We start from the raw sequence: 110000 nt of genomic DNA, 5'->3' as shown, positions 1-110000 counted from the left end.
TTAGAATGTCCAACTAGCACTAGCACATTTTTTTGTCAAATACCCATCCTGTTCTTGATTACCAAAAATGCTTACTCGGATGTCCAAATTTTAGTAAGGATATAAAAAAAATCAGCTGGCGCTTCGCACTCGCATCAATTATTTAGATAGATGCCAATCATATTCATGGTTACAAATTGTGCTTAAAATGCCCAGTTTTGGGTGGGAATATCCATTTTTTTTAAGCTCGCGCTTTTCGCTCGCATAAAATGATTTGTAAGATACCATCCTGTTCATGATTATCAATTGTGATTAGACTATCCAATTTAGGTGAGAATGTAAAAAGATTTCAGCTCGCGCTTCGCGCTCGCATCAATTATTAAAGAATACCCATCCTGTTCATGGTAACCATAAATTTCCGACCAAAAATTGGACGTTCTACACTCATTTTGTAACCGCTACAAAAAGAGCTTAGAACGTCCAGTTATGGGTCGGAAATTAAAAAATATTCAGCTTGCAGTTTGCGCTTGCATGAAAATATTTAGATAGATAGCCATCCTGGTCTTGTTTACCAAAAGTACTTGAGGTCAGAATGCTAAAAAAATTATGTCAGTTTCGGGCTCGCATCAATTGTTTAGATATGCGTATACCCATCATGTTCACGGTTACAAAAAGTGCTTAGAATATCCCATCGGGAAACATATAGATGAAAATTTCCCCCCCCCCCTCTATTTGCGAAATCTGGATCCGCCCTGGTAAATGTCAGCTCCCGCTCACACAAATTTTGTAGGGCTCATTCTGATGAAAATTTAAAATAAATTAAAATCCCAAGTTGCTTAAAATTCTACGCTTTTTGGTCGGATTTATTCATTATTGAGTTTTATTACATCACGTTCATGGATATTTGTTATGAACACATTAAACATGTTTAAAATATGGGTCTTTTCACGTGATTATGAAATAAGATTCTAGGTGCATTTAAGGCACCTATGTTTGCCTGGCGGGGGGGGGGCATTTTCCGAAACAATCAGAGGCGCCAAAATTAGGTCGCCCCCCCCCCTGGGTGCTAAATCCTGGACTCGCACCTGTCTATGTATGGACTTCGTTATGTTTTCTATATAGTTCTTTATGTTTGTATACCTATACCTTCCATCCAGCCCCGCCTACCCCCTCCCCCCTTTTTTCAATTACCCAGGACATCGATTTGTTACCTTGACCATTGTTGACCATGTTTGGTAGACCTATAGGACTGTAGTCTGAAGTCCAGTTTGACTTTTGCCATTCGGTGCAAACGAACCTTTTGCAAAGGCATTTTTCCTAGGTCCCTCGGAGAGGACCCTAAGCCGTCGTTCCTCTGGTTGCTTGCTTACAAGCATTAATGCTAATAGTAATCAGCCAACCCCCACCCCACCAAATCACCTATGTCAAAGTTATGGGAAGCCAAAGATTTCAAAATTTCATTTATTTATTGATAATGGTCAATAGAAGAACCGAGGTTTAGTGTTTCTGACTCTCGCTTTGTAAACAGAGGGTCGTGTGTTCAAATCTAGCGTCCTTTGGCATGCGTTAATCCACGCTTTTTTCCACTCTCGACCCGGGTGCTAAATAGATATAGGATGCGAAAGTTATTGTATGTTTGAATTTGCCAGCGCCATTATGTGGCTCTGATAAAAGCGAGGAATTCTCCCCCGGGAATGGAAATTGTGCACTTTTCGTGCGGGATTGAATCCAATGACCGGAGTAATAATATGCTGTAAAGCGCTACATATAAAAACATAGCTATTATTATTACCATAAAGGCATTATTGCTATTATTGTTGTTATTATTTTACTATAATCATTATAATACTAGTAATCATCACCATTTTCATTATCTATAATTATCATTATTATTAATATCAATATTATCGTTTTTGTTATTGTTATTATTATTATCATTATTATTGTCATTATTGTTTTTATTATTATTTATGTTTCCTATCTTTACTTGATTCTTTCATGTTTTAATGGTACTTATTCCCATTCGGTTATGAATGATGTCAACATTTGGCTATCTCTAGTTAATCCGCAACCAGAGTTAAGATTAAAATAATAATAATAATGAATCATGAATGTACCGTCAATGAAAAGTTGATCAAGCTAGCTTATCATGCTGATATCAATTTAAAGCCTATCAAAATCAATTCCAAATTATAGCCCGGTTCACCTCCAAAGTCTCTCTTTCTCGGATCAGTACGAATAAATAAAAAATGATCGGTTTTCAATTGACAAATTCCATTGTGTTTATTTACAAATTTACTAAGGATGTATACACATTTTGACGTAGACACATCATGCCAAATATTGATAAAATACAAAATACTTTGATCATATAGACATATAACATTAATGCACCAACAATAAATCAATTTACCTATTTAGCATAAGGGGTACGTGACCCATCAATGACCCAGCGACCAAATGTGGCAGATAGCAAGGTGATTTTGTTACAAAATTGTTGAGGCTGATTATTAGCACCAGATACACATTAGTCAATATCAATAAAGCTTTGCACATCAACAAACAATATATATTTTTTCTACATTCAGAGTTCCATAAAGTGCAAGAGATACACTTTGTAAATTAGGTGATACCCGTTACCCCCAAAGGCTCGAATACTCAAAACTTTGTTATTAAAAAAACACACAAAATTAACATAATTATCCCAAGATTTTTTTGCTAACGCATATTCATCGTTAAGTTGAAATAAGATTCATTACTCTAAAGGTTTGTTCGAAATATGAGGTTTGTTATTTTCAAGGCCAGTGCGAAAATTACAGTCCGAAAACAACGATCGTTCGTACGAAAAATGTCAAATGAACTACGTACATCGAGGCCCTTTTGATCGTAACGATATTGCAATAGATTGACTAGCTTCCATAATTGAAGCCTGTCGATCGATGAACTCTTTTTTTAATTGTGAATTATGTATGACTTGCCATTGGAGAACTAGCGAATACAATTTATCTTCCAACAATTATTGGAGTATGTATTTGCTATCATCACATACATTTCAAGATCATATCAAGCAATCATCTTTTATAAAGTAATTATCTTCGCCAATTATTTTGTTGCTCATTCTCTGCGTCATTGAGGTGCTACCAATTCGAAAGACCACGTCTAGCTTAGAAGTAATTGTTTTGCTTCTTGCTCAAAGAACAACATGTTACATCATCATGCCAAGTGGTCACATTTTTATTTCTCGTTAGTTTCTTGGTGAACAATAAACACTCAAGTTGCAAAAATACAAACTGCACAATACACGGTAAAAATTCTGTCAAAAACTTAAACAAAACTGTTTACTGCAATTGTGAACTTTATGGTTGTATAATAGTTTAATCAACCATGCTTAATTCATTGAGAATTAAAAATCAATCTTTGTTGTTTAAAATGTTAAACACTTGTTTAAACTGTTTAATCAACTGCTGTTTATCCAGTATAAAAAGCGTTGCATAAAAATGTAAACAGCGTTTTGCTGTGGACTTTTAGATCAATAATAACACTCTAAAAATATTGGGTAAAAATGCTCCATGAGGGTATATCCAACCAACATTGGGCATTTCTTTTGAGCATTTTTATTCATCCATTGTGATGAAAATTTTGCACATTCTAAAGTAATTGCTGCTTAATTTCTAACATCAATGGACAATATGCTTTCCGTATTGGGTAAAATACTGCCCCAAATAGGTTGGACATTAAAATTTTATCCAATACAGGTTCTCACCCACTTGTGGGGACCTACTCATGATTTATTGTCTGTGATTTTTCACAAACAGAAGCTACTGAAACATTGGTATCTGATTGGCTGAAATAAAATCGGTCAGTAAAAATCACAGATAAAACTCTTCATGAAAAGCTCTCCCCCAGGCCTCATGACACAATATAGTCATGCATGAAATAACTGTTAAATACAAAATAAAATAGTAAGAAAACTTATCATCATACATCGCTAAGCATGTCAATGCTGCAATATCATTGCAATTATTTTCTTCAAATTAAGCCACATGAAATTTCAGTATTTGATCGAATTATTTTTCCATAGGATGTCGATGGCTTTCGGGGGGGGGGGGGCTGACCATGCAAAATCATATGGTATCCTGAAAAGATACATAACCAATACTTGAAAACGGTTCTTGGCGTTCATAGATCAGCAACTAATAGTACTATTTTGGCCGAGTTTGGGCGATATCCGTTATATATATCAGCTTTAAAACATAGCATTGGATACTGGCATCACGTAATTTCAATAAAAGATAACAGTCTTGTAAAAAGAGCATATGATGTCTCTCTTCATTTTAATAACGGGTTCCAAAATTACATACGAATATTATTAAAACAAATCGGTTTCCTTCATGTATGGGAAAACCAGGGAACCTTCTCAAAAAAAGCACTTCTGAAAGCAATTGTGAACAAACTCAATGATCGTTATATAATATCATGGAAAAACAGTCTCAACGATAACACCCAACATTCCCATGACCAATGCAATAAACTAAGAACCTATAAAACACTGAAAAAAGATTATAAGATTGAAAATTACTAGTACCTACTATTAGATATTGAAAAGACACACATCACTAATTTTGCAAAATTAAGAATAAGCAATAGTAAACTTATGATAGAACAAGGTAGATATAATAGGATTGCTGTAAACGATAGAATATGTCCTGTTTGCTCGTCATTTGTAGAGGATGAATACCATTTCACTGTACACTGTAAGGCCCTTGAAGAACCCCGAAATAAATTATTTAACAAGTTAAAGGAAGTACTGCCGGATTTTATGAAAATAACAAAAAAAAATCCAATTAATATTAGGTAGCAATGACATGGATAGGCAAATTATGTGTTATAGGAATAAGTTATATGTACGGGGAGAGACTTAGGATGCTTGAAAGTAAAATATGATATTATACTAATGTATTTGTATAGGGTGTATTAATGTTTAGGTATTTTATGTATGTGTATGTATATTGTATGCACTTATGTATCTCGCATCTAACATTGCAGCCAAGATTGGTATTTTTCTTCTGTTTTTTTTCTTTGTATTTTTCTTTTTTTTAATACCTCGTTGTCACTATGTTATGTTTATGTTGTATTATTTTTTTCTAATGTTTCTTTGTTTTAATGATGATCCTTATATATCAGGATTTTATATCAATAAACTTTTGAATTTGAATTTGAATTATGGTGATTTTTATGTTTTTGTATACGGTTTTGGAAAAAGTGGGGGCCCAGCCCCCCCCCCCCCCCCCGCTTGCCACGTCCCTCGGCCCCTGGCTTTTGACATTGCCAAGGCAGAGACTGTGAGTATTATTTTCAAAATAAGCAAGACTTGCAAGTCCTCATTTTGATTACTTGTCTCATGTAACCAAGTGATTTAATAGAATACTGTATATTATGCGAAATGTAATGATGTTCCCACAATTACGGGGGGAAGAAACAGCCGATAATTACTTTGTTGGAATATTAAATCTTCTGGCTTATGATAAAGCATTCCATAAACAATCTTTTCAAGGAAAGAAAGAAAATTCACAATAAAAATATGATGAAAATAATGACCTTATATCAAATCAAAATCAATCAACTATATAAGCTCCGTAGACTCAAAAAGAAAATTTATTCAGAGATGGATACCCGTTCAATTGTGTTAAAAGAGATTGTTAAGATTTCGATTGAGAAATGGTACTTGGGTGCTCATCTACTTTTTTTAAGGAGGTCGATTTTGCCAAAAAAAGGCAAATAAAAACACCCCCCCCAATAAAAAAAAGGAAAAGAAAGGAAAAGAAAAGGCGAGCATCGCTTCCAAATGAAGGCATTTGGGTGCTTCTTCTTTCTCAGTCTTTTATTATTTTTTTTTGCGATTTTACGGGATCGCCCGCACCTTCCGCCCTGTACCCGCTCCAGAATGTGTGAGCTAGAGTATATTGGTACACTACACTTTTATTACATTCTTATTTCTGCGGAGTCGAATTTGACACCGAATAGCTCTAGGTAAGAGTCAATCCCTTTCCGACTTAAGAAAGTGAGTAATTTTTAAGTCAGAATTGAGTATGATCTCGAATTAATTTTGACTTCTATAATATTTTGGCTTCAATTCTGAGTAAAATTAACACGGAAACTAGTCATTTTTATCTAAATCAGCAGAGTTTCAGTTTCTTTTTTTTTCTTTCCTCATTTCAATCAAAGCTGGGAGTTGACTCCTATAGCTGATGCTAATCAGATTTAAATTCGACTCCTGTATTGAAATCAAGAGAATTAACTTAAGAAAAGAGCCGTCTCAAAAATTAATGAGTGTACTGTTTTAGGCGATAAATTAACTTAATTTATATATAAATTAGATGTGACTTATGTGTTTTGAATATAATTAAATAATAAGGGCGCACTCATCGATGCCTTACACTCCCCGGTCTCTTGACTGTCTTCAAGACGTTAGATTGTATTTTTTCCCTTTAAAAACCTTAAAAACGGCATCAGTTCGACCTTGAACAAGGCGTTAAAAAAATCTCATATGCACTGTTCACAGTATTAGTACCAGCCTCTTTTTGGTGTTTAATTTGTAAATGCCAGATTCACATCTCGTTGTGACCAGAGAACGTAGACTGCTGGAGTTGCTACCCTCTATTCTATTTGATTACTGTGATGCGGCAATGGCGCATTGACAAAATAGAGGTATATCTTCCAGAATGTGTTCAACTTTTTTAAGTTGTCATTTTTCCCCCGCTTCGGCCATTGAAGTCTCCGAGCAGTTCCTTCGAAAGGGCTCTGTCATGCCTCAGACTGAATACGTTGCAGGGGGATGGGGCACATCCGACCCGTGCCCCCCCCCCCCCCTTTGCAAGCAAAATCAAAACTTTTAATGTAAAATACCGTTTTCTTTTTGCTTGCAAATTTTTTCGTGGACGAAATACCCTAAAACTTTTGTTAAAACCCGTCTATTTGCTTCTCAAGATTTTCCTCGGGAAAATGTGCCCCCCCCCCTTCGAAAAGTCCTGGATCCACCCCTGGTTGCATGATCATTATTTTTTTTTTGAAGTAGTATTCATTAAAACATTCAGTTCAAAATCATAGATGCAATAGTATATTAACAAAACATTGTTCACAAAGTCAAATAAATAATTATTCATAATACAAAAAAGAATTGTACACACACAAAAAAATACAGAATATAACGTTCGAGTCATCAAGAACAAAATAGTTATAACAAAAGAATTTATAGCGACGCAATTGAACTGAATGAGTAAACGAAGTAAAAGCCCTCCCCCACATCCCATCCAAGCCCAGGAGGCGCGGTCTGCTTCCCTCCCCTCAACCCTAGCTACCCTCCATTTCAGTCTACATTCTGAGCCACAAGCATGATCTAACTTGTGCACCTGAATCTTCACTCCAAATGCAAAAGAGCCACCCCGGCCCCCAAACACACCTCTCCCAGAGAGAGATAAGAGACTAGTCACTCCAAAAGCGGGATCCATATCCCTGAGAGCGCGCCATAGCTCCCTCTGGAGCGAACAGCATCATTTATTTATTTTTTATAGGGTACGAACCAAGATATCCTCGGGTATTCTGGGACCTTCGGAACAGCTTGAAGAGCGCCCTCATCATCGTTTCATCGTCCAGCACTAGTGACTTGATGACTGTTCAAGACTATTGGCCATGGATCCTACTAAAATGGTTTGACCAGCCATATAAGATCTACATGTCCTATATAGCATGGCTGATATGCCCAATTCCTACAGGAGACCTCATATCATCAGCAGATGATGTTGCACATAAACTGTTCTGGTTACCATTGGTCTTTTTTGATCAGTAGTACGAAGCCGAGGCCCGTTTTTATGTTCTATGGAAAAGTTTTCTTACCGCATTCGGTACACTGTGCCGTTATCTATTAATACAATGGCTATGTCGCTACAAGGAGATCTCGGTCTTCATCCGGCACGCCTCGCAGAGTAACAGGCTCATCCGTGGTCGTTTTCCTCATTTGATGTCGAACACCACGACCATCGTGTTCGTTCGGTTCACTGAGAGCCGTAAAGACAACATTCTCTCCGTTTTTGTAGGGTTCTGATCTTCGAGGAGTTTTGTTTTTGCAAGGAATATCCTCTCTCATGGAAAGATAAGGTGATCTTGATGTCGGTTTCGTATTTAGATTGTTGGAATCTTTCTTGAGTGAATGATCGCCAACTGTAGAATGTGGGGGGGGGGGGCAAAACAAAACATAACATTCACAATATATCAGGGTGCTTTTTTTTAAATATGAAAGTCAATCAAGTAACCAAGGGCTGTATTCCCAAGTCATGTTTTAGTACATGAAGTTCCAACTAATCCACTGGCCAAGCAGACGTTATTTGAATCCTTCGACAACACTTAATTGTGTTGTGAAATAAGATATGAAAATGAATATCATTAAAACACTTCGTTCATTATCTTTGCAGTGAATATGGCCGAAGTAAGATGAAACGCGGCATTCAATAGCCCACGAAGTGTGAATAGAAATCTAAATAGAATATAAAAAAAAACGAGTGATGTCTTAGCACCTTCATAGATTGATTATAAAAAGTGCCTTTAAAACAACGATGTGAGCAATTCCCAAACTCCACAACAATGAATTTTAAACAGACCCTATCAACATAATATAATTAAAATATTATCAGTATTTCAAAGGTGGAATACATGCGTTTGAATTTTCAAGATTATGAGTTCTTTATTTCAGGAATAAGATTTATGAATCTCCTTTTGTTAATGTTTTTTTCCCTTTGTATCAAAGCAGTGTACGTTGACACGCTTTCACTGTTATTTCCTATTTTGCCCTTTCTTTCAATGACACGTATGATGTAAGAAGCGTACTCACTTTGCCCATTAGCCTGCTTTTATTTAAAACCAATAATGCTTTTACGAACACCTCTTTTATCAGATGCATTAGTAACTACATCACTCGGTCTATATGGCATTATGTATCGATAATTTGCGGCGATCCGGAAGGGGGGAGGGGGACATGTCAAGTAAATTTGAGAGAGCTGGAGAGAGTGCCTCCCCTAAAAGAAAGAAAGAAAGTAAGAAAGATATACAAATAAATAGATAGACAGACAGAAAGATAGATAGATATATACAAAATAGATAAAAGAAATAAAAAAGAAGGAAGGAATACAGAGAAATAGAAACAAACAAATCGAAGACATAAAGGAAAAATTAAAGGAATGAAAAACATAAAATGACTAAGGAAGGAAGAAAAATAAGACAGAAAAAAAAGAAAAAGGAAAAGAAAGAAAAAAAAATAAACGGGAAAATATAAAGAAGAAAAGAAGGGAGATAGAGACCGTTTACCTGTTGGTGAAACTTCCTTTCCATCAGGTTCTCCTCTGTTTTCTTTTCCCGATAACACAGTCGAACAAGTATCGAACTCACTCGGCTCACGATACATGTCCCTGATGAATGCAGTCTGACTGGACCCACAACCCATGATCGTAAATAGTCACAATGGCGTAGTCGATCTCCTCAATGATCACGGTGGTGCATCCGATCAATCACTGCACGCCACGGAAGGCAGCAATCGATGATGAAATGACTTCAAAGATGAGTGGAATGATGATGTAGGTCTACTGTGGTGAGACGATATGCTTCAGATGTTGAATATAATCATAACTTGACTATTTTGAGTGTATATACCTTGACTAATTAATATTGCACCTGACTAAAAGTTGTTGATGACCTCTTTCAAACGCAATGATTTCTAAGATAATTATCTAAGTCGAATATGCACTCAAACTTGCAGTTTGATAAACGGTAGGTCTAAAATATTTTGTGTTTATATTGTATTTTGATGTGGTTTTATCCACAAACGGGTGTGCGAGTTCACCGTTTAGCTACTGGTGTAGCATACCTTCGACGCTTTTAACGCGAAATAAATGTATCAGCAGTTGCAATCTGAATAGGATTTTTTTTTTTATCTGAGATGAGATCTTCTCTTCGTCGCAGCTTCAATTATAACTAGGTTCTTGTTATCGTTGTGATTATATCGGCTACACTCGATAATCCAATCTAAGTCTTCAAGGTGGGATCAAGCATCTGATTTTAATGTTGATCTGTCTTTGACGTGCGAGTTATGTTATCCCATTGGCCAATTGAAACCATGCACGCTAGCTTCTCCAATCAGCCGCTAGCGTTTTGACCCAATTAGTCGACCTGAAAATACATACGAACAATAACAAGAAATAGTAATATATCAACTCTAATAGGCAATTTTATCGCATCCCGTGATTATTTATCGATACGAATAAAAAGACTTCCAAGGGCATTTAGCCGACGTACCTTTTAGATAGATTTATTCATAAATTCATATAAACCATGATAAATATTGCAATCGGATTTCAGAACCTTTTTATGAATTATCATAAAAAGATTGAGATAATAATGGAAAATGCATTATCTTGGGAACAAATCTCAGTTTATCCTCCTGGCTATAGCTCTCCTACGTATTTTCTACGCAACACGTGGAATATTATCCACGTGTGCGTTGTGCCACTTTCAGTTGCACTCAATTCTTCCTCCTACACTCAACATGAAATGATGGTTTATAGTTAGTTTGCAAGTGAGGCGACGGGGGGAGAACGCACCGCTATCCCCCCCCCCCTTAATTGAGTCCTACACATCGAATCCCCTGTGGCAGTGGCGTACCTAGGATTTTTTCACAGGGGGGGGGGCAAATTCGTCCGCCCAAAAATTTGACAAGCAAAAAAAGTCTTAATTCAACTACAAATATAGGATTTCTTACCAGAAAAAAAATTGACAAGCAAAAAAAAAGGGTCTTCAAGCTTGTCGGGGGGGGGGGCAGACTGCCCACCCTGCCCCCCCTAGGTACGCTAGTGCCCTGTGGTACTATGTTTTCGTTCCAATTAAACATTTATTTTCTTCAAATTTGCATTCTTTTTCATGTTAAGTCATGGGCTCGTACGAGGTCAGAAAAGTTTAATTTAAACTCTGGTCTATAATAAAGTTTTCGTTTAACGATGGATAAGCCAATTAAGTGACATAAATATCAAGCAGTAGAGTTTCAATTTATCAGCTAATTCGACAGTCATATCATTCTTAATTGTCTGGGAATGACGAACGATAGTGGTGTACCGTGGGTCGTAGCATGGGGGTTGGGCACCAGCAACAATTGTTTAATCAATTAGTGGGCCAGGTTAAATGTTATACTGATCTAATAGATATTTTGAAGACTGTGCCATTAAACAATATCTCACTGATCAAATAATGTCAGCGCGAAGCGCGAGCTGATTTTTTAATATTCAGACCTAAGAAAGGGACATGACAATACAAGCAAAGATTTGTTCATGGTACGAAACTGTCTCACTAAACAACAATGCGCGAAGCGCGAGCTGAAATGTTATATATATTATGACACTAAACAGTGACTATTATCTAGGATATCATGAAGATCATACATATCTCACCATAATGCGAGCGCCAGGTGCTTGCTAATTTTGTTAGAATTGCACCTAAGATCATGAAACACTTCTTGTAGTCATTGCAATCATGAATATAATACGTCACTTCAGAAAACAATTAATATAATAACTCGAAATACTAGGAAAAATATTTGGTGTATATTGACTTGAAAACGGGATGTTTTGTACAACAGGATTATACATGTATATCCTAAAACAGACAATGCGAGCACCAGGATTGATGAACACATACGCCCTAAGCAAATAATGTTTCATTTTTTAGTTACGAAAAAAGTCTTTTGTAATATGGTATAATATGAATATAACATGATATAATATAATGTAATATAATATAATATAATATAATATAACATAACATAATATAATCTAATACAATATCATCATATTCAAATATTTCTTCTTTCCCCACTACGTTTCTCCCCTTTTTGTCCAGTCGATGGGGGTTGGGGCACATGTCCCCTTAGTTACGCCACAGTGATAAAAATATAATTGTCGTCACCTATATAGAATTAGGAATAAGTACGTTAACCATAAAGGACACCGCACACCCTACGACTAGACTGCGACCCATTTTTTTTATAAAACGTAGTAGGTTTTGTTCTAAATCATCGTACGAATGCATGTTCAAATCTGTGAAAGTGAATTTAGGATCTAGTCGTAATAACGTCATAGCTATCGTACGATTGGCTACGATTTGAAATTAATTAGGCCTTTACTCCAAAGTAAAGACTAGCAATCTTCCAAAATTGTTTTATTAGTATTTTCAGTGAATTTGAACCTCAAATAAAAAAAAATACTTTTCAAGTTTTCATTCACATTAATTTCAGAAATTGAGCAAAGTGCAATTTGCTCCAAAATCGGATAGTGGACCAGTCGTAAGGTGTGTGGTTGCCTTTATAGAACGTGCAATGTAACGTCTTTATTTGGAATACAATAAATTTTGCCCGTATAGTGTAAAGTGTCGACGAGCGTTGATAATGGCACACACGGCATCTTCACAAGGATCTACACTGACCAACACGTCAGCAACACGGACCTACACGTCAGCAACACGAATCTACAAGTCAGCAACACGTCCGCAACATGGACCAACACGTCAGCAACAGGGACCAACACGTCAGCAACACGGACCTACACGTCAGCAACACGAACCTACACGTCAGCAACACGGACCAACACGTCAGCAACATGGACCAACACGTCAGCAACACGGACCAACACGTCAGCAACACGGACCTACACGTCAGCAACACGAACCTACATGTCAGCAACACGAACCAACACGTCAGCAACATGGACCAACACGTCAGCAACACGGACCAACACGTCAGCAACATGGACCAACACGTCAGCAACACGGACCAACACGTCAGCAACACGGACCTACACGTCAGCAATACGAACCTACACGTCAGCAACACGTCAGCTACATGGACCAACACTACAGCAACACGGACCAACACGTCATAGAGCTACATGGACCAACACGTCAGCTATATTTACCAGCACTGCAAATGAAAATCTGCTCATAAAAATGAGCTGATTTTTGTTTTATTTATTTCATTCATCATCCTTGTCGCAACATCGTAATTGCTTTCTGAGTAAATTACAAAATAGAAATATGTATAAAAACTCAAAACTTCCTTAACCAGTAAAAACACTGTTTTTTTAAACAACACAGTTTACTGTTTTTTACAGTAGTTGTTAAGATTTTGAAATCTTAAACAAAATATTAAATTTTGAATATTTGATCTTAAATGAATTAAGCATATAATGTCAACTGTTTATAACAACTACTGAAAAGTTCATAAAATAAACAGTTTTGTATAAAATTGATGGGAAAAAACACGGACTGCTTAATATACTCCAGGCAGCTACACGGACATACACGGCAACTACACGGCAGCAACACGGACCAACACGTCAGCTACCCAGACCAACACGTCAGCTACACGGACCATCCCGGATTGCTTGTCTACCCGACAGTCCACGGATGACGCCGGATGTTTTTGACAGTCAAAAACTGCCGTGTTGGCCTCCCGGACGTTCAAGGACCAACACGGACCTCCAAGGATGCCCAAGGCACCAACATGGATCAGGGGTCGTCCGGAGTGGTCCGGGGTCTATTTGTGACGGGGCTTTAAGCCCCAGTCACATATAGAGCCCGGACCACCACGGATCTGATCCGGGATGGTCCGGGGAGAGATCCGCGTTGGTGCCTTGGGCATCCTTGGTGGTCCGTGTTGGTCCTTGAACGTCCGGGAGGCCAACACGGCAGTTTTTGACTGTCAAAAACATTCGGCGTCATCCGTGGACTGCCGGGTAGATAAGCAATCCGGGATGGTCCGTGTAACTGACGTGTTGGTCCGTGTAGCTGCCGTGTAGGTCCGTGTAGCTGCCTGGAGTATCCTTGGCAGTCCGTGTTCCCTACTCCCATGAAATCAGTACAACGTTAGTTATTTTATGAACTTTTCAGTAGTTGTTAATTAGTTGACAAAAACATGCTTGATTTATTAATGATTAAATATTCAAAATTCAATTTGTCGTTCAAGATTTAAAGTACTTACTCAACTACTTCTAAAACAGTAAACTGTGTTGTATAAAAACAGCGATTTTACGTGTTGGTCCGTGTTGCTGACGTGTTGGTCCGTATAGCTGACGTGTTGGTCCGTGTAGCTGACGTGTTGGTCCGTGTAGCTGACGTGTAGGTCCGTGTTGCTGACGTGTTGGTACGTGTTGACGACGTGCGCTGCCGGCATGGTCCGTGTAGATCCGTGTGAAGCTGCCGTGTTGATGCCGTGTTTACAGTCATCCGGGGCAAAACTATCCCGGACCTCCCCGGATCATGCCGGCATTGCCGTGTTGATCCGTGAGGATCCACGTCTATATGTGACTGGGGCTTTAGGCGGGGTAATAGTATAGCGCTTTGAAACATTTGTATTAAGCGCTACATAAATATTGCATATTATTATTATTATTTCCCCTACGCGTATACGGCGAGACGAAAATAGCCGTCTTTATTTTGCTACATAATGGGTGGCTTAAATCGAATATATTCGTATTTTCAAAGCTTCGTTATCATGAATGTTCGTTAATCCGAAAAACGAAATGAGGTTGGTTATTCCGAAGGTTCGTTATTCCGAAGGCTCGTTAGTCCGAAAACGAAATGAGGTTCGTAATTGCGAAGGTTCGTTAGTCCGAAAACGAAATGAGGTTTGTAATTTCGAAGGTTCGTTAGTCCGAAGGCTCGTTAGTCCGAATTAACGAAACAAGGTTCGTTAATCCGAAGGTTCGTTAGTCCGAATTAACGAAATAAGGTTTGTTAATCCGAAAATTAAATAAGGTTCGTATTTCCGAAAACGAAATTAATTCATTTTGGTAACAAGAACGGTGTTGTCCTTACAAGAATAACATGATATTATGCAATAATAAAATAACGAGCGATGCTACATGCGTGTGTTGTGGGCAAAGCAAGTATTGCATTAAGAATAGGCGGCCGGATCAAGCATACGCTTAATTTCGATTTTATCTGAGCAATTGCTGCCCAAGCAAATGGTTTAAAGATGCAGGGGATTAAGTATGTTGGTCGAGTGCGAGTAACCTCCAAATAAAAGGATTTGTATTGGAGGGGATGTCATTTTTAGTAAGAGCTTCTGCTGGTAATGAAAATAATACTAATGATGATCATGATAATCCCAAACGATGATCATATAACAAAAATGGTGAGAATATAAATGTTAATAAAATTTTATTTGTCGTTACGCCTACTGTTAACAAAGTTAATCATTTTTTCATGATTACAAAAAATGCTCGGAATATTTAATTTTTATGTGGGGCGTTGTAGACCAGTGGATAGTCTTCTGACTATGAAACAAAGGATCGAAGGTTCGAATCAGAACCATGGCGTAATTTCCTTCAACAAGAAATTTATCCACACTGTGCTGCACTCAACCCGGGTGAGGTGAATGGGTACCCGGTAGGAAAAAATTAATTAAATGTCTTCATTTGGGCGCATAGGCAGCCCAGCTAAAGCTGGGGTAATAATAATAGCAGGGCCCACTGAGAGAACAGAACTGAAGTGGCTTCCCTTGGTAGATAATACCATTATTATTATTATTATTATTATTACTTTTATTATTATGTCTTATTAGGCCTACATGAAATTTCCAAAGTTTGAGCTTGTGATTCACGCTCGCAACATCTCGCAATATTGGTATTTTAACAGTAATTGACCCCCAAAATGAAAATTCATTCGGCCGCCCTTGCCTTCTCATCCTCATAACAATTAAACAGTAACGGTGTTCCCCCCCCCCCACCACCACACTTGGTGGTATATGCAATTTACGTGTTTTGGAATTACGAACCTTCGGAATAAAGAACCTTCGGAATTACGAAGTGTAACCGTTTGAATAAGATTAGATAATTATAACGGCTGTTTTCGACTCGCTTTACGACGCGTCGCCGTCGCGACGGCCGTAGAAGAAATGTGACTGAGCTATTAACCCTAAATCTCCCGGGGTATTTTGATTCTTGTCATTCGGGGGGGGGGTTATTATGCCCCCCCCCCCCCTTGAGATCTCGGCTGCGGATTGCGCGATCACAACGAAAATTTGCATGAGGGTAGAGAATGACGTAATCTACACAGTTGCACTGGTAAATTTCACTGAATTCATATATTTTTATTTAGTATAAATTAATTATGCTGACTTATTCATGAAATCATACTTTTTGCTCTGATTCACTAAATTAAGCTCCTAGAATGCCATTTTTTGGGTGAAAATATTCTTTATAGCATTCATAACAATTGTGAATGAAAAAAATTCTGGTACCAAGACCGATTTCTTATGTATTTTATTGTTTGTTAATTTCTTATGTATTTCTTTGTTCTTTTACTTGCTTTTATTGTTTTTTTTTCAATGGAAATCGTTCCAGACTTAATTCTTATCATAAACAAGGCAAAATTAATAAGTTAAATCAGTAAAAGTAGAAATAATGATACATTTATGAATTTTGGCTAAATACACAATTTGCATTGGATTTGTACATGAAGTCACGTTTATGAGTAATTTTGGGTCTGACATGCACTTACATAATGTTGCGTAATGTCGTAACCGCGTACCCGGGAGTCACAAATTTGCGCGAGACTTGAAAGTAAAAAGTCAGTAAGTGGCGAGGTCAAAAAAAATTTGCGCAGCAGATATATCGCGAGAGAATTAGGGTTATGCGTTGTTATGTCATATCTATTTCTACTTGTTTCTCATGGCGACAAATGGACAATGTAAATTCCCGGTCGAATGTGAGTATTCGAAAAAAAGGTCGCGCGACTCGCTGTAATCATAGAGCTATATTAGCTATATACTGTAATAAATAACCTTGTTATTTATCTTTGATTATGCATGATTCTTGCAAAGGTTCTTTCATTACGGCTTTTATACAGGCTTTTTCTCTAACGGGGCGTTGCAAGAAAGTATTGATTACTATAAACAACACCTTTGGTTGTTACTCTAACACGTTGCACCTCAGGATTAAAGCTACTAGTCCTAACTTCTAAGGTGTCGTGATATAGGCCGTATAGTGTCTGATTCATTAATTTTGTTTTCGTCTGATCGCAAATTACAAGTAAACATTGTATCTAGAAGATGGTTTAACTATTGTACTGTTGTACTATGTCCTTATTATTACCATTCATTGTTGTTATTCATATTAATGTTATCATCATTATTATTATAATTATTATCATCATCATCATTATTATATTTATTATCATCATCACTATTATTACTATGGAGTTTCCATAGTCGAGTGGTATAAATCTTCTGACTAGACACATGGACACGATGAAAGTCCGGGGTTCGATCCCCGCCACAACAGTGCTATTTTACCCTACATTCAAACATTATGTGCACTTATTTACTCTTTTTTTTAAATCCTTATAATCATTCTATTACTTTGGAGGTGCCGTGGCCGAGTGGACCAAACCTGACTGTATAGACGATGAAGCATGATGAAAGTCCGGGGTGAGTTGAATAAATGGAAAAGCAATATGCATTCTTATGTGCTTGTGTGAAGTTTTCTTCTTTAATCCTGTATGTAAGCACTACGCATATTCACATCGGTACGTTCTCGTCTCCATATAGGTCGTATATATATATATATATATATATATATATATATATATATATATGCGACCTATAATATCGTATGTACATGTATAATTTTACACAAACACACCCATACATAAAGGTCGTATCATGACGAACCATGCGCTGGTACAACAAGATGCACAAAACCCTCATGAATATGCAGATCATTTTGCAAGGGAAACTTTCTCATTTTTCTGAGGGGTCAGATTTGATTCGGAATGTCCAAACTGGGAGTCAACTCTGTTTCGAGTCAAAGTGACTCATTTCCACAACATTCCGAGTCAAATTCTTAACTTTAACTCGGAAACAATATGCCGGCACACCCTTATTTTAATACAATTTTCTACATTTAAGGAATTTATTTTACAAAAAAACTTGATTTAAACAAAGTGGCAAATGGTGCAGTAGACCATCGTCTATTGGAAGTAAAAGACACTTGCGTCTGAATAAGAGCCCTTTTATATGCTGAAAAACCGTGACCAACCAAATGACAGAAACTTTCCTATGCTACGACAAACAAACATTGCTGTTAAATGCTTTCACGTTCATATCTAAGTTAGATATACGTATCCAAAGCTGTGGTGTTAACCATGTACATAGAACACCGCATCAGTCATAAATTATACGGTGTTAAATATGGGTTGTTATTACTTCAACAACAATGGGATTATCACAGCACCTTTAGTTGTTACTATAACTCTTTTTTGTGTAATGTTCAAACTCTTGTTTTAACACTGACAGGGTGTGGTCCTAAATGGATACCAACGTGTCGGTTTTAACACCGGATGCAACACCTATGACATCGATACCATTTTTCATTGGTTTATAATAAATTAACACTTAATTCCCTTTATCTCGATCGGATGTGGGTATATTCATTCCATGTGATTATTTAATGTTTATGTACAAGTTTATGCATAAATTTGAAAGAATTATGTTAGTTCCATGTTTGTGAAGATATGGCAAGTCCATTCCAGAAAAAAAGTTGATTTGAATGAGAAAAGAGAAAAAAAATGTATCTGGCATAACGCCGAAAAAATTTATAAAAAATTTATGCATAATAAGATAGTCATTACCTATTAAAGTGTCGTTTATTATTCACAAAATTGTTATGCACATGAGTGAACAGATGACGTCACCCACTAAACATTTGGAGGGGCATTTTCCCACATTTTCCTTTTTTCTTGGCCCCCCTCCCGTACGTTAGTGTACAAAATGTTATCAGATAAAACATCGTATAACAGACCTCAAAATGTACTATAGGATGCCTGGAAATTTAGAACAAGAACCTAATTATTGCATCTAGTTACTAAATAAAGAACTTTATTTCGCTAATTAAGAGGCAGTCACGTAGGAAGAATATAGATTCCATGAGCCTAATTAAAACGGGAGGGCTAAAGATATTCGATTTTTTTTAATTTGATGTTGCTGATTGACAAAAGTGTATGAATATAATTGAAAATCTAACACTGATTCTAGAAATGGTAACTACTGAACTTCCTTTGCCCAAATTGGGAAGATATAAAATAACTTTGAAACTATTTGTTTTGCTGGCGGAAGAATTAGGGCTATTTTACTGTTTCAGTTAATAAACTTGATTTCCATGATAGTTATCATAAATGGCGATTTATTTTTAAATGAGCTGGCTACGATACCCTTCTCTGGTCAGATATGGAATGTCAGATATATATCCTATCCAATGGTAGTAAACATTCAACCCTCTAATTTTACGGGTTTTTTTCATGAATTTTTCGAAAGTGCCATTTAACACACAAGTCTATTTATTTTTTGTTTACGCGCGTGACGCCTTATTGAGTGAAATGGATGCAAAGAAAATAAGTAAATTTTACTTAAAACTGCCAAACTCATAAATTCTTGACTTGAAAATATTAAGGCAATTTGTTGAAACAATTTTATTGAGTACTTTCAACTAATTTTATTTTACAGTACACATAGCAAGAGTAGACCTATAGGACGTACGTATATAGGCCATGCCAAGCCGTCTTCTGAAACCCATTTCTTAATTATAAAAATTGCCTTCTTGTTCACACACACCAAAAAAAACTTGATATTTTATGTTGTTGTTGTCTAGTGGTAACGGCTCTCGTCTTTGAATCTGAAGGAAATGGGTTCAATTCCCAGCCATGGCATGTTTTTCTTCAGCAAGAAATTCATCCACATTGTGCTTCACCTCACCCAGGTGGGTGAATTGGTAGGAATAAATTCCTCTAACACTGTCTTGGGTGCCTGGCGGGTCGGCAACAGCCTTAATACGTATGATAATTATGGTGCTAAGTGTCAAGCGCCGTCGAGTATCTATAGTAACTGCGCTATATAAATGGTCAATATTTTATTAATAAAATGCAATAATTATTGATATCGAGAATGGAAATGCTTGATGACAAGAAATGGGATTAGGGGAGAAAACGGCTGGTCACACGTATAGGCAGATGGCCGCGGCTAACAGACCTGTATAACAGCCTATTTGTGGTATCCATAAGAAACCCATGTAGCAAAACCATATGCTCGGATCTCATCAGCTAAAACATTAACTCTTAGTAACACACTGCACCGCTATATATACGATCATTATATATCCGTGAACACAATAATACCTTGGGTCATTAAATAGTTAGATGCAGCTTGGCGTTTTTCACGAATTCATTATCATGCAGGGAGTTATTGAAAAGCACAATAGATTCAAGAATACAGTAAATAATGCCTGTCATGACAATGGACAGCTGAGAGGTTTTGTCGAATATTGGTTAACCGGAGCAACAGTTTTGGTACTGGTGGGTGTTTCATAAAGTTATTCTTAAGTTAAGTTAAGAGCGATTTTAAGAATAAAACTTTCTTATAATCATCAATGAACATCTAATGGTGAATATCATACCACAGGAAAGATCACCATTCGTTCTTAAAGTCACTGTCAACAATTTGAACGGTCTCTAGATTCTGAACAAACGAAACATTTGCAATTTGTTATTTTACCTTCGCAACTCTTCTCTCTTCAGAAAACTTCTGTTCCGGTTTACTAATTTTCTCTAAAGACGTCCCACAATGTCATGAAGTGAGTTTGACAATAAATTGTCTATATTCTTAACTCTGTTCTGTGCCGGAGAGCGAAATGTAAATACTATGTTTAGTTTTTTCTTCAGATTCAACTTGATTTTGATGAACAAAGAAAAAAGGTGATAATCTAAAGGCCTGGTCACACCGCCCGAGCGTTGTTGGAGCGGTCGTGGAGCGGAGAGAAAAAAACATCACCGCTCGCTACCGTTCACCATTTTCGATTTCGATTTTTTTTTTTTTTTTCGATTTTCCCCCAATTTTGTGAGCTAAATTCGACCCTCTCTCCCTACCGCTCCACGACCGCTCCAACAACGCTCGGGCGGTGTGACCATGCCTAAAGCTTTCTTCCAAAATCTGATATAAATTATAAGAGTAAAGTAGTTTTGTTTTACAAAATAGAATTGAAATGCCCGCGTATTATTTTTTAAAGGAAGTATCAGCAAATAATAGCGATTAATATTTTAGGAAGATGATATATAAATGCCTAGTGGTGAGATTGTATATAATCCCAAATCAAGACTACTGTATATCACAAAATATAATACGAGCGGTAAAATCATTTTTTTTGTGCCGACTTACCTCAACATAGCAGGCATGTGCATCCTCTCATTGTATAGACGAGTGATGACCTCTGTTGTTTACATGCATGCACGCATTGATGAAGAGAGTTGTCGCTCGGAGAATTAATAATAACTCTCAATTTTATGCCCTCAATCCCCTTTCATGATTATTATATGAGCGGGAAGATACGTGTTGATCTTCTGTCTGCAGACGACCCATGAATTGAGAACGGACAGTTGCGCGTTAATTTGCTGACTGAAGAGGACCCGCGAATCGTAATCATAACCACGGTTCGCGCGACCGTAAAAATGACAAAACATGCAATACGCCATCATTGCTAATTTATACCCTTCATATAGCCTGCATCGTTTGCTCACACATTCCACTATAACCAAGAGTACACAATACTGTCAAAAATCATGCCGACGACCGTAATGCCAGTAATGTGTGATCTATATATATAAACATCACGGTTAATGATTCAGGTAACGAATACATATTGTAAACTGCATGTGACTGCTTGGGAGAGCAAATGTCAAACCATATAGACAAAAAAATGGAAAAGATCCATTAAAATACACATGACCGGCGGTATATGATTAAATCATAGGATAAAATAAAGTATAAGCATGAATAAAAAAAATGAACAGGAATCAGAAGAAAAGCAAAAAAGAGGAAGAAAACAGAAGAGAGAAGATGAAAACGAAAAGGAAGCAGGGAAAGAAATGTCAGAAGGGGATACATGGATATCAAGCACAGCCTAGAGCCATAGAAAGTGATTCAGTATGATTTTATGTATACTTATTTCATTTTCAGTTTATTGATTTTTGCAACTTTTTACATATACGAATTAACAACGAAAATACAATAAATAGAGTACATAAGATGTCTGACAACCAAAAACAAAGATAAAAGCAGTATTTTCTATGACATAACGAGTTGATAAGGTTGGAAGGGTTACAATAAGCTTACATAGCAATCATTGGTAATCATGACAAATAAATATCGGATGTTCATTAAAACAGTTTGCTTGTGCATAATGTTGAGTCATTCGGGAAAAAGAATGATAAGAATAGTGCTTGAATACAGAAACCTACCAGTATACAATGACATCTGGAATATAAATGGGGACAAATAGAAAGCAAAAAGGAAATTGTGAAATATATTACTATAATATTATATTGTACTATATTATATTACATTATATCATATTATACAAATTAATATATTATATTATCATATCATATTATATTGTTATATTCTTATAATTATAATTATACTTATGATATATATATAATTATAATTATATTGTGTTTTTTCGTTGCTTTATGAAACATAATTGGCCTAGGGCCTATGCGTTCATCATTCCTGGTTCTCGCATTGTCTGTTCAATGAGATATATCCTGTTGTACTATATAACACCCCGTTTTCGAGTCAATATACAACAAATATATTTCCTCGCACTTCGAGTCATCGTTATTTTTGGTAGTAACATATACTTCTTTTACATAAATACTTAAAGTGATTTTGTCCCCTTGTAATGTCTGAATATAAAATATATCCAGTCTGGGCTTACGTTCGCATTGAACTGGTAAGATATTATGTCTGCTCTTCATTCCTAAAAACAATCCCTAAAATGTCCACTTTTCTGGTCTGAATATCCAAAACTTTCAGCTTGCGCTCGCATGATTTGGTTATATAATATATGATTTGAATTCCTATAAAAACAAGCATTAGAACCGAATGCCCCTCTTCAGGTGTGAATTTCAAAAAATTTCAGCTCGCGCTTCGCGCTCGCATCGCCTGTTTAGTGAGACAGGTTCGCATCATGATTGCAAAAATTTGCTTATAATGTGCTTTTTTACGTCTGAATAAAAAAAAGCTCGCATTATCCATTTCATGGCACAGTCCTTAAAATACCTTTATTAGGTTAGTATACCTGGCAATTTCGTGCACTTCGTGGGCCCACTAAGTTTTGCTGGTCCCCCCCCCTCCCCTCAATGCCATGACCCACGGTACGCCATTGTTGGTGAGTAATGTATGCCTCAATAATTTCCTCTGTTATAATAAGCAATTCTATATCAAACTACTTAAAATTCCCGTTCATGACACTGCAATTTGCGCTCTCATTAATTTGTTTAAAATATAGTAACCATGGTAACCCATGCATCCTATTCATAATTACAAAAGTGCTTAAAATATCCAGTTTGCAGGAATTAATATCAACACCGGGCTGTCATTAGGCTTATTAGATTAATAAATAAAAAAAAACATTTTCATATATTCTTGATAATTAAATTGTCCTTTTTTCAGAATGAAATATCTCGCGCTCACGAAGAGGAATAGAAGAAAGTCACTATTTTCTTATGATGACAAAATGTTCTTAGAATGTCCAGGTCCTAGGTAAAAATATGAATGATAAAAGTATTAACTTGCGCTTTGCGCTCACATCATTTATCAAGAGCGATCCATAATATCCACCTCACAGTTTTCCTGCACATTGCTTGAATTAGTGCTTAAATTTACACTTTTTCAGATAGGAATATCAAATATTTTCGGCTCGCGCTTCGCGATCATAATGATTGATTTTCATGATTAAAAATATGTTTAGAATGCAAAGATACAAGGTATAAATCTGGCAGGACAAGTCAACCCCAACAAAAACTTGATTTGAATAAAAAGAGAAAATTTCAACAAACATAACACTGAAATTTTCATCAAAATCGGATGTAAAATAAGAAAGTTATGACATTTTGAAGTTCCGCTTCATTTTAAAAAAAACAGTTATATGCTCACTCGGTCGGTATGCAAATGAGGGAACTGATGACATCACTCACTCACTATTTCTTTTGTATTTTATTATATGAAATATGAAATATTTTCATTTTCTCATCATCGTCACGTGGAATGAAGTTTCATTCCTCCCTGAACACGTGGAATTCCATTATTTTAACATTTTGTGTTTCAGGCAAGGAGGTCCTTATCATCAAATTCGTAAAAATTGAAATATTGCATAATTCAAACAATAAAAAAGAAAGAAATAGTGAGTGAGTGACATCATTGACTCTCTCCATTGGATTTAACTGGCTCGTTCATATAACTATTTCGTTAAAAATAAGCGAAACTTTGAAATGTCATAACTTTCTTATTTCACATCCGATTTAATGAAATTTTCAGCATTGTGCTTGTCTGATTTTTCTCTATTGATTCAAATCAACATTTTTCTGAGGTGGACTTGACCTTTAAACACACGCATGCATGTTTATTGAGATACACAGCTTGTTCTTTATTTAAAGCATGCTTAAATTATCCAGTTTCAGATTAAAATTTTCTGCTCGCACTTCACGCCCACATTATTTATTTAGGATACCCTAATACCCCTTATTTTTCATGATTTACAAAACATGAATAGAGTGACCCGTTTTTAGGTCTTGAATCTCTTTTTTTCGCTCACGATTCGCGCTCGCATTGTTTAGTTTTATACCTATCTTGCCCATGTTCAGGCACAACGTCTGCTTAAACTTACATTTATATAAGGTTAAAATGATGTTGCGAAAAAAAATAATCTGAAAATATGACATAATCAAAGGCTAACGGGTTTCTTGTGTTTCCTTTAAACGCCATTATAAGACTAATTATCTTTAGAACTAAACGGAAGTTTCATTGCGGAGAAAGCCCAATTATACAGTACATTATGTGCGGAGTGGTTGGCATTGCATTAAATTCAAGGTGTCAAGAAATGACCGTGATAGCATTAAGCAGTTGCTATGGCGACTGCATCATCCGCTCGGCTCATCTTTCGCTGTTGTCCATTTTAGTCTCGAGTCGCAGACTCTAAATCACTGTATACCGTAAAAAACACGTTTTTTTATATACAACGCTTTTTACTGTCAACCTTACAACCATTTTTGAACAGTTTAAACAATCCTGTGCTTATATTGAAAAAAATGAAACTTCGTTGTTTAAGTTTTTAAATACTTGTTTACACCTTTTAAACAGCTGCTATAAGGTTCATATTTTTAATACCGTTATGTAAAAATTTTGCACTCTGCAGCTATTTAAGTGTTTACGCATGCAGCAGTAAAATCGCTGTTTAAACATTTCTACAGCGCTGTTATGAACATTTGCAGCATTTGTGAGTTTAAACATTCAAGCCTAATTTATTGGTATTTAAATATATATATTTTTATATGAACCCCTCAAAAAAGTTTGGAAATCTGAGTTTGGCCATTAATTTCTCCCAACTCCCAATGTTGCACAATGCATATTTGATAATATTCAAACGATCATTGATTCTCTTTAAAATGATACCATGCTTGTTATGAGCATGCCATTACAAAAAGAGCAGGATTCAAAAGCGTTGGATGACGTCTGAATTGAAAAGATGTGTATAATGACCAGAAATAGTCATGAAGGGTCAATAAAGAACATGATTCTTTTGTCTGTGTCAATAAAGATGAAAGTCCATTCAAATCAAGCCCCTGCTTCTTCATTTTTGATGTTTTGTTGTGGAATATGTAGTGATAATTCTGTGAGATAACATGGTTTGAGTCATATGGTTTGAAATACCCGGACATGTTTGTTTGTTAGGTGTTTGCTTGTGCAGAGATGTGTTGGATTCCATGTTAATGCTGATGTTAAGGTGCATGAAAACAAAATAAACCTATTGGAAACTCACTCATCCCACGGAAAAAAAAGAACAGTGACTTTTAATATTGTGTCATTTTACAACTTTTCAATTTTGGCCTTGCCCCACATTTCAAGGCACTGCACCTATAACCATAATCATAATCATAGGGTATCATTTTAAAGAAAATTAAATGATCTATTCATTGGTATCAATCACGCATTAATATTCACTAAAGCCGATGAGGGATTATCGATCAAAGTCAGATTTCCAAATTTTTTTGAGGAATTTAGATTTTAAACACCTGTCCGACTGTTTAAACAACTACTTTAAGGTTTATATGATATACAGCGTTGTATAAAAGATCACATCGTTTTACTTGGTCAATGGGCGTTGACTTGTATACCCCAATATACACACTCATTTTGAAGCACAGACTTTAAAAGTGCCCCGTTTACCCAACCAAATACCACCTTACAAACACGTTTCATGTGTTTACGAGTGCTCCTTGCCTTCTTATCCATCTCAATTCGATTATTTGCCCAACTTTAAACAACTCGTTTCATTGTGTAGCGCCCATTTCTATAACATTCTGTTCCCCAACAAAATTGACAATCAATGTTACGAAAACTAAATATATGCTGGTTAAAAATAGAACGAAAAAATATTTTGATATCAGGACAATTGTCACTGAAAGGAACTTTATTAGAGTGTGTTGAATCAACATTATTTCTTGGTATATGTATCGACAAAAACCTTACATGGAAGAAACAGGTTGACATTGTTTGCAATGTGCTAAGCAAAAATTGGAATACTTTATAGATTGAGGAATTATGTAACAAAGAGAATCTTGTTATGTTATACAACTCATTTATTTTACCACATATAACGTATGGTCTGGAAGTATGGGGTGGGACGTGCAAAACAACCCTGAACCCTATATTATTACTACAAAAACGAATAGCTAGAATAATGACGTTCAACCATCATACTTACCACTCTGCTCCTATATTTTATGATCTAAATATTCTCGATATTTTCAAACACTACCAATATTTGATAGGAGTATTTATGCACGATTTAAATAATAATCGGTTGCCACGTAGATTTATTGATTATTTTTCATTTATAGATCATCCTTACAATACAAGAAATAGAGAAAAGCGAAATGTTAATCTTGAGAAAAATAATACCAATTTGGGAGAACAATCAATTTCATTTTCTGGTCCTACTTTATGGAATCTCCTGCCAAGTAATATTAGAAACACCCCCAGTCGTAAGACATTTAGCAAATCGTTAAAATTAATGCTACTGGAAGATTATAATTAATTTGATATGGTAAAATACTGCCTGAAAACAAATAATTCTATGTAAAGATTTTGTGAATAATTAAGATTTTTTTCTTCTTGTAAATAGTGTAAATACGTTCACTGAAAATGATCTAAACTTTCTGCAACAGTAATAAGTAGAATTAGTATTGAATTTGTTGTACAATATTGAGATTTAGTTAAATTTATTGTTTAAACTATGATAATGACATTATTTGGGGCTAACCTCGATTAGCATCTTGCTATTATGTTAGCTCAAATTACCAAATGTTTTATGTTTTTTATATGTGATGTACTATTCCTTATAATTGTACCTGACAGTAATATTTGGTAATAAATTCAATTCAAGTTCTAAAAGGGCATCTTTTAATTCAATCATGTTTATTGCGCTCTTTAGCTCCCTTTTCCATTGTGAAATTCCTCGTCTGTATGAAACGTATACCATGCACCTTTGATCAAGAATCAGTTTTGAATTATATTTACTGCCAATAAAAAAAACACGAAACGAAGCAGGCAGCTATACTTCGTCAAATGAAACGTAATATGAAGGTAAAAATACTGTTTTGCATTGAGCCAGGGAGATGAATCTTGTCGAGCAATCTTATCTCTCATACGCCCTCTAGCGGGCACCGCTAGGTCCCAAAGCATGACAGTCTTGTAATCACTGATCTCTCCACTAGTGACTGAGTAGTCAACAGCGGCGTACTCAGGATTTTTTGGAGGATATTTCGTCCGCGAAAAAAAATTGACAAGCAAAAAAAAAAGGTCTTCAAGTTCCAACCAAAGAGGGGGCACACGTCTGTTTTCGTTGCATTTTTACATTAAATGATTAATTCTGCTTCTCAAGGGGGGGGGGACGTCTCCTGGATCAGTTATGACTCGTCAGGGGGGCAGTCTGCCCCCCCCCCCCTTAGGTACGATAGTGCCGGTCAACGGTTGGAGAAACTCTCCTTCGCGGCTGATGAATAGTCTTAGGTGACTGGAGAAAACTGCAGATGACAGCAGCTTTCGAACTAGTTCATCAGTTACTATTCAAGGAGCGGTTATATAAATTGAGCTTGTGTATCAACAGTAGCAGCTTTACCGGGTAATTTAATAAACACTAGACATGAAAGAAAGAGTTAACTTCAAATTTAAAGATAGTTCAAAACAAACCAATAATAAGAATAACTAGAATAAAAAAGTAGAGAGGTGGAATATATTTATCAAAATATGTATATAATAAAATCCCGGAAGTTTCTAAAAATAAACACCAAATAATTATCTTTGTTATTTCCATGATATAACCATGTCCATGTCACACGTGTTGTTTACAAAGTACGCATTTCTACATATTGAATTGTTATTGGCGGAGGTTTTTTTAAATGAAAATCAAGGACTGTTTCATTAACCATTTGGTTAGCTTGCATGCCCTTTTCCACGAACAACATTATCATTTTGCACGCACGTTATTTACTAATATAATATATTTATATGGTTTGATTTACTATTCGGCGAAATACGCATTTTGTAGGACATACTTATAAAATAGGTGCATGGATGATGACTAATCAATATTAATATATCATAATCACTATGGTTTGACGTCACAATAGACTTTCCTTTGCCGATGACGTCCTACTTAGCTTACGAAAGCGAGAAAAACTGAATGAATAATAAGAAAGTTATGAGCATTTGAAGTTTAGATCATTATTATAATGTAGATCCCAGAGGCGTCGATCGGGGGGGGGGGGCGATCGCCCCACCAACGAAAATATGGGGGGATGGGGCAAGCATATCATTTTGACACTCCAAATAATTCTGTAAGTGCAAAAAGAAAAAAAAACTATTAAGTTACACAGTAATTCACGGGAAATGATTCCATCTATCATTAAACTTGTGTTAACTGAGGTACATTATTTTACTCAGGAATTTCAATAAATAGACATTTTTTTGCCAGTGAATAAGCAAGAAAATGGCACACGCTTTTTATAGGCGGATGTGTAATGTCACACGTGAACAATAATTATCCCATTTTTTTTTACAGCATATTTCACTAAAACTGCCTCTTCTATCACATCTGTTATAATGTATTCTCTCATATAGGAAGGCAAGTAATACAGATTTAAAAATATGTATATATACATTATGGGTAAAGAGTTGTATCATCATAAGAAAGAACAAAAAATAAACAACAACAACAATTGGGGGTATTTTAAATTCTATTACAGGGAAATTGTTCACACTGTGATATCAGACGCATTGCTTTGTGATTTACTGATTGGCCTTTGGGTGGTTTTAACACCGTACTTGAAATCCCCCTTTGTGTTTTGTATTTATGTATATCATACAATGGGATGACATAGCATTGGGGATCGCAATATTCAAATGCTTTATTAACTTTCCAATTACTGTCCGATTTTTTTCTCACTTTCTTTGATCTTATTCTTTGATTTTCTCTTTTCACACAAGCCCACTTGTTCCAAAGGTTTGATTCCCCTTTAATAACTGCGGTTTTACTAATAAAGCAATGGTACATATAAATACGAAACACAATGCATTAATCACAAAGCAAAACAATAAACGACGGGGAAGGGTGTTCAGAGAAAATATTCTTATTTGAGCAAAAATTCCATTTGTGATTATGTCCGAATAGTGAATTTATGCTGGTATATGAACATCATCATGATAATGCATAAAATTTGAAACCTCGTATTGCACTTTGAACAGTCACGGGTATGTAAGCGTGTTGTCGAAGGGGAAGTTAACCCTGAAAACTGTTTATTTAAAAAAAAAAAAAAACTATTGGTGACGGATTGAGAACAATCCATCATAGTTACATTTATGTTAGAAGTAAGTTGTAAGTTTTTGTCTCACCTGCGAAGCAAAGTGAGACTATAGGCGCCGCTTTTCCGACGGCGGCGGCGGCGTCAACATCAAATCTTAACCTGAGGTTAAGTTTTTGAAATGACGTCATAACTTAGAAAGTATATGGACCTAGTTAATAAAACTTGGCCATAAGGTTAATCAAGTATTACTGAACATCCTATTAGAGTTTCATGTCACATGACCAAGGTCAAAGGTCATTTAGGGTCAATGAACTTTGGCCGAATTAGGGATATCTGTTGAATTCCCATCATAACTTTGAAAGTTTATGGATCTGATTCATGAAACTTGGACATAATAGTAATCAAGCATCACTGAAAGTTTTGTGCAAGTTTCAGGTCTCATGATTAAGGTCAAAGGTCATTTAGGGTCAATGAACTTTGGCCGAATCGGGGGTATCTGTTGAATTACCATCATAATTTTGAAAGTTTATTGGTCTAGCTCATTAAACTTGGACATTAGAGTAATCAAGTATCACTGAACATCCTGTGCGCGTTTCAGGTCACATGACCAAGGTCAAAGGTCAATGAACTTTGGCCGAATTGGGTGTATCTGTTGAATTACCATCATAACTTTGAAAGTTTATGGATCTGATTCATGAAACTTGTACATAAAAGTAATCAAGTATCACTGAACATCCTGTTCGAGTTTCAGGTCACATGATCAAGGTCAAAGGTCATGTAAGGTTAATGAACTTTGGCCATGTTGGGGTTTTTTTTGAATAACCATCATATCTCTGTAAGTTTATTGGTCTATATAGTTCATAAAAAGTGGACATAAGAGTAACCATGTATCACAGAACATCTTGTGCGAGTTAGAGTAGTATTCAAAGTCAGCACTGCATTGTACCGCGTGATGCAGGTGAGACGGCCAGAGGCATTCCACTTGTTTGATTTACGACGTCATATAAGTAGCTCTCCCAGACCTCCGATATTAATACGAAATTTAACAACTTTCAATATTTGAATGGTTAATGATCACTAAATAAATCTTTCAGGAACGGGATGAAATAATTTTTCTGTTGATAACTTGATATACTGAAGGTGCAAGAAAAATCATTTTCATTTTTCTTCTTCAGAATATGATATTTCATTGATATCTTTCAAATTCTAATTACTTCCTTAATTTTCGAAGGAGTTTCCCAAACCCTCATCAATATTTTCTATTTTTTGTCTATTAACTTGTATCGATGAAATTCCCATTTGAGTCCATTATCAGATCGGATCTGCATAGTGAGCATAGTGACTCTCTCTCTCTCTTTCTAAAAAAGTGAGTGAATTTTCACTCCCCTTGCATTTATGGTTGCTATCAATTTGGAGTGAGTTAAAAAACATTGAAAATTCGATTAAATTAGACTATATAGGAATAACAAAGTTATTGTTTGTTTGACTTTTATTTCTGCGTTCACAATACATTGTCAAAATATGTACATTGTTTGCAATATACAAAATAATCCATAATTTATGAACAGTGTAATCTTTTTTTTTTTTTTTTTTTTTGCAGGAGTTTCTGCATTTTATTCAGAAATCAATGATAGATTAACATGTTCACATAATTGAATGAATACAAATTAAATGTGACAATTTAAAAGATACAATGTAAATAATACAAACAAGACTGATAATTAAATCATACCTAAGCATGTGATATAGTTCGGTAAAATACAGGGGCCAGCTATTATAAGCACAGAGGTGCTTGAAGCAATAGCAGCCAGGAGAGGGGGCTACATGAAAACCATCATAAATTATATTTGATAAACTGATCGTCACGAAATATAAGATTATATATATATATATATATATATATATATATATATATATACATATTGGTATATAAAAAAAAATTGGTAAAAAGAAGTGCAAGTGTGTGCATGTGGGTGAGTGCAGGTGAATTAAATTAGGTATACTTAGAAATAAGAAATTTTTTCAACGAAGCTTTAAACGAATAGAGAGATGTACATTGTTTTATATCATGTGGCAATGCATTCCAAATGTCTGGGCCACGGTGGCGTATCGTCTTATGAGCGAGTAATATTCTTGGGTTGGTTAAGTGGAGATCTGTTGAATGCCGTGTTGGATAATTGTGAATGTCTTTGTTGTAAACAAAAAAATTGCGAAATGGAATCGGGATTGTATTGGATGAAAATTTAAACATAAATATGGCCGTTTGATAAATGTTAATATCTTCAATTTTCAATGTTTTTAAGTTGTGAAATATTGGATCAGTATGTGCAATGAAATGTGAATGAGTACATATGCAGAGTGCTTTCTTTTGGAGACGGAAAATCCTTTCTATTTTTACCTTACTACCATACCCCCATACTAAGTTGCAGTAAGATAAGTGAGATAAAACGAACGAATTATAAAGCATAAATAATGATTTTTGGGAGAGATAATATTTTAATCTAAACAGAATTCCTATTCCTCTGGATGCCATCATGCAAATATTGTGAATGTGACTGTTCCAGGTTAAATTTGAGTCAATCCATACACCTAAAAATTTGGTTTCTTGTTTTTCAATGATAGGGATGTCATCTATGTATATATTAAGGAACATATGTTTAGTTTGAATGTGTTTAAAATACATAAAATTTGTTTTGCTTATATTTAGGGAGAGTTTATTAGCTTTAAACCATTTTGATAATTTCTTTAATTCTAAATTAAGTGTCGGGACGAGTATACTTAAGTCTTTGTGGGAATAGAAGACATTTGTATCGTCTGCAAATAAAACATATGTTAATTCTCGAGATGCATTTACAATATCATTCATATAAATCAAAAATAGCAAGGGACCTAAAATCGATCCTTGTGGTACTCCACATTTCATAGTACAAATATTGGATGTGTTTGATTTGAAAGAAACATAATGGCGTCGATTACTTAAGTAATCTTTGAACCAAGTGAAAACAACCCCCCTGATTCCATATCTCTTTAATTTAGAAAGTAAAATGCGGTGATCCATAGTATCAAATGCTTTTGATAAGTCCATAAAAACCCCAACATTGTGTTCTTTTTTAGAGAGAGAATCAGATATTTTGTCGAATAATTGTAAAATTGCATAATTGGTTGAGTGATTCTCTCTGAAACCATATTGATTTGGAAATAATATATTGTTATTGTTCAAAAAGGAATACAATCGTTGGTAAACTACTTTTTCAAGAATTTTAGAGATACTCGGTAATAAAGATATTGGTCGGTAGTTGGAAGTGAGACATGGGTCATCTTTCTTATATATTGGTATTATTTTTGCAATCTTAAGTGAATCGGGAACAATGCCATGATACAGAGAGAGGTTAAAAATATGCATGAGCGGTGAAGCTATAAAGTGAATTATTTGTTTTAATAAACAGACACTTATTCCATCATGCCCTAAAGATTTAGTTGGTTTCAAAGACCTAACAATTTCTAAGATCTCATGAGTGTTAGTCGGATTAAAAAATAAAGAATGTTCCGGAAAGTCGTTTAAGTATTCAGAAAAATCATTATCATTAGATACTATTTTTGAAGCTAAATTTGGACCGATATTATTGAAGAAGTTATTAAAGGCATTAGCAACATCATTTGGGTTTCGCAAGTGTTGACCATTTTCTACGAAATTGATGTTATCATAGTTTTCTTTTTTCTTACCTAAAATCTCATTTACAGAATTCCATAATGAATTTTTATTATCTTTGTTATTTTCAATTTCATCAGAAAAGTAAGATTTGCGAGCTCGGCGAATAACTGAAGTTAATTTGTTGCGGAATTTTTTGTATTTATTTATGTTTTGAATTGTAGGCGATTTAATGGATATTTTATAAAGTCTATTCCGAGTGAATATGGATTTAATTATACCTTGTGTGACCCACGGTTGTTTGTTCTTCTTTTTACTCGATTTAACTCTTAGTAATGGCACGTTTTTATCATAATAATAAAGAAGTTTGTTTAAGAATATTACATAAGAGTCATTTGCATTTTGTTCTAGGTAAATATCATGCCAATCTTCTTCAGCCAAATCTACCTTAAGGGATTCTATATTACGTTGGGTTTCATTCCGTCTGGTTATGTTTTCTTTGTCCCTGGGTTGGTGAGGGCGTTTGTCATTTGGATACATTGCAAAAATAGGCAGATGGTCTGAAATATCATAGTATATTATTCCATTATCACTTTTATCAAGTGCATTAGAAAAAATATTATCAAGTATTGTATTTGATATGTTAGAAATTCTAGTTGGTTTATTAACGAGATGTTGTAATCCAAATGATGATAATAAATTAGTAAAATGTTGACCTATTGTAGTATAGGGAAATGACAAATCAATGTTAAAGTCGCCCATGATATAGATTTTTTTGTTTTCTCGAGAAACTGATTCAAGACTAGATTCCAATTCATTTAAAAATATGTCAGCATTATTGGTTGGGGGTCTATAGATTACACCGATTATTTTATTCTTATTTTTAGCGTTAGAAATTTCAATGAATAAGGATTCCACATTTTGAAGTTCAATATCATGTCTTACTTTGTAATTAAGATCTTTATGTACATAGAGAGCGACACCTCCTCCCTTACCAACTTTTCTATCTATATGGAGGAAATTGTAATTATCAATGTTGTAAATTGGAGGAGACATTGGATGCAACCATGTCTCCGTGAGACCAATAATAGAAAATGGAAATGTGTTTAATGTGGATAAAAATTCGCAGAAAGTATCAAAATTTTTTTGTAAGCTTCTTATATTTAAATGCATTAAACTAAAGTAGTCGGGAATATCACTTTGAGCTAATTTATGAAAAGCCTTATTTAATTCACTGGCTGTATAATATTTGCACTGGGGTGAAAAGGTTTCCCCGTTTAGTACGTCTGCTCTATTGAAAGAGAATAGATAAGATTCTGTTTGCAATCGTTGAAGAAGTATCCGAGGTGCGTGGTGCATGAGTGCAAGTAAGGGTGTATGCCAGAAGCATTGAAGAAAGTGTTATACATGTTCACTTATGTGTGACGATCTGACAGACTCGGGCTGGTGCTTACATCATTGTCATTAAAACAAGTTATAAGGTGGATCTTTGAAGATATTGATATATCTTTATATAATTGTCCAATATTTGGTAAAAATAAGTTTTAAAGATAATATGAAATTGAAATGACTTTTTAAAACGTTTAATACAATCAACAGCTGGTAATAAAGATTTTTCCTTTCCAGACGATTTCATTACATCATAGTGCCTTAAATGATTAATGTGCTTTACATTATTCTTCACTTACAGCAGGTCTATCTTCTGCATAGGCATATCTATATGTATATACAGTGAATGGGGAATAGTCCATCTATAGAGTCATTAGCTCCAACAAATACAATAATCAAGAGCAAAATGTGATTGTTAATGAATAAAGAGGCGTCTTCAATTTGAATAGAAAGTTTCTTGCCTCTCAGAGATAGAAAAAATATAGGAAATTGCCATCACACTGTGAATGGCATTGGAATGCACATAGATAGATAGAAAAGCATTTACTTCTGTGTCAGCAAGCCATGAATGATTGAGAATGTATATTAGGGCAATACAGGTATTGCTGTGATTAAAAAAAAGTACGAGATCAAATATATACATAGCAACGTCTCAATTGTTATACAAATAGTGATTTTTTTTTTAAGTCGTTGAAAGAGCAAAAAGATCCTCATTTACATGGGATTCCGACACACCTATATACGTATACTGTACAACCGATTCAATTCTATTCAATTCTAATTGATCAATGAATGCAATATAACTACAAAAAGGTATTTATGTCAGACCACAATTGAAACACTCTAAATGTTTGCTCTGGAATGATGATAGATACAAAAGAATGCATTTATAGTGCATGGTATACACAGTAGACAATATGTAATGTGTCGGAAACGTGATTATATGGGATCCTCATTTATCCTGGAATTTTTTGTTTCAAACAATCAAACAAGGCAAAAAGACTAATTGAGATGCCACAATTAAATCCGAAAAGGGGCAAGGTGTTGTTAAAATACAATAGTACACTTGGAATAATGTAGATATTTGCTTGCAATGCAACCTGTTCTATTCACACTCATTTACATGTAATTTAAATTACTTGCAAGTTAGACAAGAGTGTACGAAAGACAGAATACAGACAAAACCAAATAAATAATGACATTGTATACAAAATCAGTTCAGTGCAAGACTTTAAATTGTTTGAATCGAATAAGCGATGACCATTTGCATAGGCATTCCACTATATATATTCAGTGCATTGAACTGTTTGGGAAGGTGATTTTACTCGCAATGAAAGAAAAAAAAAATCAGTTCTCTGCAAGACATTGAACTGTTTGAATTGTAAAGCGATGATTATTTGCTTAGGCATTCCACTATATTCATTGCATTGAACTGTTTGAGGAGGTGATTTTAATTGCAATGAAAATAAAAATCGTGTGAACTCGACAGGATTTAAGTTGGATAGTTATAAACAATGATACAAAGTGAGATCCCTTTCTTTTGAGAAAATATACAAGAAGTTTTAATATTTTAGATATGTTTTAGTATATTTTTGGAAGGAAGAGTGAAGAAATAAGCATTTATGGAAAAGCAATACCATAATCTTTTTTTTTTCTGCATTCGATATCAAGAGAAATTTATTCATTTTTTTTTTCTGAAAAGAATATAAAAGAATCTCAGCTTCTCAACATGTCAATCGTGTATCATTGATTATAGGAGTGATATTTCATATAAGCCTGTAAACCTGCAAATTTACAAGTAAAAAAAAATAATCGAAAAGTTTACATAATTTTTAGGAATATTCAAAGTCACAATGTGTGTATACATAAATACAGCTTATCTTTCCTCTTTGACAGTACGCTACTGTATTCAGTATTCTACTCGAAGTAACATCTGTTTTATATTTCTTTTGAAAAACAAAATTAAAAAAGTAAAAATGATCACAAGACATGTACACCTTGAATTGCCGAGTATACAGAGCGATTCTAAACAAGATGTAAAAAGCAGCGCTTTTGAGTGATCATGTAGTTTAAGAAAAGCTGTATTAATGTAAACAAGCATTTCCAGCAAAAGGGTGTTATCTTGGCCAAACTGAATTGAGATCACTCAATAGCTGATGCGTACATTTCAATTACACACAAAGGTTTCTTGTGAAACAGGTTGACGAAAAGAAAGACACTTTCTGTGAAAAAGAATTTGTGCGTCCAAAAATTGTTAATATCGAAACTCAAATCATGACTGTATGTTTTCACCGATCAGGAAGAGTGGAATAATAAGCATGATTATTATTTTCTTAATGGGAATGTGATGGATAAAGGACTAATCCCTGATAATAACAATCTAGAAAATCACAGTTTATATTAAATTTGTTGCAAATTGTGAAAGCAACTCTTTCAATATTTTTGTATTATCATCAAAGAAAAAAAAGGTCGTACATCATATCTTATAACAGCTTTCATTTTTTCTCAGCAATAATACACATCGTATTTGGTAATAATGAATATGATTACAGTACTGCATTTACAATGGAAAGAAAAATCTTTACAAGCTCACACGTACATGTATATACCCAGAATGGTATATTAAGCAAGCATTTATATGGAGCGCAAAGATTATGCTATTGGAAATGCATGTGATTAAAGAAAAAAAGGAGCCGTGTGAACGTGTTAAGCAAATTTCTGTTCATAGAAATGCATTAAAGAGCCAGACTGTGTTTTCATGCTAAGTTACACTATTTCGTGTGTACAGGCACAGTAAGAGTACGTTCCAGAATGTAAATGCTTAATTTGCTTTATCGTATATTGAAAATGAAACTGTTCTGCGGAATAAGAGCATATACAGGCATTTGACATGATTGTATTATCCATGTTTGATCACATTGTGGTCTTTTAAAGGAATACATAGGTTTCGCAGATATTTAATACAGGAAAAAAAACACACAAAAAAAAACAACAATCCAATTATTCTATCTGGCTAAAAAATTGATGTATTAATTATGTTTTTAAAATTCTTTCAGCTCAATCTTCTATTGTGAAATAAGATAACAAGATAAAGGTATAAATCTTGACATTTCTTTCAGATTTATCTTTTAATATTTATGTCAACAGACTATAACTTCGTTTAGAAAAAAAATGAAACTAAACAAATATTTTATATCATCGTTAAATCTTTCTCAGATTATCTTTTTTTGATTTTTTTTTTTACATTAAAATGAGGGAAAGGGGTGAATCTTACTTTGGTTTCATGTTCTTGCCTTAGTGTGTTGATCGGAGAAGTCTTCATCCTCTGATTAACTTGTGATTAAATTTTATTCGTCGTTGTAGGTTTTCCATTCTCTCTCGTTTTTTCCCTTGAACTTGAGAATGACTTCAGTGCCTTGTACAAGTATCTTCGTAGACATATTATTTTCCTTGCGTAGGCGATATGCAACGCTTGCTAGCTTTCCACGACGGAATTTCATGCACGGCGGGAGATCAGTTCTCACTGAGATTCTGCTTCGCGTTCCGCGGGGAGCACCCTGGCTAGTCGCTTGATCGTCGCTGTCGGTTACGTTTTTGTTGCGTGCTAGGTAAGCGTCGAGAATGTGCTGGCGATCCCTCATGATTGCAAACTTAGCGATAATGGGATCCGGTCCTTGATCGCGTGCTGGTGATCCATCGATGTTTCGCGTTTTACGTGGAAGTCGATGAGCGTTGATGATCATAATCCCCGCAGCTTCTTCCCTTGGTAGGCCCAAATCGATGAAGACATTTACAAGCTTCTCGTACACATTTTCCTCTCTTGCTTGCTCAACTCCATAGAATAACAGGTTACCTTTACGTTGATAAATTTCCATCATCAAAATCTTCTTTTCCAATGCTGCCACCTCAGCTTTATGCTCGTTGCGTAGTTGAGGGATTACATATTGTTCAATATTCAAGGCCCTGTCGCTGGTATCTTTCAATGATGTTTCGATATCAGAAATTTTACAGTGAATTGAGTCAATCTTCTTGCAAAGAACATCAGACAATTTCATGACTTCCGCTTTCAGTTCACTGAGGGTGGTCTGGTCGGGCGGGGCAGTGGGCGGGGCTGGTGCGTGTTGATTCAGCGGTTGCTTCGCTCGTGTATCATACGGCATGCTTGAGCTGCTGAAATTCAAGTTCCATGACAGAACTTTATTTGAAGAAATGCAGTCAAAAATTCGTCAAAACCCGATGAAACTGATAAATTGTTTCCAAGACTTGATAACTGAATGTATATATGATAAGTAAATCCGAGAAATGTACAGTTTGATTGTAATAATTCTGTAGTAATTTGCACCAGCCCGGAGCTGTCAGAAAAGAGCGTGTTTACACAACGGCGTCCATGTAGCTTCGTTCGAAGCTTAATACATAATACATAATTAAAACCAAAAAATGGTGTTAGCATAATACTTCACATTTTGATAATAAAATATTTGCAATATTCCGGCGAAACAGTTCTAGGCATGTCTTCATGAATATTCACTCCCCTTTGGTGATGATGTCATATCCCCACTTGTTCTGTGTATGAAATTACGTTTATTCAGATTTTTTCTACCAAAAGCTCAAAGAAAAAAATGATTGAAAACTGATTTAGTGCATGGGATATTCATGGCTGCAACTTTTTTCATTAAAAAGGGGACACATTCTTCACACAAAAACAGAATATTACTACTACAAAATAAAGCTCTTCGTATTATTTCATTTTCACATCCCCGTTCTCACACTGACCCGCTATTCCTCGAATATAATTTGTTTAAAATCCAAGACTTGTATTTATTTCAACTAGGACAGTTTATGTACAACTATAAAAACGACATGATTCCCTCCGTATTCCATGATATGTTTCTTCAAAATAACAGCAAAAACGGCGACAACGATATAATAACACGAAGAGGAGAATAGAAGGAAGAGATAAAAGAAATAGAAAGAATAGAAGAAAGGACATATCGAAGCTTCAGTCAAACTATGTAAAATACATAATAATACCTGGTAGAGAAGAGAAAAGAACTAGGTCAGTATAATCAACCGTACAACATATCATTTGCATCTTCTTTTTTACTCTCAAGTGCATGAAAGCATTCAATTTTCTCTTAAAATGCAAAAAGTTTCTTATTTCCTTTATATCATTGCATGGGAAGGGAATACCAAGGTTTTATAGCATTGTAATACCCTTTCTGGTAAGCAAAAGTTGAAATGGCTGTTTCTTGTGTATTTCGGTAACTAGATTAAAATTTGATCCACTGATTCGATCTATTGTGATAGATTTTATGCACGTGGTGCAAAATAAGCTGTTTTGATCATTTGCTGACTTCAAGAAAACCTGCTCCAGAGAGTTCGGTGCAGCCAACATGGGTTCTGGGACCAGAACAGTTAAGGAATCTAACCATTTTATTCTGTATAATTTTCAACTTCTTTTTTGGAAAAAAAAGAAAAAAAAAACTTCTTTTTATCGAATTCGCTTATGCCACTATACCAAGCAGGGTTAGAATTGTCAAATAAACTCTGAATAAGAGCAAAACGGAGAATACGCTTTGCTTTTTGATTCATACAACTTTGATACCTGTACAGAAATTTCAAACGAGCATTCGCCTTTTTTTAAACGATTGATTCTACTAAGGATGAAAATGAAAGTGAGCTAGTCAACTCAATGCCAATACTTTACAAATTCTTTCCTCTGAATTATCTTATTATTGTATGATACTTCAAATTCAAATGAAGTTTTATGATTACTTTTAGAACAAAACAGAATGCTTTCGGTTTTGCCTAAGTGTAACGATAATCTATTATCAGTCATCCAATCGACACATGACAGCTGTTCGCTAAGTTTTTCCTCAACAAATTTTGGGTTGGAATTTGAACAAAGTAGTACGCTATCATCTGCATACAATAATAATTTACATTCAGCTTTTATACAAATAAACATGTCATTGATATAAGTTGAAAATAGGATTGGGCCTAAAATACTTCCCTGTGGAACTCCACACGTTATAGGCATAAATTTTGAACGAATACGTCGTGAATAGCACTACTTGATGCTTGATGTCGATTATTAAAGGCATGTCGATTATTACACGGAATGATCGTTTCATTTTTTTTTTTTATAGGTGTGAATCATCATGTCTCCTTTATAATGAAATAAGTTGAAGCAATGAATATCTAATGCACTTAATCAGTTGTTATTCCAATATGTTTGTATTGAATAAATCTAATGTCATATGATAAAATACAAACAAGTGGGGATATGACAGCATCAGTTTGCTCATTCATTATTCATGAAGACATGCCTAGAACTGTTTCACCGGAGTAAAGCAATCTTTAAATGAAATGCCATGAATACTTTGTTATTTCTTGTCCGATCAAAAAAACAAACTTCAGTGTTTTGTTCGAATTTTCTTAATCTGTTCAAATCATATTATTTTCAGCCTGGAGCATCCCTTGAAATGCCCTTCCTCTTACGTCATGTCCTATAAGTGAATTATTCACTGTAAAAAAGAGTAGGCATCACGGTTTGATTTTTTTTCTCGATCTCTCGTATTGCGTGAAACAGAATATTTTCCGGAATCAAAGTATTTACCATTAACCATTAATTAAAAAAGAAATGAATAAGACCAGCTTCCATTCATAAGGGAAGAATAATCGTATGCATAAAATATGCAGGTATAGGTCTAAACACATTTCGAACTAAATAATTTATTCTTCAAATAGAATAAGATTTGATTGGAATGGACATTAAAAACTTACAAGAATAGGATTGTTGGCGGAAATCCCAGGGGGGGACAGGGGGACGCGTTCCCCTATAAAAATAGTAGGGGGACTCAATATCAAATGCCCCCCTACTATTTTTGGTCTTTTCTGATGAAGAAAAATGCATCATTCACAATCGAAATAATACTGGACTAAATGACCTAACATTTTGGGTGAAAACCTTTTTTTTGTCTTTTTTCCTTGTCAACTCTTCTTTATGTTAAAATGATCTTGTATTATTAAATTTGGGATGATTACTTTTTTTTGTTTTTTTTTAATTTAACAAGTGCACAACTAGTTTCCAATAATGCATATAGCATTTCTATTTATTCGAAAGCAGGATCATTGTAGATTAAATGCCTTGCTCACGGGCATAGGTGCCGCGGCCGGGGATCGAATCCCGGACTTTTTATGTGTATAGCCAGGCGCTTTAGACCACTCGGCAACGGCACCTCTACATATAAAAAGGCGATAACCTTTTTTTTTCTTTGTCAAAAAATTTCTTTTAAATTGACCTTTAAGCTTGGGTGATAACCTTTGGGTTTTTTTCTATTTTTTTTTGCTTGTCAAAGTTTCCAGCCCCTGGTCCCCCACCTTTGGGGACAGATTTCCGCCCATGAATTTGTGACTATATGATTTTGTTTGTGCGTGCGTGTGTTGAACTTAGTCGAATCTATAGTTCATGATTATCCTGCTTGTTTAAATTCGATTATTCATGAAAGTTGGGTTAAAATGCAAGCAACAGTCGCTTTCTGCATTATTTAGGCATGTATACAGGTGCATGTGACCATGGACCTACTAGGAGCCAAACCATGACAAAACGAAGCACAACAGTCACGACACATTATAGTAAATCCTCTCCGACTGTGCCTGCCAGCCATCGTGCTGACCTGCTGATGACGTAGAGCCGTGCCTCCGACACACCCCCAAACACACCTCCCACGCAACTCTCGACGTACGAGCCTGGATATCTAGTCTCATTAACAAAACCTTTTTTAAGCCACTTCTTCACTGAGCTCGAGGAAATAATCCGGTGACCCGGAATGTGCGATTTTGTATAGGTGTTTCATTAAGTATTTTTGCAATAAATATTTCTTTTTACTAAATGAAATCATGAACTTGGATTGGGGAGTTTGAGGTTCGTGTCACATCCATTATGTAGAGGTAGAAGAATTGAGACTAAGTATCTACTCTGTTGCTGTAAATACTGGCAGCATGCCAAACTGAATGGTTATCAAGTTCAAATACTAGTACTCAACCGGACATCGGGGCTTATTAAAGTTGATGATTCAGTATTCTATGGACTTCACACCATCCCATCATTATTTATCATATGGGTTATTGGTATGGTCTCTTAAATTACTTAATGACCCGGGTTAATGACATTTTAATTGATCAAAATTAAATGATGAGAGTTCGAATTGTTTTGAGAAACCGTATAACATGTATACCCCGGATTATTACTTCAGTGCATGTCCAACTCTTCTAAAATGGAACAAATGTGTTTACACGGCCTTGAATAATAATTTTAAGAAACCACATGGTCAATGTGATCATTGAAGCATAATAGCCTCCCCCATCCGGATTGACGGAAGAAGAAGAGAGAGAAAGAAAATCCCGCCTTTGCCTCGAGTCATCAGCAATACGGGAACCGGTTCCCGCTGGATAGCACACCAGTCAAACCAGTTTTCTCACGCTGTCTCTGGAGCTCGGAGCTATATGTGTGTAAAAGCGTGCGTTCGCCAGGCTAGCCTCGCCTCGTGAATCAAAACAACTCTTTTTGTTTACAAACGAAACTTCACTCGCACGCCGTTCATCAGCGCAGCAGCCGTACCGGTACTTCTCTTCAATTTCCTCGTTCCTGAGCTCTTTGCAATTCAAATTACTACTATATAGTAACGTTGAGTAGATCTGACGAATGCCAAGATCGAGACGAAAGAGGAAAATGCTGTATTTCTCAGGTGAGAATTAAAGATCGACTGAGCTGAACAGTGAAAGTTATTAATTTGGGTAGGCCTAGCCTGGGCCCTGGAGGCGTTTGGCCATTGCCTGGCTTTGGGAGTAAAATTAAAAATCATAGTAGGATGGGGGGTCGGTGTCCGGACACTCTATATTTTTAAAGCCTTCTTTTTTTGTCTTTGGATTACACTAAAAATATGAATTCAATAGTTGCAATCATCTTCTATTTTGTTCTCTATAATATTTTTTAACATTTTGTGCTAAAAATTTATGAAACTTTGCTTGTATTTTTTTTCAAATGACTTTCTAAAATTGATCGTCCGGACACACAACCTGTCCGGACACACAACAACTGGGTATACTATAGACAGGAATAACCGTCGTTTCTGGGGATTTATTCAACAATTTCTGACATTTTACTGTTATCCCCATTCACCAACGGTAAAGTGTCCGTGTGGGCTCCCATTTGTTATCACCAGCACTTTTGTCCGACCAGAGTCCAAAGTTTGGGGTTAACACATCGAGGTTACAATCTAAGGATATGTAAACTACAAATAAGAAATATTTAATTATTCAATTTTAAAATACTTTAAACGATCCTAGATGAAAATGCATGAAAATTATACTTTACCGATGTTTATACATGTAGGAAAAGTTCGGAAAAGCACAGCTCATCGATCCAAATTAAGGCAGCCAAACTGAAATATTTACAAACGAACAGGGAGGGCGTCAACAATATACGAATGTGATATCGATATTGCATTCCACCAGCACACCTACAAGGCAATAATACGATACGATACACTCACAAAGACAAACGATAATAGTTATAATCGCGATATATCGAGACATTAACGGTAATGACGTCATTCAAGATGGCAACTTGCAGGAAAAACCGTTAAGGTCGGGAGAAAATGTCTTAGATGACAGATTTCTCAATCATCCAGTGGATTTTTTTTAATAACTCCGGTCCAAGGTATGCAATTACTTAAGTTATTTATATTTCCCTGATAATTAAACTGTAAATTTCGCTCAAAAAACAGTTTTAAATCGCGATCTATAAAACGCTAGTTCACTATACGTTGTCTGTAGCCACGGACCCCCAACCTCTTCAGTCTATATATTGGTGAGTGAGCCAACGTAGTTCAGCGGAACAACCAAAATACAGAGACTGAAGCTTTTGGTCTAGGTTATAGGAGTTGTTTAGCAAGTATGCAGTGCACGAGAGGTTTCTTCTGAGCATGCGCACTCCACACAAGCCGAAGGCGAGTGTGGAGTGTGCATGCGAAGAAGAAACCTCGAGTGCACTGCATATCGCTGAAAAACGACGGGTAAATGCGTTATTCCTTTTATAAGATGGCTAAGTAATTTCGAACGCAATTTTAAGCACCTTAAATGAGAAAGAAATAATGAAATAGATCTAAATCAAATATCAAAAATTTTGAAATTGCACTTACCGTGGGTTAGACAATTTGGGTGCGCGAAATTCGCACGGGCGTGCAGGGATAGACACTTTTCGCGAATGATCACGTGGTACGCTTTGACCAATCAGCAAGCTGCAAATTATTTAGCCATCTTATAAATACTATTACCCCCTAACGCCTGGCGTGGGGATGTATAGGGTCCCAAGCACCGAAGGAAAAGGCAACTATACAAAATAAATGCACCAAACTGCTAGTTAGAATGTTTAGAATCTGAGGTTAACATGGTTAACACTTCTGTACATGGGTAAAAATATCGGTTGGCAACGTTTGGTAAAAATGTATGATCAAACTCAAAATAGCCTGGGTTGCAAAAAAGGACTATACATGCTATATTTCCCCCCAAAATAGCAAAAACTAACTTAAAATTTATATGGAGATAATATGGTCTACATTATGATTCTCATGAATATTCTTTGATGGAAAAATATCTGATTCGGATCGCCGACGTGCTCTTTTGTAAAGTCGATCAGCATTGACTCGCAATCACCGTCTCACTATTCCCACAAAATCTTCTCAAGTTTAGCCCCAGAAAACTTCGAAAATATTGAGTTCATACTTTCACTGGGCAATCATGATACAAAGATTGTTCTACATGTTCTATAAATCCACATTCAAATATCCAAAATAATTTAAATACGAAGAAATCAGACTTTAAAAAACCCCTGGATTTTGAGTGACACTACACAAAACATATGGCGTTGTATGGCTTCCCGAAAGCCGATTCCGAGTTTGCCCCCTTTCGCATCCCGTGATCCTCTGCGATGACAGACGCCCTCACGCGACAAACGCTATTTGCGATAAGGTCTATTGTGGTGGACTCTGTGGATGTGATGAAAGATCTAGAACTCTAGATCTAGCTTGCTTGCCACCAATGGAAATAAGGGCCTAACTAAGGCCGAGCTAACATGTAGTATTGCCAGACCCCTTTATTTTATTGCTTTAAAAACTATAGGCCTAACCAAGAAAAATTGCACAATGTCTAACTTGTTATAGTTTCCAAAATACAAATATGGAGGGGCCTATTATGAAAATTATGAATAGAGGTCTAGAATCTATGGTAAAATTACTTTATATTATTATTTCCAAACCTTTTTTCTTCGCATCACGCTTGCCGCATGCCCCTCCGCGAAAAACAATTATTTTTGTGTGTGACAAATCATGATTCCAGACACGCACCGGATGGGTGAAGATATTCTTGAAATTGTCTTAAGAGAAATATGCTTATATCTTTAGAGTTAAAATAAAATCCGTATTCTGAAAACTCTTGTATCTTTTCTTGTAATCTTCACAAAGGCTGCGTTTATGCGACTTCAAGCCAGAATCATGATTCAAAACACAAACATGAATCACAATATCACAGAATCAGCATTTAGACGACCTTAATTCCAATGCTATTTCCCGGGGGGGGGGGGGGGCACTCAGTATACATGTATAGTGGGTATGTGCCGCGGAGGGGACCCCCATTTTTGCACTAAAATTTCCGTTCCAAGGCATAATATTATTGTCCTATTGAGAAAAAGAACAAAGAGAGCCACTCCAAAGCATAGCATTTTCTTCTCATCATCATTAAGAAAATAGAAGAAAGAAATCCACTCCAAAGCTTCGCATATTTTTCGTTACGCCATTCCGGTCGCATTGATCTGCTACAAATGAGCTGCAATTTTGGTGAAAAGTGGCCGCAGAGCGCTGTCTGACCATCGCATCTGCACGAGCGCACCCGGCGGCAGTGCCGCGGGGCTAGCTGCAAAGGATGCATACGCACTCACACGTTGGCGATCCGTTCCAAGGACCCCCCTTTTCACAAACACTTGTAGTTCCGAAGCCGGTTCCGAGGACCCTCCTTTTTACATTAAGCCTGCTCCAAAGCCTCCGTTTTTTTGTCTCGCCCGTGGCACACCCCCACCACTTCTTTGGTCGAGTGCTAATCCGAGAAATGAAATAATCGGAGGCAAAGCCAGGAAACCTAGAAGGGTAAGTGTGGTGGAGGGGGGAAACACTGTTGCTGTTCAATTGTCATGAGGATGGGGGAGGCAAAAGGAAGGGCAGCCTAGCAAAGAAGAGCAAAGCCTTCTTACTTTTACCTTGCTAAAAATAAATGATAACAAGTCCCCCCCCCTTCCCCCCAAAAATGTGTTTTTTAATCTAAAATGTACATGTATACTTTAAAAAGGGTATTTCATTATACAAGAAATGGCACATTTCATTTTGAAAAAAAAAACCAAGGGAATTTTCCATTTTGAAAAAATAGCATTTCGTTCCTAGGGGCAGGGGAATGTTTTTTTTGGGGGGGAGGGGTGCAAGTACCCCCTGCTCCCCCCACGCTCTCACCCCCAAACAAGTAAAACATAAATGCATTCAAAGATAAAACTACTATTAACAAAAAAAAGTATAAGGGCAGAATTATCATAGAAGTAATCAATCAAATATTGCTAATAAAGGGCATGTTGATGCATTTTAATTTAAAATTGTTTTTTCAAAATGTCCGCTATATGAACCTTCATGATTAAATGCTTAACACTTATAAACCTAAAAAAGGATCGCTCTGCAGGGGGGGGGGGGGTGAGTGAGTGAGGGGTGATTAAGACCTCAGATCCCATTTTGGTTGGGGCGGGGCAAAAAAGCCATCCTCAGCCATTGTAGCCAGCTTTTCGGAATGAGGGGAAGGGGCACACTTATTTCACATTAAATTTACACAATTATACAAATAAAATTGATGAAATTAATAATAGTTGCACCATTTGGAACAGAGAAGGGAGAATTTGATAGGTACAAGAATGTAGATTTCATGCAGTAAACGACTAAGTTAGGAAAGAAAATGCATGGTCTTGTTGATATTGCAATATTGGGATGGGTAATTTTTAAAATTGGTGCCATTTACTGAACTGGAATTTTAAAAATTGCTGCCATTTACAAAAAAGAAAATTTCTAGTATCTTCAAGAAAGGCTGCAGAGCCCTTTGAAGATTCTTAAAAGAAGATATTGCAGAAGAATTAGGAGAAGAAAAAAAGGAGGAGGCGGCAAAGTTCTCGAGATAATTGGAAGAGAACAGAGATGATACTTATTTTTTCTTCTTCTGGAAACAGTACAGTCTACCATCTGGTGTATTGTCGTACTTTATTTATTTTTCATTCCATCTAAAGTTTTAATTTTGTATCCTGCAACTTCATTCTTTAAATTATAGAGAACTTACTTGTAGTATGATTTCACCAACATACATGTACAAGCCTGGTACTCATTTCTTCCTTTCTTTCATTGCAGGAGTTATTTGACAGCACCTCTCCAATCAACCATCAATAAATTCTACCTCAGAACCACTCTTCTGCCATTTTGCATTTTTTTTTACAATTATCAAAAGTTGCCCATTGACACCCATCGACCATTTGGTAAAGATCTTGAATTTATTCTGCCAAGAAATACTCTGAGCATTACTCTCATCACTTGACATTCTATCGCCATGGGTCATATTCTGGAGCCAAACAGCGACTATCCTCTCTTGCCGTATGAAGCTCCCGAGTGGACATCCCGACTGGCAGTCATTCCAAAGTATCGAGTTCAGGTTAGTAAGTAGGGTTAATTGCTAATTCGTTTATTGCCAACTCGTCCACTCATCATAGTCAACATTTTGTCTAACAACCATTTGTTCTAATAATCATTTGGTCCAATAACCATTTGGTTTATTAATCACTTTGTACAATCACCAATTCGTCTATGACCATTACAACCAGTTGGTCTAATACCCAATTGCTTTTCATTCATTTCACCCGATAAACACCTAATCCGATTAGACCAAATGATATATGGCCTAAATGAATTTTGGACCATCTGGTCATATTACAAAATGGTGAGTGGACGAAACTTGGCAATTAGACCATGTGAATAGTGGACGAACTGATGGTACACAAAATAATAGTAGACAAGTTGATACATGTAATTGGACGAATGGGCATGCATGTAAGACTGTCAACAGTGCCATATTTTCTATGAGTAGTACTAACTTCACCATGGAGTACTAAGTTTTTTTTTTAAATGGAATCCTTTTTAATGAAAAAAAAACAAGGAGAAAGTTTACCATCACTAAGGGGAAATTTACCCTGTCATTACGTTGGTTTTCTAAAAGCATACAAACTAGAGAAACATATTGGTGACAATTTGGTGAAATCGATCAAGTTTAAAACAGTTGTGGATTTCATAAATTTTGATTTTGTGGTATGCGACTAATGCGCCCATTGGTCATGTGATATTTGAATTTCATGTGCCGATTGGCATTGAAAATTGAGAATGTTTTGACTTGAGTACAGCTTAGCTAAGCACTATTTCCACCAGTCAAGTCTCATAGTGTTCTCTTTCCTTGATTTATCTCCTGAGATGGTGTCCAGTTATTTGTTTAATCACTATATTTCTTCATTTTGATATTGTCTGGCATGTCATCATTTTACCGATAGATACAAATCCTTTTTCTGATAATATATAGAAAGGTCCATTTCTTGTTTCCTTATTTTATAGTTGGGATGTCTCGGAACACCTATTCAGCGATGGCGTCTTCCGGGAATCCCTGAGGATTTTCAGGTCCACATCAAACGCGATGATATGACAGGCAGTGTGCTCTCAGGAAATAAGGTAAATATAATCAGGGATCTTTTATTAAAGGTCAAGTCCCACCTTAGCACCATCAGCAAGTGGATTTGAATCTAGAAAAAAAAGCAATCAATATAGCATCTTTCACCTCATGAATTGAAAATCTGATACCATCGCACCCATTCCTTTTTGCTATTTGCATGCTTATAAAACAAATGTAGCAAATCTGAATTGTAAATGATAACAATATATGCAATTTGTTTGGCGCCATTTCAATCTCGTATTGTCTCGTAAGAGATGAGCATCAAGGCGCAAAAATAAAGGGGGGGGGCTAACAAAATTACAAGTAATAGAAAATCATTAATAAAAATGGGTTTAAGAGGTAAGCTTTTAGCTTAATATATCTTAAATGTTTCAACACTCTTGCTATCTCGGATCTCTCATGGGAGGGAATTCCATAGTCATGTGAGGGCCCTGCATGGATGAATGGCCTTTTCCCCCAATTCGTTTTATATTTTGGAATTGTAAGAAGAGAAGACCAGAGTAACTGGAGCATAGAAGCCTAGATGGTGTGTAGGTGTTAATGAGAGCAGTGTTGTACTATGGAGCAGAGCCATGAACTGAGTGATATACTAAAGGATTTTTAATTTGACACATTCACTCATGGGCAACCAATGGAAAGATTTAAGAACAGGAATGATGTGGGTGAATTTGTAACGAAGGGTCACTCTACGAGCAGCAGAATTCTTAAGTTTTTGCAAAACGATTATTAATTTTGGACTTGGATAAAATGTAGATTAAATAAAGGTGCATTGCCAAATCAAGACGAGATGAATTCAATGAATGAACAATTTTCTGTTGCGTTGAGAGTCAAATATTTGCATATGAATCCTTGGTTGCATAACCATAGGTTGGGTTCTTTCCTTCTTTTTCCCTCTCATTTTATGCAGTTTGAGGAGAACAGAAAAAGCATAGGACTGGCTATTAAAGCTCTTGTCCTTACCAATGTTTTTATGTTGTAATGAGAAGGTTTTATTCAAGTCAATTTAATGGCAAAACTGCAACTAAATGCAAGAAATTATTTTAGCTTCTTTATTAGCTAATTAGTGACTTACAGTGTTAAAGTGATTATTTTCAGCTTAGATCTCCTGATTTGGCATAGATAGTTTGAAATGAACAAGATATATGATGATACAATAAACATTCATCGTTTGCTGCGACTACATGTTGTTGGCTTCAACATTAAAAGCTAATTATTTCTTTCATTCATTGACCACTTACAATTGTAGGTTAGGAAGTTGGAGTTTTTAATGGCTGACTGCGTTGACCAAGGCTGTGATTCCATCATGACGTGTGGTGGCATCTTTTCAAATTCTTGCCGAGCCGGAGCCATTGCTGCCCGTCAAATGGGACTGGACAGCCATCTTTTCCTTTGGTCTGAAAAGACGGTAAGAGTTTGCTCTGTATTTTGATGCAATCACTAAATATGCAGTTCTGTAGAAAATAATTCTGTTCTCACAACCATGAAATTTACCTGTTTTTGGTAAGCTTCCGCTTTGTATATTTCTTCAGCATCTCTGCCATCTATTACACTGGGGCTTAGGGCGATTTTGCCCCCCAATACTTAATAGAGTCTTGGAAACTCAAAAAGGAGCCGCGGAAAATCCCTATTCATTTCCATCTTAAAGCTTAGCCAATATTGCAGATTTTGGCAGTAAGTTCTGAAAAGTAGTCCACCCCCCACAAAAAAATTATAAACTATATACATGTAAATAAAATAAATATAAAATCAAATACCGGTATAAAAATAATTTTAGAAGTGACAATGATAATAAAATATGAATGATAGTAACGATAAATAAATAATGAAAAATAATGCCTGAAACTAGCCATCTAAAACGGAGGTCTGATGAAGCTTGCAGCCTCCTAAGTAAAAGCTTACCAACAACGGGTCAAACTTCATTGTGAAAGAAAAAAGTTTTCTTTAATGTCAGATGAACCATTTCAGTAATACTGTACCATTTCATTGTCTTCACTTGACATGTTCATATATATCTTACATTTATTATACATCAGCAGTGATCTGGGCCCCGTTGTACAAAGGGTTACAATTGATCCGATCAATCATAACTCTATGGAAATCCATCAGTGTCATAATTTTTTCTACAGGAAATTTGCAAAATGTCCTTTGTAATCAAAGGAGAACACTCCAAATTGTCAAGAAATCAATGAATTTATGGATATGGATTCATATCTAGGATTTTTTTAAAACAAACATGCATTTCATATGTTGACTTTGCTGGCTTTCCATAGTTGCGATTGATTGGATCAATCGTAACTCTTTGACAATGGGCCCTGGTGCACTTTGCTACTCATGATTTGACTGTTATGTCCATGAATACCGGTACATTGCATAGTCTTCATCAGATATGCTGCAGTCATAAAATTTGCCTACTTTTCCGCACATGTAGTTGTGTACATTATGTTCGATCCATATATTGCCATCAGCATTTGATTTTACTCAATTCATGTTCCGGTTGTATCCATTTATTTTGTTATATATTCGCTGGACAACTAAGGAGTACATTACTTCATTACATTATGCCATAGCATCACTTACAATGCATACAGAGCTGCAAACGTGTGGTCAAGATAATCATATTACTAGTACTTTTTATATGCCTGTCCTAGATGGGACATGTTATGGTATCACGCTCGGTGTCCGTCTGTCTATCCGTTAACTTTTCCTTGTAAACACGATAACTTCAGTTTAACTGAACCTAGGCTCATATAATTTGATGTGTATGATACTAGCATGGATCCCAGGAAGCCTATTTATTTTGAGGTCAAAGGTCAAGGTCACAATGACATGTTTTCATCTTACCCTGCTGTAGTCCTTGTTAACACAATAACTTCAGTGTAACGTAACCTACATGTAGGCTCATATAATTTGGTGTGTATGATGCTAGCATAGATCCCAGGATTTCTATTGATTTTGAGGTCAGAAGGTGAAGTTGCCACCTTCCACTTATCTTGCTTGACCAATAACTCCATTTCCCTTGTTATAGGCGGGCGTATCATGTGCTTGCCTTCGCGACACTCTTGTCTCTTCTTTTTAGGCCAATTGTGATTTTTTTTTGGGGGGGGAGGAGAATTACACAAGGTTGGCAGCTCTGAATACATTATTTTATTCATTACGTCATTCACATTCATTCCATCTTTATGTAAACATCATTGCCTTCACATCAATAGGATCTGCCGTTCACAGGAAACGCTTTGCTTGATCGTCTGGTGGGCTGTAATTTCTACCTCATGCCATTAGACTGCCCTCTGGAGACCGAAGTATACCCCCGCATGAAACAGCTTCAGAACCATATCCAGTAAGGATTGTCATTATTCATGCATTCATTGAATTTTCATTTATCTTTCATGTAAACTTACATGCAATCTTACAAATGTTTTATGATTTTTTTTACATTTGCTGTTCATTCGTGGCTTTATATATTCTTAAGATTTCATTCTATGGAAGGTAATCTTGCCATTGTGCTTTACATGTACATGCTTTAATATGACATTACAGTGTATGATATCTCATATTTGGTTGAAATGCTATTATGCAAATAAAGAATATTCAGGAGTTAAGTGAAATGGACAGAATACTTCATGAGGTGAAAGATGATGATCTAGGCAACGAGGCATAGCTGAGTTGAATGGACCATTTCATCTTTCACTGGCTGAAGTATTCTACCCAGTGTCCATTGAACGAATGAAAATCACTCATTATTTGTTTTATATGACACCTTAATTGAACATTTCCAAGTTTGGATGGGAAAGTTTGTGTAGCTTTAATAGGTCAATGGACAAAATCGTTTGGATCCAAAATTGCATGATGATTGGATCGTATCTTCTACGAATGATGATGTCATTGCAAAATTGGCTGAATGATCAATGTCAAGCAACCTATTAAATGACAAGGATTTATGTAGGTGTCATATAATATGGAAATTGTTGGATGTACATATAAGCTTATGGATTATCGTGGTTTTGCATAATTTTGAGGATTCTCTACCCAACAGTCTGTCTTATCTAAACCTAGTTTAATCTTACCCTCGTCTATTCTAATCCCTGTTTGATTTTTTGTAGACAAACAAGCAATAAGAAGGCTTACAGACTGCCGTTTGGTGGATCCAATGAGATTGGAGTATGGGGCTACATTGAATGCTTCCGTGAATTGATGGGCCAGGTAAATATGACAATGTAGATCCTGACCAAGTGATAGGCTAAAATCTATGATGTGATCAGTCATTAATTTAGAGTAAATTTTATAGGACTATTTGCATATATTGGAAAATGCTAATTTCTTTTAAATGTGACTGTACAGTCTTGTAGTTAAGATCTGGCTATACCCACGGGCAGATTTTCACGGCAATCAAAATCTGAAGGGGAGGGGGTCAATGTTTGCCCCCCCCCCTGTATATCCTTGGCAGAAATAGCCCTGCAAATAGCCCTTCTTGGTTTACATACAAATGGATCTGTATTTCTTACAAAAGATTGTTCATTTCGTCAACTCAACTGGTAGGCATTCATATATCAGATGACCACTTGATAAAGTATCGCTTGTGGAAACAAACCCCCAAACCAAACTATCAGTATAAATGTTGCTTTGGCTTTCATAATTTATTTGAAACCAAATTTAAAGATAAAATGAATGATATTTAAGCAATGATAATGCTTTTGTTTTCAGGGTCTTCTTGACCGATTTACAGATGTTGTAATAGCAGCAGGGAGCAGCGGTTCTGTGACTGGCCTTGCTATTGGAAACTATCTCACAGGAAGCAAGCTGAAGTAAGTTCTTTTTGATCTGAGCAGTAGAATAATTTATATTCATTTTTTTCTGTTTCTGTATATGGCAACTCAAGTAGGAACTCAGCAGGAGAGCATTTTGCTGGTAAACGCCAAGCTGGTATAACCAATTTTATAAAACGGGTTCAAGAATGTAGCCAATGGTGAGTGCGTATTCAAGTCACGTGTTCATGCTTTAATTATGCGCAACCTTCCAGTCGTGCATTTTTTGTGCAGCATTATAGTTCCAATAGCACGTAAAAACTGATACGCGTTCAGTAAAAGAGGCTGGCTAGGATTTTGATGCACTTAATTAGACGCGCATAGTAGATACGCCTGTGATGTCATAATTGACAGTCTTGTGATCTCTTCGTCTGTGCGATCGTTGACAAGTTGGAGGGATTTGAACAAGATTTCCATGAAAAATTCATTTTGCCGACCCATTTTATAAAACAATTAATGCACATTTTAAGATTCGTGATGTTAGTGACAATGCGAGCAACTCTCGGGCATTCACAATGTTATGCAAAAGCACTCGGCGCAAGCCCCTCTTGCTTTCGCATAATTGTAAATACCCTCGAATGTGCTGCATCGTCATAACACACTCATAAATGTGCATTAATTGTATAATAACCAATTACCAATAGAGACATTTTCAATCTAGGTTAATCAGTCATATTGGCTGACCTTACAGATGACAGATATTATTCTTCGGCCTTTTTATCAAAGTGGAGACAATGGTAGAGTGGGGAATCTTGTGATTATGAGTCTAATGCTCTAACCACTGGACTACACCACCCGTGTTGGGGGGGGGGGGGTATGGGCCAACAGCTTTTGTGTGCTTTGTCATGATGAGGAATATTTCTGTGGCATAATCTCAGATGATGGAAAAAAGCAGTTTATTGGAATTCTTGCTCCAAGACTGCCTATAGTGGTTCTGATTTGAAATAAATTCTACACATTTCCATTGAAAATGAAATAAACTATATATGATTTGGTCTGTCTATGTGTCATTTATTTGTTCCAAGAATTCGGGATGGAATATGTTACAGGGTGCTACATATGCACTTGACCGATTGCCCGGGGCAAGTAAAAGTTAGTCGGGCAAGTGTTTTGAAGTAAAGACCAAAAGTACATGCCCAAATTGGGCAGGCAAAGTCCTCATAGTAGAATTACTAAAATTATAATTGATAATGAATGTAAATTTGGTCATGGTGGGCAAGATAAAATCACTTTGTAAAACAATGCAAGAACAAGGTATATCAGTTTATGTCAGAAGAGAGAAAAAAGGTCAATGGTTTATAAAACTGCAATATTTTCGTTTGAAAAGGTAAAACTTTTTTTCAAGGATTTTTTCGGGCAAGTATATTCCAACTATTTAAAAATTTATTTGCCCGACAGGGCAATTGCTTCTAAAAAGTTATGTAGCACCCTGCATTATTGGTGGCTTATTGAAGAGTAAGAAGTTATGTAATCTTTGTCATTATAGCAGTTGCCATGGAATTAGTGCTCATCAGCTAATCACAACCAGGATCTCCCTAGTAGTTAATACAATGATATGGGATGGGCCCTGGTTATCATTTTAGTGTGATCTAATTTAGTAGACACAAAACACAGAAAATAATATTTTTTAAACTCATCTTTTCGAAAAAAAATTCTTGTAGGATACACGGATTTGCTGCCTGCAAGGACAAGATGTTTTTCTACGATCTCGGTGACAAGACACTCAAATCTCTTGGTCTGCAGGGCGAGGACGGCACTGGGGTCAAAGCCGTTGACATCATGCACATCCGTGATGAAGTAGTGGGCATCGGGTATGCCATGAATACTGCTGAAGAATTAGGTAATTATTAATGACAAGTTTTATCTTGGGGCTGCAGAATGTGAGGGAATAGGCACCATTAAAAAAAAAAATCTGTATGGACAATATTGACATTAGGGCTGGGACTAAAACCCGGGTACCCGGGTCCCGCCCGGAAGCGTCGGGTACCCGGGTAGAAAAATCAATACCCGATACCCGAAAATTGCTCACCAGTATAACGTACATTTGATTTGTATTGCGTAGTGTAAGACATGATTGTAAACTCATCACAAAAGTACACAAGTCTCATTCTGAATCTCACCAATTACCCTCGAAATATCCTTAAATATACTAGTTTTTCAAGTGATGACGATGTGACTGAGATCGTTCAATCGTCGCCATGTTTCTTTTGCAGCGCAGTGACGTCATCTAGCCACTGCGACGCAAGCCAATTTATGAATGAAAATATAGTAAGCATGCGCATTGCAAGCCTCAGCCCCACGCAGTATTCCGTCAAAAAAAGTCTGCAATACTGTGTCACCTCGTACCAAAATCGACCTAGAATTCCACTTTCCTTTATTTCATATGGATTATGAAAGGTATTCTCAGAGGATCTGTTTTCTCACCGATACCACACAAGTAAGCAAATTTTATTACTTCTTGCTTTTCCGTCAAAATCTTACGAAGTAGCGTCGATGTTGCATCGTGTTTGTGAGTTTGTAGAATCTACCGCTACGTGAACAAAGTCAATTGATTTCCGGGTTTCGGAGCAAACGAGGCGCCAGCCAATCACGTTCTTGATACCATTTTCAGTTTATCATAAACCGAAAATGGTAACACGATCGTGATTGGCTGGCGCATTCGACGCTCCGAAACCCGGAAATCAATTGACTTTGTTCACGTAGCGATAGATTCTAGAAATTCACGAACACGATGTAATATCGACGCTACTTCGTAAGATTTTGACGGAAAAGCAAGAAGTAATAAAAATTTGCTTACCAGTGCGGTATCGGTGGGAAAACAGATCCTCTGAGAATACCTTTCATAATTCATATGAAATAAAGGAAAGTGGAATTCTAGGTCGATTTTGGTACGAGGTGACACAGTATTGCAGACTTTTTTTGACGGAATACTGCGTGGGGCTGAGGCTTGCAATGCGCATGCTTACTATATATTCATTCATAAATTGGCTTGCGTCGCAGTGGCTGGATGACGTCACCTATGGGGTTTTTCCACCAGTCATATTTCGAGCGACATGATTTTCGGGTACCCGCCCGAAAATTACCACGGGTACCCGAAAAGAAAAAAACCCGAAAGTCCCAGGCCTAATTGACATATGGTCCTGGGATAGCTGCTCAAGTCATAATATCTCAGAGGGCATAGGGTTAGAGGTAGGATTGTTGGTTCTGAATTATGTAAACATAGGGATTACAGATTATCCACTTTTGGTGGTTAGGTTTTATGTATGGCTTAATGTACACATTTTCCATCAGAGAATTATTACCAGTATACTATAAAATTAACAACACATCACAGTTTAGAATATTTTTCAATGAGATCTTTGTAATGCTAACCTACGTCTTTGAAGAACATGTAAAGGCAAAGGAAGGGTTCATCGTAGTCAGTTATATTTAATATGGGCATATTCCTGAACTGTCCCTTTGATGTTCGCAGAATGCATCGAGCAGGTTGCGAGTAACACGGGTATCCTCGTCGACCCTGTGTACTCCGGGAAGGCCACCTACCATCTCATCAAGCTAATGAAAGAGAAACCAGGAACGTTCAAGGGAAAGAAGATTCTATTCATTCACACAGGTGAGTGGAAGGGTACTCTAAATTATACACCCACTTCATCTTCTTCACCTCTGTAATTTGGCAGCTACCATGGTAACAGGGCTCAGCAGCCAATCACAATAAAGATTTCCATGGTAGTTTAATGTTATATTAGTAGAAAGTCTTGATGAAACAAGGCCCAAGGAGGGCGTTTCATGAAAGGACTTGTTAGACGTTTTATCAGACAAGTACTGTTTTATCCGATAATTACTATGGTAACAGTACCTCTCAGCCAATCATAATCAAGGAAAGTTGTCAGACCTGACAATTTGTCGGAGGAAAATGTGATGAAACGCTCCCCTTGGCCCCATCTTACAGTTACGATTTATCCAATCCGTCGAAAATCTATGGAAATCCATCAGTATATTTTTTTCTACAGGAAATTCTCGAAATTTCCTTTGTTAACCCTATCTAGGCCGGGGTATTTTGGGAGTTCATATGGCCGGGGGGGCCTCCCAGGCCCCCCCCCTAAGATCTCGGCCGTCGACCGCGCAATCGCGCCGAAAATTGGCATGCTCGTTGCCTGGGACATAATCTCCAAGATTGTATAGTAATTTTTTTCGTGCGAGTCGCTATTAAGTGATTATGCTAATTTATGCGTAATTAGTATGCGAAATCATACTTTTTCCTCTAACTCCCTAAATAAAGCTCCAAATGTACTAATTTTTGGTATAGAAACTCTTTGTGGTGTTCTTAGCAAGTGTACATGAAAAAAATTGCGATATCAAATCATTTTCTTATGTATTTTATTGTTTTTTGCAATTTCTTATGTATTTCTTTGTTTTTTGACCTTTTGTTTTTCATTGTTTTTTCAATGAAATTTGTTGGGGACTCTTCTGTGATCATAAAAAGCATAAAATAAATACATTTAGAGCAGCAAAACTAAAAATAATCATACATTTATGAATTTTGGTTGAAAACACAATTTGCATTGACTTTGTACACGAAATCACGTTTTTGAGCAATTTTCGGTCTGACATGCACTTACATAATGTTGCGTAATTTCGGAACCACGTACCCGGAGGACGCAAAGTTGGTCTCAAAAGTTGCGCAAGACTTGAAAGTAAAAAGTCAGCGAGTGGCGCGGTCAAAAAATTTCGCGCTGCGAAAATATTGCGCGATTTGTTGAGGGGGGCCTCCAAGGCCCCCCCCCCCCGGCCTAGATAGGGTTAAAGGAACGCACCAAATTGTCTAGAAAACGATGAATGTATGAATACATCATATCTAGAAAACATTTTGAACAAACATGCATTTTTAATGGATGCGGGCGTTGTTTGTAAGACAGGGCCTGGTCTCATCCAGCATGGTGTAATCCCATTTCGGTCTGAAACCAGTTAGTCTCCTATTATTTGATCTTATTGTCATTTAGTGGGTGCTTCCATTTACTGACACCCAGATTTCTGACACGCCTGACACCCCTATTCTGAGACCCCTCTTCCCCATTCACTTTTGTACAGTAGTGAATATTTATTACTCTCTCATGTATTTTTCTTTTAAAAAAGAGGCTTGGCCAATTCCCTTTCTCTGATTGGCTTTTATTGTTATTGAATATCCATTAGCCATCAACGCAACTTCGTGTGAGGGCAAGAATGTGAAACTGTAACAGGGTCTTGCATTATACCAACCTTGCCGGGCCGGGATATGTCAAGGCCAAGGCTGGCCGCCCAGCCACCCTGGCTGGTTACATATAATGGTCGGTTTATGCCCATATAGACGACACACCACGATGACCCTGTTACTCCCACAAACTTGGTTATGAGAACAAATATTCATCAGATTCATAGCATTAAATCATCTCAGTATAAAAACCATACCATGGAGATCATTTGATACTCATTTCTAGATTTTCTCGCTAAAAATTAAACGAGCATTATTTTTTTGAAAAAAGTTTGTTTTCTTCGCGCAATTAAAAGGGGACAGTCAGCGATTCAAAGATCACGTTGATGATTAACGGATATTTAATAACAATGAAAGCCAGTCACCGAAATGGAATTTGGCCATGCCTCTTTTTGATGAAAAATACATGAGACATATATTTACTACATGTACAAAAGTGAATGGTGAAAAGGGTTGTCAGTAGCACCCTTATTTAGCCCATTTAACACTTTGTTTAATTGTCGGTTGGGCTACACCAATCTGGTTTAACTTTCACTTAGTTTATATGATAAGACAACTGTTCATTTGACAGAGGACTTAAAGAATGAGTAGACAAGCTGTTGGTTGTGAAGCACACGCTAATTACATGTAGTTAAATTTGATCATAGATCAAGTTGACTTAGCCATTATGATCTTAGATTGTGTTTGATAATTTGAGAATTTAATTGGCATTTACATGTACGTCATATTTTATAGTTACAATAAAAACAGATGTTTAAAAAAATTATTTTTCATTCCGTACAGCTGCTTAATAATGATGTTTAGGACATGGTAGAACACAAATTAGTAGTATTCTAGAAAACTGAAAACTTCAACTTTGATAAACATTAATGCATTTGATTTTAATGAATTCTTCCTCTCTCTTTCCTATTCCTAATTCACAGGCGGTGTCTTTGATCTGTTCAGCGGTGCCGTTGGTTCTCGGCTCACAAAGAAAGGACATGAAGAAAACAAAGTCTATGACTGGATGTCGCTCTCAGACAAAGTCCCTGATAAAATCTCGACTACATGTTAGCTGCATTTTTTTCTTTCTCATCTGTACATAAAAGGAATATATATTTTTCAAGAGGAAGTATCTTCAAAGGACATTTATCTAATATTGCTGAAATGCTTTATGTTGTCATGGAATTTAACCATTCCTATTAAGTATAAGCAGACTATTATTATTTGAATATATGTACATCACTATCATGTACTATGTGATTCATTTCCACAGTGGGGATATTGTATTTACGTTTCCCTTTATTTAATTTTGCATTTTTTTGCAATTTTAAGTAATGAGTTGATAATTTTTACATTTCGCCTCTTATTCCCCTTTGACAATGTGATGTGCTAATGTTATTTATTTTTAATTTTGTTTTATGTTACTGGTAGAGAGATGAGTCCATGCCTTTATTACCTGATTAGGAATTTTGGATATGTCTCGTAACATAAAGCTTAATCACGGGGCTGACAATCGATTAATAATCAATACAATCACAATCAATATAATCAATTTTATAAATTTAGTGATTAATCTGCAAGCTGTATCTGAGACCTTTTCATCAACTTGAATACTTGATCAAGGTTGAATGAAAAAAGTGTTTGGAATTTGCACCTTGTAAGAGGAGCAAATGGAAACAAGTCCAATCCAATTGTGTGCATGTTTTTTTGCATTAATGTTAGTTTGCTTAGAGAGCCCATTGTCAACGTTCTCATGCTGTGTAGTGTCTGATGCAGAAAGACTACTTGCTAACTACTACATGTAAAACCCAAGTAAAAAACAATTCGATAGGTGCCAAAAGGTTAGCCAAGTCATTGTGCACTTTTGTCTGCCGAACAAGGTTTGAAAATAAATGCAGTGTGAGTTTACAAGTAGTGATCACCTGACCGAGATGCTTCAGTACCTTAAATGGTTAGTTTGTGTACTTGGGGTGCATTTTGGGAGATACAAGTGTTGAGTTCCTCTGCTTAAGGCTGCCAAAGTGAAAAAAGAAGAAGTTTTGAATGATCCCTTTTTCGAATTCCAGCCATTGTGTATGAATTTACTTAATGTATGAAAGTCCCAAATTAGCCTTGGGCATTGTGGTCAATTTAAATTTCTATCTTTGTTCTTCATGACGATCGTATCCTATCTTATTCTTTGAGAATCCAACTAAAGGACTATAGCAGACCTAAGTGTACCAAGTCTATGATTCTCTTTTAACCATAGGGATAGAAGTGTCTCCTCTTTGTCACATGTGACTTCGTCAGGAAATATTTGCATTATCCCACTCAAAGCCAGTCAATATTATATGAAAGTATTCCTCTGTTGCATTATGGGTATCTCCACCTATTGGACATTAATTATCTTTTGGTATTATGGAAAACATTCTTTGCAAATCCTATTATTTTTTGGTGATCACTTTTTCTGTCATTAGCTTACATTCATGGCCTGATCATTTATTTTTTTTTAATCCATGTACAAAACATTTGCAATCAAACCTGTCTTCTTGCTGCTACTTGTCTGGTGAAACTTTTCTTTAATGAATGGTCATCAAGATTGTCACTCGATAGAAAGGAATGTGTTATACATCCTGTCTACAATGGTCCCTTTTTTCTGTTGTCCTTAGATGGTCTTAATAGACAGGTTTGACTGTAATTTTCAGGCCAGCCATCTTATTTATTTACTGTCACTCATGTTGGATAATGTTTGTACTTTGCAGTAATGGTTTGATTGCAAGGTGATTTTGAATATTTTAGGTATCCACGGTATTCGAAATATTTTTTTTGTATGTCAATCATTGTGCCAAAATAATGCAAAAAAATGAAAATAGGAAATAAAAATTTGGATGTAATATTGGGAAGGGGAGATGTATTTGTGTGTGGATGAGGGGGTGTGTGTGTTAGTGAGAGAGAGAGAGAGAGAGAGAGAGAATGAAAATTGGGGAAGGGCAGTGTTAGGGGAAAAATAGAAATATGAAGATAAATATTTTGCAAATAGGGATGAAAATTTTTTATTTTGACAAGCTGCTGTATTTTAATTTGTATGTTGAGTTTGCTTTGACTGATTGCATAAATGTAAAATACAAAACAATATCTGACTATAAAAAAATGAATATCAATAAAAAGTACAAAATATAATGTTATAAGCATAATCGATCTGACCTTTGTAATTTATTTGTATTATCGAGTTGAATGGTATTCATGTAGCTTGTGTATGATGAGAGTGTGTGCGTGTGCTTTTATGAGAGAGAGAAGGAAGGAAGGGGGGGGGGGGCAAAAGCAATAAGTAATGATGAGAAAAAAAACTTGTAAAACTTAAAAAAAATCAGATCAAATGATAAGGATTGAAAACAAAATTACACAAATGAATTTGATTTCGTAATAAAATGATAAACTAGCGAGGACAAAAGCAGAAGATATTCACATGTGAGGTTTGGCATTTTAGGTGAAACAACATTTTTTGGGGGGTTGTTTTTGTGTGTGCTTTCTATAAAAAATCTTTATTCAGATTGTTGTACACTTTCTAGAGAGACTTATTTTTTTACTGTCTTACAAAATACGGAGATATTATGGGATATCCACTTCGCATCTCTATTAAATATTCAACAAATTATTTTTATCTTATAAATTTTATTATCTGCTCAGAACTTAAAAAGTATTTATGTTTTGGATTTTTTCATCATACAACACCGTATTATTATACAGTAAATACAAGTGAAATTAACTTTATTATGGGTTATGAGAATCTTTACTAAAAAATGTATATCCCAATATATATTATTTCATTTGTTATTTTGCTTTCATGGCATTTATTGAATTATTTCAGCAACATGAAAACCAAAACTGTAGCATCTAATACTTTTTTGTTTATCCCATTTTTATGTACTTCTCAGTGTTTTGCTGGTTGGACACGTAACCCTTGAAAATAGAAAATGACAAATACTACGATAATTGTAGCGTTGGTCATTGAAACGTGGTGTGGTGATACGCAGGGGCTGCATTAATGACAAGGAGGAAGAGAATAAGAAGTCGAGGAAGGAGAAGGAGGAGGGGAAATGGATAAGGAGAACTTGAACAACAACAAGAGAAGGAGAAGGAAGAGAAGAAGAAGAGCAGGAGCGTTCGCAGGAGGAGTGCACCGCTGCGACATCCAGAACTAGATCAGCATCCTCTAAATATGATTATTTTCATTTCGTCCAATTGCCAACTCGTCTAACTCTCACTTGGTCTACCATCAGTTCGTCTACTCACAACATGGTCTACTATCATTTAGTCTAATGCCCTTCCGTCTAATAACCAGTCCAATAGCTATTTAGTCCTTAGACCATGTTGGTATAATTAGACTAGGTACGTGTTAATTGGGCCAAATGAATGAAAATAAAAGGAATATTAGACCAACTTGTTACGAGACGAAATGGTCATATGCGATGATTGGACCAAATGGTAATTGGACCAAATGATTGTTAGACGAATTGTTGATGGATGGACTGGCATTATGAAGGTGGTGAATGGACGAATTGGCAATTTACCGCACCAGTTATCTCCTTCATGGATTATAATAGCAGTATGTACTCCTAACTCTTTATCTGTGTCTCATTTCTATGTTATCTCTTCTGTTTTCCCGTTATGTTAAGAAATGAGATGAGATTCCGATGAGAGATAAAGAAAGACAGAGACCAAGAAACCGTATAAAGAAACGAATAGTGGTATGCATACACACTGTGATTCTTTTCAACCTTTAGCAAACATTCATACCAGCCTGTTACGTAATTCTTTTCATATTTCATTGTGCGGCAATCCTCTCAGGTGCAGAGCGTACGTGCTTGTACTAACTGTTACAATGCCCACGAAATCATGACGCAAAAAACAAACTTTCAAATTACATTATTCTCCTCCAAGTATTCCAATATGAAATGTGATATATTCCACTTCCTTTCTGCACTCTATTCTTTCATTTCATTATGACATACGGAATATTGTAGCAGTACAAATCTCGACTAAAATGTTTTTTAATAAAAAAAACCTTGGTATGTAATAAATATTATACTTTATATCACACAGTCAGTCTTGAAGAAGGTTAATCCATACTTCATTCACGCTTGTATCCTCACATTTAAGAAGACAGTGGATTGAGATGGGAATGATTAAGGGGTTTTTACCTTACAGTCAACCCATGTGTAAAGAAACCTCATAACCTCCAGAGATCGTATAGGATCACACAAGCGTTCTGGACTTACATGACTTTTCTCTCCAAATTACCGTTGTTCTACAATAATTTCTGGAAACAACTTTGTGATTTTGTTTCTGATAATATATCGTCTTGGATCTTCAAGCAGACTATATTTTGCCTAATGCCCATCATACGTAGTAAACCTACAGGAATCGTCAAGAGTGAAGAAGGCGCAGGAGAATCAAGAAGAAGATCAACTTAAAGAAGAGAAAGGAGGAGGATTGAACAGAGATGGAAGTCTTATCATCCGGATTTCATTTGACATCAGTCATCTCTCTAGTTTTATACCTGTGTATCTTCCTATTACTATCATGCATTGTTCTATTCTTTCTCGTCGTTCTTCATCAAGGATGGAAGTTTAGGCACATTCCGGGACCCAAACGAAGCAGGTGAGAACACACCCATGTGATAAAGTTTTAAAATACAATCAAGATTAGGATGGATTTTTACGGATTTTCACGAGACGCGGGCATTCGAGTCAAGACAGTGTTAGTACATGACGACATTCTACACTCAAAAAAATATTGGGTAAAAATGCTCCATGAGGGTAATTATATGTGTCCAATCAACCAACATTTGACATTTCTTTTGGGCATTTTTATTTATCCAGTGTGATGAAAATTTTGCTGCTTATTTTGCAACCTTACTGAACAATATGCTTAATTCCCGCATTGGGTAAAATACTGCCCCAAATTGGTTAGACACATAATTACCCTCGTGGCACGTGGTAAAAATTTCACCAAATATTTCTTGCAGTGTAGTTTCTAGCAATACCTTATTTCGATTTGTCTATTTTTAACCAGTTACTCTTGTGAAACCTTTTTTCCCCTCCCTTCCTTATTTTCATTTTATTTATTTGCTTATGTGTTTATTTACTTACTTAGTTATTCGTGTATTTATTTAAATTTATTCATTTATTTTATCTTTAATTTCAATTAAAGTATAATTGATGAAAGAGGTCAGGATCACTGGCGGATATCCTCAGGGAGGGGGGGGGAACAGTCGGCTCGTGCCCCCATCCCCTTTGAGAGGCACAATAAAAAAAATGATGTAAGTCTGCCTTTCCATTTTGAAAGTGGGGACATTTTTATTTCAATTTTTTGCTTGTCAAATTTTTTCGTTCGCGAAATGTACCCAATCGTTGATTAAAACCTTTTTTTTCTTTTTGCTTGTCGAATTTTTCCTTGGGAAAATACCCCCTCCCCCTTGGAAGATCCTGGATCCGCCCCTGGTCAGGGTATTGCTTTTTTTTCATTTATAGGATTTTTTTCAAAGTGTAAACATTTTTGATACGCTCTGTATGTCTGTTAATCGTAATTTAGATCTGACTTTGTTGTCTAATGCGTTTGGCAGAATTGTGTCATGGAAATCTGAAATGTAAGCTGATTAAATAACAATTGTCACTCCATTTTCAACATGACTTTTTTTTTCAATTTTTTCAGTGTCATTTATGGTTGCCTCCAGGAAGTACGGGAATTTCTTGAAAAGGGGAACAACAAACTTGATCTGTTGATGAAATGGTGAGAGAAAAAATATATGCATACTATTATGTGCCATATATTATTCATTTATTTGTTTATTTTATTTATTTATTTATTATTTGTTTGTTCATTCGTTTATTTATCTATTTATTTATTCATTCATCTATTATTTATTCTGTTTTATTTATTTTTTATTTATTTATTTATTTATTCATTCATTCACAATCCTCTATGGGCCTGGGAATGAATTTTGATATGGGACGAGGGTGCTGGTCTAGTTGAAATTTTGACAAGAAAATATAAATCAGTCCACAAAAAAGAAGTTTCAAATTGATTTCCAGGGGATGTTTTATAATTATCGTGTGTAACACATCCAGCACCCCAGTACGCAGTGGGGGGGGGGAGGGGGGCAAATTTTGAAAAATTACAGTGTTTACTAAAAAGTTTTACAAAATTGACCAAAAGTATGCACCAATGGCAAGCTCGGTCGCTTCGATCCATCGCTTTCGAATTGTTTTTGGAAAAAAAATACACGTGCTGCCCCCAGCAAAAAAAAATCTTGGTACAGCCATGCCCCCAGATAAACCCTGGGGCGATGGTGTGCTCCCATCGCCCTATCTGCATCCCAGAGTCTCATAATCCTCTCCTTCGGATATGTTCTAGTATAGGAGTAAAAATGAATTATTCGTGGTGTTTTTTAGATCATTTACAAATTATATGTTACAGAACACGAATAGATTCTTGCTCTTAGTTAATTTTCATAATTATAGAACTAACACGCGTTACTGGGGGAATTACCTTTCTCTTTCACGTATAAAACTCTCTCTTTGCAAGATGTTTATGTTCATTTGTCACTCTCAACCCGGGTGTGGTGGGGATGGGTTGAACGAAATTCCTCGAGTACCTGATCAAGCGTGCAAGCTGGGGTAATAGCAGGACACTAAATGCTGCGCTTAAAAACAATGCCTCAAGCGATATATGATTTTTTTAAGGATTATTGCTAAAAATAATTACTACTGTTTTTTATATTATGTTGTCAGGCAGGCGGAATATGGGACTGTGTTCAGATATTCGATACTTCATCGATATATTGTTGTTGCATTAGATCCAGATGTGGTCAAGGTAAGTGAATGGCAAAATAGTATGGCTTTGCTTTCTGTATAAAATCTTCTTCTCTTCATCATTTCTGACTATACTCAATCTCATAATGTTATGATGCTGGTTTCGTGTTGATGTTGTTATTTTTAGTGTTGTTGCTCTTTCAGCTTTTTAATTAATAAGCTTACTTATTTTATTTCCTATGCTAAGAAAATATGTATCACATTAACTATTTTCTTTCTTTAACTAAAATCGTTTTTATTTCTTATCATTAATAATATATCATTCCCGGGGGGCCACTTCCATTCACGAGTGGATACCATGCGCGACCATGGGGTCTCGAAAAGCACCCTAAACACGTAATTTCCATATTCTGAAAATGCACCCCTTAACAAGTACTGGCGTGTGAAACCCTACCCTTAACAAGTATTGGAAACAAAACGATACTCTTGGCAAATATTACCTGAAATGAACCCCTAAACAAGTACAGGAATGTTTTATTGTTACGGGTCCTTCGGTCGTCGGCTTTACCTTATTTGGTTTAGTACCCACGTCCTTCTACACCTCGCGCAAATCGGACTCTAAACACGAAGTGTTGGGGCAAAAAGGACATCCTTTATAAAACATTTTAATTTTGTTTTATCATCCCCGCAAATTCGACCCTAAACACGTAATCTTCCTAGCGAAATAGATACCCTTTTTTCATTATTTTTGTGTTTTTGACACCCTTATCACGTTACGTACGTAACGTGCCCTATCGTGAAAAAGACATCCTTTTTACGTGTTTTTTTGGTCGCGCATGGTATCCACTCGTCAATGTAAGTGCCCCCCGGGATATCATTATATTATTAGTATTATTGACATTATTACTATTTGATTATTACTAATGTCAACAATATAATCACCATCATGTCTATTTCATTCGGATGCCAGAGTTTCAAAGACTATTCGCGACTTTTTGCAGGGGAGGGGGCTCCTTCGCGATTATTTTTTAGAATATCTGATTTTGCTTGTTTTCTGTTTTATTTTCTAGATTGTAACTATATTTTTTTCTTATTGTCATGCAAATCAGTAATTATTTTGATTCTAACACTACCAATCCAATATTCTGTCAACTGAAAATTATTTCTCTGTGATACTTTTAATTTTTAGGAGATTCTCGGGAAGCCGAGTGTCAATGTCATATATTATCATCATCATCCTCATCCTGCTCCTCCTCCTCCTCCTCATCATCATCACCTTCATCATCATCATCAACATCATTACTGTCATCATCAGCAGCAGCATCATCACCATCACCTTTAGCATAATAATTACTTTATCAATTCAAAAATATGTCAGCTAAATTTTTTTTCTCTGTGGTACTTTCTAGGAGATTCTTGGGAAGCCGAGTGTTCATTGGAAACCGTATGTCCCCTATGGTATCATGGGAACCCTCTTAGGAAATCGTTTCATGGGCAATGGTCTTATAACGGAAGCTAACCATGCCAGATGGAAAATACATCGTGCAATGCTCAATCCAGCCTTCAATAGAAAGTAAATTTAAACATTTTCTAAAGTTATGAATTTTTCTAAATTGATATATAAACAAAGGCCTGAATGACGAAGGAGACAAGGGAAGCGTTTCATGAAAGGACTTGTCAGACGTTTTTATCCGACCAGTCCCTCTTTATCTGCCAGTTACCATAGTAACAGTGCCTCCAAGCCAATCACAATCAAGGAGAGATATAAGATCTGACAAATTGTCGAACAAAAATTTTGATGAAGCGCTCCCCTGGGCACCGTCCTACAAAGAGTTGCGATTGATTCGATCAATCTCATCTATATGGAAATCTACCATTGCCATCATTTTCGTACCAAAATTTTGAACATTTTTTTTGTAAACAAAACATCAAATTGTCAACACAACAATGAATACAGTGGCGGATCCAGCTTTCGCCAATAGGGGGGGGGGGCGAAAATATTTTCATCAACATTTTTCTCGATTGACCGCTATAATCTGATTTTTTTTTCTGGGGGTAGTCCTAATTAAAGATTAAAGTTTTAAGTGCATGTTGTTTTATTGTTCTAAATAAGATAAAGTATCTCAAGTGGTCTTAATATATAATGCGAGCGCGAAGCGCGAGCTCAAATTCTTTGATATTTTTGTCCTTAGACCTGAAGATTCTTAGGAGATTTTATAATCATGAAAAAGATAGGTATCAAGCTAAACAATGCGAGCGCGAAGCGAGAGCCAAAATTTTACTATAACAACGTGAGAAGGGACTCAATTAGGACTGTTTTTAGTGATTAATGAAGAGGATAAAAGTATCACCAATTAAATAATGAGAGTGTGAAGCGCGAGCTCAATATATTATGATATTCCGACCTGAAAACTGGACAGTCTAAGTGCGTTTTTATTCAAATAAAGAACAAGCTGTGTGTCTCAAACTATTAAATGCGAGCGCGAAGCACGAGCTTAATTTTTTGATATACTGACATGATAAAGGAGCATTTTGACAAATTTTGGTAAGAATTTCCAAAGAGAATAGGTAAGTCACAAATCAAACAAAATTTTGATACATGTAAACAATTTGTGTAAATCAAACAAAATAATGAAAGCTTGATGTGCGAGCTAAAATATTGTGTGAAAATTGATTTCAGAACTGGATATATAAGTGCCATTTAATCCTCTTGAATGGGATTCATTACACAGACAATGCGAGCGCAAAGCGCGAGCGAAAATTTTGAAATATAGTATATTTTCCAATTCTTCCCCTCACCTTTTTCTTGTTTCCTTTCGGGGTCGGGCCGGCCGTTACGAGGCTGTAAATTACACATCATGATACTCTTTCTTACCCTTCTTTCTGTTTTTCATAGTTTCTATCAGGTTAAAGAGTACACTTTTTCTGCAGGTTGTCAAAAAATAGGGGGGGGGGGCGGGGCCGGCTCGGCCCACTCCTGGATCCGCGCCTGGAATATAATCAGTATACATCATATCTAGAAAACATTCTGAAACAAACATGCTTTTAGATGTTGACGTGCACTGGCTTTCCATAGCTGAGGTTGATCAGATCAATCATAAGGTTGATCCGATCAATCATAAGGTTGATCCGATCAATCATAACTCTTTGTACACTTTCAAAACAGTTTACCCAATATTGGCCAAATGAGGAACATGTTGGGCAAAATGAAACCTAATATTTCCTTGAAATTTACCCAATGCTTCCTTGAAATTTACCCATAAATCATGCATATCATGGGACAAAATCTTACCCAACAAACATGCGTGTTCTTTTTTGACACAATATAGGGTAAATGCTATCTGACGTTATGCATTACTTAACGCACGTCTGGAACATGTTCATAGGTGGTAAGTCAAATACACAGGGATACACCAAATCGCACAATAAATGATCACCAGTTGTTCGTAAAATCACTCGTAAACTTACAGTTTTAAGAAACCTCCGCAAGGTTAGTACTTAGCTTTTATTCCTCCATGTCGGTATAGGGCATGGGCATAATTTTGAAAATTCTATTTTGGCTTAATTGAAAGTTTTCACGAAATTCACCAAAAGTGTGAACGAAATCCTTCAATTTCACTAGTGCAAAAGCGCCTCAATGACAAGCTCAGTTCCTTCGTTCCCTCGGTTTTTTTTATAATGCTTATGCGTCTTGACCCCAGAAAAAAAATGTTTGCGAACGACCAAGCTTTCGTTTAATGCGTACTCGTCAGAATTCACGTTTAAAGAAACAAAATGCAAGAAGATATATATTTAGATGAAGACCTAAATTGCAAATAATCATAAAGTGAAATGTATAAATGTTCTAAAGTGAAGTAGGATCAAGTTTATGTCATGAATAACAAATAGATAAAATATGCCACATATTGAACAGAAATGTATTTAAAAATTGCAATGATATAAAACATAATGAAATGATGTTATAAACCAATTGAATGAAGAAGACATATAATACAGACCACATTCACTGCCTAGTTTGTAATGACAATGTTGCTATATTATTTTGGTCTACAATCCAAGTTTCATTTGATTTCTTCAGAGATAATTCCCTACTGGAAATAACACAGTGTATGATAGAGTGTGTTCACAGTGTGGAACACAATGTGAAATCACCTTCACTATATTGAATTTTAAAAGTGTGAAAAATATCACCGAAGGATCCAGTATTTTCCAAGGCGGAGGGGGACATTTTCCCGAGGAAAATTTGACAAGAAAAAAAAAGGAAAAAGGGTTTCTCCCCAAAATGAGGTTCATTCCGTACATGTAAAATTTGAACCCCCCCCCCAAAAAAAAAAAGTTCACAAGTCCGTTTTAACGACATATATCCATTAGAAATGTATGCTGTGATTTTAAAAAGGGCCACACCTAACACTTAGGTAAAAACGGCATATTTACATTGAAAATTTTAATAATGACTCTCAGGGGGGGGGGGTGGGTCGGATGTCCCCAAACCCGCCACTGCTTTACATAGACCACAATGTGAACACACTGTGATCGCACTGTGTGTCACGTATACTGTGTTCTTCACAGTATTTTTTTCTTTCTTTGATCTGAAGAAATGAAATGAAAATGAAACTAGGTTAAATGGGATAATCGAGCCTTTATCGATTCCATTATGGTTTGATTTTTTTGTGACGAAGCACTTTCTTGGTTTTTTTGGTTACATCCCTATCACAGGTACTTGATGACAATGGTTGAGACATTTAATGATCACGCGGACCACTTAGTGAGTTATCTTACAGACAGAGCTGACGGTTCGCAAGAAGTTAGCATGTACGACGCATTTAACAATGCCACTTTGGATATCATAGCCAAAGTAAGTATTCTTATAGAGACTAGTGTTATCAAATGATGTATCTAAAGAAATATCCACCCCATAAATACAATTGATTTAATTGAAAAAATGGCGATTCGTGGATTTGCAACATTTGTTATTCAAATTTCCATAAAATTCTAATTTGCTTAATAAACTTCAATCGTTAGGTCTGGATATTAGCGTTGCCATTGGGGAAATTTTCAACCCCAGATTTCAGAATTTTGGAATGCTCTGGGGATGATCAACAAGTGAGTTGGGGATTCAAATAAATTTGGGGGTCCAACAAGCCCCCTTCTATACTATAGACAAGACATTAGGAAAAATTCGATCATGCTATGTTAAGATCTACGGTAGATGATAATGCATAGAATAGAAGCACATGTCCCATAACATCACAATGACGTTTAGCAAGCACTAATTATGTCAGTGATGAAGACAGGTATACATACCTCAGGGAGGATGGGGGGAGTGGGTGTGTGTTAAGATAGTTTCACCACTTTGCCATTTTGACACTTAACCGGTTTTTTTTTTGGGGGGGGCTGGAAACGTCATTAACTTCAGTTTCTGTTCAGGCAAAAGTTTGGCTCGCTCGGTTCAGTCCCTCTCATTCAGAGTAACCCTTAGCGCTCCATGATAACAAGTTAAAATCATAATGACAGTTAGAAAACATTCTTGACCTAATTGCAAACGAGTTGCATGATATTTGACAGACCACTTTACATTCATTTTGTTCTTATTTGTGCATGAATAATTGTAAATAAACCAATAAATAAGTGACTAAGTAAATAATTCAATAATTAGGTAAGTAAATAAATAACAAATATCTATATTGATAAATTAGCAAATATGTGAGCTAAAGAGTAAGTAAATAAGTAAGTATGCAAATACGTAAGTAAATAAGGAAGTAATAAAACAGTGCATAAGTTAATCGGTAAGCAAATAAGAAAATATATAAGTAGTTAAATAAGTAAATAACTAATTCTAGTTCTTTTCGTATTTTCTTTCTTTTAGGCGGGATTCGGTCTTGAATTGAATGTTCTTGATAATCCTAACAACCCGTTTCCTAACGCCATTCTAACCTGTTTGAATACAATACAGAGTTGTATTCAAAACCCATGGATGAAGGTAAGACAAAACAGGGAGGGTGGCCTGTAGGCTTCAAAACAAAACCTTTTGTGATAGCATGTACAAAAAAGGAAATTTAGAATCAATATATTTTAACCCTTCCCATTCAATATCGTTTTATGAAACCAGCATTGATTCATTGCGATAAATTATTCCTAAATTAATTCTGGTTAGATTATTTCTCTACCATCCGAGTATAATGATATAAATATATGTTTTGAAATAAAAGAATGTTAGAAGCTACTTTTGAAAAGCCTTCCAATAGTTTTTCTTAGTTCTTTTGTCTTTCTTATTTAATTAGAACGACTTTCGAACTTATTTATTTCTTTTTTCCTTCCTTCCTTACCCTTTCTTTCTTTCTTTCTTTCTTTATTCCTGATTTGTCCCTGCATTTCCTTTTTCGTTCTTATTTCATTCATTAATTTATTCACTCATACTTACTAATTTTTCTTGTTAATATTTTACCCCCTTATTTTTATTTCTTTCACCCTCCCTCCTTCCCTCAACCCCCTTCCTTCCTTCGTCCCCCTCTCTTCTCCTTCCTTCATTTATTAGTACGGTTTAACGAGCAAAGTCAAGAAAGCCAAATCAGAGGTAAAAGATGCTTGCGATTTGCTCCGCCGAGTTGGTAAGAGCTGTGTAGAGAATCGTTTGGCGGCCAAGGCGAGGGGTGAAGAACTTCCACTAGACATGCTGACAAATATCCTTGAAGCCTCAAAAGATCTCAAGGGGGATGAAAACTTCGGCATCGAGGAGATGTTGGACGAGTTCGCCACGTTCTTCATTGCAGGTATTAAGGATGATGGTGAGGAGGGAGAGGAGGTTTATGATGACGTTGAGGATGGTAATTATATGATGGTGGTGATGATGATAATGTTGGTGGTGAAGGTGCATGGTGGTAACGGTGGTGGTGATGATAATGATGACGACGATGATGATAAACTTAATGATGATGATGACGACGATGATGATAATGATGACGATAATGATGATGATGATGATGACAATGATGATTGGTTGATTGATCGATCAATCGATCGATTGATTGATTGATTGATTGATTGAAGGGAGCAATGGGTGAAGAGCTTCCAGGAAACATGCTGAAAAAATATTCTGGAAGCCTCCAAATATCTTAAGGGGATGACAATTTCGGCATTGAGGAGATGCTGGACGTGTTCGCTAGTTCTTCAATGCAGGTATCAAGGATAATGATGAGGGTAATGATGATCATTGATGTTTAAATGATAATGATGATGATGGGGAATGATGGTGATGATGGTGATGATGATGGTGATGATGATGATGATGATGACGATAATGACGATGGTGATGATGATGATAATGACAATGATGGGGAATGATGGTGATGATGATGGTGGTGATGATGATGATGACGATAATGACGATGATGGTGATGATGACGATGGTGATGATGGTGTTGGTGATAATGATGACGATGATGATGATGACGAGGATTATGATGGTGGTGGGGATGATGATGATGATGATGGTGATGATAATGACGATGATGATGATGATAATGTTGATGATGATAATGATGATGATGAGGGTAATATTGGTGATATTTGTGTTGTTGATGATGATAGTGGTGGTGGTGGTGTTGGAAGAGGAGGTGGTGGTTTGGTGACTTGCTGTTTATGGTAACGATGTCAATCATAATTATTGATGATAGTATAAACAATCATATTAAGCTATTGTTTCGAAAAGGGTGGTCATAACTGTATTCTATTTTGTATTTTTAATCATTAGGTCAAGAAACAACAAGTAATGTCATGTCATTTACGCTAGAGCAGCTAGGAAAGAATCCACGAGTCTTACAAAAGTAAGTTTTATATCGATTAAATTCATCAATTGACAAATTTTATCATTTCCATACCATCCATTTGCAAAGTTTCATAAAGTAGAGCTTTGTTGCACTTTCACTTACGTATACAAGGTAAAACTGTAAGAACAATTATTAAATTATTTTATAATCAGTCTCCTTTACTTTAATGACTTAATTCTCGCCAGGTACCAGTTTACCTCACCAGGATTGAGTGCAACGAACTGTGGATCGATTTCTATCTGAAAGGAATTACGCCATAATATCTGCGATTCAAACCCACAAGCCTCTGTTTCAAAGACAGATACACCGGAGCACAGCTCTTCATGTATTCTGGTGAAGTTTGTGATAATGACACCAATTATTTCAAATATGAATAACGTTGTCCTATTTTATTTTCATATTCTAACAAAAATAACGGATGAGTCCGATGTTTGTAATATTTCCAGACTTCAAGAAGAGTTGGATGAAAAGATTGGAGGGCAGACGTTTATTAGCTTCCACGACATGGGAAAACTGGAATACCTAAATCTCGTAAGTAAATTCATCTGCAATCTTTATTTTCTTAGAACTACCTACGTAAAAATGGGATTGATGTCGCCAGGAATGCGGCATTTTTATGTTTATAAGTTCAATTAATTTTCTTGAAATTACCTCGTCATTCATGTATTTATTCCCCAAAAAAGAAATACTCGTAATCATCATAAATGGATGGTCCACAATACAGATGACAAATAATCATTGCAGAGTCAAACAAGTCTAACATAGAAATGTTAGTCTAAGATTTATGTTTATATATGATTACAATGTCAAATCATCGTTAACTAGTTTTGAGCTACATCCTCGTGCACAATTCATTGTCTGTTATACATAACACAAAGTGTCCGTTTTTTAAATAATTTGTAATGATTGTATATTTGTTTCGTAAGAGGAAATGATAAAAAAAACATTTAAAACAATGTCTTTTTATGCAGGTTTTGAAAGAAGCTTTACGGATGTACGCCCCTGCATCTATAGTGAATCGAGTAACAGGTACGGACGTCAAGGCTAGCACAGGGATAGTCATACCCAAAGGAAGTCAGGTTTCGGTAAGTTCAGCGTACTTGACGGGGAATGTGCAATGGAAAGTGAAATAACAATAAAATCATTGAATATTTAATAAATGAAAAAAGAAGACACACAGTGAAACACAAAAACGCTTCTCACAAACACCCACACTCTTAATCAGAACACAAATACACCCAAACATGTTTTGATTGAAATGATATTTTGTTTCCTCCTTTTCAATAAAAAAAAATTACAATGCATCATTTGGACGTCAACTAATATGTGGACCCTGTTTTCACTCGCTCAAAAAGAATAGAATAATTACCTTACATCAAAGGCTGAAATGCCTTACCTACATGTTTTTTTCTTCTTTTTCTATTAAGACATTCACTTATTTTAATTTTTCAAACCAACAATTCTTAATAAGCAAATTAGAGGGGAGGACATTAATACACACACCAAAACCACCCCATAATACCCCAGTTACTTCCTTTCCCCACACTTTAACAAAACCTCGCAACACCCAACGAAATCATTCATTTATGTTATTGAATTGAAAAAAATATTCGACAAACACAAACGATTTCTTTCCATCTTTCACCTATATACCGAATAATATTTATTCTATTATCATGTATCATCATTTCAGTTGAGCCCGTTTGTCATGGGTCGTATGGCTGAATACTACGAGGACCCGCTTATCTTCCGCCCAGAAAGGTTCATTGAGAGGTAAATACATTGGTTTTAAATTTCTTCCATTAAAGGGGAAGTTCACACTGACGAATAGTTTGTTGAAAATGTAGTTTGAAAAAATGATAAAAAGATATCGAGCAAGGTCTGAGAAAAATCTAACAAAGATTAAAAGAATTATTAGAATTGATATTTATATATATGTTTTAGATTTATGACGTCATATACGAGGAGCTTCACCGTATGTTTAGGCATAGATATTATTTGTTTTAATGGTTTGTGATAACTTATTTTCTTCTTTTTAGGAGTTGGTAGGAAATGATTTGTATATTGATATACTGAAGGTACAGTAACAACAATTTTCAATTTTCTGAGAAAAAAGTGACATTTCATTGATTTTTTTATCATGCCATATGTTGGAATGCTGCTCATATATGACGTCAAAATGATTTAAATTCTTAGAATTTTTATTCCTTGAGTGACTTTCCTCAAACCTTTTTTTTCCTGCTATTTTTGCAACAAATGTTTTGTCAGGTTCCTTTAAAGGGGAACCTTTAAAGGAACGAATGAACTTTGACAAAATTGTATCAGACGGAATGAGAGATATATTTTATAATTTACTAATGTGTAATTTAGATATACAATGTTAGACAGTTTACATTAAATGGAAATCGTTAACTATATACTTTAAATAAAATATACGAAGAATACAAGAGGATCACCAAATACCGTGCTTAGGAATGAAGGATGGCGCTGTTAACAGCCGCCTGAACTGGCGCAGTCTACCTTTTCACAGGCATACTACATCTTAACAAAATTAGTGATATGGAGGTGTGACTGAATAACAAACCGAAATACTGATCCACTCTATTGTAATTTGTATTTCTAACTGTTTAAAATGGTGTGTGTGTTTTTTTTTCATGTATTTTTGCAGCAAACACTCTCCATATGCATATTTCCCGTTTGGATATGGTCAGAGGTCGTGTATCGGACAACAATTTGCACTGGTTAGTCAAATAATACAGTCGAGCTGTGTGTGTGAGTGAGGGTGTGTGTGTGTGTGGGGGGGGGGATTCTCTGAATTGAAAAATTCAATCTTTGTGATCATCTTTAGAGAGTCACAGTTAAAGGTCAAGTCCATCCCCAAAGCATGTTGACTTGAATAAATAAAGAAAAATCAAATTAGCAAAACGCTGAAAATTTCATCAAAATCGGTAGTAAAATAAGAAAGTTATGGCATTTTATAGTAATGCTTATTCTTCACAAAACAGTTATATGCACAACTCAAATGAGACACTCGGTGATATCCCTCACTCACTATTTCTTTTTTCTTTATTGTTTGAATTATACAATATTTCACTTTTTATATATTTGACAATAAGGACCAACTTGACTGAATCATATGGTAGTAAACGACGCTCATTCCATATGTTCAGGGAGTAAGTAATGGTTGCTTCACTTGACAATGAGGAGAAAAATAGAATATTCCCTATTTCATAAAATAAAATACAAAAGAAATAGTGAGTGGAGGACGTCATCAGACTCCTCATTTTCATACCAACCAGGATGTGCATATAACTGTTTTGTGAAATCAAGGAAAATTTTGAAATGCTATTATTTTCTTATTTTACGTGCGATATTGATGAATTTTTATTGTTATGCTTGTTGGATTTTTCTATTTTTATTCAAATCAACTACTTGTAGGGGTGGACTTGTCCTTAAAGGATTCTCTGTCATAGCGATGCATTTCCACTTCGGGTATTCCACGACTCGAGTGTCAGTTGTTGACCCTCTGCTATTCACTCATCCATTGGCATACATTGGAAATAACCAAAAAATAATAACTATTTAATGTTCAGTGAAATAAATGAACAAGTAAATATTGGCCCCACAACAATGAATATTCATATTATACATGGAACTCAAACTAAAGTGACAGAATATCAGTTATTCAATGTTCAGTGAAATAAATAAGTATGTGCCCTTATAACAAAAATCACATTTACAACAAGGAATATTGACATTATACATGGACATAAAATTATACTGGCAAAAATATCAACTATTCAATGTTCAGGGAAATAAATAAACAAGTAGGCCTATTCTTACATTAATGATTACATGGATGTAAATGTTGATGGGTATCACACAGGAAGATATAGATATATAGAAAACTAATCTCTTCTTATATTATCTTCTTATAACAGATTGAATCCAGAATAATCATGGCGAAACTGTTGCAGAAATTCAAGTTTGATTTGGTGCCTGGCCAGAGCTGGAACATCTCCTTTGCAGTCACCATAAGGCCTGTAGACGGTTGTAAGAACTACGTCTCACTCAGACATTAATAAAGACTTTTATGACTCAAATTTCAGTCCCTTAATAAGCCTAGACCGGACTACAATTGCAAAGTACTGGACTATCCTTTCACATTTCAAATTTTAGTCCAGCATGAGCCGACTCTGGCCGAGAAAGCAGATCATGTTAGTGGAATGAATCTTCTACAAGGGTTTTGAGAGAGGTTATCCTGTGTCTGTTAAGTCTACTTCAATCTTTTGACCCAGGGGACGCGGAACGTTTTTAAGGGGTGGGGGGGGGGGGGCTGACTATGCAAAATATCACAATCCTATTGTCATTTTTACGTTTTTGTACACGGTTTTGGAAATTTTTTTTTTTTTGGGGGGGGGGGGGGCTGAGGCCGTCCCTGTGACCACCGCCCGCCCCCTCTCCTTGAAAGTAATCATAATAATGATTTACATTTAAAACCATGGCCCTGATCTGCATTCATATCTCTAAAATCTGAGTGTCGTACGGTACATTCTAGTGTTTTCCTTAAAACACTCTGGAAATGTTATATAAGCCTATTCTTTGGGGCAAAATTGGCGAAAGATGTTTTCTAATAAAAAAGCGTAATTACGAAAAAAAGAAAAAATCTGGACGATCCAAGGTTTTGTATACCATTATGACGATGGGACAAATAAACTTGAAACCTCTTTCGAGAATACAGGTCTATAACTTGAAAAAAAAACTGATGAGAGAATAGATGTGCCAACCGACCCGATTTTCTTTATTTTTCATACAGTATCAGGATTTTTGTTTTAAACAAATAATCCAGTTTTTATATACCTTTGCTAAAGATGCAGTAGAACATTATCTGTATTTTAGGCAGATGTCATTTGTTCCTTAACAACCCTTAATCTCAATATATAGCTCTTCCATATCATCCCTAAACAAATTTACATTTCATTTAAATTGCCGATCGCCGACTCTATTTTTTTCTCCCTCCGTTTAGGCAATTTTTAAGACAGTATGTACCTTTATTTTGTCAAATATTTGTTTTGTATTTCTCGAATTGATATAGCTGTTTAGTATCCTTTTCCTTCTGTAAATATTGCTTCATAACATGTGTACCATTTCCTGGAATGAAATAATAATGTATTTCTAGAACTTGATAAAATGAAGAGAATACAGTTACCATTAGAATTTCATTAGTCAATGTGATGTGCATTTCTATATTTCTACTAATTAAATAAACAGTATCGTAATTGGACGTATTATAGGCCTACATGGTTTTTGTATGGGAATCTCAATAAAGCTCTATATTTTTTATATGAAATTATTCATATCATAAATAATTTCTTCTCCTTTTTGGGGTTCTCACGCCTCTTCCAATCCATAACATTCCTACAGATCTACGGGAAATATATTTCACCCAAACCATCAAAATTCGAAGCATTTAGAAATAATTAATTTAATAACACTCCCTCAGTTCACGCATGCGCGCACACAAACACACACACACCAATATCTACAGACCAGCTTTGCCTGATGCGTCACGCACTTCCATGATATTTGCTCAGGCGACAGTCGCTTCGCTGTAATAATTCCACACACTAATGGGATGACCAACTTTGTTCAACACTGGATTTGATACTATACCCTAAACCTAAGGCAACCAACCAGATAACCCTAACCACATATAAGAAGCGCAGCCCGAAGTATTTGTCGCCAGAGCAAACATCGTGTCACCCGTCTGGCTGACACACATCCGGGACACACACCCACACATCCAACAACGCGCACACATCCAAAGACGTAGATTCAAACGTACACATCAACCTTCTTTTAACTTCACACATAAAAACGCACTCTTCCACGCATATCTTTGCTAATTCACACGCACCTGCTCACACCTATATAAACGCACATCCATCATGTCCATATATTATATATATGCGTATATACTCCACCAGCATCGCACGTCCAAAGGCATACGACCGAACACGGGCGCACATTATTTTCTCGATCCGTTTAGAACAAAACAAATAAAGTGGCCATAATATAATTTGAAATGTTTTAACCTGGAAAAGATTTACAATTTAAGTTCTAAATAGTGGTATGAATAATCGAAATAAGCGAATTGAATTTGAAGTTGTAATGAAGTCATTATAATCCGTTGCCATCGGTTGCGATTTGTACTATACTGCATGCTACCAGTAGATTGCCAGTAAACCTGACTTTACACTTTCGCATTCTTACCATTATTCCGAACTTTAAAAAATATGGGACTGCAATTCGATCGCATTTTGTGCAACGAAAATCAAGCAGACGTTCTCGTGACGCCGGCGCTTTCTCACAATCATGCGCGCACACACTCACACTTCTGAGCATGTGCAGACCATTTCTTAAACAAAAAAAAATCCCCATCGTTGCCTTCCGCCGTGTTCTTAAAAATCCTCAACAAAAAGGAGCAGTCACACAGCAACAGACAAGTCTTCCTCCATTAAAGTATGTCTCCTTGAACAGATTGAACTACAAACTTCACCTTCAAGCCAATATTTGTCCTTATTACTTTAATTATAGCACACGTTCACTATACAATATTCAAATAGATGAATAAGTGATGATATACATGTAGTCATATAGAATATCTTGTATACATTCAATATTGCATATAGTACACACTTGGAACAAACATACAAATCTCTGCATAAAATCCTCTATCATAGCTTCGTATCTGAACGAGAACGGTGTTGTAACCCAAATTGTTTTTATCATTGTTTGCACCAAGCTCTGATTTTTTTTAAAGTTTCTACATTGATAAAAATTGTACCTTTATTCATAATACAGTGTGTTTTAAATAAATTGCATCTTTTTGAGGTACCGTCACGAGGGGCAGTTTACATGAATCAGATTAGTTCTGAACTAATCCAACACAAAGCTTTAAACAGATATACCAACATTCTGAAAACCAACATGAATAGGTCGTGGTTTAACTCTGTGCTAAATTTATGGAAAGCCAAAAATAAAAAGTTTGGCTCACATTAATTTTCTTATGTTCACTGTGCTCTTTAACCAACATGCTATAATGGCGGGAAAAAATAGTTCGGTTTTATTCCCAAACAATAATGAATGATCTGAGAAACAGATAAAATGAAGATAAAACTGATCAGTCAAACATGTTCTGTTAAATATTCGTGTCCCATTTGGCTATCCATAGTCAAGCCCCTAACTTAGACCAGAGTTAAACCCGAGTTCAGATGAAGGTCATGGTCTTGTTAAATGCTCATTTGAGCCATATTGGGATAAAATTGGGTGATTGCAAACTCGCACTAAACCCATTGCCTAAGTTGGAGCTATGTTAGGCAGACTCAACACCATCATGATTGCAACTGCAATCATCATCCTGATCGTTATCATAATCCTCCGGGATGAAATAACTGCTTGTCACTCTATCAACGCTATTCCTTTATAAAGCTTTTAAAAATTCAATTGATTTTTCTCAAACCTTCACCATTTATATTAATATATTTTCCTGGTATTTTTAGAACAGACTTTTTGACAGATTGAACTACCCATTTAAAGCGTCCTCGGAAACATTCCTACCCAGTGATGTAAACTCTCTGATCGAACGTTGTATAATAACTGCAGTAAGCGAAGTGACGCCTTTAACAGTGTCAGTCAAGCCTGTCAAGGTACACACTTTATCAGAGCTCTAAACAATATACAAAATAAGACTCTTGATATAACATTCTCAGTTGCGAAAACATAAATATTTCATTAAACAATAACAGTACTGACCTCGTTATTAGGGACGGTAGTATAGAATGCCCACGAGAAGTCTTAACTCAATATCAAACAATTACTCAACAGTCAAACTTCAAGTCTGTTGCTTGTTAAATCTATGAAATGTAAGTTGTAGAAAATATGCATATACTATTCGATGGGAATCTGTTACGTTATTGATTATCAAATATACTCTTCTGTAAACACATGTTTTACTTGTTATCTCAGTAGCGGTTATCGACTCGGTAATCTTACCGGGTTTTTTCCAACAAAGTGATTGTTTGATGTAAAGATAGTTTCTTGTTGTTTTTCAGTTAGTATACTGCACCTCATTTCCCGTGTACCAGAAATGACGTTCATACCAAATAATATGGAAATGTAAAATAGAAAATCGAAAGTGTGTTTTAATCGTAATTTACTGGTAATTTAATACATTATACAGAATTACCTGCCTTGATTTCACGATGTTTTTCAAAGAACTGCCCATTATCTTCATATTACATGTTAAAGTACAACGCATGATGTGATTTACTAATAACTGTAAATTAAATTGGTAAATAAGCTAGTGAATCGAAAAGGGTCAGTTGCAGCATACCGTTGACTGTTATATAAAAGCGGTAATGTAGGAATAGTTTTATATGAATTTATCATTTAGTCGAGTAATACATCCAGAAAACATCCATATATGAACAATATTGCAAGTTAAATCGGTAAAAACTGTTTAGGTTACTCAACAAATTCAATAAAAAAAAACACAAAAACTTAATTCACTCCACGTGCTATAATGGTAATGTGATAAACAGACTAATAAACGCGCATAACAAAACACTATATGAATATCTTTAAGCGCTTTATGGTTACAATATTGTAATTGACACAGAAATAAAGATTAAAGTATCAACGCTCTACGAACACAACACCGTTTCAATATTGTGATACATGTATCGTCATACAAAATAAGGATAGTATACTTCTGCAATATAATTATAAATATAATTAAGGTCAGGATGTATGCATATACGATAGAAACATGGCCTACATGAATATATGCCTAATAAAAAAGTATTTATTTATTCGTATATTAGACTGTATACTATTACACATAAAATATGCACAATGTTTTTAAGCAAAGCTTCCTTCTGACAACCTGAAATATTGACAGACAAAGCAGCATCCTCGTTTAGAGGTTTCCCGATAATAATAGGAAATAATTTGAACCACCCAATAAACATTCCGACCAAGGGCGAATTGTATAAGACATTGGAATTAACGAAGTAAAAACTTGTCAGGACCTCGTTTCAATTTGTGACAAATGAAAGTAGTCGAAGAAGTTGACGGTAATGCTCGCAAAATGGCAAAACTAGGGATATCTATAGAAGCTATTCCCAAAATGTTCCTTATAGATGACGAAATTTGTTTCACTTTCGTGTTCATGGTATATAACAATTTTCTGTTTAGGGTCCCTTTAAATGACCTTGCCTGTTAAAAAATTACTGCCTGTTTCTCATACCCGTCATTCTACATCCCCCATAAAAAATCACAGCAAAAATCGATGTGCAACCTGCACATCATGAGACGTAAGATCAAGATCGCAATATTTGTTCTTAAGGAAAATTAAATTCCTTCTCAATAGAGAACTTTCACTCTCAGAAAAAAATATGTTGGTTAAAATGTGAACTTAGAAACTGGTGGTTAAATATAAAAAATGCATGTCAAACAAATTGAGATTTTTCTGTTTGGTAGGTTCACATGTTAACCAGCTCAGGAGGTTGGTTAAAGTATTTCAGAGTGTTGCTTAACTCCCAGACAAGCCAGAGATAGCCCTAGTATACAGAATGACGAAATATTGTTTTACCATGGACAGACCCTATCTTATTGGAGTGATGACATGAGAAATCGCTTCGATGTGCTGCTTCAGATACCATGCTTAATACGACAAAGGACCGATTAAGCTTGCAGTCTCGCAAGTTGAGCTAAGAAAATTAGGGAAGCTTAAAAGTGCCACCCAGATGTTCAAAAATTATCCATAACCATTTCTTCTGATCATCTCTACTAAAAGATGAAGACAAGACTAGCTCTCTGAGATCTTGTCATCTGATCATCTCTAGACTTCTAAAATATGTAGACATGTCGAGATCCAAGATCTTGTCATCTGATCATCTCTCCCACGGGATGTAGACATGACGAGATCTAAGATCTTGTCATCTGATCATCTCTCCCACGGGATGTAGACATGACGAGATCCAAGATCTTGTCACCTGATCATCTCTCCCACGGGATGTAGACATGACGAGATCCAAGATCTTGTCATCTGATCATCTCTCCCACGGGATGTAGACATGACGAGATCCAAGATCTTGTCATCTGATCATCTCTCCCACGGGATGTAGACATGACGAGATCCAAGATCTTGTCATCTGATCATCTCTTCTAAAAGATGTAGACATGTCGAGATAGAAGATCTTGTCATCTGATCATCTCTTAAACGGGATGTAGACATGACGAGATCCAAGATCTTGTCATCTGATCATCTCTCCCACGGGATGTAGACATGACGAGATCCAAGATCTTGTCATCTGATCATCTCTTCTAAAAGATGTAGACATGTCGAGATAGAAGATCTTGTCATCTGATCATCTCTCACACGGGATGTAGACATGACGAGATCCAAGATCTTGTCACCTGATCATCTCTCCCACGGGATGTAGACATGACGAGATCCAAGATCTTGTCATCTGATCATCTCTTCTAAAAGATGTAGACATGTCGAGATAGAAGATCTTGTCATCTGATCATCTCTTAAACGGGATGTAGACATGACGGTATCTCGTCATCTCATCATTTTTTCTAGGGATTGTAGAAATGACTCTCTGAACATCAGATAAAATATTTGAACTTATGTAAAAAATACACGTTTTCTCACAATACCATGGACCTACACTATGGGGTTTCGTTGACCGAGTATGCGTCGTTGGGGCACCCAGAATCCTTGCTGTAGAGATAATGGTTGAATTCTGCTTTCCAATCCACCATGTACTTGGTGCTCCATTGGTAGAAATCCTCCTTCCACTGCCGCTCTGACTCGTCAATATTAGCTGCAATAATCAATAGTACATTGGATTAAAATCATTACATTTCTTGATTTTTTTTTGCGATTGATTTCTTGATTTCAACTGTTGCGAATCGTAATATGTTACGACAGACATAAATGTTAGCTGTCCAAGAGGAAGTTTCTGCGTGACTTCCTGACATACGCACACCAACACGCATAGTTGCGCACCCAGGCACACCCAATCCTTCCCACCCATACACAATTACACATTCACATCGCTCACACACACACCATCACACTCGCCATATACACCCATTCCACCTACCCTCATCCCAAACACATATACAGTTTACACACACATTCACTTACATTCACATTGACCCACACGCACCCCTCACACGCGCACATATTATAAACACATCCATCAACACCCTCTCTAACCATTATCCAACGACACCCAAAGACACGCATCCCTCTCACGCACATACAAATGCACCCACCCTCACCCACATTTACATAAAATCACCCCAATAGAATTAAATAGGACGAAAGACCCCCCCCCCCTCCTCCACATATAACTGTGTGGTGTGGTTGACCTTTTCCCCATGGGAGGGGCACTTCTCGTTCTGACACCATCCGCCGTGGGGGCCTCTCGTTTCAGGCAATGTCGAGAAAGCAATAAAAAATAAAGGGTACTCGACAATGAATGCCCCAGTGCATCTGGGATGAGTTGCACTGCTCACATAGTTGTTGAGATAGTGTTAAGGAGACGCCCAGGGTCCTATAAGTGGACTCTTCTAAACATCACCCTCACTCTCCTCTTCCACTCAACGACATACCATACAAGGATAGGTTAAACAATAAAAAAAGGAAAAGATAGCGTGTGTGTGTGAGAGAAAAAGAAAGAGAGCGAGAGAGAGGGTGGAAGAGGGAAAATAAGAGTAAGCGGGGGGGGGGGGGTCTTGGGCGATAGAAAGTGGCAATGACAAAGAGATAAAGGGGGGAAATAAAGAAAGAAATTTAAAGAGGGAGGAAGCAGGAGAATAGGGAGGGAAGAGAGGGGTGAAAGAGTGAAAATAAGAGATAGCGGTGAAGTCTTGGGCGACGATAGAAAGCTGTAATGACAAGGAGATAAATGGGAGAAATAGATAAAGGAATGGAAAGAGGGAGAAAGAGTAAACAGGAGAAGAAGGGGGGATGTATAAAACATCACATACGTTTGAGGGAGAAACTGATGAGTGAGGGAGATAAAATGAGAACGAGGAAAATGGGATGATAAAGAAAAGAACAATAACCAGCAATGCAAGAAAAGGAGAGAAAGATAGGCATGTTAGAGGGGATAAAAGAAAGAGAGGGGAGGGAGAGAGAGATGGGGAGAGAAAGGGAGAACGACGAAGAATGAAATGAGAGAAAGAGAGGGGGAGAGGAGAGAAACTGACAGAGAGAAGGAAGGAGGGAGAGAGAGAGGGGGAGATCATTTGTCATGAGACGTTATCCACGTCGTATAAACAACTGTCTAGTCAGAGTATTCTATAATTACAAATACTGGGAATCCCAATACCACCACGTACACCAATTTTGATGATTAAAATATGGTGACGTCATCTATATCAAGTGTATGCCTTCCCTAAATCATATCATACATGATGCACTCAGCCTATATTGAAGTTGTTTTCATTTTGATGCTTATGTTTCATTGTAATTAATACATGTTATTTGCAAGTTTTGCGCGAAACAAAAAATGCGAAAATTTCACGAAATTTCGAAAGTTGCACGCACTTTTCAGGCGAAAAAAATTAAATGATGGAAATTTTAGTAAAAACTATGAAATTGAAAGCAAACTCTAATAGAAAAAGGAAAAAATTTACAATTTTGTCGATCAAACTTGTTAATAAGGCATAATTTCTTTGCCGAGCTTTATTTACGTGGAAAATTATGTTTGCTGTAAAATCTCCATACAATTCTATTTTGTTTTGTACAATGTTATCAGAAAAACAGAGAATGTAAAGTTTAGAACTGCAAAGAACATGGAATCGTAACCCGTAAGTTAAAGTATCATTTAAGTAATCTTTATGTTGAAATTGTTGTCACTTTTCGCTATTTCAGTACTTGTGTAATGATTTTCGAAATATTATTATTCATAAATGATTTTTTTCCTTATTATGAATACTAACAACTAATACAAACTGAATAATTGTTTATGAATAATTAAAATGGCTTATATTAAAAACAACGTTAACGAATTTTAAAAACAATACATTGAAAATCCTTTTTCGCTATTTCAGTACTTGAATAATGATTTTCGAAATATTATTATTCATATATGATTTGTTTTTCCTTATTATGAATAATAACAACTATAACAGAAACTAAATGTTCATAAATAATTGGAATTGCTTATATTAATAACAAAAACGTTAACGAATTTTTAAAACAATAATACATTGAAAATCATTTTCTTGAAATTATACAATTCCCAAGCATGTTGTGTTATCTGATTGGTCCAAATCGGATCACATGATATTCAGCGAATTGCACTATAGCATCCAAAATGCTCTATCCTGCATTCTGACGTAATACCAAATGCACTATCATGCACCCTGACGTCAGAGTGCAGGATAGTTCGAGGTCTAAAATTATCTACAATTATCCAGAATTTAGATCAAATAAAGCAATCGGGGCAACTCTGTTACATATGGGGAAGGGGTAGTATAAAACAAACAATGCATGCATCCGTGTGCATACATTACATGAATAATGAACTCCATTCTCGACTCGCCAAATGGATATACCGCACTCGGGTCTGCGGACCTCGGTGCGATATCCATTGGCTCTCCTCGCACATCGTTCATTATTTGGCCCTGCATGCACGCGCTTACGTGTATTATTTGTGTACTGACAATTGTAGTATTCATAATATATGTCAAATGACGAACATATATATTTTTAAGAACGGCACTCCATAAACCTTGGGTCTTTATCATTACGGGCACGCATGAGTTATACATCCGCGCGCAATGCATTCTGGACAGGCGTGAGTAAAGATCTGACAGATGACTATTGATTAAATCAATTAATGGAAAATATATAAAGGCCTGGTCACACCGCCCGAGCGTTGTTGGAGCGGTCGTGGAGCGGAAGGGAAAGATGGCAGCGCTAAAAAAAAGTAAATGAAAGAAAAGGCGCCACTTAACAAAATAAAAATAAAGGAAAGGAAAGAAAAGAAAAGGCGCCGCTTAAAGAAATTATGCATTGATATAATGTCAGCAATCGCAAAGGAAAGACTATCCCCAGCAAAGACTTTACCCCTTTTCAACATTTTTATGGCGCCGGTGAAGTGCAAAAATATGTGCGCCGCTCGGCAGTACGCCCACCCCCCCCCCCTTCGCCAAAAGTGGATCCGCCCATGTTTTTGGACAGTTCATTGTGATAAATGTCGGTGATTTTGGACGAAATCATCGAGGGATTGATTTTTGATGATTTTTTTTCTTTTGATGAGCTTTGACACGTGAGCGATTTGGGGTATAAATTACTCATAAGTGCCCTACTATAGTCACTAACCTGTCTGTGTGTTGAGAAACGGGACATACTCCGACCAGAACGCACAGTAGTTAGCTCGGTCCCATGTGTACGTTTTTGCGTGGTCCACTGTGGTATCCTTCAGTAGATACACATTCTGATTGTCCTGATCAAACAATAACCATTTATCATCTTCAGCCGGGATGTCGTCACTCTCTTCCGCTCCATTCGGGTTGCTGTGACAACGAGTCAATTAAATTAAAAGTCGAAACCAGACAATGAATACATAATTTTTCTCCAGTTCTCTTTGCAACAGTAGCGTAGTTGTAGGGAGCCATACATTAATTGACTGGCACAATATTGTGAGTGGGATGTATGGGGAAATTTGTAAAAAGTCGCGAGCGAGCGAAATGTTATCCTTTTCACATAATATTAAACAAATTATTACAAATCGTTACGTTAACCCTTTCCGTTCGGTTTTTTTTGTATCTCACATACGCTTACCGAGACATGCTAAGAGGGACCCGGCCTGTGTGTACCTGCGTCATTGTTCCAGTCATTTTAAATTTTGATGTTAACTTCCTATAGCTTCTTTTTGGAGCGTTGTGGCCCAGTGGATTAGTTTTCGGACTTTGAAACAGAGGGTCGTGGGTTCAAATCCCAGCCATGGCGTAATTTCCTTCAGCAAGAAATTCATCCACTGTGTGCTGCACTCGACCCAGGTGATGTAAATGGGTACCGGCAGGAAGTAATTCCTCAAAAAGCTGTGTGCGCCTTAATCGGTTGCCTAGCTTAGCCGGGGTAATAATAATAGCAGTGCCTTTTTAAAGCGCCATGAGCACCGAAAGGTGGACCTGTGCGCTATATAAGTAGCCACCATTATTATTATTATTTTTGATTGAGCCAATCATTTAAACATCCCCGTACAGGAATGTGCAATAAACTGAGAAGTTTGTCCCATTTCAGTTTCCTTGGTCTTTCTTTTGTAATTTTGTGATTTTAGATTCTAAACGATTGATGTGAGGGGCTACCACCTCTCTGCGTTTGGACCTATCTCTTAATTATGTGCCTGGTAAAGAATTATTGAAGCTATTCTGTGCAAAAATATTGTTCATTTTGTTCGAGTGGAATTTGTGCAGTGCCTTTGTAAATGTTTGAGCAGTTTCTTTTAGAACCCAGTTTATATATCAATGAAATAACGAAATGCATGATATCAACATGTAGTTTTATATATATATATATATATATATATATATTATTTACTTCGTCTTTGAATGCTGAATCAATTCTTTTCAGCTCGCGCTTGCATTCTGTTGTAATTGATTATTTACAACAGTGGGCCTGTATATTATGAAGATGGTCCAGCGTCAGAAGCAGTCATATTAATGAAAAGACGAAGTAAAAAATATAAAAAAACCCTGCTTGTAGTCCTAAAAATGTATTTGTAATATTACATAGGGGTTCTCCCCCATTCCCTAATCCATCTTCCCGACGACATAATGATCAAAACCGGACACTAAAAGCATTACACAGACTGCATTATTCATTCAAACAAGCCAATTAGACGGCGACATGTTTGTAATTGGTTGAGGGACTATCCGAACACTGAAATACTAATACTGACATGACCCTGGGTAGTGGGGGTGCCCACGATAATAGAACACCCCAATATTTTTTTCAGGGGGGGGGGGTGCTGCGTTATTTCGACAAGCAGTGTTTTGCAAGTGATTTTTGTTTGTTTTACTTTAAAATATGATTTGTTTAGGTTCAAAAACAATGTTAATGTAAATGTTCATGGTCCCCGTGTAAAACGGTATCTCAATTACTGATGGTTAAATTATCAATGACTCAATTTTCATATTAGATCTCAATGGGATTTTCAGCGTCTTGCTCGTTAAATTAAAACAAAAAACAAGGGTAAATTATCAATGACTCTTTTTTCAAAATAAATCTCAATGGGAATTCCACCGTCTTGCTCATTAAAGTTGACTACATATTATTTTTTGCCTGTACTTCCTTTCACATTAGGTAGTGGGTCTCCATTCTATGTATCCCTAGTCTCTTGCATATACTTACAAGATTAAGAATTAACTGAATACAAATAACTCTTTATTTTACGATGTCTCGTGAATTATATTTCAAACGTCTTACCCTGTCTTTGCGAAGTTAGCCCAAAGAGTCATCATCTTCTCACTCAATCTTTGGTCACCTTCGGAAAACCCGAGGCCTGGCCGAAGAGGCTGACCGAAGGCAAAAGCGATCTCGTCCCCATGCATAACGCCCATCCAATCACCCCACATATTGTTGGCTGCTCGCTGGTCAAAGTGATATGCGTAGACCTGGATAAAATCGGTAAAAGAAAATACCAAGAATTCCAATTATCTTTGACAAATTATTTTAGGTTGTTAACAAAAAGCAGTTCGTATATCAAGAATTGAAATTATTAAAATCATAGCATTCGGACAGCGGCAAACGCTGGCAAAACTTGGGCAATTTTGTTCGTCTTATCATTAATATTGTTAGTAACTACGCTGCTGAAATTTTTCATCAAGGATTCAATATTTTATTCAAAACAAATGAGCCCTGATCTATGTTCTTACTACATGTATTTGCCCCTACACTTCGTTCCTCCCTTTCTGACTTTATTTTCATACAGGTTGCAATTCGAGGGGAGTTTCGTCGCGGAAAAAATACTAATAGTATTACCTTGTTACCCGAGCTTGCATGAAACCTTCCGAAATCGTGAACCGGACAAATGATATTGTAATCGCCAACATACAGCTCCGTGGCATCCCTCAGTAAGGCTGGGTTGTCAGGATCAAGCCAATCCGTGTACTGAAATGCGATGGCGTCTCGACCAAACTCGTTCATTTCAGGCAAAAGTCGAGGAATCAGCTCAAAGAATTGAGTTCTGTTAATCAGGCTCTCCGTGTCCTTGTCGTAATAGCCCGGGAGGTCATATACCATAAAGAATGATCCTTCGTTGGTGTTCGTTCCAAGGAGGACATCTGCTTCCTTGAAGCTTCCTGTAATTTTTGCAGCCGTCGGTGTCTCTGTCAGGAACTCACCATCAACTACCGGTACGAAAGGAAAGATGTAAGTACCAGACACAACAAATTCATTCTCGATGAGGATTTCAGGTGGGACCCTTTGCAGGCAGTTTATGATATCTGTGATATCTTCACGAGTGGGTTGCATCCCGTTAGGGGTGTAGCAACCAGTTCCTTCAGCAAGGAGTAAACCTCTACGCAATGCCTCCTCTGCTGTGATGACACCCCAAGGAGCGAACGAAGAGCCACTTTGCAGAATAACACGCGTAAAAAGGTCTTTGGTCATTGGTGAGAACATGTGTAAGTTGGTGCTCACTGCTCCTGCGCTTTCTCCAAACAACGTCAACCGCGATACATCGCCTCCAAAAGAAGCGATGTTGTTGTGGATCCAGGAGATGGCCAAAGCCTGATCAAACAGCCCTGCATTTCCAGGAATATTATCAGACCCACCCAAAGCTAAGAACCCAAGATTTGCAACGCGATAATTTATCGTTACTACAATAACATTTTCAGTCGTACTTAACACCTCTCCGTTGTATACATCAAGCGATGCAGAACCGGCGAAGAAACCTCCGCCGAATATCCACACCATTACCGGTAAGGATTCATTCTGTCTGTCTGCTGGTACCCAGATGTTTAGATTCAGGCAGTCTTCGCTCATATTGACATTTGGGTTCCACATCTCCGCTCCGGGAAATCCAGGGTATGTAGTATCCACCACTTGGTAGCAAGCATAACCATAGCGGGACGCGTCAAAAATACCGTCCCAACGGGTCTTGTTCGTAGACTTCTTAAAACGTCTACTTCCGGTTGGAGCTTCACCATATGGTATACCAAGGTAGGTAATTACTTCTTTGCTAAGAATGTTCTTTCTCGCACCTCGGACCTTTCCGGATGTTGTCTCGACAACGAGGTTCGAATCTGAGTTTGATGCGCAAATTGATCCGATGGAGAGCAGAAAGATGCAGCTACTTGCAGCAGCGAACCACACTAGAGCCATCCGAGACATCTTGAACAGACTCTTGTGACGTTCTCTACGTCTACCTCAAAGAACGGTTTCTGTTTTGGTTGAGTACAAGATTTGTCATGATGATAACTATCACTTCATCTAAAAAATATAAAGAGATGAAACATATGATTAATACTTAATGGTATGTCGTCTGTCCGTGTATAGGTGAGTCCAGCTTATGTATACCGAAAATCACACTGCTTCACAAGAAATCTTAAATTTGCCAATGTTTCAAAATTGAATTCTTTTCTTTTTCATCTTTCAAAACGGTATTTATCCCCTCATTCATGTGTCAGTCGAATTGTGATGATGAGAATTTCTGCAATCACGACGGGAATGAATTCTACAACATAGAAAATATATTGTCAAAAGCCCTTGAAGTTCATCACAAAGCAATTTTGGTCGAAAATCGGTTGATCAAAACCAGCAATATCGTCTTGGACTCGGGACAAATGAGACATTTGCAAGTTTTCGTCAGCTCAGTTACGTACGACGATCGGCAGCTACCCCGGTTCACCATTTTTTTTTTCTTATACCTCTCAGCTGTTCATCGTGATTTACAGACATTTTCAATAGACTTTCTATGTTGTAGTATCCGTCGCAGTCGCGATGGTGAAAACACGCTAGCATTGTTAAGTACAAAGCCCTTCGGCGATGGCATCGCTGTCGTAACTAATGAACCATGGGTCAGGGAAAGTGTTCGTCCATAGTATTCAGGAACAATACGTACCATGCAGCAATTTAGCATTCTACATACTTTGAATATCAGATGCTTTAATCACTATCCTCCGGCAAGATACTTAACAACGCATATTGTGCTGCACTCCACCCAGGTGAAATCAATTGGTAGAATTCGGATTAATTTCTTTCATGTACTATTAAATTGAGCATTGCTGATAGAGATGTTTCTCGAGCTAAATCCGAAGTAGCAATAGATGCGCTTTGTATCCTCAAAAGGCGCTATACAAATCAGCTATTACAACAACAATTACAAAAAAAAGAAAATGAAGCATACCAGGCGCCATATTCGCACTATCACGGAAAACGCTTGTCAACGAGATACACATTTTCTAACTGGCTAAAGCAGAAAAGCTTCCCTACCTAGCGTTGAAGATTGAAGACCGTCTATGAGGGAATCAGCTGCACAGAGAATGTAGGCCATTAAATGCAACCATTCATCAAATTGAATAATGTACCTACAATATCGCTCTCTCTCATTGTGATTTTCAAGTTGGTTTGAGCTGAAAGCTGTTTATAAATTCACGGAATCATCTATGACGTGACCACAGTAAGCTATTTAAACAGAGCTCTGTGTGATCTGATGCATACTGGTTTATCATCTTTATGGGGCAATATAACAGTAATGTTAAGCACTGATGTTACATGAACATTGATAATTGCGGCTTAATAAAAATTAAAAGATATTTATATAAGCCAGGTACCGCGGACCGGTTTCGAAAGTGTGCGCGCGTGTGTGTGGGGGGGTCACCGTGCCAAAATCACAATTAGGACTGATGGTCATTTTACGTTTTTGTATACGACAGGATTTTGGAAGAAAAAAAAATCGGGGCGGAATTTGAATAGGCCTATCACTCAAACATTCTTGTCTGAAGAAAGTTTTACTGGTGTTTATATATAATTTTCATGTGTTTATTATTTTTGGGAGGGAATTTTAATCTGTGTTTTTTTAATTACTTTTATTAGTGGAAAAGGGTCCTGGCTTTTGAAATTTAAAAGTTACCTTATTCTGGATACAAACTTTAAATTTACATAATTAAAAATGAAATGGATCAAAATTTAATTCTTAGAACAAATAAGTGTAGAATTGCGAATAAAATGAGATCAAAGAAAATAATGAGACATTCTTCTTAAATGTGCAGAACGTACCTTTCCTAAATCAACTATTTCACATACATATCACGATTCTATATTCTCAAACGTGAACGTTGTCATGTTAAATATGCTAATGTGATAGTTATTTCAACAAGATCAAAGAAAATATGAATGAAAAAAGTCACAACGTTTGGAAACTCAAATTAATACTAACTGAAGGACGATTTTTCTTACAAAGCAAAGACCAGTAGTCTATAAAGGCATTCTCATTTATAGGTGGTTATATAGGTTTAGGTGTGAGGTTTATGAGAATCATTCGGGTGGACACTTATATTGCTCACTAAATGGTGTGAATATGTTGATAACAAACTATTTAGAGTGTTTTACGGTATACCATGTCTGTTTACAAGGTAAATAAAAGTTTGGGAATTAATAGATCTGTCGTCAGTGGATCTATGTCACAATGATCTCACAGTTTGATCATGGACCTACTCATGGTTTGATTAAAGGTTGCACTTAAATTGATTATAATGAGTACAGGACGAACCAGATTATAACTGGAAAGAACAGTGTCCTACAGTCATGACAGTGGGTTCCCAGTGTGCAACACACTGTGAAATCACGGAGCATTAGTGTGGATCATAATTCACGTAGTCGACCATGTGAACACGCTGTAGACAGTCACACTGTCGATGTGTCCACAGAGTGAAAATATTTTCACACTGCTGATTTTAAAAGTTTGAATAATATTTTACACACAGCAAAAACTGTGGTGTTAACCGGTATACATAGAGGACCACACCAATTATTTTACACCGGTGTTAAATTGGTGGTGTTAGTTTTACACCTATAGGTGTTATTACAACACCTTTTGTTGTTACATTTACACTCTTTATTTAATCTCTAGGGTGTAATTTTAACACCTCAGGGCGTGGTCCTCTATCAACACCAACTGGTGTCAGTTTTAACACCGCAATTTTTACAGTGCACAGTTCCAATATGTGAACACACTGTGTGACGATGTGATCTTTGTGACAGGTATCTCTTGGCCAAATTGATTTACCATGGGATACTGTTGCTTAAACATGAGCCAATATCTTGTTTGTAATTTAAATCATTTCGTCCAAATGAATTGAAAATTAGAATGACTGATGAAACAAATTTACTACATTATTATGGAATTGTTTGATTGATTTGATCTCGATGTATTTACAGTGTTTTATGATAAATGTATGGATTATGTTGTAAATTGATATCTTGTGAAAATGGAAGAACATAAACTTTATTTGAATTGAATTGAAAAATCTTGTGGGGTTGGGGTTAGAGATGTCAAATAAAATGAATTTGAACTCGAACAAAGTATTAATGGTTATTTAGACTGATCTTAGTAAAGGTAAAGACAAATTGCATGAATATGTAAAAGTATTTTCATAGTTATTCAAAAAAAAAAGAAATATACCTACCTATGGGTAAATCTATGGCTATTATGTGTTTTCCCATTACATGTATTATGTTCGAATAAACTGATTGTAAGAAACTAGCATTTTCTTTCTACTTTTGCACAATGCAAATTTTAAGTTTTTATTTAAATTTGAAGATTTTTCTTTTCATTTGTAGCTTGTTTACATTTGAATGATCTGTTACTGTGCTACCGCCAATAGCGTATTTGGGCCGCGTTTGCCCTCTATAAATCTACAATATTGATTATAATTTGAACACTCAATTCGGCTCTCATACGATTTTTAACACTATTGTTAATATAGACTTTGGAACGTGTTAACTCCCAATTGATATAATTGAGGCCGGCACACAGGATAGATGTCAAAGTTCAAAGGATCACAGCGGAGAATGGAATTAACATCGAGTAGAAATGGGCAAAATGAATATGATAATCACGTATTTAACAAGAGGCCTATAAAGCTTATATACCGTTTATGAAAGAACTGCAAAAAATGATGAAAAATGTATTTATTGAAAAAGATTATACATTGTTGATAGATAAATATGTATCTGTTGACACGTACCATTATTTTCCTTTTTTTAATAAACAAGTCCATTTTGTAATACCCAAAGGGCATGCCATATCCTTTGGCCTTCTATTTACACGTTGAAAAAGCATTATGCATACAGCCAAGGAATCAACTTATTTATTCTTCTGGTTTATTTACTTCTTTATTAAAATTAATATGATCGTATTGTGTATTTACCTAATGAGAGTTAATAATGATTCAAAAAGCTTTTTTGGCCAATGATGATAATTCATTCACATAATGATTTGTGTCAAAAGGATACTGCATTATCAACCCTTGCGTCAGGATATTTACTTTAAAAAATATAGATATAAATATGGTAATTATGACCAAGACATGTGCTTGATGTATGGCAAGGTAAGAAGTAGGCCTATTTATGTGGTTTATAAGGCCCACCAAGTCATGATAATAATAACAACTACCGTGGCAGAAGTTAAATGCCGATTGCGGGCATGTACATTCATACTACCAGAGAATATCAAGTAGAACCATGCACATCGAAGATCATAACAACATACTCGGTATCTTTATCTGTATTTTGTCAAACATCTTAATAAGATATCGACGTCGCCACATATTACACTGTACACTAAGTGTGGCGATATCGCAATCTTCAGACACACACACTTGACTATTACAAACAATGGGATATAACTCACCTTTTTGTGTGCAATGCGTGTATATCCATCATAAACCCTCCTGATTTTAGCCTTCCTGTCATTTCCGCCTACATGGTGTATTACTTTACTGTCATCGGCCATCCACGCACGGTTTATCAACCCATCCTCACTAGAAATCTAATTTTATTCAATTTATTGTGCGAAATGAGATGTGAGACGTGAGAGCAGGCGATCGCTTTCGTTCGTCCCTGGCCCGTATCACCAGGTCTGTTTTGTACGTAGCGAAGATCTGGCTTTCCCGGGCTTTGCTCGGTGCGTGAGGCATTATAAGAATCCAATCCTAAATGGATTGGCGAGACAAAATACGCTATTCGTGGCTTGGCACAGCTCGCTTTTTATTTCACTCTACATGTAATGGACGACCAGTGTATGTAGTCTATATTATTAGGAGGCACTATTCTGCAGAGTGGGAATCAGATGGTACAATAAGGGTAATCACCTTTACCCGTTTGCAAAAGTACCTTTCGTTTTATGGGGGGGGGGGGGGGGACTTTTTGAATAAAAACGACACAAACACCGACAGAATGTATATGTATATTTAGAGCACTTTGCACCCCCCCCCCTCCCGTGTAGGTGGGTGCATGAAACTGGTCTTCGGGAGACATGATCTCCGAAGCTCGATCGCTATCCTTGCTTACATGATTCTTGATTGAAACCAATTTGATATAGACCTGATCTTGGTCTACGGTCTTCAACATATTAAAGGTTAAACATTATGCCTAAAATTAAATATAAATGCAACGTCTGAAAAGGGAGATATGAGGTGGCGCAAAATAGCAAAAAGAGAGAAAGAAAAAAAATATGCATACCCGTTGCAAAATGCTCTCTCGGTGCAGATAAAATTCTTAGACTGGTAGCCATAAGACGTCCTCGGTTGTACAGTAAAATAAAAAATCGTAATTGTCTTAGTTGCACGAGATTCTTACTGACGTGACTCGTCTCTTGTAAAGTGACTAATTTTTTTTTTTAAACACGTATGATAAAAACTGGTTTTTAATTTCAATAAAATTAAACTAATATTTTCTTCCGATTGACATTGCACAGGTTATATCCAATTTCATGTAAAATGTTTATTGTTAATTTGATAATATAGTAGGCCTAATAATGTAAATACAATATGTAATTTATGTACATAGAAGAAGGCGTAACAAACCCAGAAAGCAGCAGGAACATGTGTCGGGATACGACTGAAACTAAAGAACAAATACAAATAAAAATGAATAAAATAAATGAAATAAAACAAATAAATAAATGAATAAATAAGTAAAAATAAAATGGACTAAATTAAGAGAAGGGAAAGAAACTGAAGAGAGGAGGGAGAAGAAAGGAGCTAGAGAGACGAGCAAGTAAAAGGAGAAGAACGAATTACCTTACATGATACCCTGTTTCCACCATGAAGGTGTGGGGGGGTAGAGGCTTCTTCCTAACGGTGTATGCTGATGATAGATGTATATCCCCATGCTCTTAAATGGGTCTGCATTCGCAGACCAATTCTTAGAAGTACTTCGGTGATCTTTATTTTGTGCAATATCTTCCCCCTCCTTGTATCTTACAATACAAGGTAATAAATCTTCTCTAATAGCACTGTATGGAGGATGGGGACTTGGATATGGTATTTTAGGTTTATGTCAAGAAGGATATTTATTTTTAGCTATATAACTTTCAAAATGATTTTTTTAGCTATATATAACTTTCAAAATGATGAAAGAGATATATGTCTCGATTTTTCTGATAACAAAATAGGTCAGATTAGTCTTTCTTCCGAAGTAAATCAATCATACATTAAGATTCACTGGAAAAACCCCCAGATGGCTCATTTAGATACAATGTGAAGTATTTTCTTTTTAACTTTTTAGAAACAAAATTTTTATACGGAACTACGTCTATCATCTTAACAACATTACATTCTCCACAATATTCATTACATGAAAGGATTTAGTTCAGAGTGATTTAACATATTTCTTCTTCTGCATTCATCTGTTCTCATGACAAATGTTTATTACATGTTAAACCTAATAGGCCTATAATGTTTTTTTCTTTATTGTTTACATAAATCATAGATGAGGGGTACAAATTTAATTATTGTGATTAAAAAGCTACAGCTAAATTAATATAGCATTCTGAGGACAGTCAGAAACAGATTGATTGAAAAAAATTACGCCTCCAAAAGAAAATCATTACTGGTATATTGATTACATGATGCATTTCATAGGCCGGTATAGGTATATAATTAATGATTTCGATAATAAAGATTATAGGATTAGGATGTCTGTAGGTGTGATGAAACTAATAAATTTGCAATATGCCTGGAGAGGAATTCAACATTTCCATAAATGCTTGTGGGAAAATGCATACAATTGCACGACCTCTTTCTGAACTCATCCTTCATATAAACATGTTGTACTGATGTCGAGAATGTCAGCGAGATGGCATGTATCATCCACGCACAAACTGATTGGGGCGGGTAGAGGTTGGACGGGTATATTATTCTAATCTGTCTACCAATCCATCATCATCTCTAGATGGATATATATTCTACATCAACATCCTTTCCCCCGCGGAGAGGCTATCAAAACATCCTCATCTGCATCTCCAAAATATTTCTCACGTAGCAAAAAACGTTGGTGTTCACTGTTATCATGGTTATCCGATGTATATAGAGCACCACATCGGTCATCTAACTTCGGTGTTAAATATACCATTATGGTTATTTAGATCAAGTGTTCAAAACGCTTGGCTGTTATTACAACACATTTATTATGGTTGTTATTGTATCACTCTTTGGTGTTGTTTTCAGACTTTAGGGTGTAATTTCAACACCTTAGGATGTGGTCATTGAGGAGCAGCAACTAGTGTTAGTGTTAACAGTAACACCTAAGTGTTTAGAATGCACTAATGCCCACGCTCTAATCATAAAGGGATGAATGTTTCTCATAAGGTAGAAATTATGTAGGGCATATTACACTCTAAACAGTGAAGTGCTAATTCAGCTCTTAAAGGGCGTGTATAGTCATGATAGTAACTGCACTTCGGAGTGCTGATTTGTCTAGTTCAAATTTGAACGAGAAAAATCAGCACTCCGAAGTGCAGTCACTATACACGCTCTTTAAGAGCTGAATTAGCACTTCATTTTTTAGAGTGTATAGTTAATCATATATTATTCATCCGACACTTTGGCGAAAATTGGAATAACATTGCAATACCACTGGAATCAAACCACAGAACGAAGCCCCCACCCTCGCAACATGGAAAATCCTATTTTATTTTTACAAATTTACATAATCAAAATGTGAAATGTTTTCAGATTATGAGCATACACTATTTCTGTTAATTATTTTCTTGTGCGTTCATATTCGCCTTATATTGCTTGTCTACTCGATGCATTGAAAATATGATTCCAATTATGAATGAAATACTACTTATATCTTAGTGAAGGGCATTATGAATTAATATGTTATGTATTTTTTTTATATCCATGTTTTCCCCAGTGATAATCTTAAAATTTTATGCTTTATTTTTTTTTGCGTTTATGTCAAAATATATTTGTTTATTAATCTTACTAAGCATTGTCTATTTCATAACATGTTTTCTTCATTATGACTCTATTTTCATGTATGATATCGATGTTAAAGGGGAAGTTCACCCTGACAAAAACATCAATTGAAAAATAGCAGAACAAAACTATTGGTAAAGATTTGGGGAAATTCAATCAAGGATTTAACAAAGTTATTTGAATTTCGATTGTTTGATTTGTGACGTCACATGCGAACAACTTCCTATATACCATGAACTTAGAAAAAATCAATGAAATATAAAAAAAAAACATATATGGATTCGATTGCATCTTAGCACAATAACAGACAAATTATTTCATAACCGCTCCTGAAAGAATAAATATTAAAATTTATTAATTTTCTATTACACAACTATGGGGCAGCTGCTCGTATATGACGTCACAAATAAAAAAAATAACTTTCTTAACGATCGATGGATTTTCCTCGAACCTTCACCAATATTTGTTTATATTTTTTCCCGTAGTTTTACAACAAACTTTTCGTCAAGTAGAACTTACCCTTTAGTTGCTTTTATTGTTACTATATTTTTTATTCTATAAGGGCATTGATTAATGCATTTTTTTGCTGGGCCTTAATACCTATCTATTTTTATAAATGAATAAATTATTGTCATTCCTGCACTACTCATAGTCGCAAGTGCGAAGGGGACAAATTCTTGATCATGGTAAATTTCATTGGAAATGTCCGTCAATCACTCTTACTAGCTAAGACAACAGATCGTCCTCAGAATCTGGTTTGTCCAGGGTCACTGATTTAAATGCTGGTTTGATTCACCGATTTTTAATTAAAAAAATTGTCATAAAGGGATTTTGACAATGGATTCTCTAAATTCTAGGAATCGTCTATTTAACTGTTGCGAAACTCCCTATTCTTACCAATGGAGCATATAATCATGAATCTATACACAGCAAAAAAAGTAAGTCCCCCCCCTATACAAACATCAATAATTTCTGAACCAATGCGAGTTTTTGATATATTTTTACATGAGCGTGTAGGTAATTTTATAAGCTACCCTCTGAGTAAAAGTTGTGGACGTATCTTACGTCATGCTTCAGTGAGCACCGTCAGAAGGCAAAAATGTCACTTTTTAAAAGTCACAAGCAAAATATCATAATTTTGATTCCATTTAATTGGACTAATTCCACATTCTCATCATGAAAAATAGTCAGAAGGCTTGTAAAAGGTACTTTCTAAAAGGCGATACACCTTTTTAAAGCTAAATTTCACGGTTGAATGAACTCAAGTCCAAATTTGCTATAATTGGATTTTTACACATTTCTATCAATAAAAATGCTAGAATATGATGACAGTTATTTTGGGGAAGACTATCTTCAACAATATTCATCGTTTCACGGTTCCATGAACATTTATTAAAAACAAAAAATGCGATTTTCAAATATCGTAGGCAAGTATTGCTTCATTTTGGTAACTGAAAATGATCTTTTCTCAACTTTTTCGTTATGTTCATGACCAATTAACATGCTTCAATGATTCAAAGGTGTCAAATTAAACATTTACGCTTGAATGAACATGTGGAATGTGATTAGCTCCTTTTTACGTTATTTGAAAAAATGCAATTTGTAACTATGGATATCTGTCACAAAACTCCTTTCCCAGTTCATTTGATTTGATTTTTATGAAAATCCCGATGTTTAATGCATCAGTGAGCACACAATATTCGAAAATTATGCAAATGAGAAGAAAGTTCAAGGCCTTGGCCCCACTCTGTACCGTATCGAATGGTTATTTTGGTGTGCGCACCTTTTAGATAGTGTTACTCTGAAGCCATGTGCGAAGTTTCATGAAATAACTGTTGGCAGAAGTAACAAAAACCGTCCATGAAACAAACCCTCATTTCATATTTGTTGAAATTTTGACTTCCTCTCTCATAGACTTGTGTACATTATGGGTGCATATGTTTAAGCGTACCTTACCCCTTATTCAATATGGTGGAACTTTTTTTTAAGGCTGTCTTTAGGAATTTTCTTTAGGCAGTAATGTTTATCAACCTATATGGGCAGAATTCTGTGCAAAAATGAAATCGATTTGTTTATTTATGGATGAGTGAGCACGCATCAAGGTGGGAAAATTGGTATTTTCAATGTCACAGACTCATTTTAAATGGTAATAAAGTGAATATTGGGGGCAAATTTGGTTTCAAATGTGTCTGTAATTGCTGTTGTTTTTATCATCCATCATTTCTATCACACTTTCCGAACTTTAACCATTTTCATGGTTGAGCGAGCACATTCGAAAACTTAGGAATGAATACTCTTTATACTGCATAACTGTATTCTTTTCCTAACAATTTCTCAGGATCAGTTGAATGTATGGACAGATCAGTGGTGGATCCAGAATTTTAAATGGGGGAGGGGCCTAGTATAATCGGGGGAGCCATCAACATTTTCAAATTTTAACATGATCTAACAAGTTGTAGAAGATACTACCAAAAAACCCTATGATGATGCGTCACAATACAGGGACCGCAGAGCAGTTTTCAAGGGGGAGGGGGGGGGGCTGACCATGCCAAAAATCACAATCGTATTACATTTTTGTACTAGCTTATGGAAAAATTGGGGGGGGCTGAAGTCCCCAGCCCCCCCCCCCCCCCGCTTGTTGTTGTTGTTTGTTGAAAATTAATGGCGACCAGTCATATTCCGCGGCCCCTGCAATACATCGTGCTCACTCAACCATGAGAATTTGGTCTGAAGTGGTTGAATGATAGATAGTAAAACAGCATAACACCAAAAAATTCACCTAAAAACAATTTTTGCCCAACTCTGTATTTGCACAATCTGAAAAACGACTCTTGTGACTTTAAAAAATTGTCATTTTTAATTCGATCTTTAATTACTCATGCATGACTCAACCGATCAATCTCATTTTTCCCCAGGAGTTGCTTAATGAGTGTAAAAAACCACTCATGAAATATCATATCTCGAAATAATTCGGTTCAAAAGTTACAGCAATTTCATTTAGGGGGGACTTACTTTTTTTGTTGTGTATATTTGGACCCTCCTCCCCAGCACGGCCTCGATGTAATCGTTATCTTACGACACCCTGTCGCTTATCAGAAGATTGTATGGAACATTAATGATGGATAGTTAAAGACAGGTGACTATCAACAGTCGTACCTGGTAATCAAGGTAGTCGAGCTCGATAATGGGGTGTCACAGCCGCATCAGCAGGACCAGTGTGTCATGACGTATACTTCGACTTATGGCAACCCGATTTTTCATTTAGTCCCATTTCTTAATACTAAGCATTCCATAATTGTATTTTGTTAACAAAGCAACATACCTTGAATTAAAATTCTTAACATGAATTATTATTTTTGTTTGGCAGTCTTTGAAATGAACAAACATGACATAATCATCATCGCCGTCATCATTGCCATTCATCATCATCATCACCATCATCACCATTTGCACATGCAACATCATCAACACCATTATTACCTTTATCATCACCACCATCATCCTTACAATCATCTTCATCCTCATCATTATCTTCACCATCACCATTATTATCATCATCATCATCATCACAATCATTATCTTCACCATCATCATCTTCACCATCATCATCATCATCATTATCTTCTACATCATCATCACCATCATCATCATCAAGTATAAGCATAATCCTAACGAAAATGATCGAACAACTCCGTAACTAGCCAAACGTGCTCAGGCAACGTCATTTTTATATCATACATTATATGTAGTGGAGATATTGTATTCATGTATGCCAATGGCGAATTCATTCTATAAACATACAATTCTGCCACACGAAATTAACCGACTCCAGACAGCTATTTTGTTTATTTTAAATGGTATACCATCGATCGGTTTAGAGTCATTGGTGTGACTGTAACATTACAGTATGTTCATTAAATCGATGACTTTGTAATGTCACGTGACCGGAGGTATTGTGAGATGTCTTAATTGGAAAATGATGACAGTCGAAGCCCGCTATAATACAGGGAGATTCATTTGTCTATCATGACCGCGGTTATTAAACCTAGTAATCGAATACGGCATTTTATTCATTACGTGTGGTTATCAAACATGGTATATCAGGGGATGAAAGGGGGGGGGGCAGACTACCTAAGGGTGACGTCATCTTTTTAATTGAATTATAGGGGATGTATCTACCTCTTTCCTTCCCTACTGGCATCCCACAGTGTGTTCACAGTGTGTATCAAAATATGGAATCACATTCACATTGTCAAATTTGAGCATTACAACAGTGTGATTTACACATTTACTTAGTCACCCGTGTGAACAGTAACACTGACGAGGTGTCCACAGTGTAAAAATATGTTCGCATCGTTGAATTCTAACATTTTAACATTGTGAATACTTCACTATAATTTTTGTTTTACTCTGTGTTCTTTTCAGCTGGTGTTCACCCTCTCTTTATTTTTTTCCCCGCTCTATCCCCCTTTTCCCAACTTGGACAATCAGAGAGGACGAACCTAAAAGCAGCAGAAGTCCTCTGCCCATCTTTCTACTGCGGCGCCATCTCTGCGACCAATGCAAAGGCAGATGTAGGACTCTTTCATCAGAGGGTTGGATGGCCCTCTAAGCTTTACAATTTTGTCATAATGGTATTAAATCCACATGACAAGGTGACATATCTTGTCATTGCATCAGTCGACGACACTCTAAAGTTTCCTTACGTTTGAGACGTATGATCTGTTGCAAATAATTTTCTTTTTATTTTTTAAACAGGTGTATACATATACCTACAAAGAATGCGTATTTAAAGACAATGCCTTGCTCACGGGCCTAAGTGCCGTGATCGGGATCGAACCCCGGACTTTCATGTGTCTAGTTAGGCACATGACCACTCGACTACGGCACCACCATCAATAGTTGCAATTATGATTTAATACAAGAGTAGCTGGCACAGATATTTTTATTCTAATTCTTAAAAAAAATACTGTATCTGAACACGAGCACCTGTTTGGTAATGGTTGAGGTTTTTCGAGCTGAAAAAGTGCCAGAATAAAATAAGATTTTATATCCAATAACAATGTATGATATCTGTCTTTAGTGTTCGCCATTGTCTCTCATTTAAAAGGAATACTTTTTATAAATTGCATCTTTCTCCAGTGACCAACGTCTGTTCACTTAGTATGCCTTAGGTGGCATGAAGTAGTATAGGTTTGACTAATTTGTCAATGCTGGCGCTGTACTGTCTGAGAAGAAATGGAGACATTGGTCGGTGGACCGAGATCTATAGTGTTACATGTTTCAAGAATGATGTTTTGCTTCGAGTTTCCAGTTTCAAATATAAAATAAAAAATAAAAATTATAAAAAAAATAATAAAAATTATAAAAATATAAAAATTTAAATATTCATTTAAAGTCAAATTTTCGAGTTTCAAATCAATTTTTGCTTTAAAAGGGGTTAATAAATACTTTAAAAGCGCCATACATTTTTTTGGTAATTCATGCAACATGTGGAGACGTGGTGTAGTGGGTCTGACTCTCGCCTTGTAAACAGAGAGTCGTGTGTTCGAATCCCACTGCGGTCTGGCGTCCTTTGGCAAGGCGTTAATCCACACTTTGCCACTCTGCATGGACCCAGGTGCCAAATGGGTACGCGGTAGGATGTGGAAGTCATTGTAGCTTGTCCAGTACTGTGTGCGCCTCATCGGCGACTGACTGGAATACTCCTCTGGGAGTGGAGGATGTGCACTCATTGTGTGCGGGAATGACTGATTGAATCCGATGACCGGGGTATAATATATCTGTAAAACGTTTAGACACGTCGTTTCGATGTATAAAGCGCTATATAAAAAGCGGATTATTATTATTATTAAATGTGTAATTATACATATGAAACATATCAGTTGACATTAGGCGGTCAAAAGAAAACAAATACAAACATATTTTTGTCCAGAATTACGGTCTTATTTCGACAACAAAGTACACTACCGACTAAGCTTACAATATATGTATTATAAACATGATACACTTAGTAGTATGGTATCACACTGTAATATTTTTAAGATTATTTAAAACTATATTGAGATAAAATTCAAATATGAAAGATATTTTTATTTCAGGTTATATTGCGTAGATAAGTAGATTGAATTTAATCTTTCATATTATTTTATCACAATAAACGGGTTCATGCAGCGAGATCACTTAGGTACAAGACATACGTTAAAAAAGGTTCTTGGTCAATTTGGTGTACATTGGTAGAACATGGTATGTTGAAGCAAATTAAATAGATGCTTTACACCGAATGAGTTTCTTGATATTATCTGTGAAAGAGCAACAAATCTTCCTACCTGATTTCGGCAGGAAAAAATGGTTCGAAAAACTACGGTGACTCGGACGTCACAGGAAGCAAGCAATTTTGAATTGTCATTACTTAGATATCCTGAAACGTTTAGCTTTAGCCTCTAAAGGTGAGGACAATATGAGCTGATAAGATGTAAAGTTCACTTAGAAGGGATTTGTCCCTACTATCACTCAGAGAGTATAGGGACTGCTTGTAAGAGAGTAGTAAAAGAGGAGGGGAGCTCTCACGTATAGTGGCAAATTTGCTATTTGCGCTAGTAAGGCCCATATCATGTCAGTTGTTCCCAAGAATATAACTTTCACCCCTTTTGTTTGACCAACCCGTCTTCCTCATTCCTAAGCCCTTCATGCCAGACTTCAGTTCTTAAAGGACAAGTCCAACTCAGCAAAAACTTGATTTGAATAAAAAGAAAAAAATTCAACAAGCAAAACTCTGAAAATTTCATCAAAATCGGATGTAAAATAAGAAAGGTATGACATTTTAAATTTTCGCTTAATTTCACAAAACAGTTATATGCACATCTCAGTCGGTATGCAAATGAGGGAACTGATGACATCACTCACTCACTATTTCTTTTGTATTTTATTATTTGAAATATGAAATATTTTGATTTTCTCATCATTGTCATGTGAAATGGAGTTTCATTCCTCCCTGAACACGTGGAATTCCATTATTTTAACATTTTGTGCTTCAGGCAAGGAGGTCCTAATCATCGAATTCGTAAAAATTGAAATATTGTATATTTCAAACAATAAAAATCAAAAGAAATAGTGAGTGAGTGATATCATCGACTCTCTCATTTGGATGTAACTGGCTCGTTCATATAACTATTTTGTTAAAATAAGCGAAACTTTGAAATGTCATAACTTTCTTATTTTACATCCAATTTTAATGAAATTTTCAGTATTGTGCTTGTTGGTTTTTCTCTTTTTATTCAAATCAACATTTTTCTGAGGTGGACTTGACCTTTAAAGACCCCCATTGACAGAGGGACATCTTGCTCTCTAGCCCGTCACTCCAAAGCAACCCTATAAAGGTAACGTTTCAGATTTTGGGGCCAGCCACCTCTACCGTTTCCAAATCCGAGTGCCACCACCCCCGGAGTACAGTAACAATAAAATACCAGTGGAATAAACGTACTTACGATATTTTCAACTTGACACGAGTGTTATCAGACTACTTTGCCATCGGTTTAAACCAATCGTCAGAATACAGGCCTCATACCACACTTGTATAACCCTATCTAGGCCGGGGTATTTTGGGAGTTCCTATGGCCGGGGGGGCCTGGGAGGCCCCTCCCCCCTAAGATCTCGGCCGTCGACCGCGCGATCGCGCCGAAAATTGGCACGCAGGTTGCCTGGGGCATAATCTACAAGATTGTATAGTAATTTCTTTCATGCGAATCGCTATTAAGTGATATGCTAATTTATACGTAATTAGTATGCGAAATCATACTTTTCCCTCTAACTCCCTAAATAACGCTTCAAATGTACTAATTTTTGGTATAGAAACTCTTTGTGGTGTTCTTAGCAAGTTTACATGAAAAAAATTGTGATATCAAATCATTTTCTTATGTATTATATTGTTTTTTTGCAATTTCTTATGTATTTCTT

The 110000-nt window shown here is 36.1% G+C and overlaps 3 protein-coding genes across 5 annotated transcripts; 2 read left to right on the top strand and 1 right to left on the bottom strand.

The window, feature by feature from the left end:
- The first annotated feature begins 43571 nt into the window (after nucleotides 1–43571).
- Nucleotides 43572–62921, top strand: LOC121429804 (bifunctional D-cysteine desulfhydrase/1-aminocyclopropane-1-carboxylate deaminase, mitochondrial-like). Its single transcript, XM_041627037.1, has 10 exons — nucleotides 43572–43767; nucleotides 48508–48805; nucleotides 49753–49866; nucleotides 51114–51272; nucleotides 53077–53204; nucleotides 53968–54067; nucleotides 54569–54669; nucleotides 56331–56509; nucleotides 58142–58282; nucleotides 60841–62921. The coding sequence occupies exons 2-10, from the start codon at nucleotides 48704–48706 to the stop codon at nucleotides 60969–60971; spliced, it is 1155 nt and encodes a 384-aa protein (XP_041482971.1). The 5' UTR covers nucleotides 43572–43767; nucleotides 48508–48703; the 3' UTR covers nucleotides 60972–62921.
- A 2100-nt stretch (nucleotides 62922–65021) lies between these two features.
- On the top strand, nucleotides 65022–79900 carry LOC121429803 (cholesterol 24-hydroxylase-like). The gene is made up of 13 exons (XM_041627036.1): nucleotides 65022–65539; nucleotides 66593–66670; nucleotides 67672–67753; nucleotides 69102–69265; nucleotides 72409–72547; nucleotides 73559–73672; nucleotides 74228–74462; nucleotides 75443–75515; nucleotides 75965–76049; nucleotides 76490–76603; nucleotides 77212–77291; nucleotides 78187–78259; nucleotides 79460–79900. Exons 1-13 carry the CDS (start codon nucleotides 65382–65384, stop codon nucleotides 79598–79600), a joined length of 1536 nt encoding a protein of 511 aa, XP_041482970.1. The 5' UTR covers nucleotides 65022–65381; the 3' UTR covers nucleotides 79601–79900.
- A 6184-nt stretch (nucleotides 79901–86084) lies between these two features.
- Nucleotides 86085–98795, bottom strand: LOC121429944 (cholinesterase 2-like). 3 transcript variants are annotated; one of them, XM_041627203.1, is made up of 5 exons: nucleotides 98471–98795; nucleotides 92596–94047; nucleotides 92041–92228; nucleotides 89932–90125; nucleotides 86085–86413 (listed from the first exon to the last, which is right to left on the bottom strand). In XM_041627203.1, exons 2-5 carry the CDS (start codon nucleotides 93946–93948, stop codon nucleotides 86259–86261), a joined length of 1890 nt encoding a protein of 629 aa, XP_041483137.1. In that variant the 5' UTR covers nucleotides 93949–94047; nucleotides 98471–98795; the 3' UTR covers nucleotides 86085–86258. The 3 variants fall into 3 exon arrangements, with proteins under 3 accessions (XP_041483137.1, XP_041483139.1, XP_041483138.1); XM_041627205.1 differs by lacking the exon at nucleotides 98471–98795 and adding an exon at nucleotides 94964–95289; XM_041627204.1 differs by lacking the exon at nucleotides 98471–98795 and adding an exon at nucleotides 94485–94924.
- Nucleotides 98796–110000: the final 11205 nt, after the last annotated feature.

The sequence above is a fragment of the Lytechinus variegatus genome, chromosome 16 (assembly GCF_018143015.1).
Source record: "Lytechinus variegatus isolate NC3 chromosome 16, Lvar_3.0, whole genome shotgun sequence".
Taxonomy (NCBI): Eukaryota; Metazoa; Echinodermata; class Echinoidea; order Temnopleuroida; family Toxopneustidae; genus Lytechinus; species Lytechinus variegatus.
This window is presented reverse-complemented; position numbering and strand designations above follow the sequence as displayed.

What these genes read in the sequence shown, in the direction of transcription:
- LOC121429803 (XM_041627036.1), top strand. Translation starts at nt 65,382, where the DNA reads ATGGAAGTCTTATCATCCGGATTTCATTTGACATCAGTCATCTCTCTA. An exon ending in CGCCACGTTCTTCATTGCAG is followed by an intron (nt 74,463 to 75,442) that starts GTATTAAGGATG and finishes TTTAATCATTAG; the next exon opens with GTCAAGAAACAACAAGTAAT. An exon ending in CCAGAAAGGTTCATTGAGAG is followed by an intron (nt 77,292 to 78,186) that starts GTAAATACATTG and finishes GTATTTTTGCAG; the next exon opens with CAAACACTCTCCATATGCAT.
- LOC121429944 (XM_041627203.1), bottom strand. Translation starts at nt 93,948, where the DNA reads ATGTCTCGGATGGCTCTAGTGTGGTTCGCTGCTGCAAGTAGCTGCATC. An exon ending in GCTAACTTCGCAAAGACAGG is followed by an intron (nt 90,126 to 92,040) that starts GTAAGACGTTTG and finishes TCGTTGTCACAG; the next exon opens with CAACCCGAATGGAGCGGAAG. An exon ending in GTTTCTCAACACACAGACAG is followed by an intron (nt 86,414 to 89,931) that starts GTTAGTGACTAT and finishes TGATTATTGCAG; the next exon opens with CTAATATTGACGAGTCAGAG.
- LOC121429804 (XM_041627037.1), top strand. Translation starts at nt 48,704, where the DNA reads ATGGGTCATATTCTGGAGCCAAACAGCGACTATCCTCTCTTGCCGTAT. An exon ending in CAGCTTCAGAACCATATCCA is followed by an intron (nt 53,205 to 53,967) that starts GTAAGGATTGTC and finishes GATTTTTTGTAG; the next exon opens with ACAAACAAGCAATAAGAAGG. An exon ending in GAATACTGCTGAAGAATTAG is followed by an intron (nt 56,510 to 58,141) that starts GTAATTATTAAT and finishes TGATGTTCGCAG; the next exon opens with AATGCATCGAGCAGGTTGCG.